This window comes from Bos javanicus, chromosome 29, assembly GCF_032452875.1.
Source record: "Bos javanicus breed banteng chromosome 29, ARS-OSU_banteng_1.0, whole genome shotgun sequence".
NCBI lineage: Eukaryota > Metazoa > Chordata > Mammalia > Artiodactyla > Bovidae > Bos > Bos javanicus.
Genome location: NC_083896.1, coordinates 37,438,016 through 37,579,578, shown reverse-complemented (window position 1 = coordinate 37,579,578; position 141,563 = coordinate 37,438,016). Strand labels below are relative to the sequence as shown.

Here is a 141,563-nt window from a genome sequence, read left to right as displayed (position 1 = left end):
CCTCCCCAGTTCTGCCTGCCCCACCCCAGCCCACCCCCTACTGCTCCTTGTCGCCCTCACCAAGGGCCTGCTGCATGGACTTTCTCCCTGCCCTTACTGCCGGGCATCTCAGACTGGGGCACCAGGCCCCCGAAGGGACAAGGCAGAAGGGAGCCGGACACACGGAGCCTCAGGCAGGACTTGTGCTGCATCCCCCTGGGGCAGCGGTCAGGCAGACCCTTCTGTAGTGGTGGAGACGCCCTTTATCTATGCTGGCCAATCAGGAAGCGTTGAGTCACACTGGCTGCTGAGCTTTTGAAAGGTGGCTGGTGACCAGGAAACTGAATTTTGAACTTGAATTGTATGCTATTTAAATTTAAACAGCCATAGGTGACTGATAGCTAAGACACTGAGGCAGTGCAGTCTCAGAGCACTGCTTTTACCTGGAGGTTGAAGGAAGGCAGGTGTGGATCCACCACTTACTACCTGTGTGACAGTGGGCCAGGTAGCCTCTCTGAGTCTGTGTTACCTGGAGACGAGGGTCATTGCCATTGCAAAGGGTGGTGGGAGGGTTAGTGGCTCTCGGCCCAAGAAACACTTAGCCCAGTGCTTTGCACACAGTAGGTGCTCAATGAATCCACCTTTTAGAGATGGGAGCTGGCTCACTCCGGGAAGACTGGGCAGAAGGGGGCATTGGGCCTGGACATGGGAGGTGGGCCTTCCCAGCCTTGGCTGCCTCCCTCGAACCCCCCCACCCCCACCCCCCCGCAGCTGTAGCAGGTGCTGGCCTCCCCACCGCCCCCCCACCCACCTTATGGTCTTGGGGCTCACTCACCAACCGCCAGAGCTGCTTCCTCAAAGATCCCAAACACCCATTCCACCACCCTTCTGGCCCTTATCCACAGGTCTGGTGCAGCTTCTGAAGGTGCTTTAATTCTACCACAGCAGTCCTTTCTGGTCTCCCTGCTCTCGACCCTGCCCTCGGAACAGTCTGTCCTCCACAGGTCACACCGGTCCTCCCAGAGGTCAGATTGCATCACTCTTTTGCTCAATACTTCCCATGGCTCCATTGCGCACTTGGGTCCCTACAAGGACCCGCGTGACCTCGCCCCGTGACCCTCTGACCACTCTCCTCCTACGGCACCCCTACTGCCCACTGATGAGGCCTCTGGACTCTCTCTCAAACACGGGAGCACAGGCTTGCTTCTGGACTTCCTGTTCCCCTTGCATGGATACTCTTTTCCGATATGTTCATTCAAGCCTCTGCTCACATCCCTGGGGCAGTGAAGTTATCTCCGATCACTGTGACAACGGCCCACACTCTCCGCTCTTTTACTTGTTACTGACATACTATGTGTTGGTTACCCGTTTCTCACAACCAGAATGTTTTGTTTACAGCCACGCTTACCCCCAGACCCTAGCTCGATGCAATGTAAATTGGTTACATGAATGAACTACCTTTTGTTTTCATTCATCTACTTGTTCAACTCAGTGTCTAGCATGTGCTGGGCTCAGCCATTAGAGGTAAATCCCCACTTTCTTGAGGCCTCTGGTCTAGAGGGGAAGCTGGCAGCCCACAAGAATCACACAACTAAACAAGCATTTGTGCAAGTTGTGGTGGTAACAAAAGAGAAGTACAATGACAACACATAGCTTGAGGACTTGACCCTTGTTGGGTTGGAAAAAGAGGGCTTTTCCCAGGGAGCGATGTTTAAGCTGAGCCCTGAGAGATGAGCAGGGATTGGCCAGGGGGACAGCCTTTCAGTAGAAGAACAGTATGTGCAAAGGTCCTGAGCTGGGAGGGAGCATCACCCACAGGGGCACACGGAGGGGAGGTCAGCGTGAGAGATGCTCAGTGATGGCGGAGGAGAGGGAGAAGTCTGGAGCACGTCTCCAGGCAAACGACAGGAAATCAGGAAGGGTTTCATGCAGTGAGCTGGGACAAAATATTCTGTTTCTCTCGCTTCTTGGTATCCTCTGCTGAGCCCGTTCGTGGGAGCAGGCAGCCCCCTCTTGCTCAGCGAGCTCATCTCCCCCCTCCACCTCCCAAGTACCAGGCTCCGACACTCAACTTGCTCATCACCCTTTTCCCGCCAGAACCAGCCTCTTCATCTGGTCCTGCCTGGCCATCAGTGGCCCCAGCATTCTCTGGGACCTGCTGGCATTGATGTGGAGGGGCAGTGCCACCACCCACTTCTCCAAATCCAACAGTCCAAAGTCTCTGATTGGTGACTTGTAGGAAATCACTCCCTGTTTTAGATTCTTCTCCATTTAATGCGGGAGGGGAATAATTCCCACTGCCTTGGGCTTCAGGGGATTCAGCAATATGACATCTGCAAAAGGCCTAGCACACAAAGCATGATATACAGTCAATTCTTAGTAAGTTTCTGCTTCTTCCTTAAAATCACTGCCTTCCCCCTGGTCCCTCACTGTCACAAGTTCCTGCCTGCCAAGTGATTTTAAGTCTTGTCTGACTCTTGTGTGACTCCATGGACTGTAGCCCGCCAGGCTCCTCTGTCCATGGGATTTCCCAGGACCTCTCCTTACTGGCAACCTAAACACTTCCTTAATCAGCTGAGCCTCTTTGTTCGTTCATTCAACAAGCATTTAACTGAGTACTCACTGCCTGTAGCACAGAAAGACATGACCTCATGCCTACCCTTTAGAAGGGATAGTCAGGGAAGTTAGGGATTGACATGTACACACTGCTGTATTTAAAATGGACAGCCCCAAGGACCTATTGTATAGCACAGGGAACTCTGCTCAATATTACGTCACAACCTAAATGGGGAAAGAATTTGAAAAAGAATGGATACAGGTATATGTATAACTCAATGACTTTGCTGTACACCTGAGACTAACACAACATTGTTAATCAACTATACTCCAATAAAAAATTAAAAGAAAAAAGAAGGTTGCAATCCAGTGCAAGGGGGATCTACAGAGCATAGGTAAAAGGCTTTCATGCAGACTTCGGAGTCAGATCTGTGTTCAGGTCCTGCCTCTACCACTCATTTAGCCTCCCTGAGCCAAGAGGTCCTCACATGGAAAATGAGGATAATCTTAATGCCTGCTGTTTTCAGAGAGCTGATGGGCAGATTAAATGCCAAGATGCATGCTGGTCCCTGTTTGAAAGACCCTTCCCCTGGACAATAGGTACTAGAATGCTTAGTAGCATCCTTTATGCTGCTGCTGCTGCTAAGTTGCTTCAGTCGTGTCCGACTCTGTGCGACCCCATAGACGGCAGCCCACCAGGCGCCGCCGTCCCTGGGATTCTCTAGGCAAGATCACTGGAGTGGGTTGCCATTTCCTTCTCCAATGCATGAAACTGGAAAGTGAAAGTGAAGTCGCTCAGTCGTGTCCGACCCTCAGCAACCCCATGGACTGCAGCCCACCAGGCTCCTCCATCCATGGGGTTTTCCAGGCAAGAGTACTGGAGTGGGGTGCCATCGCCTTCTCTGAGCATCCTTTATACTAGGTGCTTATTAACGCCTTTATTAAAAAGGCAAATAACTGTAATGGATGTTGGTCCATGAAGACCTCCCTTGCTGGTATACATGCTTCTGCCCCATTATTAGAGAAGGCGGAGACAAGGATAAAATTGTGTTGAATGAACACAGACAGGAGAGTGCTATCCAGGGGTCCTTTGAGGGCACCCCTGCCTGAGATCTCAGGGCATTTTACCACATTCGGGTTATAATGACCTGTTTGTGTGACTTCCCACTGATGTGAGCTCTCTTTTACCCATGGCCTATCTCCAGACTGCACCCAGGCCCCAGTCACACAAAACCCCAATGCTGCCCTGTTGTCTCCCACTTCACCTCTTCTTTGAGCGGTCCTTCCACACCCGCCCAGACTTGGGCTTCCCCTTCGGGATTACAGGAATCTCCTCCTTCGGCTTCTTGGACGCTGGGGCCTGGGCCGAAGAACCTTCTCGCTTCTTTGGCGCGGGGCCTTCTCTCGCCGGCTCCCCAGCTGCAGGTGGCTTGCTCGGTTCATGCTGATCCCGTGGGGAGCCGGGCGACCGCGGTGTCAGCTCCTGCAGTGGTTTCGAGGGCTCGGGACCCGGTGCTTTCTGACCGGGGAAAGGCTCTAGTGAACCTGAGTCCTGCTGCAACTGATGTCGAGGGCATCCCGGGGTCGGCTCCTCCTTACTCTTGGGCAACTCCGAGTCCGCTTCTCCTTGGTTCTGGGAGAACTTTGGTGACTCCTCACTTGGCTTTGGCTGAAGTAGGTGGGATTCAGGACTCGATTCCGGCTGATTTTGGGGAAAATTCAGGGCTGGATCTCGGTGACCTTCGGGGGACCCTGAGTCCAGCTCTGGCTGCTTTCGAGGGGACCCCAAGGCTGGCCCGTTCGGCAGACTGGGTGATCCTGGGCTTGTCTCCGGCTGACGACTAGGAGATCCCAGGCCCGGTGGAGACCTAGGCTCCCCCGTTTCTTTTGGGTTCGACTCGAACTCCACAAGGGCCCGTCTCACCCGCAAAACTGAGGTAGGGTTCTCCGGAGATTCGGGCTTTAGGCCTTCCAGCCGCCGGCTGCGTCTCAGCGGCGTATCCATGGCTCCAGGACCAACTCCGAGCCCACGTGCAGCCTCCGGGACTACCGGCGCCGTCCTATGACGTCAGAAGTCGCCACGTCTGTGCCTGGCAAGAGAGGCTATTGCCGCAAAGGCCATGTTGGTGATGGGCGAAGAGGAGTGGCTGGAGTCCGGGGATGGGGGTGGGGCCTGGGCTCACTAGGTGCATGCGCAAAGCGCATTGGCGCATTTACTTGTGATTGACGAGTCCCAGATAAAGACCCGCGGTTGCTTTTCCTAAGAACCCTGTCTCCTGGCTAAGAGAATGTGCAGGCGGAAAAAGGAAGAGAGGGACCCATTTTTGGAAGACAAGAGGATTGGGAAAACATCCAGGGAATCTGAAGGCAAGGCTGGATGGAAACTTTACCGCTAACTCACTCCTGTGCAATTGGACAGGGGTCCTCGATTTTCTCATTTGTACAAAATGTGGATGCTTTTGCACTAGTTTGGTCCTGTCGGGGTACTCCTGACCGCCAGAGTGAGTGGTAGCTGGCGGATCCTGGAAGTGGGAAATTTCTTAAGTCCTGAATTGTGTGTTAAATGTAATACTTGACTTCCCTGGGTCCAGTGGTTAAGACTCAGAGTTTCCACTGCAGCGGGCACGAGTTCCATCCCTCATCCCTGAAGGGGAAACTAAGATCCCTCATGCTGAGTGGTGCTGCCCCCCAAAAAGAAAGTGTAATCCTTGCTTTCTCTTCTCCCATTCTGTGCTCAAGCATAAAATCTGCAGCTCTCCCTTTGCAACATTTTCAGCTTTACACGTAGTGTTAAGGGACCAGTGAGAGATGTACCACCTTTGTTTGTACTGTGGCACCCCCGGGTGCTCAGCTGCGTATCCTCTCCATTCTAGAAACAGAAGTCTGATCATCTCTGAGCTTTCTTTCAGCCAACATAGTTGTCCCTGCCCCAACGTGTGAGGCTGCCTCCTTCCCTCCTCTGTGTGAGACCCAGATGGGGACTTTGAGTTACTCACAGCACTTGCCTTTCTTAGGAAGAACATCTTGGAAATCGCCCAACCACATACCTTCCAGCTCTTTTCCAGTGTATTTTTGGAATTGCCTGGGGATCCCTTCGGGCATCCAGACACCCTGCCCTGCTGTCCCAGCGACTTCTTTTAGAAACCATTAGTATTTAACCTAAGGAGTTATGAACAGGCCTGGGAAGTTGTCCAGAGTAGGACTCTGCCTGCTCAGAGGCCAGGCAGACATCCAAGGGCTTCAGTGCTGGGCACAGCCCGCATCTGCTGAGTCACTGTGGACACGACACTGGAGCAGGGGTGAGAGTGTCAGATCGGGCCCCGGGTGTCTTGACGGCTGATGGAGAGGAGGTAAGGAGGATTAAAACCCAGCAAGGTTTCTGGATGATCAAAAAGAGGAGTGAGGATCCCTTAAAACGTCTCACCCCTTAGCTGGTGCCACACAACTTTCAAAGTGCCTCCCAGTGAGGTTAGCTTGTTGAAATTACCTCCCATAAGGGTAGGATGATGGCATGGCTTCACCAGTATTCTTCCAAGTTGTCAGAAATAGTTGCACCCTTGCACTGAAATCCTATGTCAGTCCCTGCCTTCTTGGCCACTCTCAGAGGCTCCACCCACAGGCTCAGCATCCCCGGTCCCCTTACTGCTGGACTGAGGAAGGCTTTTCCCCAGGCCAGCAGTGCAGCTCTCCACGGCAGAAGCAACTCAGTCCCTTCTTTGCCCAGCTCTTCCAACCCCCAAGTCTCAGTTCCTTAAATTCCCTGCCCCAACCTGGAGGCCTTAATAGTCTGCCACTGGGATCCACACCAGGGCTGTTTAGGAGACTGCATACCACCCTGCCCTACCCCAGGGGCCCTTCCATTCTCCCTGCTTCCTGAGTTCCCATCCTGCAGAGCCCACTCTCAAATGCCAGTTGGATCCTATCCTGGTTCTGCTTAAACTTACTTCAGAGAGTGATCTCAGATCCCTGCCAGGGGGTTTAAGAGCAGGCAATGCTTTACAGATATCTTTCAGATCAGGTAAGGAGGCCCCTAACCCCAGTGGAGGCATCAAGTGAAGTAAGGGCCCAGAACCCTCTCTTCCACCTGGGTTCAGTTTGTCATTGTCATTATAAGTGGTGTGCAGGGGTCCCGGGGACACTCCTGAATTTTTTCAGAAAAGCTTCATATGGCAGTCACTGTTGAGACTCTGTTCTCTTGTGCTCCCTGTCTTTCTGCTGCAGATAGACCAACCTCTTGATCTTGGGGGAAAGGATGCTCACAAGGGTGGGTCTTCTACAGACTCCCAGAGGCCCAAGCAGGATTGAGCCCCATTTCTTACGAAGAAACCTGGTCATTTATACACCGTCTTTTGGTTTCTTCTGTGTCCCCACCTCAGTTTCCCACTCCCTTGTAGGTGCTTGCTGGGGTCGTTTTCTGAATAGACTATTTGCATTTAAATCCTTGTCCCTGAGTTGGCTATGGAGAAACTCAACCAAAAACTCTGGGGCAAGCAATTATTGAGTCAGGCATTCTTTCAAGCACACTGTATGTACAAGCCCATTTAGTCCTTATAACCACCCGATGAGGCAGGTGCTGTTATTATTACTCCCATTTCACAGATAAAGAAGCTGAGGCACAGAGAAGCTGGAACACTTGTAAAGGTCACACAGCAGAGAAATGTGGAGGTGGGATCTACATGTGGGCTTCTGACTGCAGAGCCACAACTCTTAAGAGTGAATCTCCCTGTTATCCCGGTAAGGGAACCAAGGCACAGAAAAGCTAAGGTGTTTGCCTAAAGACACATAACTCTACATCAAGGAGCAAGGACTACAATTCCAGAACTGGCGAGCTTAGTTACCTTGCAACTGCCCTTCCCTTGGGCCTCCCTCACTGGTTCCTCACACTGATCCTGGTTGGCTTACTGGGAGATGCTGGGTGTCAGGTAGCCCCACCACAGCTGAGGCCCAGTGCATACATGGGCAGGGCAGAGTGTGCTGAATGAGCAATACCCTGGCTTTTTATGTAACCTAAGATCTGCTGACTGAAGGAAACCGTGTACCCACAGATGATGGAAGATACGGGTCAAGTGTTCGTCTGGGGGCCATCAATCCTCCACCCAGCCATGGGCACTGTTGTTGGGAGGGTTTGAAATGGCAGGGACCTCTACCCACTGCTCAGCACCAAGATCGGAGATGGTGGGGGAATGGATCCTGGCAGTCACATCACCTAAGGCACTCCCAGAGCACTTAGTGTCCATCTCCCCTGGGTGCTCATTTAATCCCCTGGGGCTCTGGTGCAGGAGGTGGGTTGCAGCACTGGCTGGATGAGGGAAGGGGCAGGGAGGAACCTCCCCAGCTTACCCACAAGGAAATCCAAGGCTGGGAGAGGCTGTGATTTGGTACAAGGTGACCCAAAGATTCACTGCAAGGTGTGGGGTCAGGGCTGGAACTTGGGGTTTCCTGATTCTAAATCCAAGCCCCCACTCTCACATCCACTATGCTCAGGATCAGGAAACCGGCTGAGGACTTGTAAGGAATTTCTTGGTCTGGGAGGGTGGATCTGGCGACTGGGACGTGGCTGAGCATGGCGGGAGTGAGGACAGGACCTGGATGAGGAGGCGGCATCTCCAGACTTGGGCTGCCCCTGCTTGACCTTCACTGGGTCACATGGGTCCAGGATGCTTTCTCTTCCGCTCAAGAGTTCTCAAGTATTTGAAGACATTTATCCTGTAGCTTCCTTAGACTTGCCTTTTGTCCTGACCAGACATCTGCTCTTCTAGTTGTCTTTCCCACAACACAGTCAGTCCTTGGAGAAGACACTGGTTGTCTACAACCTTCCAGAATGTGATGTCCAGGGCTCCCACAGGTACCCAGGGTTGACCGCCCCACAGAGAGCTGAGTGGACTTGTCCACTCCCTGCTCCATGGTTCCTGTCACTACAGCCAGGCAGCCATCCCCTTTCTCAACAGGCATCTGCCAATTGAACTCCTCCATCTGGTTCCAGCTGCCGATCCCAGGATGCTGGACGTGAGCTGCTGGCCTTTCTGGACAAGTGCAGGACTTGTCGTTTGGCCTTGTTGTGTTTTGCTTTCACCTTTTGGGAGACCCATCTCTCCTCCTTCAGTGTTTGCCACCCCTCCTCCTTTGCGTGTGTGAATAGCTGCTCTGGGCACTGTGAATCAGGCTCTACTGAGAACCTGCAGTAAGAGTGGGGTTATCGCATCAGTTCTTATCACAGGCTCTTATCTTGGAGGTTTATCTTTTTTGTGTGTTCCCAGCAGCTTGTAGGGAGTTTCCAGTCCTCAACAGGACGGGGCAGAGACTTCAGCAGAGGGACCAGGGGGAAAGAAGGGCAGGAGTGGCACCTGGGACCCTTGGGTACTGCTGGGGTACAGAGAGGCTGGCTGGATTGGTAAAGGACTCCTTTGCAAAGCTCTTGTGTACCGGCAAAGCTTATCTCCTGATCCCCTCTCAGCATCTGCAGGTTTTGCTGAAACAGGAAGGTGTGGACATGCTACCATATGTGTGGTAGCAAGACCTCCTCCTGCTGGCCCCCCTCCACCCCCCAGCACAGCTTCCACAGCCTATTCCCCTGCTCTGGGCAGACCGAGCAAGGGTTGGGGTGGGCTGGGGAATGAACACTTGTGCCTGGTGGGAGGAAGGCACTCCAAGAAGGGGGGCATGGAAGCTCATGCCCCATCTCACCCTCACTCCACGGTGTCCCACAGCAATGCTTCTCAAACTCGGGTGAGCTTCAGAATCACACAGAGGACTTGCTGAAACCCAGGTTTCTGGGCCCTGACCCCAGACATGATGATTCAGTAGGTCTGGAGTAGGCCTGGGATTCTGCATTTCTACAAATCCCAGGCGATTCGGCTGTTGGTTTGTGGGCCACACTTGGAGGACCTGTGTCCTGCAGAAGGAGTGAAAGCTTTCCTGCTTTACCTGGTTGGATGGCTCACAGCCTGAGTTCCCATCATCCTCCTATTTACTCACTCACCAAATATTGATGGAATGTTTACTCTGAGAGGAACTAAGAGTACAGCAGGGAGCAGGGCAGTCATGGTCCCTGCTTCAGTGGCACTTACAGTGTCTTGGCGGCACAGATATTAAACACTTGAGTCTCAGAACTGCCCTTTGAAAAAGGCTGAGCAGGAATTGTCATTCCTGTTTCACACCCATGCCAACTGGGAGGAAGATACCCCAAGAAGCGAGACACAGAAGCTCATGCCCCATCACAGGTGAGGAAATAGCATCACAGAGAGGTTATATGTCTTGCTGAATCATGTGGATGTTAAGTGGCAGAACCTAAGCTCAGAACTTCTCAACTCAAAATCTGACTGCCATCCCCTGGCTGTGAGCCATCTTAGCTTCATGGGGCTGAGTTTAGATGGCTGAGCTACAGACCCTGGACACATGACAGCTGGGGGCTTCATCCTTATGGATGGAAGGCAAGCTTGACAGACAGGCAGGCACCCCTCCCCCATGCTCACACCCAACTCAGTTCCTGAGACCAGGATAACTACAGAGTTTCACAGTGAGTCACTTCCCCTCCCTTCCTCACTGTTCACTTATCCCTCTCCTCTCATTTCCTCTAATATTTGGTTTCTCTAAAGCTCTGGTCCCTCCTTGATGCCATATCTTCTCCCGCAAGGGTTATCTCCCCCATCCAATATGGCAGTCTCGTCTCCAAGGCAACCCCTAGAGAACTTGCCTTGGTGACCAAGGAACAAATCATGAGGCCCCTTTTCTGACGCACTGGCCAATGAGGTCCCAACTTGAGGATGGGCATCTGCTGGCCCTTTGGTGGGAGAATCTTCACTCTCTCTCCACCTCTGCATACTCTAGCGGTGAACAAAAATCAGCCCTGTATCAGACTGAGCAGCATTGAGGTTTTCGCTTAGTCACTAATCTTGCTTCTCTGTTCCTCTCACTCTGCATCCAGAAGTTCATGCTCCCAGAGCTCAGTGGACCAGCCAGGCTCATCCTTTCAGACCTCACACCCCCAAGGCTTGCTCTACTGAAGGATTGTTGTAGAAACATATAGATCATTTCACCCTAAAGGCCCATTCCTATGCTTACAGATTTAAAAGCACAGTGTTTATGATAAATTTTTTTCTTTCAAAATTTTATTTATTTACTTAGCTGTGTGGTTCTTAGTTCCTACACTCCGGATCTTTAGTTGCAGCATGTGAACTCTTAGTTGTGGCATGTGAAATCTAGTTCCCTGATCAGGGATTGAATCTGGAGCCCCCTGCACTGGGAGCTCCAAGTCTTGGCCTCTGGACCACTAGGGAAGTCCCTATGCCAGATTTTAAGGATGTAAAAATTATAGCAACATTGATGAGAAGACATTTTATTGCTATAGATTAAAAAATACAAAAATACACCTGTTCCATTAGCAGTTTAAAAGATAAAGATTCTGTCCAGAGTGGCTGCCCAGCATGGAGGGCGTTTGCAGGTATTATCTCATTTAATCTCAGGAAACCTCATGAGGAAATTAACACTACCACCCTGGTTTTTAGAGGTGAAGGACCGTGTCCAGGGACAGGCAGTTGGGAAAAGGCAGAGAATGGATTGGAATCCATGACTCTGCCTCCCAAGGTGCCTTTGCCCATACCTCTTGCCTCTTATGTTTTAAGCACTTGACCTAAATTAAAAAATTAACTCTTTCTTTAGCCTAGGCCTAATTTTTCACTCTTTAAAAATAAGTCCCAAGACAGAAATTTCAGGTCATTAAGAAATTGTAAGCCTTCCACACAGAGCAGGGCTGGACGACTAAAGGGTTATTCCACCGCTCTTTTGTTTTCTGTTCAAAATAAAATATTATATAACCCTCAGATGTTATCACTTTCTGCTTGAGTAGTTTCAGTTCTCTGCCTGTGGGATGACTCTGGGTAGATCTACATACCCCCCAGTTTTTTGGTTGTTGAAATTAGTCACAGAAGGTGTTTTAGAAGACTGCAGTTTTAGAAGTTGGCTGCAATGGTATCTCCCATCCATGGGCTCTTCTTCCAATGTGACCTTGACACCTTTTCCCTTGAGTGGTAGGGTCTGTGCCCTGCCCCCTCTCCCCCAATCCCTGAACCTGGATAGACCTTTGTGATTGCCTTGGCAAAAAGATAATGGCAGAACTGTTGCTTTGTGACTTCTGAGCTTAGATCATAAGAATCCCATGTGCTTCTGCCTGACTTTTATGGGGTGCTTGCTCTTGGAACTTAGTCACCACACAGTGAGGAAGCCAAAATCACCCCATATGAAGAGACCACATGGAGAGTCTGGTGAAGGTGATCCAGCTGACAGCCCAGCTGAGGTCCCAGCTGACAACCCACATTGTCTGACAGGCATGAGCAAAGGTGCTTCCAGAGGATTCTAGCCACCACCTGTCAGGTCACTGCCCACTTTGAGTCTTCCCAGCAGAAGTCCCAGAAATCGTGGAGCAGAGACAACCTCTCCCCACTATGCCACGTCCAAGTTCTGTGCCCCAGAATCCGTAAGCATGATAAAATGGTTACTTTTGTTATACAGCAGTACTAACTGTAACAGGAGGTATTTTCTCATAAACAGGAGTCTGTCTCAAGAGAGAATGTCTTGTGGCCTTTTTTGCACCTTCTCCCAGGGTATGTATGATTGGCAAGGATGACACCCAATTGGAGCCTCATGACTTCATTAGAGGCAGATTGAATAGCAAGCCTTTCCTTGTTCTCTAGTCACAATATATTAATATATTTGACTTGCCTACTTGTTTATTTTTTATTTCTCACTGACTAGAATGTCAGTTTCCCTTGGACAGGATTTTTTTTTTTCTATTTTGTATGTTACTATATTCTTAGAGCCCAGACTAGTAAATGCTTGGCAGTTAGCAGTTGCTCAATAAATAGTCGTTGAACGAATGAGTGAATGCATATGAAACATCAAGCGGACACATTGATGGACACAATCATTCTGATAATGATTTCTCAAGACAATTTCATTAACATTACCAGGTTCTAGTTATTATAATAGGAAATGATTTTTTAGCTAATGGCAAGCTCATATTGAAGTGGAAATTTCCTGAGAATCATAGTAGAGAACAGACTAGATAAGAAGTAAGAATAATAGGGAAATTTGCCTGCTGGCTCAGATGGTAAAGAATCTGCCTGCAACGTGGGAGGCCCAGGTTTGATACCTGGGACTGGAAAATCCCCTGGAGAAGGGAATGGCAACCCATTCCAGTATTCTTGCCTGGAGAATCCCATGGACAGAAGAACTTGGTGGGTTTATATAGCCCATCCGGTTGCAAAGAGTCAGACACAACTGAGTGACTAACACACTCAAAAGAGTTAAGGGCTAATAGTTCATAGTTGAGAGTCCCAAGCTTTTCTTAAAGGAAAAGAGAATCATTAATTGTATGATGAGCAGTTGAGGGATTTCAGGTCTATGCTAAGAAGTTTGTGTGATTAATTTTTTCCTGGACACTCTCTAAAGGATCAATCTAGAATCAGTCTAGAATCAATTTAGAATCAATCTTAATAAGAATTGATTCAGGGGGTTCCCTGGAGGTCCAGTTAGGACTCTGTATTTTCACTGCCAAGGGGACAGGTTCAATCCCTGATTGAAGAACTAAGATCCTGAAAGTCGCATGGTACAGCCAAAGAAAAGAAAAATAATCAATTTAGGCAATCTCTTTGTGCCTTCTGTGTGCTGGGTATCATGGGAACCACAGATAAATGTGAGATGGGGATGCTGTTGTCAAGCTATGTTGAGTCCAGCTGGAGAGGTAAGACAAACAGCCCAGAGAGGCATGTGAGGCCCAGTCACAAACCTGTAGGGTTTCACCCACTGAGGCTCCTGAGGGTGAGGAGATATCTAGGAGGACTTCCTGAGGGAGGCAGGTCCTGGGGGATTGAGAGACTGTCCAGGTGGGCAGCTTCCCCAGCTGACTCTGAGGAACACTGAAACATTACAGGGATTCATCAGAGATCTGCTTCCAGTTAACTCGGATTTCCACCTGTAAATCCTCACACAGCTGGTGGAAAGGAAATTAGTGTCCCTTTTGCTCTAATATCCTTAGGTAGGTAATTAAATACTTAAGTAGGTAATACCTTAAATAAGAAGAAAAACTTCTCCTCCCTAGCACCAGCCCACCTTCGTGGGGGTGTTTTTATGATGCGCATAGCAAGATGCTGTATCCATTGGCCTGTTAGAGCCTGAGACCCGTCAGCTGACAGCCCCTGGAATGGGCATTACTGAGAAGCCCAGATTCTGAAACTAAATAGTGCACAGCAATAGGGTCTTTACCAAGAACATATCTACAAGCCTTTAAAGTGACTCCTAAAAAGCTGTTTGGTTGCAAAAGAAAACTCCAGGGAGAATAACAGTTTCAGAACAATAAACCATGGACACTTGAAAACCCCTGGCTGCTATATTTGGAAAAAGATTTGTTACTATCCCCCAGCAAGTCACCTCTGCAGTCTGGAATTGAGTGAGGAATGCTCTCCAGTTAGAGTGGTGGAAGAACCAGAAGAAAGACAACTCCAAATAACTAGAGTTCTATTTGGTGCACATGATACAACTCTATTTTGAACATAAAGAAAGAAGGGTTACAGTTTTTGCTAGTGGAAAAATGATTTCTTCATTGTAAACAAATATTGGAAGGTTATTAGTTCAAAGGGTACCAACCTTTTAACCTACCCTGGGTCTGTTCTTCCTAACCCAGGGATTAACCCATGTCTCCTGCATTTCAAGCAGATTCTTTACTGCTGAGCCATCTGGGAAGCCCATTTACCAGTGAGAGATCTTGGGTTTTCCAGAAGCTGTTACTATGCTAAGGTACTGTTACAAACATATATATTAGGGCTTCCCAGGTGGTACAGTGGTAAAGAACTCTCCTGCTAAGCAGGAAACATAGGTTCTATCCCTGGGTCAGCAAGATCCCCTGGAGAAGGAAATGGCAAACCACTCCAGTATTATTGCTTGGGAAATCCCATAGACAGAGGAGCCTGGTGGTCTACAGTGCACAGGGTCACTAGAGTCAAACACAACTTAGTGACTCAGTTAAGTTCAGTCACTCAGTCATGTCTGACTCTTTGTGACCCCATGAATCGCAGCACGCCAGGCCTCCCTGTCCATCACCAAATCCCAGAGTTCACTCAAACTCATGTCCATCGAGTTGGTGATGCCATCCAGCCATCTCATCCTCTGTCGTCCCCTTCTCCTCCTGCCCCCAATCCCTCCCAGCATCAGGGTCTTTTCCAAGGAGTCAACTCTTCACATGAGGTGGCCAAAGTATTGGAGTTTCAGCCTTAGCATCAGTCCTTCCAAAGAGCACACAGGATTGATCTCCTTTAGGATGGACTGGTTGGATCTCCTTGCAGTCCAAGGGACTCTCAAGAGTCTTCTCAAACACTACATTTCAAAAGCATCAATTCTCTGGTGCTGAGCTTTCTTCACAGTCCAACTCTCACATCCATACATGACTACTGGAAAAACCATAGCCTTGACTAGACGGACCTTTGTTGGCAAAGTAATGTCTCTGCTTTTGAATATGCTATCTATGTTGGTCATAACTTTCCTTCCAAGGAGTAAGCATCTTTTAATTTCATGGCTGAAATCACCATCTGCAGTGATTTTGGAGCCCCGCAAAATAAAGTCTGACACTGTTTCCACTGTTTCCCCATTTATTTCCCATGAAGTGGTGGGACCAGATGCCATGATCTTCGTTTTCTGAATGTTGAACTTTAAGCCAACTTTTTCACTCTCCTCTTTCACTTTCAACAAGAGGCTCTTTAGTTCCTCTTCACTTTCTGCCATTAGGGTGGTGTCATCTGCATATCTGAGGTGATTGATATTTCTCCCGGCAATCTTGATTCCAGTCTGTGGTTCATCCAGCCCAGTGTTTCTCATGATGTACTCTGCATATAAATTAAATAAGCAGGGTGACAATATACAGCCTTGACGTACTCCTTTTCCTATTTGGAACCAGTCTGTTGTTCCATGTCCAGTTCTAACTGTTGCTTCCTGACCTGCATATAGGTTTCTCAGGGGGCAGGTCAGTTGGTCTGGTATTCCCATCTCTTTATGAATTTTCTACAGTTAATTGTGATCCACACAGTCAAAGGCTTTGGCATAGTCAAAGGCTTTGGCATAGTCAATAAAGCAGAAATAGATGTTTTTCTGGAACTCTCTTACTTTTTCCATGATCCAGCCGATGTTGGCAATTTGATCTCTGGTTCCTCTGCCTTTTCTAAAACCAGCTTGAACATCTGAAAGTTCACAGTTCATGTATTGCTGAAGCCTGGCTTGGAGAATTTTGGGCATTACTTTACTAGCATGTGAGATGAGTGCAGTTGTGCGGTAGCTTGAGCATTCTTTGGCATTGCCTTTCTTTGGGATTGGAATGAAAACTGACCTTTTCCAGTCCTGTGGCCACTGCTGTTTTCCAAATTTTCTGGCATATTGAGTGAGCACTTTCACAGCATCATCTTCCAGGATTTGAAATAGCTCAACTGGAATTCCATCACCTCCACTAGCTTTGTTCATAGTGATGCTTTCTAAGGCCCACTTGACTTCACATTCCAGGATGTCTGGCTCTAGGTCAGTGATTACACCATCGTGATTATCTGGGTCATGAAGATCTTTTTTGTACAGTTCTTCTGTGTATTCTTACCACCTCTTCTTAATATCTTCTGCTTCTGTTAGGTCCATATCATTTTTGTCCTTTATCGAGCCCATCTTTGCATGAAATGTTCCCTTGGTATCTCTAATTTTCTTGAAGAGATGTCTAGTCTTTCCCATTCTGTTGTTTTCCTCTATGTCTTTGCATTGATCACTGAGGAAGGCTTTCTTATCTTTCCTTGCTATTATTTGCAACTCTGCATTCAGATGCTTATATCTTTCTTTTTCTCCTTTGCTTTTCATTTCTCTTCTTTTCACAGCTATTTATTTAGCTGTGACTATTAACTTAGTGACTAAACAACAACAAATATATATATATATACACACACATATACATATATGACTTATTTATTCCTTAACACACCCTATAAGGTGGGAACTATCATTATCCCAGTTTGTAGATGAGGAAATGAGGGGCCAGAGAGGTTAAGTGACTTAAGTAACTTGCCAAAGGTCACACAGCTAGAGGAAGGAAGAGCTGGAGTCAAACCTGGAAAGTTTGGTCCCTGGGTGTGTGCTCTGAACCACCATATTATCAGTACATTATCTCCTGGGTGTCAATTTCTTTATCTGTGCTGTTGATGTAATAATAAAGGAACTTGTGGGGACATGGTAAGGATTTGAGGTAATGTTCATCCTGGGCCTTGCAGAGTGCCTGGCACACCAGAATGGCTTGGTAAATGGAGGTTATGATCATCACCATCACTATCGCTGCAACCGATACCTGAGTGCCCTGGGCCATCGTATGTTCACACAGATAAATCAGAAAGGAAACAGTCACCCAGGAGGAAGCAAGGCTGGGGAAGGGCTCTGGAAGCCTCTAGAACAGCCAGGTGTAAATTCACACCTCCCTGTTTACTAATTGGGAGTCCTTGGGCAAATCACTTAACCTCAGTTAAGTTTCCAAAAGGGTCAAATGGGAGAAACAATATTTACATCCTAGGATTACTGAGAAGGTTAAATGTTGAAATGTACTTAGCACTGTGCCAGGCACAGCAAAAGCTCAGGGAGGCAGGGCTGTTGATGTTATTATCCTTCCCAGGAAGACGATGTTTGGCTTTGCATGGAAAAGAGGTGAGCCTCACCCCAGGGGACTACTGGGACTCAGCGGTGACATGAGGATGACCTCCTGAGGAAATAAGGCCCTGAAACCCCCACTCTCCACCGTCACCAAACCACTTCCTCCACCCTCTCTCCAAGTTTCCACCCCCCCACTCCATCCCACTCATGCTTTCCGGAGAGTTTCCTGCAGCAGTCACCAGTGGTTCATATTTGTCTGTGCGACTCTCAGGAGTTGGGGTGGAATGGTGATTCCAAGGGGTGCCGTTTGCATTATTTGTCTGTGGGCATGATGACATCTGAGTTGTACAGTGTACAACCTGTGCATTCACACCTGGCAGTCATGGTGGGATGGAGGGCTCCCATGGAGTGCTTTCTCTTGTGGATTTCATTCTGCAGGAGCAGGTATACAAAGATCCCAAGAGTGGTAGGAGAATGTTCACCAGGAGGCTTGCATTCCTGGCCATTCTGGGAGTTATAGGGAAGTTCAGTATCAATCCTCCATTAGCTAGTTTGCACAGATACAATTGTACAGAGCCACTGTATCAAAGGATATAACGTACATAAAGCCCAGTTCTTAAACACTAGTAAACACACTAATAGACACTCAGTTAATATTTGCTGATTTAAAGCAATATTTCTCCAACTGTGGTCCCTGGAGACCACAGCAGCATCACCTGGGAATTTGTTAGAATTGTAAATTATGAGGTCCCACCCCCACCCTGCTAAATTAGACATTTTGGAAATGGGGCCAGACAATCTGTGTTTTAACAACCCCTCTAGGTGATTCTGATGCCCATTCAAGTTTGAAAACCACTGACTTAAAGACATATCCGTTTCTCTTCTCAGTTTATCATAGTATTGGGCACAGAGGAGATTATCAGGGGGTCATCAGTGAACTAGTGAAGGGCTAGATGGATGCTCACTGAGTGTGTGGAGTGAATGATCTGAGTTCATCACACCAGGCACCACTGTATGTACCCAGCAATACGTCCAGCTGTCTGCTCATAGCTAACATTCACATAGCTCCTTGTAGACTATGAAATAATTATAGCTTATATTTTCCCCCAGTTTATTCTTTCAGTCATGGATGCATTCACTCTTTCTGCAGTTTTTATGTAGTCTTCTTGACAATCCTGTGAAATGAACTACTTCTCAAGTTTAGAGAAACAGAGAGGAGAAGTGAATCACTGAAGGCCACACAGCTTGCAAGTACCAGAGCTGGTATACACCTAAGCATTAGATGAGCTGGCTCTGGAGTCTGGTGGTCCATCACTCAGCTGTGTGTGCCGGGTAGCGGGTGCAGGCTGTCATTTACCTCTCCAAGCCTTAGTTCCTTCTCGTGTGAAGTGGGGAAAAGACCAGCACCTATGTCAGCAACCTCTGTATTTACAGGATGGCCTAAGATACAAGTGTAAAGACCTGTGATGGGGCCAGGCACACAGTCGGCGCTGGCACATGGTATCCTTGACTTTATCAATGACATCATCAAATCCTTGGACCCATCAGAAGTTCCTGACATTAAACACACTCATTCACACACGCAGGTGTGCTTTTTAGACACAAAACAGGAGAACTGGAGGAACTTTCATTGTTGTTGTTGTCCAGCCACCAAGTCGTGTCTGACTCTGTGACCCTATGGACTGCAGCATACCAGGCCTCCCTGTCCCTCACCATCTCCCAGAGACAGTGAAATAATTTTGGGTCTGTTTTGTTGGGTGATTTGTGGTGTGAATATTTAAAACAAGAACTAGCCTCCACCTCTTTGGCAGAAATAGGGCTTCAGGGGAGCCTGCAGCTTCCCTTGGGAGGTCTGCTAAGAGGTAGGGGTACCCTGTGTCCTGGATGCCTCCTACATCATCCCTGGATGTGCAAGGGCCTCCCAATGTGTCTTCTCTAAGTGGCCAGGAGCCTGGCCTTTGGAATTAGGCAGACTGGGCTTCACAATTAGGCAGCCCAAGAAGAGGAAATCTATCACTACTTCCACGTTTCCCTCCTCTATTTGCCATGAGGTAATGGGACCGAAGAATTGATGCTTTTGAACTGTGGTGTTGGAGAAGACTCTTGAGAGTCCCTTGGACTGCAAGGAGATCCAACCAGTCCATTCTAGAGGAGATCAGTCCTGGGTGTTCTTTGGAAGGAATGATGCTAAAGCTGAAACTCCAGTACTTTGGCCACCTCATGTGAAGAGTTGACTCATTGGAAAAGACTCTGATGCTGGGAGGGATTGGGGGCAGGAGGAAAAGGGGACGATGGAAGATGAGATGGCTGGATGGCATCACCGACTCAATGGACGTGAGTTTGAGTGAACTCCGGGAGTTGGTGATGGACAGGGAGGCCTGGTGTGCTGCGATTCATGGGGTCGCAAAGAGTCAGACACGACTGAGTGACTGAACTGAACTGAACGGAACTGAATGGGACTGGATGCCCTGATCTTAGTTTTTTTTTTTTTTTTAATATTTAGTTTTAAGCCGGCTCTTTTCACCCTGTTAGTCACTCAGTTGTGTCTGACTCTGTGATCCCGTGGACTGTAGCCTGCTGGGCTCCTCTGTCCATGAAATTCTCCAGGCCAGAATACTAGAGTGGGTAGCCATTCCCTTCTCCAGGAGATCTTCCCAACCCAGGGGTCAAACCCAGGTCTCCTGCATTCAGGCAGACTCTACCCTCTAAGCCACCACAGAAGCCCCTGTGAAAGAACTGGGACTAGCCCTCAGGCTGCACACACGTCACCAGAGACATCTGTGGGTGCACAGTAAATGAAAAGCACGGTAGCCACGTCAGTGCCTGGGGAGGCAGGAATACGTAGGCAAGAATCTTCAGTGTTTTAGCAGCAGAACTTTTTAAAAGCAAAGTCTTCTGTAGACAAGACACATAAAGGACAAAATAGATAAAGATGGTATTTTATTACCATAAGCTAAGGTGAAGTAAGACAAAGTCACTCTTTGAGACCCCACGGACTGTAGCCTACCAGGCTCTTCCATCCAGGGGATTTTCCAGGCAAGAGTACTGGAGTGGGTTGCTATTTCCTTCTCCAGAGGATCTTCCCAGGGATCAAACCCAGATTTCTCACATTGTAGGCAGATGCTTTACCGTCTGAGCCACCAGGGAGGTCTTAAGTTTATTACCATAAACGTACCTTTATTTGTTTTGTCCTTTATCTTTCTCATCTACAGAAGACTTTCAAAAAGTTCCGTAACTAACACATTTAAGATTCTTACCTATGTTTTCCTGCCTCCCCAGGCACTGACGTGGCTGCAGAAGCACTGACATGCTTCTCATTCAGTGTACACACACAGAGGTCTGTAGTGGCGTGTGTGCAGCCTGAAGGCTAGTCCCTGTTCTTCCTCTATTCGCCTTCTAATCCTCGGACTGGTCATTTCCCTCAGCCTCAGTTTCCTCTTCTGCTTAAAGGGAAGGGGGGAAGTAGACGAGTTGATGTCTGAGGTCCCTTCTAGTGCGGACATTGAGATTCGTTGAGCAGGAGCTGGAGGATTAAGGCAGGGGCTGATGTTAGATCTGTTCAGGCACCTGATGACAAGAGAGAACCAAACAAAGCAGGAGTTGGGAGGCTGTCTTCGTAGAGGCAAAGGGAAGAATTTGCAGATGATTTGGGGCAACCAGTGTGCTAACATCCCAGTGCTGTCTTAGAGTCTCCACGTGTGCCACTCTGGGATCACTTTCCCATCATCTCCCTCCTGTTCTACACCCAGGATCCCAGGAGGATGACTGCAACAGCAGGCCCTCTATGGGCCAGCTTCCTGTTGGTTTCAGCCAACGAGAGATGCTGGAAGGAAATCTCAGGGAGAAGGGAGAGTGAAGCTGGGGTATTTATTCTCTCCATCCCACCATCCCTCCCAGGTCACCAAGGATTGGCTACATCCTCTGTTAAGGACAACAGCCCCCTAGAATTAATGGCCTAGGATATCACCTTTATCCCTTTTCCTAAACCCTGCCCTTGTCTTCGTAACAGTCTTTTCTTTAAACCCTATTCCCATTTCCCATGTTGAGTGTGTCTTCTGTTGCTGTTGGGACCCATTGATGCAGGCTGTCCAGCAGCCTCACTTTTGGGATTTCCTCTCTCCCAGCCTCATTCATTGCTCTCCAAAGTTTACTTTTATTGAATTTTGTATCTATTTTACTGTGTCCCCTGCTCTCTTAATTTCTGTAAATTCTGTGCACATTGCTATAGAGTGGGGCACCCCTCTGGCTCACGCTACAGTGGAACAGAGAAGAATGAAAATTCCACTCCATGTCCAATTTGAGTGCCTCATGCACATTCAGATGGAGTTTCCCAGCAAACAGAGATGCCAGCAAGATGACTGGAATGTTCTGAAGGGACTAGTACAGAGGATGACCAGGGAAGACAATTTCCAGGAGAGTGAAGACATCAATCTACAAATTCAGTAATGCTCCCAACTATACCTTGCACCCTCTAAGACACACTTTTTTTTATTTTTTAATACAGAATTTTAAAAGTTGTTGTTCAGTCACTAAGTCATGTACGACAACTCTTTGAGACCCCATGGACTGCAGCACTCCAGGCTTTCCTGTCCCTGACCATCTCCCGGAGTTGGCTCAGATTTATGTCTATTGAGTTGTGATACTAAGTATCTCATCCTCTGCCACCCTCTTCTCCTTTTGCCTTCGATCTTTCCCAAACATTAGGGTCTTTTCCAATGAGTCGACTCTTCGCATCAGGCGTACTTACTTATTTACTGGGATCATTGATCTTCCTTGAGGCGTGTGAACTGTTAGTTGTGGCATGTGGAATCTAGTTCCCTGACTAGGGATCACACCTGGGCCCCCTGCATTGGGAACATGGAGTCTTAGCCACTGGACAGCCAGGAAATCTCCCCTCTGGGGTGCCCGATTTATATCCAAACTAAGGCAGAGATTTGGTAAGAGTTGTGTTGCCATTGCTGGTTGAACCCTATTGTCCTTACTGTCTGGTTTATTTTACAAACAGAGCAATAAAAGATGTCTCCATGCTGAAGGAGCATGTGGTCTGGTGGGGAAGATGCACATAGATGAGAGGACGGGCATCTGTGACCCTCAGAAGCACCTTCCTGTTTCACAGGCCTTGTCTGACCAGCAGGTACTCATTTCAACTTCTTGGAAGTTACATGACTTTGGAAGGCGGAAGCCCTCTCCAGTTGCAGCCATTTATGTTGACTTATACCCACTTTCTTCACTCATTTATACAGTGTACCTGACCCCTGAAAGGCTCTGAGTTTTAGACCCTGAAAATGAACAGCAGGAATTTCCCTGGTGCTCCAGAGGTTAAGAATCCATGCTTCAGCTGCAGAGGGCACAGGTTTGATCCCTGGTTGGGGAAATAAGATCCTGCGAAGTGAGGAAAAAAATAAATAAAAATAAAATAACAGAAAAAAAAAACATGTATTCATATCAGTTAATTTAAAAAAGAGGGGGCACACTCTGAGAGCCAGTGTGTTATGAAGGAGAGGAGTGTGGGTAAGGGGGTCCCACAGAGGTATATGAGGGGGTGCACTCTGGGGCTGGGGGCTTTCCAGGCAGAAGAACCAGATAGACAATGGAGTGGAGACACAGGACTCTGTGTGTCAGGGGAGGGGGACACCAGATGTCCTGTGGTTGCAGTGAGGCAATTCTGGAAAGGAGAGGAGAAGAATGGTGGGGTCCTCTAGCGGCTGCAAAGACCACTCTGGAGGTATGTGTAACAGACAAATTTCCCAGGCTTCCTTCTGGCCCCCCAGAAACCAGCCATGCCCCTAAGGCCAGGGGCATGCTCTCTGGAATCACAGGTGTGTGGGCCCCCAATGAGTCAGGCTGCCAGGGGACCCCCTGCTCCCATCTTCCTTCCTTCCTTCCCCTTCCTCAGAGCCTCCTAAGCCAAGTTCTCCCAGACAAGAGGGAAGGTCCAGCTCCTGGAAACTCCTCCAGAGGGATTTCTCAGGGATTTGGGGTAGAGGTACAGTTAATCTTCACTTCTAGGGTCTGTTTGTTCCCATTTCCTTGAACCCAGCTCTTGGAATTGTGGCAGCTTATGTCATGGCTACAGCCTGGTTATCATGTAGTTAACATCTTCCACATGGTGGGGGTTTCAGTATTTACAAGACAGCTCACAGGATGTGGCTCAGAATATTATCTATAGCCCTTAAGAAGGAACTAAATGTCCTTGACTATGTTTAATGATTCAACTATTATTATTTAGTCCTGTTGGACTGTTTCCCTTTGTTTCTGCATATTCCCACTTCTCAGATTAAACTTATTCTTTGGCTAAAGGTTTTCCTTTTCATACTGTTCATGGGGGCTCTCGAGGCAAGGACACTGGAGTGGTTTGCCATTCCCACCTCCAGTGGACCATGTTTTGTCAGAATACTTCACTATGACCAGTTCATCCTGGGTGACCCTGCACGGCATGGCTTGTAGCTTCATTGAGTTACACAAGCCCCTTAGCAATGACAAGGCAGTGATCCATGATGAACATGAATTTGAGCAAACTCCGGGAGACAGTGAAGGATAGGGAAGGCTGGCATGCTGCAGTCTGTGGGGTCGCCAAGAGTTGGACATGACGTAGCGACTGAACACCAACAACAAAGGCTGTCTGCAGACAAAAAGCAGCCTGAGAACACGTGGGACAAGGACCACAGGGTCCTGCTCTGTTTCCCCATCACCTTGTCCACAAGCTGATGCCCCAGAATGAGCCCTGATGGAAGTGGATATGCTGCTCTCTGGTTGGTCTGGTTTGTCTTACCTGGACTTGAGGGTAATTGATGGCATTTGAGGACAAGTCCCTACTCGACCTGGACCCTACATGATTGTCTTAGCCTGCTCAGGCTGCTGTAATAGAGGACCATAGACTGGGTAACTCAACCAGCATATATTTACTTCTCCAGTTACTGCAGCCTGGAAATCTGACTTCAGGGTGTTAACAAGTCAGGTTCTGGTGAGGGCCCCCTTCCTGGTCTGCAGCTGGCTGCCTTCTCAATGTAACTTCACATAGTCAAGAACAGAGAAAGAATGGGACTTCCCTTATGGTCCATTGGTTAAGAATCTTCCTTCCAATGCAGGGGATGCAAGTTCAATCTCTAGTCTGGGAATTAAGATTCCACATGCCTCAGGGAAAATAAGCCTGCTTGCCACAACTAAAGAACCTGTGTGTGCCAACAAAGACTCAGTGCAAACTGCCCAAAAAAGAACAGAGGGAGTTGCAAGGTCTTTCCTGTCTCTTCTAAGGGCACTAATCCCATCATGAGGACACCACCGTCATGACCTAAGGACCCCCCAGAAACCCCATCTCCAACACCATCACATGGGGGATTAGAGTCTCAAATGTGAATTTGGGTGGGGACACAAACATTCAGTCCCTGTGCGTGTCAGTTGCTCAATCATGTCTGACTCTTTTTGACCCCATGGACTGTAGCCCACCAGGCTTCCTTTGTCCATGGGATTCTCCAGGCAAGAACACTGGAGTGGGTTGCCATGCCCTTCTCCAGGGGATCTTCCTGACCCAGGGATCGAACCCAGGTCTCCCGCATTGCAGGCATATTCTTTACCATTTGAACTACCCAGGAAGATTTTATCTGACCCTCACTGACTTTGGGCATTAACCTCTTTGTAAAGGGGACTTCCTACATGTGGAGGCCGTAATTCCCTCTCCCCTCCCTCCAGTGTCTTTGCCCACACCATTTCCCTCTGTCAGGACACAATTCCCCCGTGTGAGGCTCAGCTCTCCTGTCCTCCTGCAGCATGGCCCTGACTGCCCTGTCCCCTCTGTGTTTCCACCACACCCTGCCCTGTGTGTCCTAATTTCATATGTTGTCCCGTGTTTATTTCTCACTCCCCACAGCCATTCAAGAAGGGCTTTTCTATCTCTGTTTCAAGGAGGTGAAGGGGCTGGACTTGGCAGCCAATCAAACAAAGGCTTGAGTCCCACTTCTGCCACCTAGGAGTTGCATTACACAACCTCTTGAGGCTGCAGTGATCTGTAAAATTGGGGCAACCCCAGACCTTTCCTTATGAGATCCTGGAGGACTAAGGGATGGTGCTAACAAATTGGTCAGTCACCTCTGACATAAATAAACTGACAGAGGGAGCACTGCAGAGTGGTCATCAGTTCAGGGTCTGGCATCTGACTGAGGATAATTTCTGGTTCTGCCACCCCCTTGCTGTGTGACTTCAGTAAATTAGGTAACCTCTCTGTGTTTGAGTTTCCTCAACCGTAAACTCACTTTTGTGAGGATTTCTTATAAAAGAACTAGGATGGTGGCTGGTGCAGTGAAAACACTCAATCAAGGTTAGTTGCTGGAGCAGAATAAAATTCCTTAATGTGTGGTTGTTTGCAGGTGATCCCTCTTCGCACCAGCCAAAGATAATTCTACATCTACCCCTCTCTGCAACTTCTTTGTGTCTGTGTGTCTGGGATAGCCTTAGAAGGTGTCAGTTTGGTGAGGCTACTATTGCCGGTTATTCAATCAAACACTAATCTGCGTGTGGCTGTGAAGGTATTGTGTGGCTGTGATTGGATCCACAGTCAGTTGACTGTTAGGTGAGGGAGATTTTCCTGGATAACCTGGGTGGGATCTGATCCAATCAGTTGAAAGGATTCCCTGGTGAAGAAGAAACTCCCCCATGCATGGCAGATCCAAGCCTGGAAGATCCAGCATGTCCTTCCTGACTGTCCGCCCAGCCCCACAATCCCAGGATCCAATTCTCTGCAACAAATCTCAATTTGTATCTCCCACCGGCTCTGTTTCTCCTTGCAGGGGCCTGGCACTGAGCAGGCAGTTTGCTACTGGATGAATTCAGGGCAGCAGGATGCTAGGAAGGGAGCGATGGCAGCCCTCTGGAGGTGGTAGGGAGGCGAAGGCGAGGGATGAAGGCTGAGGCAGCACAAACGCTATGCCCAGGAATGCCCTTCCTCTGTTCAGCGCTGGGCAGTCTTCAGTCCTCCATTAACACAACCTCCAGAGAAAAGGCTGAGCCGCACCCCGTCCCTGTCTCTGCCCACCCCGTGTTTCACATCAGGTCCCCGTTAAATTCTTCATAACCCCTCTTGGTTTCCCTTCCAGCAGTTAGGTGTCTATTGGTGTGATTGTTTGATTACTGCCTGTCTCCCCCACCAGAATCTAATCTCAAAGAGCTTGAGGACTGTGTAAAGGTTTGCTGGGGGTGGTCCTCTCCCCTCTCTAGAGGTGGAGCAGGTGAAGTGTAGTCTTTACCTGTGGAAAGAGGGAATGAATGAATGTGAGTCTGCCCTGCCTCCATCACCTGCCTTGAGGACAGGGGTGCAAAGTGGGAGTGTGGGGAAGGAGGAGGGGCATGACTTTGTGGTTTCTCCAGTTCTCCAGTAGGGTTGGGGTTAGCGTTTGCAATTACCCTATAGACAGGAGACCATAGATTTGGGGAAAGATTAGGGTGGGGTGTCTGCAGTTAGTGATCGGCCTTGTTCCTGCTCTTAGGCTCCCAGGAAAGAGGATGAACAAGGCTGTGGAGCACCACGTGGTGAGCAGGGCTGGAATTTGCTCCCACATCTCGACAGCCACGCTGCCCGTCACACCTTTTCTTTCATCTTTTCATTGTTAGTTGCTCAGTCATGTCCAACTCTTTGCAACCCTGTGGACTGTAGCCTGCCAGGTTCCTCTATCCATGGAATTCTTCAGGCAAGAACACTGCAGTGGGTAGCCAGCCATTCTTTTCTCCAGGGGATCTTCCTGATCCAGGGATCAAACCCCAAGTCTCCCTCATTGTAGAAAGATTCTTTACTGTCTGAGCCACCAGGGCCTTTTTGGCTTCTCAAAGACTACATTTGCCTCAAACATTTGCATGGCTCTTGGCTGTCTGTGGTGCTTCTATGGAGTCCAGTGACTTTTATCAATCTTCACTTTCTGTCCTAAAGTGAACTGCAACCTGCAGAAACTGCAGGTCAGAAGAGGAGAAAAAAGGTAAGTCGGTGACTGAAACCAGAGGTGACAACCAGAAGCAGCAACAGGGGAGGTGACAAAGCAGATAAGAGAATTTGACGAACTTCAAACCCTGGGAATATTTGGTGGAAGGGCAAGTATTCTTGAGGGCATCCATGTACTTAGGAGTTTTATAAGACTGCTGCAGCCTACCAGGCTCCTCCATCCAAGGGATTTTCCAGGCAAGAATACTGGAGTGGGGTGCCATTGCCTTCTCCGATAAGACTGCACAGAGGATCATATTCCAGGCAACCGAAAACCTGGGCTACAACCACTTGGGAAATGGTCTGTGTGGGAGGACAGGGCTCCCATGAGCTGCGAAGGCTGACTTTGCTATGTAGCCAGGAAGTGTAGCTGCCCACACCTGCAGGTCTTATCTGACCAGTGAAAGTGCAGGTCCCCGGGAGCAGGGGCCGTGCTAGAGCTGTGTTAGGGCAATGTCAGGAGGCAGCCCTTCAGTCTGGAGCCAGATTGTCTGTGTCCATATCCCATCTCTGCCACTTGGTTTATTTTTTAAACATTTAATTGAAGTATAGATGATTTACAATGCAGTGCTAATTTCTGCTGTATGGCAAAGTGACTCAGTTATACACATATATATTCTATCAACTGTGGAAAATTCTGAAAGACATGGGAATACCAGACCACCTGATCTGCCTCTTGAGAAATCTGTATGCAGTTCAGGAAGCAACAGTTAGAACTGGACATGGAACAACAGACTGGTTCCAAATAGGAAAAGGAGTACGCCAAGGCTGTATATTGTCACCCTGCTTATTTAACTTATATGCAGAGTACATCATGAGAAACGCTGGACTGGAAGAAACACAAGCTGGAATCAAGATTGCCAGGAGAAATATCACTAACCTCAGATACGCAGATGACACCACCCTTATGGCAGAAAGTGAAGAAAGCCTCTTGATGAAAGTGAAAGTGGAGAGTGAAAAAGTTGGCTTAAAGCTCAACATTCAGAAAATGAAGATCATGGCATCAGGTCCCATCACTTCATGGGATATAGATGGGGAAACATTGGCAACAGTGTCAGACTTCATTTTTGGGGGCTCCCAAATCACTGCAAATGGTGACTGCAGCCATAAAATTAAAAGACGCTTACTTCTTGGAAGGAAAGTTATGACCAACCTAGATAGCATATTCAAAAGCAGAGACATTACTTTGCCAACAAAGATTCGTCTAGTCAAGGCTATGGTTTTTCCTGTGGTCATGTATGGATGTGAGAGTTGGACTGTGAAGAAGGCTGAGTGCCGAAGAATTGATGCCTTTGAACTGTGGTGCTGGAGAAGACTCTTGAGAGTCCCTTGGACTGCAAGGAGATCCAACCAGTCCATTCTGAAGGAGATCAGCCCTGGGATTTATTTGGAAGGAATGATGCTGAAGCTGAAACTCCAGTACTTTGGCCACCTCATGCAAAGAGCTGACTCACTGGAAAAGACTCTGATGCTGGGAGGGATTGAGGGCAGGAGGAGAAGGGGACGACAGAGGATGAGATGGCTGGATGGCATCACTGACTCGATGGATGTGAGTCTGATTGAACTCCGGAAGTTTGTGGTGGACAGGGAGGCCTGGCGTGCTGTGATTCATGGGGTCACAAAGAGTCGGATTGAACTGAACTGATATGCCTTTCCATTGTGGTTTTTCACAGGATATTGAATACAGTCCCTATGCTATAGAGTATTGTGTTTATCCATCCTCTATGTAATAGTTTACGTCTCTAATCCCAAACTCTCACTCCATCCTTCCCCCACTCACCTCTCCCTTAGAAACCACAGTCCAACCACAGGCTCTATGTCTTTGAGTCTGTTTCTGGTTCGTAGATAGGTTCACTTGTGTAGTATTTTAGATTTCACATATAAGCGATAGCATATGGTTTTCGTCTTTCTCTTTTTGACTTACTTCACTTAATAGGATAATCTCTAGGTCCATCCGTGTTGCTGCAAATGTATAGCTGGTTGCCTTTGGACAACCTGCTTAACTTCTCCGATCCTGCATGAAATGGGGATGGCAACAGAACCTACATCGTAGATTGATGGGAGGATTAGATGACATCATCAATGGCCCAGAGTCATAGTCCAGTAAGGATTCAAAGAGTGAGCTCTGCAAATCCATGTGGAGAGTGTCCAGGTGGTGGAAGAGCAAGGGGATGGCTCAGAGGCAGGGGTGTGCCAGGGATGTGTGTGAGACCACCAGGAAGCCAGGTGGCGGTACGGAGTGGGCAAGAGGCAGAGGGAAGCAGGTGAGGTTATAGAGGTGGGGCAACAAGTTGCTGTTGTGTTTTTTTTTTTTTTTTCACCCTGTTTATGTGATTTTTGTGGTTGGCTTCTTTTTATGGAAAGATACTGACTTCCTGTTTGTTGCAGATACAAATTACCTGGCCAACTTTATTGTATGTGAGAAAAAGGGCAATTTAAAGAAACAGAATACAGTACAATAAAGCAAATTCATGAAGACTGTTCCTGGATGACTGAAATTTGGGAAATGAGAAAGGTTGGTCTCTTCCTACCCCCTACCTCATTCACTCAGCCCAAGTAGGTGCAGAATTTTGAGGCTGAAACTTCACGACAACCTCAGATGTCACAGCTGGGATTCTGAACTTGTCTCTGATCTCAGGGCTTTCCAGCTGATCATCTCACCTGCCCGCCACCTTACGGTACAGATGGAGACACTGAAGCTGGGGTGGGGAGAGGGAGGGGCAGGGAGACACATTGACTGTTTGGTGGGAAGAGCTGGTCAGTTTCTGTCTGACTCAATGCCTCTGCTGCCGCCCACCCCTCCCCCACCCCCCACTCCCACCCCCGGGAATCCAGGGATTCAGATGCCCAAGTTCTTGCAGAGACCTCTCGGTAGGATGAGTTGAGGGAAGACGGTGCCTCCCTGGGTTCTCAGGGACCTTCTCTGGCTCCACCCTCAGCCCCATGTGGACAGGCTCCTGGTGCACCCATCACTGACTGGAGGAAACAGACTGATGAAGAGTGTGCCGGGGGCTGCTGGCCCAGAAGTCCACTCTTGGGGTTTACCAGGTGGGTGGGCAGTTCCCGGCTGTGCTCTGGTCCAGCGGGATTGTTACAGCAGGTAGGGGCCTGGAGATTCCTTCTGGGCTGAGGGGCTGGACTGGGTCCTTGACTTGGCTACCAGCATGGGGCAGACATTTCTAGCAATGAGAGTGTTTGCCCCTTCCTGGTAACTGCCCCTTGGAACCAGTTCATATTAGTCAGGGAGATGGGGTGAATTTGGACAGTGTGGGGATCCCAGGGCCTCTTCACCTCCTCTCCTGCTCGTCCTGCTGGTCACCTTGAGTGACATCCTCGTAGGATGGTGGAGGCATCATCGACTGTTCCTTGAGCTCCAATGGTGAGTCGGGGACAAGAGGCAGGTCATCCTCCTGCCAAAGAGAGAAGCTGCTGTCCCTGATGCTCCAATATGAGGAGCATGTGGTGATCAACAAAGCCCTTCCCGATGGCTCATTTGTTGGAGCCTCAAGTTCCCATGAAGGTGGGGAAACTGACGCAAACAAGGCCCCTTCTAGCTCTCTGATGCCTTAACAAGAAGACTTCCTGCCAGACAGCCAGGCGGTGACTGAGACAATTTACTTGGTGTGAGTAAAACTCAAATGTAAAGTCATGTCAGTGCTATGTAAAAACTCAGAACATCATGACCCTAACATGAAAACAATTGAAGTGTTAACCTTGCAGAATTTCAGGGAATTTAGACCATATATTTCCTTTTTTTTTTTTTTTTTTTTTACAGTGTTCTACAGTTAAGATTATAGTGTGAACTTGTTTTTCCCTTCAAAGAAATGAGTCTAGGATATCACTTCTGGGGTGGGAAGAGACTAGTCTTTTATTTCTAGATCTTTTTGGTCTCAGCCTGCTGTTCTGCCAGCTTCACAATTACTCGAGGGCTTGGATCTGGGTGAAACATGCCTCAGACTGAGTCCTGGATTTCCTTACAGGTGTTTGACCTTGGAAAGTGACGTGGCCTTTCTAAGTTTTGGTTTATTTATCTGTAGAATGCGAGGAAGGTCAGTGCCCACTTCAAAGGGCAGTTGACAAGATTATGTTAAACAAGTCGTGTTTCTCTCACATGCTTAACAGAGAGGGTACTTGGTATCCCCGAAGTGCTCAGTCCCTGTGATCCCCCCTTTGCTGGCTCCCACCACAGCCACACCCCACAACATACTATGGCTCCACCAGCCTTCCCTGGCAGGTCTCTGAGCCATTGCCCCTGCTGTTCCGTCTACTACGGGTCCCTCTCCCATCCCACCTGCAGGTCCAGATCCTGCCTGTCTCCACCGATCTCCCTCATAAGCTCTCCAAGGGCTTGAGAGCTGGGAGCACTGTGGCCTGCTGGTCTGAGCATCCGTGGCCTTTCCTCCCTGGTGGCCCCCATTTTTCACCTTGAATTGGTGCCCTCCCCCATCCCGTGCCTTGTCTCCCCTACGAGACTGTGGGCTGCCTCGGTGTGTGGCCCAGCTTACTGGGCAACACCCCTCTGCCTGATGCTCCCCTCTCTTTGCCCTCTGTAGCCTTGTTCCCCATCTCCTGGAGGCCCTCACCTCTGCAGACAGGCGGGCATCCCTGTATGCCACAATAGCCATGAGCCCTGGCAGGAAGACCTCCACACAGGTGACACAGAGCAGAGCCAGCACTAGCCTCTGGATGTGGACCTGTGAGGGAGAGAGAGGAGGGAGAGGCAGGTGAGCCTCCGCTGGGTGTCGGCACCCATCACCTGGGCATGGGCAGCGGTCAGACCTGCCATCGAGGACAGTGGGATTTCAGCTCCCAGGTGTGCCCAGTAGGCAGGGTGTGGCTCTGCTCTATGCCCAGTACCAGGCACCCATGGATCCTTGGTGCATAGTGTTTGAGGACTGGGGTTTTCTTGTGGGCCCCTGGTAGAATGGCAGGTGGTCTTCAGCATCGTCTCATCCAATCCCACTTAGATGGGGATATCTAAGCTCAGGGAGAAGCAGCATCACTTACAGCAGGGGAGGGGAAGAACTGGGTTGAGGATCACCATACAGCTGGGATATCCCTTGGGGCCACAAGCATCTGGTAGGGAATGTATGCATGTGTGTGTCTGTGCACACGTGTCCACGTGTGTGCTCAACCTGTGTAAGCATGGTGGAGGGCAATAAGGAATAGTGAACCACCATGGTCAGAACACTTGGAAACTGACCTTGAGGCCAGCAGCCACCCACATGGAACAGCTGGCCCACCTTCTGCTTCAGGAGTGTGTGCGTGCGTGCTAAGTTGCTTCAATCGTGTCTGACTCTTTGCAACCCCGTGGACTGTGGCCCACCAGGCTCCTCTGTCCGTGGGATTCTCCAGGCAAGAATACTGCGATGGGTCATCATGCCCTCCTCCTGGTTCAGGGGAGGCTGTGGCTAAAAGAGCACTGAGCTTGAAGTCTAGACACCGCTGAGTCCTCACTGCACCCCTGCCTTGCTGTGTGATCTTGATCCACTAGTTTAGCTTCTCTGGACCTCAGTGTTCACTTCCACAAAATGGGGGTAACGAACTCGACCAGCTCTGCAAGGCTGCTGTGAGGTTCACAGTTATTGGGGTCACTGGGGCTACGCTATTTATAGAGCCTTGAACAAGGAATCAGCAGTCCTAGATTATGGTCCTGAATTTGCTGCCAACTTGCTACTTGACCTCAGGCAGGCCCCTCTTCCTCTCTGGGCTTCAGTTTCCTCAGTGATTAAAATGGGAGCCGTGAGTCCAGGCCCTGTCCAGCTCCTTGATGCCGACCAGCAAGAAGGCCAATATCATCTCTGTACCTTGGGGTGGGGGGATGGGCTGGCCACCCATGCTGGGCTCCAGATGAGGTTTTCTGAGAGCTAGAAAGTTCCTCTGAGCCAAGTCCAAGGCAGGCTTTCCTGGGAGTCAGAGGACCCTTGAGGGCTGGGCACTCACAGTATCATTGGGGTACGGTTTCCAGATGGGGAACTCAAACGGAGTCTCCAGAAAGAGGTCCTTGGCAATGACAAAGAGGCCAGCCAGCACACAGAGGAAGCTGATGAAGTTTGCTACCAGGCACACCTTCTATAAGCAAAGAAGAAATAACAATCATTATCCAAAGGCTACAGACGGGGTCTAAGTCCTCTTCCCTGGCCAGTCAGTAGCTCACCCTGGGACCTCAGGAAAACACTGCCCATCTCTGGGCCCGAGGCTCCTCACGCCAACATGGCTTTCTGAGCCAGCCGACCACCAAGGAGGCCCCTACCAGCCCTCATTTTCTATGGTGGTGTCCCCAAGCTCTGGGTTCTAATGCCTGATGATCTGAGGTAGAGCTGACGTAGTCATAGCAATAAAGTGTGCGATAAATGTAATGTTTCTGAATCATTGCAAAACCTCCCCGCCCCGCCCCCAGTCTGTGGAAAAAAGGATTGGGGACCACTGTTCTACTGGATGGGATCACGAGAGGCAAAGGACTGCCGCTTGGTCCCTAGGTTTTGTAACAAAGAAGGGTGTTCCCACCACCATCTCCCTCTCAAAGCTGTCTCCAGTCATCTTGGCATCAGATATGCCAACTGATGATGCTCGCAATGCCGGAGACCTGGGTTCTATCCCTGGGTTGGGAAGATCCCCTAGAAAAGGGAACAGCTACCTTCTCCAGTATTCTGGCCCGGAGAATTCCTTGGACTGTATAGTCCACGGGGTCACCAAGAATTGGACATGACATGTCCAATGATCGACTTTCACTTTCACTTTCTCAGGCATCCAAATGCCCCCCTCCTCCACAGGAAAGGACAGGACGAGTCCCAAAGGTCCCCTATCCTCTGTCATCTAGGCCTGCCTCCTCCCCCACCCACCATGGCCCCTGAAATGCCTCTGTTCATCCTTATCTTGGGTTAATTGTGCATTATTCCATGAGCCTCTTGCCAAGTGCAAACTCCTGTAACAGGGAAAGAGTATGAACATAAGGCTCCTCCAGGCCCTTGTGCTAGAATGGACTTCTCTGCAGTAGGTATTTCCCTAGGCTCAGGTGTAGGAAGTGGGGATGCTTTTGGTTCTGCAAGGGGCCCAGCCCAGGAGGAAGAGCCAGGGCTTTGCCAAGCATCTCCTGCCTCTGCTCTAGGTAAATGGCACTATACCCTTCTGATGTGATCCCTGAGAGGGCAGAGGGCAGCCACCGCCCAGCCCAGGCTGGGGGGGCCATGAGTGTGGACCCAGCCAGGGCTTGAGGGTAGAGGGTGGGCTGAGGCCATGACACAGGATTGGTGGGATGGTCCTTCCATCCCCTATCCACCTCCATCCACCCAGGCTTATGAGGGTGCCCACTCTGCTTCCCTCAGCCACCCCAGGCTAGAAAGATGCTCAGACACCTGCTGCCCAAGCTTAGTGCATCAGAGAGGGAGACAGGAGGTCTAAGGAGCTGTGGGGACACAGAAGCCAGCCATGGCAGATCAGGGAAGACTACCTGGAAGAGGAGACATGTAAGCTGACCCTTGAAGAATGATCAGAAGGAAAGTCAAAGCCAGGAGAGAATGCCCAGTGGGGAGAGGGTAAGGCACTCTGGCAGAAAATAGCGCAGAGCAGGCAAGAAACAGTTGTGTCTGGCTGGGCCTTAGAGGTGAGAGGTTGGTGGACTCCCAGCTGTGACCTGGCCTTCGGGACTCACAGACTTGCTGACATGGGAGGTAAGCTGAGGGCACAGGGGAGCCAAGGGGTGATTGCCAGAATAGTCACCCAGGCTGCTGGGTGAACAGGCTGGCTGACACCTCCAGGCCTGGCCTGATGGGACGGTGGCCAGAGCTGGGGTGGAGGAAGGGCAGCAGGTAGAGAGAACGGCAGGGAGTCGGGGTGAGAGACAGACCTCCACGACAGGAGCTTTTCTTCTTGGACCCTCTGTACCCGCTTCTGGCAAATCCTGGCGAACTGCCTCTGGAATCCCTACTACACACGATGCCCTTTGTGACATTAGCCCAGCCTTGGAATGGGAGAGAACAGTCTTAACCCTCCAACTTACCAGATAATTTTTCTGAAACGACTCCATTGTTATTGCCAAGATCCCGGAAATGAGGAACTGTGGAACAGATTTGAAACAGTCTTAAGGGAGAGGCTGGGGTTCCTTGAAACCCACAAATTCCCTTCCCACTATGATCTTAAAACAAGACAACCTGTAGGGGCTGGTGGGATAGGGAACATCATTCCTCCAACAAGGGGAGCTCACCTGCCCCCACATGGTCCATCCCAGGCCCACTCCAGCCAGGCTACTCTCCTCTCCTGCTTTCCTAGTGTAGCAGCCTAGACCACCCCTCTGCAAGCAACTGAACTATGGCTTCCACTCCAAGCCTCGCTCCCTTCCTGGATCCTACAGTTTGGAGGATATTAGCTCTTGGTTCCAGGGTCTCTGGTATTTTTCTGAGATTATTCTTTCATATGTGTGCTGAGTGCCTACTATGCACCCATCACTGGGAGCACAGGGATGGGTAGACACTCATGTAGGGACAGTAGTTTCTCTGCTGTGCACAGAAAGCTCAGGTGGGAGCTGTGGGGTCAGAGGACTGAAGTGGCAGCAGGCGAGGGGCCAGGACACGTGTCTAGGAGGGTGTCTGGGAGCTGGTACTAGGTGTGGAAGCAGGACTCCACTGGACCCGGGATGGAAGAGGATGCCCTGGGGATTCTCCAGGGAAGCTGTGGGCAGTGGTTTCCTCTCTCGTCCCACCCTGGCCAACAGCCTTGTGCCCTGCAGACTGGCCCTGACAGAGACTCTGGGCACCAGGGATGTGTGGCCAGATCCAACGGCCTCCGAGGAAGCCTGGGGAAGGTGCAGCTGCCCCAGCTCACATTCACCCTCCTATGTGCTGGATAAACTTGGTAATTAGAGGAGGGTGCCAAGATCTTCCCTGGTGACTCAGCATTAAAGCATCCACCTGCAATGCAGGAGACCTGGGTTCAATCCCTGGGTCACGAAGACCCCTTGGAGGAGGAAATGGCAACCCACTCCAGTATTCTTGCCTGGAGAATCCCATGGACAGAGGAGCCTGGCAGACTACAGTCCACGGGATAGCAAAGAGTCGGACATGACTGAAGCAACTCAGCAAGCATGCACACTGAGAGCCTGGGGGCTGCTCTCTTGGGCTGCAGGCCCGCAGGAGCCCCTGGGAAGAAGCTGCTTCCAGTGTGACTGAGAGAGTGGACGTGGAGCGTGGAGGCTGTGCAGGGGCCGAGGCGGCCTCGCTGCTATTCATTCACTGCCCCCAACCCTGCACCCCCTCCCAAAAGCCAGGTCCTCTGGGCCTGCCTGTGCATCCCCAAAGCCGGCCCATATTTTGACATCTACTCACAGAGGCAGCCCCCCAGAAAGGATACCAACACTTCTGGACCACCAGGTGAAGGTTCTGGACAGCAGCCACCAGGTAACCTCCAATGAACAAGTACACCAGAGCGATGACCACATGGACGGCCTGGGCGAGACAGGGGCAGGGGACAGAGAGCCGCTGTCAGGGAACTGGCCCCAGTGGAGGTCGTTGAGCTCCTGGACCAGCGAGCTGCACAGAGCTCACTTCCTGCCTTCTAAGGATCCTGGTGGGCCTGCAAGGAAGGACCGCTTCTCGGGAAGGCAGGTGGGAGTCACGTACCTGTCCTACCACCTGTGGCCATGGCAGGGTCTCTGGGGGCTGAGGTGGGGGGGGTGGGAAAGAGAGGGGAAGGAGAAGAAGTTTCTTCTACTGAGGCTTCTATGAGCCACACTGAGCCAGTGTCGTGTGGATGTAGACTGCCTCTCCCATCCCTCCATGGAATTTTAAATCTTAGAATGAAGGTTAAGCACTGTCTCAATCCCCCTCCATCCTCAGGTCTCCTTGCATTACCATCCCCACCCCAGCACCATGTGCCCCCTCTACTCCATTCCCTCCCCCAACCCCAGCACCGCACTGCAGGAAATGGACACTCACGCCCAGCTCCTTGAGAACGCGGCTACTCTTCCTGGGCTTCTCCTGGTGCCAGTTTGGAGGTGGGAGGTCAGGCTGGGTCACCTTCTGAGGTAGATCTGTCAGGCCAGGTGGGGTAGGGCTGAGGGCCTTCTCTGATGGGTGTCCTTCAGCTTCCGACCTGGCAGTAACTGTGGATGCTCCATTGGCTGCTGCTGCCATGACTCCAGCCGAGGACCTGGCTGCTGGCCAAGGAGAAAGGCTAGGTCAAAACTGTCTAATTTCTTGGGCTTGTGCCCGGGTGCCTGTCCCGTCTGCCCTCTGGATCAGGACTTTCCAGAACAGCAGCTGGCCTGAACTTGCTTTGACCTGGAATCCACTGGGTCCAGGAATGGGGAGAAGCTGACTCACAGCCTCTGCCCCTTCTAGGGCAGAAAGACGAGGACCAGACACACTTCCCCATCATTGCAAGACAGATTGACCCCCACCCAAACTGGATTACTGCAGTTTGGCCAAGAGCCCAGGGTGCAGGAGGCTTGGGCAAGTGGGGATATCTTTGTAACCAGACCCCCCCATCCATTGGCTTCAGTTCAGTTCAGTTCAGTTGCTCAGTCATATCCAACTCTTTGTGACCCCATGGACTGCAGCACGCCAGGCTTCCCTGTCCTTCACCAACTCCTGGAGCTTACTCAAACTCATGACCATCTAGTTGGTGATGCCATCCAACCATCTCATCTTCTGTCGTCCCCTTTTCCTCCTGCCTTCAATCTTTCCCAGCATCTGAGTCTTTCCCAATGAGTTGGCTCTTTGCATCAGGTGGTCAGAGTATTGGAGTTTCAGCTTCAGCATCAGTCCTTCCAATGAATATTCAGGACTGATTTCCTTTAGGATAGACTGTTTTGATCTCCTTGCAGTCCATGGGACTCTCAAGAATCTTAAGCATAAGTTCTTCGGTGCTCAGCTTTCTTTATAGTCCAACTCTCACATCCATACATGACTACTGGAAAAACCGTAGCTTTGACTAGATGGACCTTTGTTAGCAAAGTAATGCCTCTGCTTTTTAATATGCTATCTAGATTGGTCATAACTTTTCTTCCAAGGAGCAAGCGTCTTTTAATTTCCGTTGGATTAGGATGAGCCAAAACAAGGCAGATGGGAACCAAATAATTGTCCTACCACCTGAGGTGATGGTGGTGGCTCTTGCGTGTGGGGCATTAGGGAATGGAAGGGAAGGAAATTTCTGCTGAGGGCTTACAAGGAGCCAGCAGGGAGCCAGTAAGCCATTTAGCAATGACAATAAATCAACATTTACTAGAGTTTTTTCTGTTGCAAGCACCAGGATGAGCATTTTATATACATTACCTGATTGTATCCTCATCTCAACCCTATGGGTTGTTCCTCCTTCCATTTTGCAGATAGGGCTCAGAGAGGTTAAGTTGCCTGATGAAGGTCACACAGCCAGTGAATGACTGGACTCAGAGCTCAGCAGACTGGCTCCAGAGCTTGGGGGCCTCCATCTTTTATGCACAGTTGTCTTAATGAATAAAAATGGACGCTCTGGATGTTTTAACAGGCATGAGAAAGGGGTTAGGGGAAAACTTTGCAGGAGGCTGAAAGTGCCACTTGCTGAGGGGCTGGATGACTCTATTGTGGGGCAATAGAGGGCCTGGGGGCTTCCTCGTGACTCAGTGAGAAACGAGTTGGTGGGGGGAGCTGGGTTTGGGTTGTTCCCATTCTTTCTAGTTAAAAAATAAGGGGGGGAGGTCACATTCCTCTTGTTATTAATTCTGTGTGAATTCAGGAGATCCTGCTTGGGCATCCACATTTTGCTGTTTTCGTATCAAGGAGGTAGGGATGCAGGAAGAGGGAAAGAAGCTGGGAGGCTCAAGTAGCCCAGGTGACTAGATCCTGGACTTCAAGTCCTTCAGAGCCAAAGGGCCGGATGGGGCCCCAGGGTTGGTGAGCACTGGCTCCATGTAGGCACCATGCGGGAAGGCATTTTTGCATGCTGACCTCCCTCGATTCTCAGGAAGCTGATTAACTCTATTCCATAGAAAAGGAAGGAGGTTTAGAGAGGTCAAGTGCTTTGGCCAAAGTCACACAAGCAAGGAAGTGCCTGGGATTAGGACTGTGTGTATTGGTCCGACTCCAGCACTCTGTGCCCAGGCTGCTGGGATGTGTGAGCAGTATCTCCACCGGCCTGTGGTGACAACCCCTGGTTTAGTGGGGATGGTTGAGGAGGCTGAGCCCCACTCCTGGCTGGGCTCCAGAAGCAGAGCCCAGAGACATGTGGTGGCATGACTCTGTTCTGGGACCTGGGCCAGCTCTGCAAGGGAATCCACCCCTAGATAAGTCCCCAGAGCCCCTCTGGCACAGTGAGCTGGACCCAGGGGTGTGGTTGGTGGCAGAGGCCAGTATCATCATCCACTGACTGTAACCAGATTTCTCCCCTGGACCTGGACACGCAGAACCTAGACCTGAGCCTCGGCACCACTGGGAAGCACAAGAGAAGGAAGACTTCTTGGTGGAGGCATCTTGGATGAGACAGGTTGTCCAGGGAAATAGTGAGTGTCCCATCACTGGAAGGGTGCTTCTACTTGGCTTTCATTTTTTGGGAATCCAGAGTAACCTTTCTCAAAGTATGTTCCATGGAACACTGGTCCTAATGGATCAGTAGCAAAAGGGTTCCATGATGAAATAAGTTTGGGAAATCCTGGATATCTATCTTCATTCTCCTCTTTAGCATGTTAAAGGCTCTGAGAATTCCTGCAATGGAATAACTTTACTGTAATATTTAGGGCATTTCCCAAACTTAAAAGGCCATGATAAATGAATTTTTTTTTCTCACAGTCCAATGATTTTACACACTTGGTACTCTGTGGGGAATATTTATGGGCAAGTGGCCCTAAACTTATAAACTTTAAATTCTGGTCTTCTTTGTGGCTCAGATGGTAAAGAATCTACATGCAATGTGGGAGAACCAGGTTCGATCCCTGGAGAAGGAAATGGCCACCCAATCCACTATTTTTGTCTGGAGAATTCCATGGACAGAGGAGCCTGGTAGGTTATAGTCCACAGGGTTGCAAAGAGTTGGACATGACTGAGCGACTAACACGTACACTTGCCCTTTTTTCGATTTTCTCATGTGCATATCATGGTGGAGGCAGGGATTGGACTGTGGTCTCTAGGGTCACTTCCAACTCAGTAATTTTTTCATGAGGCCGAAGGAACTTTAAACAGCAGGAGGGGAGAGAGGTGCAAAGGGCAGGTGTAGATAACCAAAGTCTCTTGTTTGTGAAGCTGAGATCCTGCTCTCTAAGAAGGATGTGGACTCTGGGTCCTCAGGAGAGAGGTGCCCTGTTGTCCTGTCCACTGCACTGCCAGAACCTGGCATAGGCTGCTCTGGGGTGGAGGTGGCTGGGAGGGGAGATGGCTGGAGACTGTCGTGGGAAGTGGAAGGGACATATTTAGCCTTGGCCCCTCTCCAGTCCCCTCAGCCGGCTTAGGACTCCCAGGTCCAGCCAGCCTGACACCCCAGGGAACCAACCAGGGCCCAAATGTATCTCCTTTGTACCTTCAGCTCCCAGGGGCAGGGCAGGCAAGGACAGTGGGAGGCAGGACCCTCCAGCACCACCGTCTTCCCGAAGAATGGTCCAGATCATGCTGCTGCTGCTGCTAAGTCACTTCAGTCATGTCCAACTGTGTGCAACCCCAAAGACAGGAGCCCACCAGGCTCCCCTGTCCCTGGGATTCTCCAGGCAAGAATACTGGAGTGAGTTGCCATTTCCTTCTCCAATGCATGAAAGTGAAAAGTGAAAGTGAAGTCGCTCAGTCGTGTCCAACTCTTAGCGACCCCATGGACTGCAGCCTACCAGGCTTCTCCGTCCATGGGATTTTCCAGGCAAGAGTACTGGAGTGGGTTGCCATTGCCTTCTCCAGGTCCAGATCATGAGCGCTAGACAAACCTGGGCCGGATCCTGGCTCTGTTCCCATGAACTTTGACCTTGGGCAGGTCAAATGAGATGATAACATTTCAACATCTTAGGTTCCTCACCTATAATGTAAGGAGAGCTGGTGCCTAACCTGGGGGTGGGGGTGGGGTGGGGCTGTGAGGGCTAAGCAGGGTAACATGTGTAACTTGAAGGGCCTGACGCTGGCCGGCATCACCTCTGCCTACTGTGTGCCTAGAATACTGCCATCGGGCTCCACTTTGTCCTGACTGGTTCTCTGTTAAGATCTGAGACACCCTGGTCTCATCATCAGGAGGGGTGATCGTGGCGGGAGACAGCATGAGAGCTCTGGGCTCTGCGGGTTGGGGAGTAGGATATGGGGAGGGCAGGAGAGCACCACGGATATAGAGCTAGTGCTCGGAGATTTATCTCCAGCTCAACAACACAGGGACCCAGGCAGCAGTGAGTAAGATCTGGCCATGGGAGCCTGTGATCAAGCAGGCAGTGAAAACCTATACTGTGGAGGCCTAGGCAACAAGGCAAGCTTCTTAGGGTGTGTGTGTGTGTGTGTGTGTGTGTGCTTGCATGCATGCTAAGCAGAGACAAGCAGGGTTGAGAGACACAGCAGAGACACACCATGTGACCGAGGGGATGATGAGAGGGCCAGGGACACTTACAGAGGATTAGGGTTCAGTGAATGCCAGTTAGAAATTGGCCACAAATTCACCAAAGCCAGCCTCCCTCCAGGGCATCAGAACAAGGTGCTGGTGCAAAGGGGTTCACTGTCAGGAGTCAGGATCCCTGCAGGAGACAGAAGCCTCTGCTCTGAGATGGAGTCACACCTGGATTCCAGCTCTGGCCCTGAGGGGTCCTGGGCACCTCCCTTCCCTCTCTGGGGCTCTGTGTCCTCAGCATTGTCTCTGTGTGTGAGTTTCTGGGATTGGAATGGAAACGACCAAGTCTCCTCCCAGTTCCTGTGGTCTGTGACTGGCAGCAGGATGCAGCTTCGGGTGGTAAATTCCTCCCGGGGAGAGATCCTGTTGGTTCTCCCTCCTTCCCAGATGCTCTTTACTGGGATGGGGATGCCCATTTCCAGCTGCCATAATTGTTGATTGCTAATAGCATATTGAAAAGCAGAGATATTACTTTGCCAACAAAGGTCTGTCTAGTCAAGGCTATGGTTTTTCCAGTGGTCATGTATGGATGTGAGAGTTGGACTGTGAAGAAAGCTGAGTGCCGAAGAATTGATGCTTTTGAACTGTGGTGTTGGATAAGACTCTTGAGAGTCCCTTGGACTGCAAGGAGATCCAACCAGTCCATCCTAAAGGAGATCAGTCCTGGGTGTTCATTGGAAGGACTGATGCTGAAGCTGAAACTCCAATATTTTGGGCACCTCATGCAAAGAGTTGACTCATTGGAAAAGACCCTGATGCTGGGAGGGATTGGGGGCAGGAGAAGAAGGGGACGACAGAGGATGAGATGGCTGGATGGCATCACCAACTCGATGGACGTGAGTCTGAGTTAACTCCGGGAGTTGGTGATAGACAGGGAGGCCTGGCGTGCTGTGATTCATGGGGTCGCAAAGAGTCGGACAAGACTGAGTGACTGAACTGAACTGAAGGGCTCACAGCTGCCCCCTTTAAATTTTAAGGTTAAGTGACACTCCAGGGACTTCTAAAACCACTTCTAAAAACCACTGGTGGTCCAGCGGTTTAGAATCCACTTTGTAATGCAGGGGATGCAGGTTCGGTCCTTGGTTGGGGAACTAGGTTCCTACATATTTTGGAGTAACTAAGGCTGCATGTCTGGAGTCCATGTGCCCTAACTACTGAGCTCATCTACCACAACTATAAAGTCCACGCACCACAGTGAACAATCCCGTATGACATGACGAACACCCAACACAGTCAAAAAAGTAAATACAGATATACATATGCACACACACACACACACACACACACACACACATGTATAGGGGCTTCCCAAGTGGTTCAGTAGTAAAGAACCTGCCTGCCAATGCAGGAGACACAAGAGACTCGGGTTTGATTCCTGGGTCAGGAAGATCCCCTGGAGGAAGAAATGGCAACCTCCTCTCCAGTGTTCTTGCCTGGAGAATCCCATGGACAGAGCTTTAGTACATGGGGCCGCAAACAGTCAGACACAACTGAGCCAGTAGACAACAACAATTATATATGTATATAATATTAAGAATCTTTTATATATAATCTTTATATATATATATAAAATATTCTTAATCACACACACAAAGACATTCCCTCCCCCAGCCCTGCAGCCAGACTGGCTGGCATGGGGTAGAAAAGGCCTACCCCCTGGCCTGATGGTGAGACCCAGTCTGTGCTTCTGAATCGACACCAGCGGGATCCGCTGAAACCACCTCTGTCTTTGGCTTATTTCCCCTGCCCTGTCCTGCTTCCCTGCTCTTCTCCTGAGACTCAGTTCAGTTCAGTTCAGTCACTTAGTCATGTCCAACTCTTTGCGACCCCATGGACTGCAGCACGCCAGGCCTCCCTGTCCATCACCAACCCCTGGAGTTTTCTTGAACTCCTGAGACTACTCCCTCAAAAGCCGGTTATGCCAAATCCTCGTCTCAGGCTCCACTTGTAGATAACCTGATGGGAGACCCTCTTTCCTTGTTTACACTGTGGGGTCCACTTACCTGGCCCGGGACCTCTGCTCTGAGCTCCAGCCAGGTTGTGCCCTCTGGATCTGCCTCAGTCCCACGGAGACAGCGCCAGAAGATCGGAACATCTTTACAACGTTAGACTTTGGATATTTTCTGTCCTGGCCCCACCTCCTGCTTCATGGCCCAGATGAGCTGTCAAGTCCTTCCCATCCCCCAGACCCACACAAGTGAAGCTCTCAGCAACTTCCACATGTCTTTCCTTATAGTTGCAAATTTCCTTTGGAAAGTAAAATGTTGACAATTGTGCAGGTCAGAAGACTTTTTTAAAAGTCTTTTTAAAAAGTATTTATTAATTAATTTGGCTGCCCTGGGTCTTAGTTGCAATATGGGGAATCTAGTTGCAGCATGTGGGATCTAGTTCTCTGACCAGGGATGGAACCCAGGGACCCTGCATTGGGAGTGTGGAGTCTTAGTCACTGGACAACCAGAGACATCCCTAAAAGACTTTTTAATTCTGGAAAATTTCAATAATTCACAAAGTAGAGAGAATGGCCCTGTCAATTCCCATGACAATTGTCAGCTCTCTGAATCTTCTTTCTCTATTCCCACTCCTTCCCAGTGGTAAACAAAGCTCAGATATCCTTCCGTTTTATTTGGAAATATTTTTGGCATGTGTGCGTGCTAAATCACACAGAGAAGTGATGCAGAGCCAAGTGGCCACCCTGGATCACTGAGTCACTTCAGTCATGTCTGACTATTTGTGACCCCAAGGACAGTTGCCCTTTAGGCTTCTCTGTCCATGAGAATTCTCCAGGGAAGAATACTGGAATGGGTTGCCATTTCCTCCACCAGGGGCTCTCCCTGACCCAGGGATTGAATCTCCATCTCTTGCATTGCAGGCAGATTCTTTACCACTGAGCCACTGGGAAGCCTCAAACATTTTAGTATTTAAAATATAGTGAAAGTCACTCAGTTGTGTCCAACTCTTTGCGATCCCATGGACTGTATAGTCCATGCAATTCTCCAGGCCAGAATACTGGAGCGGGTACCTGTTACCTTCTCCAGGGGATCTTCCCAATCCAGGGATCGAATCCAGGTCTCCCACATTACAGGCGGATTCTTTACCAGCTGAGCCACTGGGGAAGCCCATTTAAAAGATAAGTACTCTAAAAATAAGTATGACCACATGTCACAACTGAAAAGTTAAAACCGGTAAAGACCTGCTGCTGCAAGGGGCCCGTTTCTGGGCGATGCGCTTGCCCTGCAGCCGTGCAGAGCTCTGTGCTAGGTTAGATGGCAGCCCTCTTGGAGGAAAAGTTCAACACCGGAAGGCAGGAAAACCTCTTTTTCTCCCAGTTCTTGCTACTTACTGCATATCGAATATCTACTCAGTGTTCAAAGTTCTCTGACTGTCTCATCAACATCTTGTGACCTTTGATTTGCTTGACTCAGGATCCAGACACATAAGTTGCATTAGGCTGGAGGGTGGAGCTGTCTCACTCTGCCTGGCACCCCGTCCGCATGCTGCCCCAGCTTGGTGGCCGCATTCTGGGAGGTGAGCAGACTCTTGACCAGGTGGTTGTGGTGAAGGAGGTACGGGCGGGCTTTGACCGTCCTCAGCTCCCTTCTTTTAGTGTCAGTTGCTTCAGTCATGTCTGACTCTTTGTGACCCCATGGACTGTAGCCCTCTGGGCTTCTCTGTCCGTGGGATTTCCCAGGCAAGAATACTGATACTGGAGTGGGTTGCCACTTCCTTCTCCAGGGGATCTTCCCAACCCAGGGATAGAACCTGGGTCTCCTGTATTGCAGCAGATTCTTTACCGTCTGAACCACCAGGGAAGCCTTAGTTGACCACTCTCACCTCCCACCCTAGGCTCCTCTTTTTCCCTCTGGCTTCTCTCTCTGTGCTGTTAATGCCAGGTGGGAGTGGGGGTGGGGGCAGAGAAGTGATGCAGAGCCAAGTGGCACCCTGGATAGTCACCTACACTACACTTGCTGACTTCAGAGCTGACTCTGGGCCCCAGACTGCCTGAGTTCAAATCTCTCTTCTGTTACCGAGTCCAATATCTCTCTGCTCACTGTGACAGGCCAATGAATCTGAGAAATGAGGGGTTGAGGCAAGGAAGAAACTTTATTCAGAAAGCCAACAGTCTGAGAAGATGGTAGGCTAACTCACCTAGCTAGATAGTAGGTAGACTCAAAATAACCATCTAATTGGGGTCTGGATGCCAGGTTCTTTTATAGATCAGATGCGCCCACTCAACACGCACAACTTTAGTTCATGGGATGAAGTTTTTCCAGAACCTGTGGCTTTTCACTGGGCTAGAGGCTTCTGCTTCACCACTTTTACTTACGTACAACATATAACACACACACACACACACAAAAACCTCACACCCTTATTTATTAACTGATCCACTCATTTATAAAACATTTAACAAGCACTTGCCACCAGCCAGGCACTGTGCCATGTGCTAGGGGGCCAGGGCTGAACAAGACACTGCGGTCTTTGAGGAGCTGGGAGGTTGTGGTCCATAGAATAATGGCCCTGAAGATGTCCACGCCTCGATCGCTGGAACCTGTGAATATGTCACCTACCACAGTAAAAGGGATTTGCAGAGGGATTAAGTTAAGGGCCTTGAGAAGGGGTGGTTATCCTGGCTTGTCTGGTGGGTCCCATGTAATCACAGGTGTGTGTGCTAAGTCGCTTCAGTGGTGTCTGATTGTCAGTCTTTGCAATCCTTTGGACTGTAGCCCAGCATGCTCCTCTGTCCTTGGGGATTATCCAGGCAAGAATACTGGAGTAGGTTGCCATTTCCTCCTCCAGGGGATCTTCCCCAACCCAGGGATCGAACCTGCATCTCTTATGTCTCCTGCCCTGGAGGCAGGTTCTTTACCAATAACACTATCTGGGAAGCCCTTGTATCCCAAGGGTCCTTATAAGAGGGATACAAGAGAATCAGGGTCAGTGAGAAAGATTGGCAGGGCTATGCTGCTGGCTTTAAAGATGGAGGAGGGGGTCAGAAGCCAAGGAATGTGTCAGCCCCTCAAGGCTAGAAAATGAGAGAAAATGAATTCCTCTCCAGAGTCTCCCCAAGAAATTCAGCCCTACCAGTAGACTTGCAGACTTCCTGACCTCCAGGAAGTGGGAAAGTATTAGTTGCTCAGTTGTGTCCGACTCTTTGTGACCTCATGGACTGTAGCCCATCAGGCTTCTCTGTCCATGGGATTCTCCAGGCAAGAATACTGGTGTGGGTTGCCATTCCCTTCTCTAGAGGATCTTCCGGACCCAGGATTTGAACCCGAGTCTCCTGCATTACAGGCCCTGTGCTGGGCTCTCAGCACACCTGCATATCTCGGGTCCTGTCCTTGCCCCTCCGGACTATCATCTGTCTCCCTGATCGTCTTCACCATTGCATTCTGTCAGTTTCCTGCCCACTATAGTAATTGGTCCCAGCAGTGATAGGAACCTGATGGGATGCAGTGGTGATGATGACCAGGGAGACAGGTGATAGTCTGGAGGGTGGGGATGGGACCCTAGATATGCAGGTGTGCTGAGAGCCCAGGATGAGCCAGTAAGGCTTCCTGGAGGAAGTGGTGTCTACACCGAGGTCTTAAGGAGGGTTGAAGCTAAGTGGGACAAATAGGAGAGTGGGGGGCAGGCAGGGAACAGAGGGGTGTCACAGAAGTTCAGTATGGCTGCTGGGTGAAGTGTAAGAGGCAGGCAGAGTCAAGGCTGCAGAAGTGAGTGAGCTGGTTCTATGAACCTTCCAAGAGCATCTTAGACTTTAGCCTGAGGGTGAGGAGAGCTCCTACTGACTTTCAGTTCAGTTCAGCTCAGTCGCTCAGTCGTGTCCGACTCTTTGCGACCCCATGAATCGCAGCACACCAGGCCTCCCTGTCCATCACCAACTCCCAGAGTTCACCCAGACTCACGTCCATCGAGTCAGTGATGCCATCCAGCCATCTCATCTTCTGTCGTCCCCTTCTCCTTCTGTCCCCAATCCCTCCCAGCATCAGAGTCTTTTCCAATGAGTCAACTCTTCGCGTGACGTGGCCAAAGTACTGGAGTTTTAGGCAAAGCAATAACGCTTTTGTATTTAAAATCTCTCGGGCTGTATCTAGTTCAGATATGGGCTGACCTAGCTCGGGTCTGAGGACAGAAGTTAGGGTTCTGATGCCACGATGCAGGTGAAAGATAATGGTGGTTCACAGGTACTGGGAAGGAAGATGGATGGGGACTGAGTTGAGAAAGCTAGAACAATGAGAATCAGTGGGACACGGTTACACTTGGGGCTGAGGCAGAGCAGAAACTAAGAATGATTCTCACATTTTGTCTTGGGAAGCCGCCAAGTCTGTAGCAACATTGATTGATAAATGATGTGAGTTTCACTGCAGTGGAAAGTGAAAATAGATGCTGAAGCTCTCAGAGAAGAGCTCTGGGTAGAAGACAGGGATTTCGGAATGGTCAGGATGGGGATAGATGAGATCAGGGATTTTGCTGATGTCTGTCATCCTCAGAGCCTGGATACACAGCCAATAAGCACCTACTGAATAAACCATGAAATGAAGTGAGAGCAGTGGATAAGATCACCCAGGGGATGTGTAGAGTTCATAGAGGTGAGTCCAGTGCATAGAGGAGAACATGTGCATAGAGGAGTCCATAGTACCCCATGGACTACAGCCAGCCAGGGCCCTCTATCCATGGAATTCTCCCGGCAAGAATACTGGAGTGGATAGCTGTTCCCTTCTCCAGGGGATCTTCTTGATCTGGAAAGATTTTTAATGAACATGTCACGATTTGCTTACCTATTCTATTGTGGATGAACATTTGAGATGTTTCAAGTTTTTGCCTTTTATGAGTAGAGCTGTCATAACAAACTCGTGTATATGTCTGGTTTGATAGATATATTCACTCACTTCTGTTGGGTGTACATCTGACAACAGAATTGTTAGGTTATACTGTATGCTTTAACATATCCTGTGAAACATTTTTTCCCCCAAAGTGGCGGCATCAAAACATACTCCCACCAGCAATCTATAAGATGAGCTCCCCAAATTCATCAACATCTGAGTAGTCAGTCTTTTAAAATTTCAGCCATTTTGGCAAGTTGGGCTAGCTCTTTGTGGTTTTTGCTTTGTATTTTTCCAGTGGCTAAAGATGTTGAACACACTTATTGGTCATTCTGAGATCTTTTTCTGCAGAGTGCCTGTGCAGGTTCCTTGTCCATTTTAAATTAAGTTGCCTCCTTTTTTCTTATTTAATTTTAGGAGCTATTTACATATTTTGTATTCAAGTCCTCTGTCAGATATTATGTGTTTTAAAATCTCTTTTCATGCTGTAGAGCACTTTCATACTTATTTTTTAATAAATAGAAGTTCTTAATTTTATTAAACACTAATTTCTAAATCTTTTCTTTTATGATTAGTTTTTTGTGTGTGTGTGTCCAATTTGAAAAATCCTTGCTTATCCCAAAGTACTGAAGATAGTTTCTTCTTTTTTTTTTTTTAAAGAAACTCCTTTTATGTTGTAAAATTTAGGTCTATGACCCATCTTGACTTAATTTTTATGTATGGTATGTGATGTAGGAATTGTGTTTCATTTTTTCCCTATAACCAAATCCAATTGCTTCAGCATAATTTATTGAAAAGAATCTTTGTCCACTGAGTTGCAGTGGAGCCTCTGTCATAAATCAAGTGAACTATATAGATAAGGGTCTGTTTCTGAACTCCATTGATCTAATTGTCTAGTCACTAAAAACTATGCTGTCTTGGTTATTATTGCATTATAGTAAGTTTTGAAATCTAATAATTTAAGTCCTCCAACTTTGTTTTCTTTATGGTTTTCTTGAATATTTTAGATCCTTATGAATATTTTAGAATTTCCTTATGAACTTTAGAATTAGCTTGTCAATTTCTCCCCAAATAAATCTATTGGAATTTTGAATGGGAATGTATGAGGTCTACAGGAAAATTTGGAGATAAATGTCATTTTAACAAAATTTTGAGCTTTCCAATCTGTGAACATAGTATGGCTCTTCATTTATTTAGATCATCATTAATGTCTCTTTAGTAGTTTTCAGAATTCTTCTGCTTCGTTGGTAATTATGTCTCCAGCTCCCATTTCCTCTCAGTGGCAGAACTTAATATTGCCGGTTAAGGTAACTCAGTCACTTCCCCTGACTTCCAGTCCAGAAGCATGATCTTCCTTGCTGGTTTTGCATGGTGGCCACTGTCTCCACTCTTACTTACTGTTATGCTTCAGTCTCATACAACCCACATTGCACGTCAGCCCTCTTAGCCTTTTGTGTTTTCCCCTGGGGGACACGGGAAGCTTTTTGATGCTTTTATTCATACCCACATGGGAGTGTAGGGCTCCATGTCATGTCACCAGGCACACCCTTGGCCATCTCAACTCCACATTCTGGCTCCATGCTGTCTGGACATGGGGCATCTCTAGGGACCTTGCCGTCTCCTCATGTTATGGCCTGGGATGTGAAGAAGCATCAGTTCTTTGATTCCTCCTAATTGATCTGTGGGTTTTGGCTGTCTCTGTGGAACTTAGTTAACAGGGCACAGAGATGGTAAAATCCCAGCCTGGGGCTAAGCCTTCTCTTCCTCCTCTTTCTCCCTCCTCTCTCCAAACATCTCCCCTCAATTCAGAAAAGTCTCTAATCTCCTCTATGTGTGGCAGGAAAACCATTCTTAAATATACCAACACATTTCTCCCAACTTTATAGTGTGGGGTCTTCAACTCTCAGCTCTATGTCCTCAAGTTCTGCTCTTGATTTTGAAGCCAAATTCTGTTGTGATCCCCACCCAACTCTGCACATGCATGACCCCAGGATGGAGGGACTCCTTAAAAGGGGGCCCTTCTTACCCCACTGTCATCTCCACTCTGTGACTCATTATCACTTAGCCACCTAGCTGACTACTTCCTCTGGGAAGACCTCATGGAAGAAGAAACATTAAAATAGGGTTTTGAAGATGGAGCAGAAGTTTGTTAAATGAAGAAGCGGGGTGCTGAGAAATGCAGTCCTGCCCCAGTCTCTGGGATGAAGAAACAGGAGGAGGGAGGGGAAGGAGTTTGTGGAATGCACTTGGGTTTGGACTCTGGGGAGCCGTATGGTAAGAGCACAGACCCTGAGGTCAGATGAAGCGGGGTTCAGATTCTGGCACTGACTTTTACTAGCTTGGTGGCCCCGTGCACATGATTTAACCTCTTCAGTTTCCCTGTCTTCAGTGGTAGAGTGGGGACATGAATGCCTGCTTAGTTAGGCTCAGGTGGGGACAGAACAAGGGTAAGGATCACACCACACAGAGCCCAGCATCCAGAGATGCCCTTTTGCTGTGACGGTAAGACAGTTCCCCAGGTCTCCTGATCAATATGGGACAACCCTTTAAAGCCCCCAAAGTTCAAAACAAAACAGTCATTGCTATGAGACCAGATCAAGTTGTAAGCACAGTTTATTTCCCTCTGTGGTATGAGAGACAAGCCACCTGCCAGGGCCTCTAAATACCAGGTGGAACTGTCCCCTTGGCCTGGAGACCCAGCCCAACTCAACATACCTTCAGAGGTGGCTTTCTCCTCAGGCTGCGGGCGGGGGGTGAGAGAGGGAGCACTGAGAGGCCAGGGGAGGTCCTGAGCCTCCCAGGGGAGGGGGCCCCCACAGCTGCCGCCTGCGGACGCTGACCAGGGTGCCATGGGCTGGTCTCAGGCCTCCCTTGCAACCTCTCCAGCCCTGGAGGGTGTGCAGGGCTGAGGCAATAGGGCCTCCAAACAGTTCTGCAGGCAGTTGGGGTCAGGGGACATGCCTGACTTAGACTTTAGACTTCTGGGAGCCCATGGGGAGCTGTAAGTGTCTTAAATGTCATCTGGTTCAACACTTTCTTTTCCGGGCGGGAAAACTGAGGCCTGAAGACATGGCAGCAGATTATAGAGCTGGTCCTGGGGCCTGGTGACCAGAGGCCAAGCCACCGCCGTTTGGCTCTGTGACCTCTGCAGCTGGACTCAGTTCTTCCTTCTGGAGGATTCTGGGCTCTCTGAGCTTAATGACTGTCCCAAGGCCTGAGGGCCAGGGCGGCCCTTGAATCCGTGTCCCAGCGAAGCCAGGGTTTCCAAAATGCGTAGAGAGAAATCCAGGGCGGTATCAGGAGGCATTTTCTGATGAAGGGCGGGGCCCAGGGAGCAGAGGGACACATACCCTTGACATCAACTAGCTTTTTTAGGAAATAAACCACTGAGGGAAATGTGTGGGACAGACATCCCCAGGGACTCCACTCGGTACCACAACATGAGAGGACTGGGGCGGCGGGCTGCCACCAGATAAACAAGGCGAGGGTGGGGAGAGGCTCGCCCGGGATGGTGGGGTGGGGCGGGTGGAGGAATGTGGGGAGGGGGGAAGGGGGACAGGGGAAAGTGAGGGAGGCTGGGCTCCAACCCCCGGAGCGACCGTCTACTCTGAAGATTCCTTGGGTATATATGCCACATTATCGTAGGCGGGGGGAGGAGAGGCTGCCGGGCTGGGGATGTTGAAGTCTGTGCTGAAGGCATTCGGCAGGAAAATCACAGGCTGCAAAGCAAAAGAAAACAAACACCAGCAATCCTGGTGGCTCCGGCGCCTTCAGGGAGCTGTTGCAATAGTGCCCTCTTGTGGGTATTGTGAGAACAGCGCCCTAGTAGTGAACGCTCCAAGGATGAATTGGCCCCACTCATCAGTTCAACTAAATTTCCAAAAAGTATTTGCTGAGGTCAACTATCATCTGGGCATTGGAGGTACAGCTGCGAAACCCACAGGAGTCTCATTTCTCTAGGAACTAAGGTTCTGGATTTCTTTGTCTCTGGACAGCCTTACACTGGTTCAAGGCTTGGATACCACAGTGCCGGCATCCCTGCAGCCTCTTTGTGGCGGCTTCCCTGCCTCCAACCCCTACCTCTCCACCCCGCTCCCTGCCCCCACAGTGGGCAAACCCTCTAGATTGATTTCCCTGAGCCCCACTCTACTCACCCTCCTCTCTGAGCGTACAGGCCTCTGCTCAGACTTTCAACAGCTCCACACCTCGTTTTGCACAAACCCACCTCCCAAGGGGGACCCCCACCCCGCCCCCACCCGCACTATGGCCTGCATGTTTGTTTCCGCGGAGGCTGACATCCAACTGGTTCCCTTGTTACGGAGGCCCTTCCTCCATCCCCTCTCTGTCTACACTGTCCTCCAGTTTGGGGAAGACGGCGGTCCATGCCCACCCGAGTCGTGCTGCCCTTCCTGATGCCCACTTTTCTTGACCCGTCAACTTCTGGAGGGTCCCCATCATCCCCGACGGCGATCTCCCTCGTCCCCAGAGCCCGCCTTCCAGGGCTCCGCGTCCAGGCGCAAAGAGCAGCAGGTCCCTTGATGCTGGCGCGCCCCCGTGACCAACCAAGAGGAAAACCTTCCCGCGGAAACGCCTCTGAGTCCCCGGATGTATGAGTGGGGCGCTCTTTGCAGGGCTGGGGCGGGGGGCGGGGCGCGGTGTGAGGCACTCACCGCGTGAGCTTGGGCGCGAGTGGCTTGGCACCCAAAGTGGGTGGCAATGACTGCAATGAAGAACTCCAGTATGGTGAAGATGGTAAGCACGGCCAAATAGCCCCTGCCCACATCCTGGGGACCAAAACCCACAGTCAAGGCCAGTCGAGAATTCTAGAATAGAGGAAAGGGGGCCCAGAGCAGCGAGTATAACGTGCCCCAGATCATACAGTCAGCTGATGACAGAGCTGGAGCGGGTCCCCCTGCTGCGTGACACGTACTCTCCCTTGAACACAGGTACTCTCCCTTGAACTCAAGATTGCTTCTCCACGACCCGCCTCCTCCCCCCAACTACGCCCACCCTTGACGTAGGGTCCTGGGGTCAATATACACCTGGGGGTCTCTTGGGATTGGCAGGCTCTGCTGATGCCCAGGGCCCTACAACATCCCTTCCCCCAACCCGTGCCTCCTCCTGGATGTGGCTGTTGCTCTTCTTCAAGTTTTCCCACTCCTGGGGACGTCGGACAACACACCCAGTTAGTGACACCAAAATCCATGAGCAGAATGGCCGTCCCTGCAAAGGCCGCCATGGCGCTGAGAATGTTGGTCCCCAGACTGCTCCTCACCTGCAGGGGAAGAGATGGAGGGGAAGGAGGGGAGAGGGGAGGCGGGAGGAGGGGAGAGGGGGAGGCGGGAGGAGGAGGAGGGACAGGAGGCCACAGCTCTGCCCCCGGAGCCTCCCACAGCAGGTCCTCACACCCATGCCCATACCTGCGTCCTCCTTGACCTCCTTTCCTCCTGTCCTTCCCCGGGGACCTCAGGCGAATGGCCCTGTTGACCACCCCACCCCCCCCTTACCTTGCATCCTCTTCTTGGAAGCTGCTGGAAAAGGGGCTCGACCTCCTTCATGGCCTCCCTAAGTGGGGCCTGCAGAGGCTCCTTGCCCACCCATTACTATGCTCCACCCCTCAGGCCGAGCATCCTGAAGGTGCAGCTACCCAACGGGCAGGGATCCGGGGAGGCCCTCTGCTATGGACACTGAGGTTGGGAGAGGTGTTGGGGTCAGTTCCATGTGGGCCCAGGCAGGGGCTGGCAGAGCAAGCACTGCAGACGCCTGCGGGGCACCAGTTAGGGGAGACGCAGGGGCTGTGAGCCTGAGGTCTGGGGAGCGAAGGTCCAGGCCTCGTCCTCATCCGGAGGCTCTGGACTTGGGACAAGTGGACCCCTGGGTGGTCCAAGCGATGGCTCAGGGGTCACCCTCCCCATGCTGCTGGAATCTGATGCTCTTTTGACCCACTAGCTGAAGCCTTCTGGTTAAACAGCCCTAGCCTTAAAGTGGGGACCACTCATGGGTGGGCTGGGGACTGCAGGATTTGCTCAGGTTCAAAGACCCCAACTCCTCTTTTTTTTGGATGACAGGGAGGAGGTCGTTGAGATCAGAGCAGCCTTACACATAATCAATTAACTGATGATAATCCTGCAAACTTCTGGTGCCTGCCAGACACTGTCCAAGGTGCTGTGAGCACGGGGCAGAGTAAATCAGCCCTCTCTCCTCGCCCCCGTCCAGACTTTACAGCCTGGGGGCGGCGGGGTATAGGTTTGATCTGAGGGTTCCCTGTGTCCAGTCCTGTCCTATTACAATCCATTCTCCACCCAGCAGCTCTCAGGAGTGTAAACAGAGCACTGATTCTCCTGCTCCCTGGTGGCTCAGACAGTAAAAAATCTGCCTGTAATGCAGGAGACCCAGCTTTAATTCCTAGGTGAGGTAGATCCCCTGGAGAAGAGAATGGCAACCCACTCCAGTATTCTTGCCTGGAGAATTCAATGAAAGGAGGAGCCTTGTGGGCTACAGTCCATGAGGTTACAAAGAGTAGGGCACAACTGAGCAACAAACATTTTCACTTCTGCCCAAACCCTGGGCTCCAACCTCAGTGCCCTCCCACTGCCCTTAAACTTGACCCAACCACAAGTGTCTCCCCACCTTTCCCTCTCGGCTTAGTTCCTCCCATTCAGCCCCTGGTTTGCTGTAATCTGAAGTCCTGGCCCCTTCTCATCCTCTAGTCTGGGATACTGGTCTCCAGGCTCCTGTGTGGCTGCTGCCCTCTGAACAATGGCTCAGCGACACCTGCTCAGGGTCTGCAGACTCTCCCAGCTGAGCAGAATCCCTCATATTATCCCTGGGCTTTGTTCAGCACTTTTCACTCTGTAAAGACCTTATCTGTGTTTTTTGTTTTGTTTTAGGTGGGGGTGGGGGGTGTCTTACCAGACATTAGAATGTAGGCTCCATGAGGGCAGGGACTTGACTCTGGTGCGATGCTCAACACTCTCCTATCCAAAGCCTCCATAGCCCCCTGCCCGCCCCCCCCCACCCCCACAATCACCCGCAGAAGGCATGGAGCTGTCTGAGATGTCGACCCAGTGCATCTCTAACTTCTCTGCACTTCCCTTCCAAGACTTTTGCCCTGGTCAAGTGGAGTCACACATAGTTTCCACGGTGACCCTGCCCACAGTCCCTCCTTGCATCCTCATGCTCTTCCTTCAGGATTTCTCAATCCTACATGCCCACCAAGGCCCAGCTCAGCCATCTCCTGTTCAGGAGGGCTTTTTGCCTCATCCCTTTCTCTGGGCCATGAGCACTTCATCTGTGGACCCTCACTTTCTGCCTCTTAGGGTATTCTGAAAGTGCGTCTTGGTTTTGTCTCTTCTGTAGGTAGGGCAGGGACTGTGTCTGGTTGTCTGGGTGTTGTCCCATGCCTGGCCTCCAGCAGCCCCCTATGGAGTGCTTGCTGAAGGAGCATCTTTGGAGGCAGAGCAGAGTGGAGCTTGACTGTGGCCCCACCCTCACTCCCGGTCTCCCATTCAGACTTACCAGGCAACTGGTGTGGTTCTTCTCGGCTGCCACTGAGAGGGACCCCGAGATGATGAACTGTGTGGGGAAGTGGGTATCCTAGTGAGGCTTCAGCCAGGACACTGGGCAGGGCACACCATGCCTGGCACTGTCAAGGCCATGGGTATCAGGGAGAGGCCAGCAGCCTCCTGGATGCCACCTTCTTGGCCTCCTGGCCAGGCACTTGGGATCGCTCTGTGAGGGTGTCCCATGGTTACTAGGGGCCCCTGTCCAGGGAACTAGGGCCATGGCTTGCAAGATGAATGTTTTCATTGACATTGTGTCATCGATAGGGAAGGCATTGCTCCTTTAGACATTCACTCATCAGACATTTCCTGAGCAGCAGGCATGTGGCAAGATCCTAGCAGAGTTGAATAAGACAGACAAGATCTCTGCCCTCATGAGGCTTCTATTCTAATTTGGGAAGATGGACACTTAGCAAATAAACAATCAAAACGCTTTGAAGTTTGAAGGAAGGAAGCCGGGTAACTACAGGTGTTTAGTGTCCTTAGCCCCTGCCTTCATCTCCTTCATTCCATCCTCTTTTGGGGGGAGCAGGCTAAGCTCTATTCTGGGAGCTTTTCACACACGGGAGTGGGGTCTCAGTCAGGTCATGATTAGGATTTGTGGTTGAGAGTTAGGTTTAGGCTCAGGCCCCCACCCAGGAGCAGCTGTGCCCAGGAGAATGTGGTGGAGGGTGAGCCTGGGCACAGCCCCCCGCCCAGATGGCCCAGGCACTCACGCAGGCTCCTCCCCAGAAGGGGACGCCGCCTTCGATGAAGAGCATCCCCACATGGCCGCGGCGGACCATGAGCAGCACGCCGCCAAAGCCCAGGTGGATAAGGCCGATGAGAATCTGGACGGTCTGCGGGGAGCGGACGGCGGCTCAGCCAGGCGGGCGCGGCGGGCTCCACACCGCCCCCTGCCGGCCGCAGAGGAGAGCGTGCAGGGCCCTGCAGTCCCGCTTTGAACCTTCAGCAACTCGGAAATCAACTCAGATTCCCTTCTTTTAAGGAGACATCATTATAACAACTGTGAAAGACACGGTATTTTAAGATGGAAAGCCAGTTCCCCACAGCTTTCAGGACCCACCCTTCTGTTTCCATGTCTCCACGGGTTTGCCTTTTGTTCTGACCAGGTCTCAAGCATACTGTGTTGCTACTTGGTTTCTTAGCCCTCGTGTCAATGGCTCATCATTCCCTGCGCTGACTGCCTCACCGCTTCCTTCCTTGTGCCCCTGCAGCCTGCCCAAATATCTCCTTGGGTGTTTTTCTCATTGGAGTGTCATTGGTGCATCCCAGTCACGTGCAGGAGCTGCTGCCTACCAGCTGGACTCAGGACTTAGGTTTTATATTGATTAATCAATTAATTAAAGGAGTGGTTTCCCAGCACCCCACTGATTCATTCTCAGAAGCGGGATGGTTTTCCCAAGGATGAGAGCAATGTGGGCTTCTGGTTCATGCTGCCACGTTTCTTTCTAAGTGGGTTGTTTGTTTTTTTTTTTTCCTGTTTTTTGTTTGTTTTAAAGTATTTATTTATTTGGCTGCTTTGAGCCTTGGTTGAGGCATGCAGGATCCTTCATCACGCAGCATGGATTCTCTAGTTGGAGCATGCAGGCTGCAAAGGGCACAAGCCTCAGTCATTGTGGCAGGCAGGCTGTGGGATCTTACTTCCCCGACCAGGAATTGATCCCTTGTCCACTTGCCTTACAAGGCAGATTCTTAACCACTGGACCACCAGGGAAGTCCCTGTTTTCCGAATGGTTCTGGTAACAACTGAATCTGAGTGGAAAGGGACATTGACGGCTGCTGAACTCAGCCTCTGTCTAATCCAAGTGGTGGTGGTGGTTCAGTCACTAAGTCGTATCCAACTCTTGTGACCCCATGTACTATAGCCCGCCAGGCTCCTCTGTCCATGGAATTCTCCAGGCAAGAATACTGGAGTGGGTTGCCATTTCCTTCTCCGGGGATCTTCCCAACCCAGGAATCAAACCTGGGTCTCCTGCATTACAGGCATATTCTTCACCGACGGAGCTACAAGGGAAGATCCTAATCCAGGAACCCTATCCATCTCCTGACTTCTAAATGGACTCCCTTAGTGATGAGGTGCTCACTGTGGTCCATATATGGGCAGTTCAGGCTGTAGAGTCTATCTTAGGATCATGTGCTATATATATGTATGTCTTCCTAACACAAGAGCCAAGCATTTGTACATTTAAAGGCGTGACCCCTGGAATCCTCTCTTTCCTTCTCTCTTCAGTCACATGTCTTCCATCTTCTTTGTGCCCTTTATGGGGCATCACGTCCCAGCTGCCAAGGCTGCTCTCCTCCTCCGGTCCTTCCCCTGCTACTGGATCAACACTGCTACTCCAGTTACTCCTCGTAAGACACCGGCTGCCACTTACCAAATGCTGGTCTGCACTAAGTGATGTGCTGGGTGTTTTACAGACATTATCTCTTTTAACCCTAATGTGATGAGGTAGGTATCCTAAAATTATTATCCTGATTTCAGAAAGGAGGAAGTTGAGGAAAATGAGGTTCAGAGATATTCAGTAATTTGTGCGAGGTCTCCCAGCTAGGAAGTGGAAAACCAACTAACTCCAAAGCCAGTATTCTCCCTGGCTGACACTCCCTAGAACCTATATATAGCTTCTCCTTTTTATATTTTTCAGCAATTTGCATTTGTCTCAGCAAAGCCCTTTGGGGGTCATTGTTTCTCAGAGTCTGGTCTGAGATTTCCAGTCTCCAGCAATGGATCCACCATCTTTGTCCACTGCTTCTAGTCCATTCCTGCCCCAGTGGAGCTGGTGTAGCCTTTAAGCTCCTAAGTTCCAGCATATTCAAGCCCGAGCCTTGGGCCAGCGACTTAGCGTTGATGAGCCTAAGCTCTCTAATCTGTCCATTGGGAACTATGATCCCTGTCTCACAAGTGGTGATAAGACCCTAAGGAGACAATGAGTGCAAATTCCTTGGCCCAGTGTGCACAACTCTCGGGGGCACTCAGTAAATGAGAGTTGTCATCATTGTGGTCATCACCACCATCATCAATTAAACTATGTTTTCATCTTCCACTAGGACAAACTGAGGCCAAGGGACAGGCTGAAGACAGTCCGCATGTAATATATAGATAAATATGTGTATCTATCTATCTGTCTATTTACTGTCCCTCCAAGAGATCAATATCTCAAGGCCATCTGAGGTTGGACTGTCAGCTCTGCAGGAGCCAAGAGCTAGCCCTGGCTACCACTTCAGCTTCATCTCATCTCCCTCCTTCCTCTGCTTATTACCTTCCAGCCGTGCCCACCTTCTATTTTGTCTTTGAACAAGCCACCTCAGGGCCTCTGCACTTGCTGTTTCCTCTACCTGATGAGCCAGTCTCTGTCCCCTCACTTGGCTGGCTTCAGCCCAGCATCTAGATTATTAGCTACAATGTCATCTCCCCAGACAGAACTCTCTGTCCATCTTTGCTAGTGCTGCCCCTCCCCCATGGTCATTTTTTAACCTCACTGCCTTATTTGGAGTTATCTTAGTCATTTGTTCACTGGTTTACTCTCTGTCAGCTCTGCAGAATGGTCCTTGTCTGCCTGGTGCAGGGCTGCGTCCTGAAGTCCTCACTAAGCATCTACCAGTTGCTGCCCTGGTGGCTCAGACAGTAAAGAATCCACCTGCAATGCAGGAGACCTGGGTTTGATCCCTGGATTGGGAAGATCCCCTGGAGGAGGGCATGGCAACCCACTCCAGTATTCTTGACTGGAGAATCCCCATGGACAGAGGAGCCTGGCAAGCTGCAGTCCATAGGGTCGCAAAGAGTCAGACACGACTGAGCGACTAAGTGTAGCACGGTATCTGCAAGGTGCATGAGTGCTCCGTCCTCGCCCAGCACCTATGCCCCAGGTGGTCGGAGAGGCTGTTCTTACCCCCAAAGCCTTGGGCTCTCCGGTCAGGAATGTCTCCCCGGGCCGCAGGTCTGGTGGCTGGGTGACGCGTGGTGTCTGCGCCCCCAGCGGCGGCTCCTCGTACTGCATGATCCCTGGAGGCTGGCACAGGGAGGTGGGCAGGATGGCTGGGGGCGAGCGGAGGCCGCTGGCGTTGCTGGGTGGGATGACGACAAACACCCCATTGCTGGAGGGAGCCGTGGACATCGTGCTCAGAGAGCCTGGGAGACAGAGGCTCCAGAAATAATAATGATAGTGATGATGGTTACATATTTGCATAAGAGATTATCAGTTTATCAACAACCTGCCTTTCTACCCCTGTTCACTGCAGTCCCCAGAGGCTGGCACCAAAATCTCTGCTCAGTGAAAAAGGGAAGCTTCCCTCAGGGAAGTAAAGGGATGTCAGAGGTCAAAGTGAAGCAAGGCCAAGGTTTGACCCAGTCTTTTTGACCCTAGAAACCACATTCTCCATCTCTGCTATTATTACATGGAAAGGACCTTTAGGAGGAACATGCATTTAAATTGCCTCCTTTGCCCAGAGAGGGCAAGTGACTTACTCAAGGACACACAGCTAGTGCAAGCCAGAGCTGAACATCTCTGTACAGGGGACTGGAGCTCACCCACCACTTCCTGTCCCTTAGCCCAGGGCTAATGAGCTTGTGTAAATAATCCCCTTGGGTGATTTCCTGCTGTGGGAGCCTTCCTCTTGGCCACCTAAGCAATCACCATTATCCTAGACAAGCCACGCATGGATTATGGAAACTTTATGCATAGCTGGCCTGAGCAAATGCTTTGGGGAAAACCACCCAACTGTCAGGAGATGGACCAGCAGAAGGATGAACCTACAAGATTATACAATAAAATGAAGAACAGGCATCCTTCTCATTGGCATTAATTGGTTCAGCACATGACTTTGCAGATAGAAGCTGGGACTTGAATCCTGGCCCCTCTGGGTATCGGGAAACCTGGAGGCAAGATGGCCACCTGCCCCAGCCTCAGTTTCCTTATCTGTAAAGTGGGGATAATAACACTGAGAGATAATCTCATAGGGTTTGGTGTGAACTAAAATAACACACAACCTTGAGAAAAGCCATCCTTCAGAGTCTAACCGTGACTAGGGGTCAGGCACAGGGTCCATGCCCTCAAGGAGCCTTGTGTCTGGTGGGAGGAGCAAGAGAAGCTTGTAATTCAGCCCAACAGATGATGACAGCATTGACTGAGCACCAAGCTCAGGGCTGGGAGTAGGAAGAAGAATTAATAAGGCATGTCCCTTGGGATGGACAGGTGCACACTGCTATATTTAAAATGGATAACCAACAAGGACCTACTATATAGCACAGAGAACTCTGCTCAGCATTGTGTGGCAACCCGGAAGGGAGGAGAGTTTGGGGAGGAGGGATACTTGCATATGTATGGCTGAGTCCCTTTGCTGAGCACCTGAAACTATCACAATACTGTTAATTAATCAGCTATACCCCAATACAGAATAAAAAGTTTAAAAAAAAAGAACGTCCTGTCTTCAGACTCTGGCAATGTAGAGCAGGGCTCTGCTAGGACAGGGTGCTGGTGGAGGTGGGAACTGATTCCACCTCATTGGTTGTGAGCTCATTCGTGTCTTCAGGGAGGACACAGACCTGAAACTCGGGTCCTCAGAGGCGGCTATTCTTCTGCTCTCACCTCCCCACCAATGTTCCTTCCCTTTTCTCTTTCTCTCATCTTCCATCTTTTTCTTTCCCTGCCTACTGGCCTTTTCCCTCTTCACCAGACGTATTCGAGAAGAGTAGGCGACTGCTGAGGATGTGAAAGAGTCCCTGGTCTGGCAGTCCAAGCACATGGGACCAGAGTGAGATGCTGGGAGATGGAGGATCTGGGCTGAAGAAAACCCCTCCTGCCCCAGGAGTCTTTGCTTCTTGAGGTGTGAATAATGAACGTTTAAGTCCTCATCTCATTCTAAGGAAGAGAAAGCATGGATGGTTAGCTCTGCTTAGAGATGCTTCCCTGATGGTTCAGCAGTTAAAGAATCTTCCTGCAATACAGGAGACACAGGGGACACGGGTTCAATCCTGTGTGGGGAAGATCCCCTGGAGAAGGAAATAGCAACTACTCCAGTATTCTTGCCTGAAAAACCCCATGGCCAGGGGATCCTGGTGGGCTTCAGTCCAATGGGTCTCAAAGAGTTGGACATGACAGTGACGAAGCACAGCACAGAGATGAGGAACTAGAGGTTCAGAGAGGGTGACTGTGTCTCCCATGGTCACACAGCACCTCAGTATTGAAGAACTGGGGTAGGTCTGGACTCTGGTCTCCTGGTAGAAGGACTGTTGTATTGATGGGAGGCATTCACTCCTGCGTTCAAGTCCTGCCTTTGTCAGAGTGGGGGATCAATCCTGTACTCCACTCTTTGGAATACTAGTTCTAAAATGCTTGGAATAAAAGTTAATTTAAAATATACAACTATACTCCAATATAAATTAATAAAAAATAAATAAAATACTTGGAGTCCACAGAGGAGTGAATTACCAATCAATGGGGCCTGAGTTTGCCAACTTTCTACTTCCTCATGCAAGTTCATTTAAAGAAATCACTCACGTTCTCACCATCACCTGGAAAGGATATTTAGCACCAGAGAGGGAGGAAGGGCATAATTTTAGAATAAAAGGACAAAACCTTTAGGTGGAACACATTTAACTCAGTGCTGCTTTGCCTGTAGAGTCGTCATTTCATCAGGGACAAGGCTCACTGGTGGCTCAGATGGTAAAGAACCCTCCTGCAACACGGGAGACCCGGGTTTGACCCCTGACTCAGCAAGATCCCCTGGAGAAGGGAATGGCAACCCACTCCAGTATTTTCGCCTGGAGAATTCCATGGACAGAGGAGCCTGGCGGGCTACATTCCATGGGGTCGCAAACAGTCGGACACAACCGAGTGACTAACACTTTCAACGTAGGTGAAAACCGTGCCTGAGACCCATGGCAATTTGGAGCGTATCTGAACACTCTCTGGGGTCCCAAGAAACAGCACCATGACCTACACCCTTCCTGGGCTCTCCGAGGGGGGCCAGAGCGGCCTCAGAAGGGAGCACAAGTGTAATTAACGACATCTCTCCCAAGGTGGGTGGTGAGAAACCTGCTTAAACTGAGACCTCACTCCCCGTTAGATGAAAAGAAAACACCTACAAAAATAGGCTCTCAGCTGATGTCGCGGGTTAAGAGGCAATGAAAGTGTCACAGAGCTCCTGAGACTTGAAATCTCTCTCTACTCACCCCTCTGAAGCTGCCATCAGCACATCAGGCCAGGGACCACCGTTCTGTTGGGTTCCAGGGGCCACCTGGCCCATGCCCCTAAGTATGTGCCACCCAAAAAGAGACTCTATTTTCCTTGTGAATGAATGTGAATGAATCAGTCACCTTGCTGTAAACCCTGATGCACGTGTGTCAGGGACAGGCAGGTGGAAAAGATTCAAAGACATGATCCCCTGTATCCAGGAGCTTACCAGATACCCACCAGGGGAATGGCCGCCTGGGACACAGGAAATACCCAAACATCAACAAGGCATAATATGAGGGGCTGCACAGCCTTCTCAGAGAAGGTAATGGCACCCCACTCCAGTACTCTTGCCTGGAAAATCCCATGGGTAGAGGAGCCTGGTAGGCTTCAGTCCATGGGATCGCTAAAAGCTGAACACGACTGAGCGACTTCACTTTCACTTTTCATTTTCATGCATTGGAGAAGGAAATGGCAACCCACTCCAGTATTCTTGCCTGGAGAATCCCAGGGATGGCGGAGCCTGGTGGGCTGCCATCTATGGAGTCGCACAGAGTTGGACACGACGGAAGTGACTTAGTAGCAGCAGCAGCAGTAGCACAGCCTTCTGCAGTTTATGGAGTCCTCATGTGTATGGGAACCAAGGACCCTTATAACAGCCCCTGAGGTCAGTGTTAATCAGCCCATTTTGCAGGCCAGTAAACTGAGGGCCAGGGCTTCCCTGGTGGCTCAGTCAGTAAGAATCCACCTGCAATGCAGGAGACCCAGGTTCAATCCCTTTGTCCGGAAGATCCCCTGGAGGAGCGCATGGCAACCCACTTCAGTATTCTTGCCTGGATAATCCCATGGACAGAGGAGCCTGGCGAGCTACAGTCCATGGTGTCGCAAGAGTCAGACACAACTTAGTGACTAAGCCATCACCAAACTGAGGGTCAGAAATTGTGCAGTCAAATGGCCCAGGCCATGGGCCTTGAAATTGGACATAATTGTCAGAGATGTTAAAACAAAAGTTTCAGCTGAGTTCAGATACTGGAGTGAGCTGTGCCACAGATGACCCGGTAGAACTTGTCAAAAAGCAGGTGGTCGTGAACCTCCTGGGTGACTTTGCCACCTTTGCCTATATGGCTGGGAATGGAGACTGAGAGTGGATTTTGGAGAGATTATTTAGAGTGATCTGAGTCTAAATACAGGGGAGGGGAAGTTTTTCTGTTCACCTTGAGACAAAAGGAAGGGGCTGGCTTTATGGACACTTGGAGAAATTGATATGCAGTCCTGCATTTTGGACCTCCTGTGATTCTGAGTTGAGGGAGAGGTTTTGGGGAGAGATACACAGGAGAGAGAACCACGCCCCCCCCCCACCCAGTGATGAGGGGGCACATCCAGAGACCTGGTAAAACACCTCTGCAGAGAAACCAGCTCAAACACTGCCAGCCTCAAAGGAGGGCGGTGGGTGCTTGCAAGAGCAGCAGCTAGTTCCCCTGTCCCTTCAAATCCTCCCTCTGTCATCTGGCCCTGGAGAAACTGCAGTCAACTAGCTGGGGGGAGGGGAAGCTGGTGGGAAAGCGAGTGGGGGGGTCCTCCAGGTCCTCTTCTCACCTGCCGTGTGCTGGGCTGAGAATCCTGGTGCGCTAAACCTCCTTGTGACCCAACAGATCAGACCCTCCAGTGACCAAATCGGGGCTGTTTGCCTCATGTGAGAGCAGCTAGAAGAGCACAGTGACCATCCCAGTTTCGATCTCACATAGTTGCTGTGAGTTTTAAAAGAAACAGTGCCTGCCTCGCACCCAGCACAGTGCCTGGCATGTAGGGGGCAACCAGTGCTTCTAGTCTCTGTTGCTGGTAACATCCGTATGAAGTAGGTACTATTACCATTTTGCCAATGAAGAAATTGAGCTCAGAGATGTTAAGTGATAATAATCACTGTCCAGTGAATTATTCTTTGTGAGCCTCAGTTTCTCCATCTGTAAAATGGGTCCCTAAAAATCCCTTTTGGTGCTCAAGCCCTGCTCCTGTGGAACCTGGGGTGAGGTGAACTGTCCTCTCCCTGCGGGCTTCTCTCCAGGACCTTCATGAGCAGGCAAAGACACAAATAACTCCGGAGAGAGGGCTTATTACCTGTGGTTTTAAACATAAGCAAGGTGACCTGCCCAGGGTCACATGGTCAAGATAAGGGATGGAGCTGGAATGTAAACCTAGGTCTTCTCACTCTACCTCCTGCTCTTTCCCAGTTCCCTGAGGCCCCTCCGATGTGGGGGCCACACTGTTGGGACACAGAGCTGCACAGAGAGCCCGAGGACACTGACTCCACTGGCTTCCGTCCCCAGAGCCAAGGTGCCCTGGTCCTACACTGATTCATGGACCCACCACCTCTGACTGGGCCAACTCCACCTCTCAGCTGCCTGGACTTGTGAGTGTCTCTGAGCATCGACTTTACTCACGAGGCGCCAGAAGCAGTTTTGTTCATTCACAGTGACAGCAGCTGGGAAGGGGAGGTGTTACCAGCTGGAGGAGAGAGGCTCATGATGAAAGGCAAAGAGCACATCTGGAAGGGGGGGCGCTGCACATCTGGGAGGGGGTAGATTTGCCGAGTGGCTGAGATCTCAGGCCCCAGGGGGAAGAATCCAGTCTACCCTTCTGCCTGCTCTATCAGCTGCAGGCCCTGGGGCAAGTTACCTAACCTCTTTGGGTCTCAGTTTCCCCATCTGTCAAGTGGGTGACTGTGATGTTGGTGGGAGGTGCTCAAGTCTTCCAAGGATGCCCCATCTACTCCCACCCCACCCCACACCGTGCGGCCTCCTGGCCCCACCTCTGTGTCGAACGGGTGTAAATTGGTCCCTTCTCTCTAACTCTGAGCCTGTGGTGTCAGGCTGGCAGGAAGCTACTGGGCTTCTCCAATCCCAGCCCATTCAGGACGGGTCAGGCCTGCTCTGCTGTCCCAGAGATGATGCTGTCAGATGCACACACGTGTTGGAGGAGGGCAGGCCTCCCCCCACCCCTACTGCCTGGCCCCTCTGAAGGTTTCCACTATGCTCTGCTGCCTGCTCTGCATCAAGAGCCTGGAGGACAGCCCCTTCCCCTTGCTGGGCCTCTGTTTCCTCATCTGTAAAAGAGAGGCGAGATAATATTTGCCCCTAAGCCCCTTGCCAGCTCAGGATCTGCCAGGTCCTTCTCTTTCCTTGGAGAAGGGAGGGACAGGGTTGGAATCACCTTTCAGCCTGCCTGAGGGGAGGAGTGGGGGTTGGGGTAAGGAGGGAGAGGGTGGGGAAAGGAAGGGGAGGGTGGGGGAGAGTGGTGAAAGCTGAGAGGAGGATTCCGGTTCCCTGAGATGACGGTTGGGGGCCCAAGGTCTCGCGATACCCGAGTCTTCTCAGTGACTGGCTTTGAGGAGAGAAGACCCATGCCCTTTCTTTAGCCCAACGCCTGGCCGTGGTCCTGAGCTGAGGGTCCCCATCAAAGGGAGGCCAGGAATTCAGAGGCCTGGGAGCTGTCCTGCCCACTTAGTGCCGGGTGGGGAAAGACCAGGGTCACCACCGTCTCTGCTCAGTGGTCTCCTTCTCTCTACTTGCCTGGCGTTTGGCATGCCACTGCCCCGGGTCCTCCGTCACACCTCATGTCTCCTGTCTCGTCCCAGGTTCCCTGTCTCGTCCCAAGTCCCTTGTCTCACCCCAGGTTCCCGGTCTCGTCCCAGGTCCCCTGTCACACCCCAGGTCCCCTGTCTCATCCCAGGTCCCCTGTCACACCCCAGGTCCCCTGTCTCGCCCCAGGTCCCCTGTCTTGTCCCAGGTCCCCTATCTTGCCCCAGGTCCCTGTCTCATCCCAGGTCCCCTGTCACACCCCAGGTCCCCTGTCTCGCCCCAGGTCCCCTGTCACACCCCAGGTCCCCTGTCACACCCCAGGTCCCCTGTCTCGCCCCAGGTCCCCTGTCTCGTCCCAGGTCCCCTATCTTGCCCCAGGTCCCTGTCTCATCCCAGGTCCCCTGTCACACCCCAGGTCCCCTGTCTCGCCCCAGGTCCCCTGTCACACCCCAGGTCCCCTGTCTCGCCCCAGGTCCCCTGTCACACCCCAGGTCCCCTATCTTGCCCCAGGTCCCTGTCTCATCCCAGGTCCCCTGTCACACCCCACCTCCCCTGTCACACCTCAGGTCCCCCGACTCGCCCCAGGTCCCTGTCTCGTCCCAGGTCCCCTGTCACACCCCACCTCCCCTGTCTTGCCTCAGGTCCCCTGTCTCGTCCCAGGTCCCTGTCTCGTCCCAGGTCCCCTGTCACACCCCAGGTCCCCTGTCTCGCCCCAGGTCCCCTGTCTCACCCCAGGTCCCCTGTCACACCCCAGGTCCCCTGTCTCGCCCCAGGTCCCCTGTCTCACCCCAGGTCCCTGTCTCGTCCCAGGTCGCCTGTCTCATCCCAGGTCCCCTATCTTGCCCCAGGTCCCTGTCTCGTTCCAGGTCCCCTGTCTCACCCCACCTCCCCTGTCTCACACCTCCCGTGTCTCGCCCCAGGTCCCCGTCTCGCCCCAGGTCCCTGTCTCGCCCCAAGTCCCCAATTCGCCCCAGGTCCCCTGTCACACCCCATGTCCCCTGACTTGCCCCAGGGACTGGCCTGGGCCTTGCTCCTAGAAGGGCAGGAGTACTCACCCGGCCGTCACCGCCGCCTTGCCCACTGCTGCCTGCTCCCCGCTGCCTCTGCTCTCCGGCTGCCCCTCCTGAGTTCACACATGTTTGTGTGAAAGCCTTGCTATTCGTGTGGGGCTTGGAAATCTTCTGCTGGGAGCTGCCGCCTCTGGGAAGTTCTCAAGTCCCTCCCGGCTCTGCAGCCTCACCCATCCGGCCTGACCACCCAGGGCCCCAGGAAGCTGCTGCTGGGAGCATGGGCTCCTGGGAGCAGGGCCCCTTCGGGCATCGGCTCCTTCCCTCAATGTTCAGAGGGGAGACTAGGCCTGGAGGGGCCAGTGGCCTGCTGGGGTCCCACTGTGAGTGTCAGAGCCAGGACCTAGTCCACAGGGGTCCCCATCAGCCTCCACCCTCTTCCTGCTCAGGATGGGGGAAGACTGAGAGTTACCTGGAGGAGGCGGCCTGACTTCTTCCAGCTGAACTTGTCTGACGTTGGCGGAGAGGGGCCAGGTAGTCGGTCCCCCGCTTTCCCATGGCAGAGCACAGAATGTGTGATTGTAGGAGTGAATGTGAGCAGGTATGAGTACATGTGTGTGAGGGCATGGGCACAGGGAATTTGTGTGAGTGTACTTGAGCTTGTGAAAGCGTGTGTGTGTATGAGTGCATGCATGTGAACATGTGTAGGCATGCATAAGTGCCGGTGTGTGAGTGTGGGTATATGTGAGTGTCTGTGAGCATGTGACCATGTGTGCAGGTGTGACTGTGGTGTGTGAGTATGTGGGGGTGTGAACTTGTGTGAGGGTGTTTGAATGTGTTAGCATGTGTGACCGTGAGTGTGCATGTCCACAGAGTGGTCGTGAGTGTGCATGTCCACAGAGTGGTATTCGAGTGGTTTGGGTGCAGAGAATTTGTGCACCAGTTTCTAGATTCAAGTTCTCATCAAAATAGCCCCTGTGACCTCTGGGCACAATCAGGGAGATGGTGTCGGGGTGGACTGGAAGGGCAGGGCCCTGGCCGGCTCTCAGCTTAGCCAGGGATAGGACAGTCTGATTGCAGAAATGGGCCTGGTTCTCTTTCCCTCTGTGTATCCACACCTGCAGCTACAACAGGAGTCTAGTTCCCCAAACCCTTGGATCCAGGCTGCCTTGGGTGCAGCGTAAGTGGCCAGTGCCAGCGCTGACCTGAGGCCTCAGGAGGTGCCACCTGCTTCTGTTCTCTTCAGGAAACCAGCACCTGCCCCGCAGCATGTCCTGGCCAGCCTGCTGGAGGATGAGAGCCAAGCCAGCCCAGGAGCAGAGCCAAGCCAGCCCAGCTGTGCCCACAGAGGCCCCAGAGTGTGAGAGAGCACGGCCAAGGTCAGCAGGGCCATCAGCTGACCCTGAGCTGAACACAAACACATGGGTGAGCGTAGATCAGAGCAGAAGTCCTGCCCAGACAACCCAGTGACTGGTGAGCAAAAATAAACGCTTATGGAGGAATGCCACAGAGGTTCCACGGTTGATTGTCTTGTGGTCCTTCTCTGGCGATAGGTGAATGAAGACGTCTGTTCTCCTGTGGCAGCCCCCTCATCTCTCACATTAGCAACTCCGTAGGCCAGGGACCAAAGAAGCTGTGCTGACCCTTTAAGAACCAGGAGCAGCCAGAAAAATGGAAGCATCCAGACTCTAAGCCCAGCACTAAGCCTCACCCAGTCCTTTCCTACAGCTGGTGACCCGTTTTCCTTCATTATTTGGGCACTGCGTGCAGCCACCATCTCTAGCTGAGTGACTCCTTGTTTTTCCTTCTGGGAATGCTTGATTCTTTCCTGTCATTTACCATTTTCAGAACAATGGGAGTGCCCTAACTGCCTCCACAGGTGATAAAAGATATTTTTTGTATCCCTATGAAGGTTCATGTTCCAACACATCACAGGCATTGTTGTTGTTATTACTATTTTTGCTATTGTTATTATTCTTGAAGTTCAAATTGTTCCTTTTTAAGGCAGTGGGATCCCCTTCAAACTGGCTTTGTGTCCTTCTGAGATGTCCCTTGTGGAACAGTTTCTGAGTCTCAGCTTCCTCATCTGTAAAACAGGCTTCAAATATCTACCTGTATTATTGTTGGGAGATGAAATATTTGTGTTTCGGGCAGCGGCGGCGGAAGAAAAAAAAAAAAAGAAATATTTGTGTTTCATGAAATACAGCTGCTGTATACATGTTACTGATGGTCCTGCCCCTTACCCTCCCAGCTCCCCCTCCCACCCTTTGACTTTTCATATTAGAATGACCTCTGGAACCACACCATAAGGGCTACACAGTGGTCACAGGGCCTTCTGATGATCAGTGACACAAATGTGTCATCCAGGGCTTGTGGCTGGGACACTTCAGGCCATCAGGTATGATGGGATGGGAGTTTCCCACTCTTCACTCTTTTTTTTTTTGCTCCCTCTTCCTTACTGCTAGTAGAAAAAGAGATGCTTGAGCAGAACCACTTATTGCAGTTATGCTAGGAGCAGTTGTCACATTAGCAAGATAGAGGTTGGTTGGTCCCTTGTTGACATATCAATTGGAAGTAACTCTGGAGTAAGGAGCCACTGCCACCTTCCATCATTTTTAAAAGCTTAACTAATTAAATGTTTTATGTATTGATATGGCCGTGCTGGGTCTTTGTCACAGCATGCAGGATCTTTTCATTGCAGCATCCCGGGTCTTTTAGCTGCGGCATATGGGATCCTGACTAAGGGTTGAACCTGGGCCCCGTGTATCAGGAGCTCAGAGTCTTAGCCATTGGACCCTCAGGGATGTCCCACTTTGGGGTCTGCTGTCAGGCTGGAGTCAGGACTCTGGAGGGGGAAGTGAGATGAGGGGACTCCCCAGCAGCTGACTCTCCATGGGCTGAAAGCACGTGCCAGGACACTACTAGTCCATAGGGCACTTTGTGCAAATGGGGAAGGTACCTCTTCATTAAGATAAGGTGTTTTAAGTTAGTGTGTATATACCACTGAGCCACCTGACTAGCTCTCTTTCTCGGGTACGGGTGAGTCACGTTTCCAGAGCCCCAGACAGTAGCACGTGGGTCCATACACTCTTCTACTCATTCACCCATGAGTGCTGAGGCGTCTACACTTCAGCTGCAGCGTCCACACTCTCCACTGCTCCCCTTGCTCCTTGGGGCAACTGTGTCAGAGTCAGAGCTTTGGGGAAGGGACCAAAGTTGGACCTCCAAGAGTTCCGTGACTGAGGCACCAATTTAGAACAGCAGACCCGGAATCAATCCCTGGGTCGGGAAGATCCCCTGGAGAAGAAATAGCAACCCACTGCAATATTCCTGCCTGGAGAATCCCATGGACAGAGGAGCCTGGTGGGCTACAGTCCATGGGGTCACAGAGTCGGACACGACTGAGTGGCTAACACTGAACAGTGCACCTCCACCAGGAGCGACAGTAAAAGTGCACCCTGCACTTCACCAAGGTTAAAGGATGCCGTGTCCCAGGAAATGATTTATGAATTAAAAACAAAGACATCAATAAATGAAAGTGAGGAGTAAAGAAGGGAGAAGGTGACTGTTCATTCCGGACCAGCAACAGTGCTGGGCATGGGCTTCTGTAAGTTTCCGGGAGAAGGAAAGCGTCAACTGAAATGGCTCCTCCTCGTCACTGAAACAGACTGTCTGTTTCTGGGCAAAATCAGCTACATCTTCCTAGGAGGGTACAGGGGGCACCATCGCTGCAGCATTGGTGGGGGAGGTGGGGTTGGCAGAGCTGGTGATAACGTTGACATGGCCAGTGGTACTGTAAGTAGCGTTGAAGGGGCCGGTGGGAGTGTTGGCTGGGTTGGCAATGACTATGGTTGGAACCTCTGTCCTGTTCTGAAAGACAAAAGGATATGAGGCCATCAACTTCCCCTGTGGTCAGTTGCAAAAATGGCCACAAATTCTTCCCCTTCCTGTTGCCATGCCCTTGGGTAGACCTTCCCTCACTGATGCTGGTCTTAGTCATGGAACTTCCCTGGTCAATGGACCAACAGAGAAAATGTGAGAGAAATGTTTGCAAATCCAGGCTTGCTCTCTCGCTGCCCTTTTAAACGCTGAGGCTGCCATGTAAAGAAGACTGGGCTGGCCCACTGGCTGATGAGAGAAAAGTAGGCCAGTTGGCGTGTCAACTGGCAGACATTCGATTGAGAGTATTTGAGACAATACAGTTAGCAGGCAACTCACCAACCGACTGTAGACTCACGGCGAGTCCAGCAGAGGTCAGCTGAGCTGGCCCAAACCAGAAGAACTACCCAGCAGACCCAGAGAATCATCAACTACAGAAGCAGCTATGTTTAAGGGGCTAAGTCTGGGGATTGTTTGATATGTAGCAAAAGCTAATGTACAGAGAAATCGGTAGCTAGAAGCAGGATAACAAAATCTAACATGTGCCTTGGATTTGGGACTGGATGGCCAGTGAGGCTGGAGAAGTAGCCAGGAAACTGGCATAACAGGCTAGATGTATAATTACCCACGGTATGTAGTGGTGAAGGACTGTCGCATTTTGGAAGACAGAAAATGCACCTAAAAACTTTTGCCTCTTGCTACGGAGACCAGGGTTTCCTGCACTGCAGGCAGATTCTTTACCATCTGAGCCACTAGGGAAGCCCTGATAAAGAAGATCACCAGGCATTATATGGGAATGTCAGTTGCTTGCTCCTAGCTGCATATGGTAAAGTACCATAAGGAAGAGATCATATAAAGAATGATTCATTTCACAAGTAATATTTAGAGGGGAAAAAAAGAGGGCCTGGGACCTGAAAAATTAGAAAATAAAATTGTCTCTTATTTCCAGGTTCCTCACAGATAAATGACATTTGAAGTAAAAGTAGGCCTGAGAACAAAGATCAAACCAAGATGTTTCTATACAACTCTTTGTTAAGATCTATAAAAGGTTTAAGGCAGTGACTAGCAGACCCTTTCAGCTAGACAAAGAAGCTTCTAAGAATTTTAAGGGCGTGGTCCCACAGAAACTTAATCCCAAAATAGATACTCTAAAAGAGAGAGGAATGTCTGGAACATAATCTCAGGTGTGATTTTTGTCAAACAGTAAGAACCATAATCTGATCAAACATTCTCACTGTTTTAAAGGAAACTGTGTCAGCAAACAGACCATCGTCTTGGATTAACTTGGAGCTGCTCAAACTGCAAAAGGGCCTTTGGGTCCTACTTTCTTCATACAGGAGGCAATCTGAGAGAGCTATTCTTCTTCCTCAAGATGAAAAAGGTGGACCATTTCATATGGAAAATGGGTCACTTCTTATGGAAAAGAAAAAATGTTTTCAAGCGTGGAGCCAAGAGTTCAGAGGATGGAGTCAAGGTTGCAGAGAGCCTAGATGGAAGCACTAGAGAACCGTGATCTGGGCAGACTCTTCCGGGGAGTAGAATTGGCCTTGGCCTCTCATCAAGGCACACTCCCCGGCCCTGGGATGGGCTAATAGCCAGCTGGCCCTAGGATGTCAGGATTGTTACGGAGCCTTGACTGCCCTGTCTTCCTCTTATCAAACAGGAGGGCACATTGAATCCCTGAATCTGGGGTTGGCCAGGTGACTTACTTTGGCCAAAGAGACATTAAAGAATGTGATATGGGCAGGGACTTAAAAGTCTGTGCCTATGGGGCTGGCTGTGTCTCACTGCTCTCGGAATCCAGCTACCCTAAGAAGCTCAGGCTAACCTCCTGGAGGAAGTGATAACACTTGGAGCAGAGATGGACTTATTTGTACGTTGGAATCTTAACCCTCAATCTGATGGTATCCAGAGGTGGGGCCTTTGGGAGGTAATTAGGTCATGAGGGGGCTTCCCAGGTGGCACTGGTGGTAAAGAACCCACCGGCCAATGCAGGAGACACAGGAGACGTGGATTCAATCCCTGGGTCTGGAAGATCCCCTGGAGGAGGGCATGGCAACCCACTCCAGTTTTCTTGCCTGGAGAATCCCATGGACAGAGGAGCTTGGTAAGCTACTATCCATGGGGTTGCAAAGAGTCAGACACAACTGAAGCGACTTAGCACGCTCGCAGGTCATGAGAGGGGAGCGGTCATGAACGGGTTTAGTGCCCTTAGAGAGAGAGATGCCAGAGAGCTCTCCCTATCTTTCTGTAAAATAGGGAAGCTATAATAAGAAGACAGCCATCCGAAAGCTAGGAAGAGAATTCTCACCACAACCTGACCATCCAGGCACCCCGATCTGAGACTCCTAGACTGTGAGAAATAATTATAAGCCATGCAGCCTGTGGTATATTTGTTATAACATTCTGAACCAACTAAGATGTCCTCTCAGGCCCCACTTCTCCCAATGTCCAGTCACCTCTGCTACCTCCAGAACACTCTCTAATTCCTGGAGCAGGGCCCAACACTCACCACAAACTGGTTCCAACATGTAGCCTGGCACCCAAAATGCGAGACCACACAAGTGAGGCAGAACTCCAGCAGGACGAAGGGGAGGAGACCACCGGAAACTGTCTTCACGTCAATCTAGGGGCAGAGAGCAATGGGAAGGGTTTTGTCACAGAGGTGACTGTCCTGTGACCATCCATGCCTGTAGGGCTCATCTTAGGCAAGCACCACATGCCTCAGCTGGAGAGCCCCAGACCCTCTGGCACGTGCTCCATGAGCAGTTGCTATGGGTGCCCCTCTCACACGCCCCCATGGTACGTTTGAGGGCACGACAGCCAGACTTCCAACTACTGGCACCTGCGTTTCTTTGCCTTGGGGCTTTCTCTGGTCCTTGGGGTCCACTTTGCTCTTCATACAACAAGTCTAAAATTCCGGGAGGATTTCAGATCAGTGGTCTATCAATGACTGACAGGGGCTAGTGGATAAATACCCTCGATTCTCACCCCTGGGCTAGGAGGGTGTGACTGAAGCATGTGTCTGCACTGCTTTCCCAGGTGAGTTTTCAGTGTTGGATGAAGTCACCTGGGGGAAGTCCTCTGACAGCTGGACCCAGGCAATCAGAGGTCTTCACCCCTCCCCTTGGAATGCACTTCTGCAGTGGGAGTCATTTTTGAGGATGCAGCCTTGAGAGTAGGTGGTGTTAAGACCATCTGGACTGGATGCAATTGCATTTGTAGGATTCTGATGGGCAGTGCAGAGGTCAACTCATCTTGCAGCGGCCCAAGACAAGCCTCATACATCAGTTCCTTGTCTTATTAGACGTGCCACCTGCCAGTCTGGCATGGCTGCCTCTTTGGTCAGTCTCCCCCTGCCCTCCAGGGGTGGGGACTGGTTTAGGAACCAACACTCAGGGTAAGTGGCTTGATTACATCATATCTTTACTGGTCCCTTCTCTTCCCCACCCCATTTCTCATCACCCTGCTGGCATTTGCTTCCTCCCCCAAATAAGCTGCTTGTCTCAAAGTCAGTTCTGGGACTTCCCTGGTGGTCCAGTGGTAAAGAATCTGCCTGCCAATGCAGGGGACATGGGTTTGATCCCAGGTCTGGGAAGATTCCACAGGCTTCGGGGTAACTAAGCCCGTGTGCCACAACTACCGAGCTTGCCCTCTAGAGCCCACGTGCCACAACTATCAAAGCCCTTGAGCCCTAGAACCTGTGCTCTGCAGCAAGAGAAGTCACTGCGATGAGCAGTCCACGCTCTGCAACTAGAGAGTAGCCCCTGCTGACTGCAATTAGAGAAAACCTGCACAGAGCAATGAGACCCAGTGCAGCCACAAAAAAAAAGTCAGCTATGGGAGGAACCCAAAGTGAGACCCACCTCACAAGAACCCTGGCACATGTGTGGCATTTGATGCCCCCAGGAGTAGTTTTCAATCAGTGATGGTGGGAATTGGTGGGCGAGTACCGCAGGCCCCTACCCAGGACAGGATGTAACTCTGAGGCAGTGTCCTCTCTGTCTGCTAGAGTCCCAGCAGGATTAAGCTCCGGCAGTGACTTGCTTGGTGACACCCTTTATCTGTGCCTTCCTTTCCTTGTTCATCTTATTCTCTCCCCTACCAGTATTTCCTAAGGGAACTTCTGAAATAAATGACTTGCTCCTGAATCCCGGATCCAGCATCTGCTTCTGGGGGCCCCAGATAAGAGGAGAACCTGGGGACAGCACCTTCTGTTCTTGCCACCAGCTGTCCCTCCCTCAACAGCTTCCTGGGGGCAGGTGGCCTTGAGGTCTGACTGTGGCTACTGCCCCACCTGCCTGCCTTGGCGTTTGCTGCCTCCAAGCAGGAACAGAACAGGTATAAGGAGGGGCCACCTGGCTCCAGCTATCTGAATCTCAGATAAAATGGGATCTATCTCACCTGCCTCAGAAGTCAGGGGTTTTGGTGAGGGTTACGCATTTTAGGATGCTTTCGAACTGTGGTGCTGGAGAAGACTCTTGAGGGTCCCTTGGGTAGCAAGGAGATCAAACCCGTTAATCCTAAAGGAAGTCAACCCTGAATATTCATTGGAAGGACTGATGCTGAAGCTGAAGCTCCAATACTTTAGCCACCTGATGCAAAGAGCTGACTCACTGGAGAAGACCATGATCCTGCGAAGGACTGAGGACAGGAGGAGAAGGGGATGACAGAGGGTGAGCTGGTTGGATGGCATCACCAACTCAATGGACGTGAGTTTGAACAAGCTCCAAGAGATAGTGAAGGATGGGAAAGCCTGGCGTGCTGCAGTCCATGGGGTTGCAAAGAGTAGGACATGTCTGAGCGACTGAACAACAACAAATAACACATTTTAGGACTAGGGCTGTCATACGAGGGTGGAATTTGGCTGTGATTCCTTCCTGCTTTGGAACAACCTCATAAACAAGCCTCCCCGATCTTTCGGAAGCCTGGGATGCTCGTAGCCTGGATCCTCACCGCCGGGTTACGGATCAGATCCACAAGAAGAAGCAAGACCCCAGCCAGGGAAACGATAGCGCTGACCACGTTCATGCCGACGCTGCCATGCACCTGGAAGAGGCAGGGGGAGAGGCACCGGTGAGTCGAGTCTGAAGCCGGGCTTGTGGGGACTCCTCAGGGAGCAGGAGGAAAGGGGAGCCTGGGCAGGAAAGAGAAGGGTTGTGGAGAAACCAGCTTATCCTAAACTCACTGAGGTGAGATTATTCTTTATTCAATAGGCAGAGTCCACCTGGGCCAGGGGCTGTAGCTGTATTTGTTTGGGGAAATACCTCCAAAAGTAGCTGCCAGTGCAGGAAATGACATTCAAAAGCCAGATTGGGAGGAGAGGTGGCAAGGATGCGGAGCTGCTCTGTGGAAGAAATGAGCAGGGATGGGGGTGATGGTGGCAGGGGGCATGAATTGGGATTAGAGGATTGCCTTGAGAGAAGGGAGAGGAACGTTTCAGTCCTGCTGGAGGGAGCTGGAGTCTGGGCTGGCAGGATTGGCTAGGGAGGGTTTTCAGAACCAGAAAGTCTAGTACTCCATTTTAAGGGATCTTCTGCCCAGTGTCGGGATGCTGAAATCCTCCAATCACTCACAATGTCCCCTGCTCAACTGCCTCCCCTGGAAGGTGGCTCATGGGGATGGAGATGGGGAGGGAAGGACTGTGTCCACCTGTGGGCGGAGGCTGGGAAGGCTGGCAAGCAGAGTAGAGATGGAAGTAGACACTTCATCTGGAAGTCAATCATCAGAACCAGGGGGGACTGGGAGCCCCCCAGGAATTGGTAGGCATCTTGGAGAGGTCATTGGATTTCCCAGAAGATGTAGGACAAGAGTTCGATCCACTTTTGTTCGTCGATTAAGGAGCACTGTGAGCTCGGCTGAAGTTGGGGGGCCTGGGAAAGGGGCTCTTATCCTGTTGAAGGGGATGGAGTAAGGCAGACTGAGGGGCAGCAGACATTTGCCTTGCAGAGAAAGGACTGGTCACTGGAAACCCTCCACGGGACAACCCAGCCCCCTAGCTAACCCACGGCTTTCCCATTGAAAAGGCAGAAGAGACAAGAAGCCCTTTGGAGAACATGGAGAGGGGCAGGAAGGACCTGGAGCCAGGGATGAGAGGAGGGCCCTTAGAAGCTCTACATTTATCCCTAAGCTTCTTAAAGGCCTCAACAAAAATGAAACATTCATAGGTGTATCTCTGGCTGTCGAGACAAAGGATGACATTCTGACGGTGCAAGGGAATTCTGGGTCCTGTGTCCTATGGTTTGAACTCTGAACTGTTCAAGGCACACACTCCCCTCATTTTTATAGGTCTAGCCAAAGGGGAGGGCAGGAGGTGCCTTACAGAGGTGGCTGAAATGTGCACACATTTCCACTTGGTCTCTACCTGACCTTCTGTTTAATTCAGAGCACCCCAAGGTCATGGTGCTGTGACTACTTGGCCATTTGCCAAAATGCCAAGTGTTTGAGTAATTAAATGCAATAGGTGAAGGCACAGTGGTGGGATCAGAGGGCTCTGGGTTTAAACCCCAGCTTGGCCACATTCCTGCTGTGTGATCTTAAGTCCAGTCACCCGACCTTTCTGTGACTCGGTTTCCTCTTCTACAGAATGAGGATCACAGAACTTTGTAGGCATGTGGGGACTGAATGAAGTAAGGTATGTAAGAGCGCTGAACCCTGGGGCCAGGACCAGGCCACTCTGGGAGGCTACTTGGAGGCCCCTGGAGAGTCACATTCTAACATTCTAACATTGAAGGATGATGAAAGATGGAATTACAACTCACCATGCAAGAACTGCGGTCCTTTTCAGCCTCCACTGAGAGCGATCCAGAGATGATAAACTACGCAGACAGAAAGGAGTAAGAGCAGTTGTACAGTGTGTTGAAAAGACCACAGTCCATTCAGAGGTGTAGCTCTGAGTCTTCAAGGCCTACATGCCTTGTTTCTTAAGATGGGCATGTCTGTTTACCTCAACATTTTCACCATCCCAGTGGTTAGATGCCACAATTCCCGAACTCCTCTGTGTCTAGGTTAAAATCTTTTCCCCTAAAAGCCTAAATTTTGTTTCAGGATACTAGACATCTTATTTCTGTGCCTGGTCCCCATTGGGCCCACTGCCTGGGCACAGGCATCGCCCAAACTCATGGATCATCTGGCCTCCCGCCACTCTATTCTCGACTGTGATCTTGGAAAAGCAGGGACAGGGTAGTAGGGTGAGCAGAGCCTTGGGGCTGGGAGACGGGAGACCTAGGCTTCTGCTCCACTCTTGCTCCTAACTCACCTTGCTGTGACCCTAGGCAAGTTGCTGCTCCAGCCTGGGGGTCCTAACTGGCCCTAGATGCTGCGAGGCAGGTGATGGATGTGTGAACCCAGAGGCAGGAAGAATTTGGTCCAGTTATGAGAGCCCTGAATTGAGGGGGCCTGGGCTCCATCAGGACTTTCTTCCAACCCTTCCTGGCTGTGAGCCTGTAGTCATCTTGCCTAATCTCTCTGAACCCCAGTCTTCTCATCTGGCAAATGGACGTGAACAAACAAACCCTGCTCTTTCTATCTACAAGAGGGTCATGTGATTCTGTAGTTGTTTGGTTGCTAAGTAGTGTCTGATTCTTTGCGACCTCATAGACTGCAGCGTGGCTCCCCTGTCCTTCACTCTCTCCTGGAGTTTGCTCAAGTTCCATATCCATTGAGTCAATGATGCTGTCTAACCATCTCATCCTCTGCTGCCCCCTTCTCCATTTGCCTTCAATCTTTCCCAGCAACAGGGCATGGGAGAATAAGGGTGGGGTTATACATGATTTACATATTTACATTTACACCAAATGACAACCCCGAGAGGGTGGAATAATTAAAGCACGTGATTGGCTTGTGAATAGCTGAAAGTTCCTTAGAGGCAGGGGGCGAGTTGCTGGAGCACGGGGTCCGGGCCGGGTCCTTAATCCTGTCCTGCACCTACAGTCTTAGGTGGCTGGCTCTGGGCTCCCAGAGCCCTATTATTGGGAGTGCATTCCAGGCTCTTTCTTCTTTCACTCCCCCATCCCGGTCTGGTAACTCAGAACCCAGAAGGAAGCCACAGGGCCTTGTACTCACGAATATTCCTCCCCAGACCAGGTACCCTGATATTGCGGAATAAGAATATTGACGATACAGTGAAGGATTGATGGCAGTGAAGATGTGAGTCAGGCCGATGAGAATCTGGATGGCCTGCAGGGAGGACAAGGCATCGTGAGAAAGAGCAGAGCTGGGGGCCTGTGGGACTGTAGCTCCCTCGGTAGCCCAGACTGTATCCCAGAATCCCTGAGCATGACTGCTCTTAGGGCATAAATCTCTTGGGGTGGAGTCATGTCAAGGTATTGTTTTGAAGCTCCACAGATGATGCCAACGTACACTCAGAATTGAGAGCCATGGACATAAACGGAAGATGGAGGGGTGGGGGATAGAACAGATCAGGATGGCTTTCCCTCTGGACTCTGCACCTGCAGGCTTGCAGAGAAGATGCCTGGGCGGGGGCTTTGGCAGCATACCAGACAGGCTTGAATCCTGGCTCTGGCGTGGCCTCAGGCAAGCACCCTCCCTATGTCTCTCCCTAAGACTGGGATGACCGTATCTGGCTTGCGGGGTTGCTGTAGACGGGGGTCCTCAACATCCAGAATCTAATGCCTAATGATCTGAGGTGGAGCTGATGTAACAATAACAGAAATCAAGAGTACAATAAACATAATGCTCTTGAAATATAATGCTCATCCTGAAACCATTCCCCCCACCCTGCTGCTGCTGCTGCTGCTGCTGCTAAGTCGCTTCAGTCGTGTCCGACTCTGTGGGACCCCATAGACGGCAGCCCACCAGGTTCCTCTGTCCATGGGATTTTCCAGGCAAGAGTACTGGAGTGGGCTGCCATTGCTTTCTACATTCCCCCTACCCCGCCTGCGGAAAAACTGTCTTTCAGGAAACCGGTCCCTGGTGCCAAAAAAGGTTAGGAACCACTGGTTGCAGAGATTAGAAAGAGGGCCCTATGGAGACTTCCCTGGCAATACAGTGGTTAAGACTCTGCCTTCCAATGCAGGGGGCACGGGTTCAATCCCTGGTTAGGGAACTAAGATCCCATGGGTCACAAGGCATGGCCACATTTTGTTCTTTTTTCTTTTAAGTGCCCATAAAGCTTATAGATAGGTCCTGCCACTTGGGAGGTGTTTGCAAGCCCTCCACCCACACCTTTCCTAGGCCCCACCCCTGTGTATTCCCTGCTGTGGGATCCTCAGTGCCTGCAAGCCTGTGCTGTTCCTCCTTCCCACCTGCTTTTCTTCCACTTCTGTCTGAAAGGTATTGGCTTCACCCTCATCCTACTGAAATCCCATCTTTCTTTCAACGACCAAATACATCCTTTTACTGACAGCCCCACATTCAGGACAAAATACCTCCTGTTTGGGGATCCTGCAGCACTTGCTATACCTGAAAATTTAAGGTGACATTTGACTTCTTCAGGCCTCAGGTTGCTCAGGAGTCAAGTGATCAGTGTTGAACAGATGTGTCAGCTCTCATGCTCAATGAGTCTAGAGCTTAGTGTACAGATCTGGGTTTCATGTCCACTGCTTCATCAAATAACATGCTTGATCTCATCTGTGTGCCCACTTTATCTTAAGATAAAGGCATAGCTTCTCCCAAATGAACTGTAGTTCACTAAAGGGAGTCCATGTTTTTGACCTTTCTCTATGTTTGATCAGGTTCCCTGGCATTTGCTCTAACTTAAAATAATTCTTTTGAAAGACTTTAAAGTAATTGGAACCCAAAGTTAACAAGCATTTGTCCAGTATTAATAAGGAAAATAATCATAACATGAACTTATAACTACTATGAAATATCATATAATATCTTCACCTATTGAAGGTTTTCCACACACATTTATAATCTCATTTCCTGCCTGTGACCAGTATTTCTATTCCTAATACTGTTGTTCAAAGAAAACTTCCCATACTGAGGTTTGGGGAAGTCATTCTGGTTTATACACATTATGCTAACTAAAACAGCCTGTTTGTGGCCTATCAAACCTCCACTGTACATTTGCTTTAATTATTAAAGAAAAGGGCATATTGACCAGAAGTAAAGAATGTCTACGTTAAATAAATGTTAGGAATTTCTCTGCTGGTCCAGAGCTTACGGCTTTACGCTTTCCTTGATGAGAGTGAGTTCAATCCCTGGTCAAGGACTAAGACCCTGAGAGCTATGCACCTTGATCCCCCTAAAAAAATTCACCCGGGAAATTTGGGGACTTCTGTGGTGGTCTAGTAGCTAAGACTCTGTGCTCCCAATGCAAGGAGCCATCTGATCCCTTGTCAGGGAACTAGATACCACATGCCACAACTAAAAAAAAGATCTAACAAGCTGCAACTGAGACCTGGCACAGTCCAAAAAAAAAGACAGAGATGAAATGCCTCCCTTCCTGGGATGCCAACGCTGGGGCTCCTTCAGTGATAAGCCTCCCTTCCCAGGTGCATTGGCTCAGATGGTAAAGAATCTGCCTGCCAATGCAGGACATGTGGGTTAGATCCCTGGGTCCAGAAGATCTGCTAGAGAAAGGAATGGCAACCCATGCCAGTATTCTTGCCTGGAGATTCCATGGACAGAGGAGCCTGGCAGGCTACAGTCCATAAGGTTGTAAAGAGTCAGACACGACTGAGAAGCTAACACTTACCCCCAGGTGCGAAGGCCACACTGACTCCCTGTGTACATGTTGATCTGTTTTTTTGTTTTTTGAAACCTTAAAGAATTGTACACTAGATCCAATGAGATATAAAACTGTGCTAGCCACCCTACTTCTCCAGAGCAGTTTCTCAGAGTTATCTGAGAGGCTGTCTTCTGGGCTACACACTTCAGTTTGGCTCAAATAAAACCTGTTTCTATTCCTATTATAGATTGCTTATTTTTACTGGCAGTGTTTTATAGAAGTTAATCCAAGATTTGATTTGGATAAGTTTTGGAGGCAAACAATCCCCTGCTCTTGGCACAGTACACTGGGTTGTCTGTCCCTGAAGGATCGACAGACAGAGGTAGGCTGGGGTGTGTGTGAGCCTGTCCTATTCTGCCCCCAGCAGGTGGTTGGGTCCTCTCAGGAGAGCTGGCCAGTTTGTACTCTTCAAGCACCAGGACAATTTATGCATGTCCTGTGGCAATTACCAGAAGGTACTGTAGTTACAACAGCCCCTCTGAGGTCATCAAGGATGGTTTCTGGATGAAAATAAGGGAGAGACTGGCCTCTGTGGGGTCGTCCTGACCCAACCTCCAGAAGCTGCCACCTACCTTCGTGTCCTCTGCCCTCTAAATCCATTCCCTTCCTTATCCAAGTGCACTCACTACAGCCGGGCTCATGAAGGGACCCAAACTGGAGAGAAATAGAGATCACACTCACCCCTAGTGTCCTGACCTCGTCCTTTATGAATTTCTTGGGATCGAACGTAAAAGATGATCCAAATGGCATGTTCCATTGGAACTGGTTGGAGGTATACATCGGCCCAGGGGCACATGTGGGGGGATTCTGAGGGCCTCCAGGCTGGGTTTGGAGGTCTGTGGTTCCCAGTGAGTACTGGATCTCCCCAGGTGGGGTCTGCAAACTGGCCACTGCTGTCGGATGCTGAAGCGCAGTGGGCGGACCCTGTGTGGCATTCACTTCCGCTGGATTCTGGATCACCACGCGTGGCGTCTGTAAGTTCGCTCTTCCTGCATCACTCTCGGTCACTCTGGATGTTAAGTAAGTGGCCATGCCCACAGGCTGCCCCTTGCTCCCAGGAGCCACAGGATTCCTGGCTTGGATCATGTACACATTACCTGGTGCCGTAACACCAGGCACAGTGTTGGCTCCAACTCCCTGCTCCATCATGATGCTCAAGTGCTGCAAAACAGGTAAGAAGGTGCATTTTCCCTCCTCTGAGAAAATTAATATGTGCTGCATCTGACCCCATCCTTATCTTTAGCTTCTTCATTAAAATAAAAATCACCAAAAATAAAAACATCGAAATCATCTAGCATGATATTATACAGAATGATCTTCTTCCCTTCCTTGTAGTCTGTGTTCTTTGGGACATGTTGGTTTTTGGTTTTTGTTTTTTGGGGGGTTTGGATTTGCAAGACTAGGTTACCTGGGGCCCCTTATCCCTGTAGACTATTGTTTTCAGCTGAGGCAGTGGCTTTGTTTACAATCCTGAGGTCAATGTTTCAATCTGCCTGCCTTAAGTATCTGAGAGATTGGATGTGACCTCGCCATCCTCTCCCCTGCCCTGGCCACAGCTGACAGCCTAGGGGTGGACAAGGGACCCCAGCTGGGCCTAGAACTTTCCAATCTTGGGAATGTGGAATTGGACCCAAGAACCATTTCAGATTGAGGGGGTTATGCAGAGCTGGAGAGTGTCACAATTGTGTCATGTGTAGGGTAGTAGAGAAAATCAGTTAGAATGAAAAGAATGAAGCTGATATTATAGCAGGGCTGAGGGGTGGGGAGAAATAGATGAAGAAGCAGGTGGTGGGAGAGGGACAGAAATAGAGAGACAAAGAGAAGGAAACACCTTGGATCCTGGTGATTTTTTACTTTTTATCCAGGTTCTCATTATCCCCAGCTGTACTCTCAGCCCTTTAAAATCTGTAGCTAGTTTATAACTAGTTATGGGTTTAATCTAATGAAGCTAATTTGTGTATGACTTTTCCCTAGTGGCTTAGACAGTAAAGAATCTGCCTGCAATGCAGGAGACCCGGTTCAGTCCCTGGGTTGGGAAGATCCCCTGAGGAAGGGAATGGCTTACCCACTCCAGTATTCTTATCTGGAAAATTCCATGGACAGAGGAGCCTGGTGGGCTATAGTCCTTGGGGTTGCAAAGAGTCAGATATGACTGAGCAACTAACACTTTCGCTTCACTTTTCAACATTAATTGGTTTTGGAGCAGAAAACTGGACTATCTCTTGCTACCTGTCTTCCCAGGACGACCATGGACAGTCATCCTTTACATCTCATGAGTCATGTCCCAGTTGGTATTGTGGTTAGGACCATGTAGGAGTTTTGCTTATTTCTATTTATCTGGGTTTAAACCATTATGGGCCAAGGTACTGGGTATTATGATAGTGGCCACACCCTTAACAGCATGTAGTTACAACTGAGTCCTGAGCATTAGCAACAGTTGTGAAGGGAAGGGCTTGAAGTGAAACTTGGATCTCATCATGATTTGACCCCTGATAAGCTGAGTGCGTGCTGAGTCTCTTCAGTCATTTCTGACTCTTTGCAACTCTATGGACTGTAGCCTGTCAGGCTCCTCTGTCCATAGGATTCTCTAGGCAAGAATACTGGAGTGGGTTGCCATGCTCTCCTCCAAGGGAATCTTCCTGACCCAAGGATCAAACCCATGTCTCTTATGTCTCCTGCATTGGCAGGCAGGTTCTTTACCACTAGCACCACCTGGGAAGCCCCGATAAGCTGAGAGGCTTGGAGAATTTCTTCATTATCTATGCTCATGAGCAAGAGCCACCACACCATGGGTGGCAGCAGATAAGTAGCTTCAGATTCTGAAGACACAGCTGGAAAGGTTTCCCATTCAGGTGAGAGAAAAGGTCCCTTGTATCATTAATGTTGATATTAACTGTTAAGTGCTGCAGCTGCTGATCTTGTCTCTCCCCCTAAATGATACACTCCCTGCTGGCAGGAAACTGAATTCTACAGTTCCTCGATTCCAGATAGCATGACTGACTCAATGGGCATAAATTGAGCCAACTGGGAGACAGGGGAGGACAGAGGAGCCTAGCTACTAGGATTGCAATGAGTCACACATGACTGAACAAAAACAATAGATTCCAGAAGTCTGCTATCAGGGAGTTTTCTGCCCAATAGGAAGTGCCTCTAAGTCGCACTTACAAAATGAATTCCATCACATCCCAGCCCACCATGATCCTAATTGCTTCCAGAGGGAGAGAAACACTCAGACCTATCAATGACCAACCTGGGTTTGGCTGGCTAATTAACTGGCACTACTTAATATTAATAAGCTAAAAAATAAACGGAAAGGCAAGACAGCATCAGGGCTAAGAATTCAGACATCCTTGGGTCCTTTCCCAGTCTCTTCATTTACTAGTTACATGACCTTGATCAAGTTGCATGAGTTCTTTAGGCTTCAGTTTCCTTATCTCTGACAGGTAGATCATAATAACATCTTTCTCAGAGGGTGTTGTCAGGATTAAGTGAGAAACTTTCCCGCACAGAGCCTGGCACAGAGGACATACTTAGCATCTGTGTGTTGATGAGTAGACACCATCCTCAGTCTTCCCTGATGGTTCAGCAGTAAAGAATACACCTGCAATGCAGGAGACTCAGATTTGATTCTTGGGTTGGGAAGATCCCCTGGAGGAGGAAATGGCAACCCACTCCATTCTTGTCTGGAAAATCCCATAGACAGAGGAGCCTGACAGGCTATAGTTCATGGGCTTGTAAGAGTCGGACATGACTTAGTGATTTAAACCACCATACCACCACCAGAGACCATTCTTGGAGAAGGGCCTTTGTTTTGAACATTTTTCTTAATTGATCTCAAATTCATTTCTGGTACCTACAGCCATGGATCTAAAGTGTGGTCTCTGGACAGGTGAGACTTTCACTTGGGAACTTATTAGAAATGTAGATTCTCTGTCCTCTGCCTCAGTTCAGTTCAGTCAGTTCAGTCACTCAGTCGGGTCCAGCTCTTTGTGACTCCCATGGACTACAGCACGCTAGGCTCCCCTGTCCATCACCAACTCCCAGAGCCTGCTCAAACTCATGTCCATTGAGTTGTTGAAGCCATCCAACCATCTCATTTTCTGTCATCCCCTTCTCTTCCTGCCTTCAATCTTTCCCAGCATCAGGGTCTTTTCCAGTGAGTCAGCTCCTCACATCAGGTGGCCAAAGCATTGGAGCTTCAGCTTCAGCATCAGTCCTTCCAATGAATATTCAAGACTGATTTCCTTTAGGATTGGCTGGTTTGGTCTTGCAGTCCAAGGGACTCTTGAGAGTCTTCTTCAACACCACAGTTCAAAAGCATCAGTTCTTCGGTGCTCAGCTTTCTTTATGGTCCAACTCTCACATCCATACATGACTACTGGTCCTCTGCCTAGACCTACTAAATAAGAAGGGCTTCCCTGGTGACTCAGACGGTAAAGCGTCTGTCTGCAATTTGGGAGACCCGCGCTGGATCCCTGGGTCAAGAAGATCCTCTGGAGAAGAAAATGGCAACCCACTCCAGTACTCTTGCCTGGAAAATTCCATGGATGGAGGAGCCTGGTAGGCTACAGTTCATGGGTTCACAAAGAGTCAGACACGACTGAGCAATTTCACTTTCACTAAATAAGAACCCCCCAAGCATGGGGACCAGCTGCCTGTTAAAAAAAATTTTTTTTAATTGTGGTAAAAGATACATAATATAAAACATACTATTTTAACCATTTTAAGCATATTTAATTGTACAGTTCAGTGGCACTAAGTACATTCACATTGGGGTGTACATACACCCCAATATTCATTGCAGCACTTATTACAGTAGCCAGGACATGGAAGCAACCTAAATGTCCATCAACAGCTGAATGGATAAAGCAGATGTAGTACATATATACAATTGAACATTACTCAGCCATAAAAAGAATGAAATTGTGCCATTTGCAGCCATCTGTTTTAACTTACTCTCCAGGTGACTCTGAGGCTGGTGAAGTTTGAGAACCATGGTGGTATATAAATGTCCTACGCATCTCCTTCTTGGTTTAATTCGTTTCTCTTGGACCCTAACAGGTAAAAATATAAACTATATAGAACTCCGAGAAATTCCCCAAATTTTTCTTATTTTAAAATCTAGGGACTTCCCTGGTGGTCCAGTGGTTAAGAATCCACCTTGCAATGCAAGGACAAGGGTTTGAGTCCTGGTTGGGGAACTAAGATCTCATATGTCCTCGAGCAGCTAAGACAGTGGGCTGTCTGATAATAAGCCAAGTTAATATTAAAAAATAATAATAACTAATTAAAAAAATCTAGCTGGTCTCTCCAGTTCTCCCATAAGAGCAACAGCTTTCACTGGTCTGTCAACTGACAGTTCAGTTACTCGCTGTGTCTCCTCGCTTTTTTTTTTTCCTTTTAAAGAGTATTTGTTCTTTTTCTTTTTTCTCTCACTATTCTTGATCCTACCTGCATCCCTGCAAACAGGGAGATGGAGTCTTTGAAAGTGAAATAATTTGCTTGTGGATAAATGGATTTGAGACTTGAATTTATTCTTTCTGACTGCAATCTTCTTTTCACTATTTTTTTTTTTAATTTTTCAAAAAGAATGCTCTCTCTGCCAGGTGACATAGGAGTGGCAGAATATTTGGCAGTGTTAACTGAGATGGACATATGCAGCATGTGCCACTTCTGCCTTGACCTTGATTTACCCCTTGCTTTCTCGGAGGAACTTCAGGTTTCCCATAAGGGTGATTTATAATAACAACTACAGCAAGCATCAGTGTTTAGACTCCACAGCCCTGTAGGCATCAGGCAATTCCTCTAGCTATATATCACTGCTGTGAGCATTTTGCAGACAAAGTAACTGAGGTTAAGTAACTCAGGTCATGAACACACAGCTAGGAAATGCCAAAGCTGAGATTTGAACTCTGGTCTGTCTGCCTTCAATTTTCATAATGGATACCACACAGAATGTTACAGTCTGCTACATGATATGAGAGAATGGATTATATTTCTCTCCCTTTTTCAGAACAAACTTTCTTCTTACATGTGTGATAAATAATATAACTACAAACCTGGCGACTGGCAGGGGCAGCTGGATCCTGTGATAGACTCTCCCGAGATCCCTTTAGTCCCTGCTGCTGTCAGGAACAAAGGAGGGGGTTCTCTAGGAGCCTTTCCATCAGTTCTAGATCCGTCCTATACCTGATCACACTTTAATTACAGCTGGACTCAGGCAGGGGAGAAATGGAGATGTCCTGTGGGGTTTCCCACCTTCTATCTTAAGATATCTGGGTTCACACAGAGATATGAACTATCTCTGAAATCTGTTCTGTTTCTTCTTACCTCCTTAGCTGGCCAGACTCTGCATCTGCAAGCTTAGGTGGTTGCAAATTCTGTCTCTGTGGACTGTGCTGGCTTATCTTAAATGCTTTTATAAAAAGGTATATGCATTATATACAGATCCCTGACTTATGGCGTTTCCCCAGAGACCCTACTCAGGGCCCATCTAGGCCCCATGCCTCCCCTAGTATGGTCCAGTTTCTGTGAGGCCCAAGGAGAGGAAGTCATAGATGTCTTACCTGGTCGACCCGGCGAGCCTTTCAATGTTCCTTCTTCTGAACCTGTGGGCCTCTGAAACCTGGCCTAGAAATTTCTGATAAAAGAACATTTGGTTTCTCTTTGAAGCTCCAAAGTCTTGTTTGCAATTTCACTTTGAGTCAAACAATGAATCCATTCTCTGGCTTCTGAGTTGAGCTCATTTGACCTTCAGAATATTTATGGCCTTGATTGGGTAGGAATGGGGTTCCATGGGCCTTTGAGAAGTGGGCCACTAAGATCTCATAAGCCAATATGTTTATAAGCAATTGAGGAAGTAATTAACAAGTATTTACTGAGTGTCTTCTGTGTGTCAGATGGTATGTTACATGCTGAGGTATATAGATTTCTAGACGTTTATAATGACTTGGCAAGGTAGAATCTAACCATTGTCAGATAATCATAGTACAGGCATACCTCGTTTCATTGTGATTGCCAGATATTGCTTTTTTTTTTTTTAATCAATTGAAGGTTTGTGGTAACCCTGCATTGAGTAAGTCTGTAGCACTATTTTCTCAGCAGCATTATTTTAAAATTATGGTATATTCCTTTAGACATAATGGTATTGCACACCTAATAGACTACGGTGCAGCATAAACACAACTTTTAGTTGCACTGGGAAATCAAAAAATTCAGTAGGATATTTACTTTTTGGAAGGGGTCCGGAACTAAACCCACAACATCTCTGAATTGTGCCTGTACAAGTTATGGCTGGAAACAAACAAAGAACCAGGCCATCAGTGATAAAGTAGGTGGAAGACATGTCAAAGATTTGGGCTGGTCTCTGGAGGTTTGTGAGTGGCTGGACATTGAATAGGACATCCAACCAAGAGTGGACTTTGAAAGGAGGGTCAGGTTAAAGCTGCACAAAAGGCACAGTCTATTCCAGAAGAGTGTGAACCAGAGGCACAGGTGCATGTTAAAAGGTGTCAGGAAAATCAAAACTACAGTGAGGTACCACCTCACACTGGTCATAATGGCCATCATCAAAAAACCTACAAACAATAAATGCTGGAGTGGGTGTAGAGAAAAGGAAACCCTCATGCACAGTTGGTGGGAATGCAAGTTGATACAACCACTATGAAGAACAGTATGGAGGCTCCTTAAAACAGCATGGCAGTTCTAAAAACAGAACTACCTTGTGACCCAGCAATCCCACTGCTGGGCATATACTCAGAGAAAACCATAATTCAAAAAGATTCATGTACCCCAGTGTTCATAGCAGCACTATATAATTAGCCAGGAAAGCAACCTAAACATCCACCAACAGAAGAATGGATAAAGAAGATGCAGTACATATACACAATGGATACTCAGCCATAAAAAAGCATGAAATGAAGTCATTTGTAGAGACATAGATGGACCTGGAGAACCCACACAGAGTGAAGAGTCATACAGAGTGAAGTAAATCAGAAAGAGTAAAGCAAATATCTGGTATTAACACATAGATGTAAAATCTAGAAAAGTGGTATAGGTGATCTCATTTGCAAAGCAGAAATAGAGACATAGATGTAGAGAACAAATGTATGGACACCAAGGGGAAAGGGGGAGGGATGGGAGGAATTGGGAGACTGGGATTGATACATATATACCTTTGATCCTACGGAGATCAAACAAGTCAATCCTAAAGGAAATCAGTCCTGAACATTCATTGGAAGGACTGATGTTGAAGCTGAAGCTCCAATACTTTAGCCACCAGATGTGAGCAGCCCACTCACTGTAGCAGAAAATTCTACTCCAAAATATGCCTCTTTGGCATAATAATAATTACAGTTGGTTGAACCTTGAACAACTCAGGGCCTAGAAGAACCAACACTCCACATAGTTGAAAATTGGGTATAATTTAGAGTCAACCCTCTGTATCTGAGGTTCCACATCTGTGGATTTAACCAACCTTGGGTTGTGCAGTACTGCAATGAAATAGATCAGCAGATAAGTGTACCTGTGCAGTTCAAACCCATGTTGTTCAAGGGTCAACTGTGTTTTGGACTGATTACTTTGAGGAAGAGCAGACATAGGAAAATCTCTGAAAACAGAAGTTACCTTTTTGTAAGAGAAACATACCTTTATAAAGGAAGACTTCATTTGTAAGGATGCCTTCCTCACTGTACCAGGAAGGAAAGGATGACAAAATCACAAGAAACTCTTTCCTGCAGAGAAGGAATACCTTAAATCTGTGTCATTTAAGCGTCCTCTTGTTTACCTCCCATAATCAGCCTCCTCACATCTTCCTCTCTTTTCTCTGGAGCAGAAGATGGGATTTAAGCCTGAATTTTGAGTCAACTTTGAGTGTTACTCATTTTCCACTACATGTCTTCTAGGTACACAGTTTAGTTCAGTTCAGTTGCTCAGTCATGTCTGACTCTTTGTGACCCCATGAACTGCAGCACGCCAGGCCTCCCTGTCCATCACCAACTCCCGAAGTTTACCCAGACTCATGCCCATTGAGTTGCTGATGCCATCCAACCATCTAGTCCTCTGTCGTCCTCTTCTTCTCCTGCCCTCAATCTTTCCCAGCATCAGGGTCTTTTCCAATGAGTCAGCTCTTCGCATGTGGTGGCCAAAGTATTGGAGTTTCAGCTTCAACATCAGTCCTTCCAATGAACATCCAGGACTGATCTCCTTTAGAATGGACTGGTTGGATCTCCTTGCAGTCCAAGGGACTCTCAAGAGTCTTCTCCAACACCACAGTTCAGAAGCATCAATTCTTTGGTGCTCAGCTTTCTTTATAGTCCAACTCTCACATCCATACATGACCACTGGAAAAAACATAGCCTTGACTAGACGGACCTTTGTTGACAAAGTAATGTGTCTGCCTTTTAATATGCTGTCTAGGTTGGTCATAACTTTCCTCCCAAGGAGTAAGCATCTTTTAATTTCATGGCTTCAATCACCATCTGCAGTGATTTTGGAGCCCCAAAAAATAAAGTCAGCCACTGTTTCCATTGTTTCCCCATCTATTTGCCATGAAGTGATGAGCCAATTTATGTGATAAACTTCTGTTTTTCTCTTGTTAATCTGTCTTTTGTTTCAGGGGCTCCAGCTGAGAATTTAGAAGAGTAGAAAAGGGAAATTATTTTTTTCCTCCTCTAAAATGTCCACCCTGGTGATTCATTGGAACACTGATGCTGAAGCTCCAATACTTAGGCCACCTGATGTGAAGAGCTGACTCACTGGAAAAGACCCTGATGCTACGAAAGATTGAAGGCAGGAGGAAAAGGGGACGAGAGAGGATGAGATGGTTGGATGGCATCACCGAATCAATGGACATGGTGAAGATGGGAGATGGGAGATGGTGAAGGACTGGGAGATGGTGAAGGACAGGAAAGCCTGGCATGCTGCAGTCCATGGGGTCCTAAATAGTCAGACATAACTGAACAACTGAACAACAGCAAACTAACTCTTCAAGACACATCTTGAAACCTGTCTTCCATGAAGACTTCCTTACACTTTCCAGTGAAAATAAATCTCCTTGAGACTCAAATGTCAACTGCCTGGGGATGGGTTCTGATTATTGCAGCCTTGTAGGATCAGCTTTTCCTTTAGGTTCCTATCGTTGGGGCTGCTGGGAGGAGGGCAAGAGGAATTCCATCTTAAAGACTGTCAGCCATCTTAAGGCAGGATGAGAACTGGGCCTGAAGCCTGTTAACCATCATTAAAGAAAAAACAGGAAACCCCCTCCTAACAGATGGCAAACACAGAGTGGAAGTAAAAGTCAGGTTATCTCAGTTAGATTAACAACAGTGCCTGCACCTGTGTGTTGTAATTGTTAATTCTTCCACCCCTGTACATTGTAAAACTACTTACTAATGTGTACCCAGTCATGTAGCTGCTCCTGCTGCTGCTAAGTTGCTTCAGTTGTGTCCAACTCTGTGCGACCCCACAGATGGCAGCCCACCAGGCGCCCCCGTCCCTGAGATTCTCCAGGCAAGAACACTGGAGTGGGTTGCCATTTCCTTCTCCAATGCAGGAAAGTGAAAAGTGAAAGTGAAGCTGCTCAGTCGTGTCCAACTTGTAGCAACCCCATGGACTGCAGCCCACCAGGCTCCTCCATTCATGGGATTTTCCAGGCAAGAGTACTAGAGTGGGGTGCCATTGCCTTCTCCGAGTAATGTAGCAGAGGGTATAAAATCGAGTCCTCCAAAATCATCCGGGGTCCTTGTTGGGAACTGATTCCCCTTGGACCCGCTGGTGTAATAAACTGTGCTCCACTGTCTTAGGTGTCCTCTGAGGTGTGTTTTGTGATTCCAGATTCTACAAGACTATGGGCTAGCTAAAGCCCCATTATACATATTGTGGTCTCACTCCCAACAACTTGGAGGACTTGGGTTGTGGAGTACGCTTTTCTTAGTCACCTCTTGCCTCAACTTCATGCTTTATACATTTCTGATCTAGGTCATACCTCCCTTTTCCAGCTGTTTCTCCAACCTGAAAGAAATCAGTCATGAAACACAGCTCTTTGTTAAAGGTTGAACTAGATCTCTTTCTGCAACATCCCGCTGCCCAAATATGTTAGAGTCACTTGGACATGAAGAAGATCAAACCAGTCAATCCATAAGGAAATCAATCCTGAATACTCATTGGAAGCACTGATACTGAAGCTCCAATACGTCAGCCACCTGACACAAAGAGCCGACTCATTGGAAAAGACCCTGAGGCTGGAAAAGATTGAAGGCAAAAGGAGAAGGGGGTGACAGAAGATGAGATGGTTAGATGGCATCATTGACTCAATGGACATGACTGAACCAACTCCGGGAGATAGTGAAGGACAAGGGAACCTCGCATGCTGCAGTCCATGGGGCCACAAAGAGTTGGACACAACTTAGCAACTGAACAACGACAACAACCTCCAATACCTCACCAGTCAGTTCAATCGCTCAGTACCTCATAATGCAACCTTATTTGGAGGCAGGTTCATTACAGATGGGCTTCCCTTGTGGCTCAGCTGGTAAAGAATCTGCCTGCAATGCGGGAGACCTGGGTTTGATCCCTGGGTGGGGAAGATCTCCTGGAGAAGAAAATGGCAACCCACTCCAGTATTCTGTCTGGAAAATCTCATGGATGGAGGAGCCTGGGGTCTCAACACGACTTGGTGACTTTCACTTTCACTTTGTTATTCTCTGGCCTGGAAAATCTCCTGGAGAAGAAAATGGCAACCCACTCCAGTTATTCTTGCCTGGAAAATCTCATGGATGGAGGAGCCTGGTGGGCTGCAGTCCATGGGCAAAGAGTCAGACACAACTGAGCGACTTCACTTTCACTTTCATTACAGAAGTAATCAAGTTAGAATTAGGTCTTTGAGATGGTCTTTAATCCAGCAGGACTGGTATCCTCATAAAAAGGGCAAATTTGGACAGAGGCAGATGTACACACAGGGAGAACATGATGGGAACATGAAAGCAGAGACTAGGGTGATACAACTACAAGCCAGGAATCCTATAGATTGCCAGCAAACCACCAGAAGCTAGGCAAGAAGCATGGACCTGGCCATCTATCACATCCTCAGAAAGAACGAACCTAACTGCAGGTGATACACTTCTGTTGTTTAAGCCACCCAGTTTGTGATACTTTGTTACAAGCAGTTTGGAAAACAAATGGACCATGATTTTCTTTAATCTTTAGTTACAGGAAAAAGTTCCATGTGGCAGAAATGTACCAAAATTGGGGGTAGGGAATAAAGCTTGGTAGCAGGGGCAGTGCAGCAAAGCAGAGCAACGAATTTAACCTTGGGTAGTAGGTGTCTCTGATCTTAGTCCCTAACCCTTTCCCAGCACAGAGAATTCAAAGCAGGTTTTCTCTAGCACCCTGGACATCCTCCACATTTCCAGGACCCCCTCCCTTCTTCTCTCACTTTTCGTTTCTGTCTGTTCCTGGGCTTCATGGCCCCTTCGTGTTGCCCCCAGAATAGATTCTTCCCACATGATGAGGCAGCCTCTTTCAGCCTCCCCAGCTTGGCCAGGCCCTTGAGTGGAAGGAGGGACTCACTTCTCATACCTCTAAAGATCCAAAGATAGTTGAGTTGCCCCTTAAGAAAATTTGCTGTCACTGAACAAAAAGAAATGTTTGCTTTCTCGACACTGTTCTGTTCCAAACTCCCATAACATCATAATTTCATGGCATCATTTTATTTGAACCTCTCTGTGGCCTTGGTCTTCGGAGAAGGCAATGGCAACCCACTCCAGTACTGTTGCCTGGGAAATCCCATGGATGGAGGAGCCTGGTAGGCTATAGTCCATGGGGTCGCTAAGAGTCGGACATGACTGAGTGACTTCACTTTCACTTTTCACTTTTCACTTTCATGCATTGGAGAAGGAAATGGCAACCCACTCCAGTGTTTTTGCCTGGAGAATCCCAGGGACAGAGGAGCCAGGTGGGTTTCCATATATGGGGTCGCACAGAGTCGGACATGACTGACGTGACTTAGCAGCAGCAGTGGCCTTGGTCTTAGTTATCCCTGTGCTACTGTTATCTCTATATAGGTCTACCCTTCCTGATGAGGCTCTGAGTCCCTAAGGGGTTGGATCTGATTCTTATCTGCAAGAGGCTGTGGCTTGGTGTTTGATGAACGAGTGCATATATGCCTGAAGGTGGCAAATCAAAGGCAGGAGTCCAGACAGGCTGGAGGATTGACACTGAACATCTTAAAAAGCAAGCCCTTGATCAGGGCCTTGAATGCCGCTGTCAGAAGTCTAATCTTATCCTGGAGGTGCTGGCAAAGAACTTGACTGAATTACGTTCCTGACCTGGTGTTTTGTGGAAGGCAGAACTTGAAAGCAATGAAACTAGATTTGGTTTGGTTGAGGAAATTTCCAAACCAATTGTAAGGAGATTAGTTTAGATAGACATTAGATGGACAATCTCAATGGAAATTAGGCGCTATTCATCAAGACAATAGTCAGATGTCCAAACAGAAGAGCCAAGATCTGTTGTCCATGACAAAACATCAATGGAAGAATGATCCAGAAGGCATTTTGGAGATCTGCTGCCTCCCCCTCTGCTCCAACTCCAAAGGCCCTGAGTGCAATATGGCAGGACAATTTTAAAGGCTTATCCTAAGCCAGTGCTACCATTGCAATTTGGAAGCATATAACACGGTTGATTTCACAGGTTCACATCTGGAATCTCATCCATGGCTGATTTAGATGAGACTTTGGACTTACACTTTTAAATTAATGGTGGAATGTGTTAAGACTTTTGGAGCTATTGAAACTGAGCAGGACTTGAGAAATTACCTGAGACCAAGGAAGTGCAAGCCCTGAACACACCCTAATCTTATCAGCAACCCCACCCTTGAACCATTGCTATAAAACCTCTCCCTGGTGGGAACACATAGTTTTTGAGGGACATGAGTCCCTGTGTCCCCTTTTGCCTGGCAAAGCAATAAAGCTATTCTTTTTTACTTCAACCAAAACTCTGTCTCCAAGATTCAATTTGGTATCAGTGCACAGAGGCCAAGCTTTTGGTTTCAGATTTAGCAATGTGGAGTCATTGGGACTTTGATAAGAATGATTCTAGTGAATAGGTGTAAAAATATGATTACAACGAATTCAGAATCGATGGGAGGGACTTCCCTGATGGTCCAGTGGTCAAGACTGTACTTCCATTGCAAGAGGCATGAGTTTGATCCCTGTTCAGGGAACTAAGATCCTGCATGCCTTAAGGGGTAGCAAAAAAAAAAAAAAGGCAATGGGAGAGTAATTTGAGACAACAAGCAGAAATTAGTTTGAGGAGATCATCTCTGTAAAGAGGAGTAGAGGAATAGGGCAGCATCTCCAGGTGGTTCTGGGGTCAGAAGAGGGTTTCATTTTGCAGTGGGAAGAAAGTATAATATGTTTGGGTGCTCTTGGGGATAATTCAGTAGATTGTGAAAAACCAGGAAATGGGAAAGTGTAGATGAGGGGGTGGAATCAGGTGCCAGGTAGAAGGAGCCTGGATATTTCCTCTATAGTAACTGGACAGAAGGCAGTCTATGGTCACAGAAAGGTCTAGTGTTTGGTCAGAGCTTGTAATTCTCTTCTGACTACATTTGATTTCTCAAGAAAACAGGAAGCAAGCTCCTTAGGTGAGAATTGGGGAGGGAGGTACGTGGGTTTGCAGAGAGAGGAAAAGATAAAACATAGCTGGGACTTCCCTGGTGGTCTAGTAGTTAAGACTCCATGCTTCCAATGCAGGGGCCACAGGTCTGATCCCTGGTCAGGGAACTAAGATCCCACACACCAGACTGTGTGGTCAAAAAGGAAAAAACATGATATAGTTACATAGAAATTGAGAAACAGTATAGATTAGTGAAATGAAACACAACTGCTAGATGGCTATTTAGGAAGGAAATAGCAGCTGGTTGGGTTAAATCAGGGTTGAGATTTTGTCAGATAGCACACTGAGGTGAGAGCTGAACCAGGGAGTTGATACTGATTTTGGTGATAGTGAATTTGGTGATTTTACCGTGGAGTGTAAGAGTCATGGAGGCAGGGAGTCGGGGGGCAGTGAAGAGATGGGAGATTGATGGGTTGTAGGTCCAGTCGGAGTTGAGAACTGTAGGACTTAGGAGGAGAAGTAGGATATGTGGAAGCTGGGGAAACCCAGGTTATGGAGGAGGTGCAGCTATGGAAATGCCAAGGTTGAGTTGTGACCTTGACAGTGAGTGATTGAAGTGGGGTGGAAGCAGGGATTACTGAGGGAAAGGAGGACTAGTTTCTTTATATTCGGTGAAAAAAGAGGCAGAAGGAAGTGACTCTCATAGGCATATTTCTGTTCTGCTTTCCTGCACCTTTCTCTGCCCTACTGATATTTTGCCCTTCCTTGTGTGGGGCTGATGGTTGGTGGAGGAAACTCCCTTTATTGTCTTGCCATTTGTTTACCAATTGGTTTATTTCCTGGTTTAGTTCAGTAGAGTTCAGCCGCTCAGTCCTGTCCGACTCTTTGCGACCCCATGAATTGCAGCATGCCAGGCTTCCCCATCCATCATCAACTCCTGGAGTTCACTCAAACTCACGTCCTTCGAGTCAGTGATGCCATCCAGTCATCTCATTTTCTGTCATCCCCTTCTCCTCCTGCCCTCAATCCCTCCCAGCATCAGTCTTTTTCAATGAGTCAACTCTTCGAATGAGGTGGCCAAAGTACTGGAGTTTCAGCTTTAGCATCATTCCCTCCAAAGAACATCCAGGACTGATCGCCTTTAGGATGGACTGGTTGGATCTCCTTGCAGTCCAAGGGACTCTCAAGAGTCTTCTCCAACACCACAGTTCAAAAGCATCACTTCTTCGGCGCTCAGCCTTCTTCACAGTTCAACTCTCACTTCCATACATGACTACTGGAAAACCATAGCCTTGACTAGACAGACCTTTGTTGGCAAAGTAATGTCTCTGCTTTTGAATATGCTATCTAGGTTGGTCATAACTTTCCTTCCAAGGAGTAAGCGTCTTTTAATTTCATGGCTGCAATCACCATCTGCAGTGATTTTGAAGCCCCCCAAAATAAAGTCTGACTCTGTTTCCACTGTTTCCCCATCTATTTCCCATGAAGTGATGGGACCTGATGCCATGATCTTCGTTTTCTGAATGTTGAGCTTTAAGCCAACTTTTTCACTCTCCTCTTTCACTTTCATCTAGAGGCTTTTTAGTTCCTCTTCACTTTCTGCCATAAGAGTGGTGTCATCTGCATATCTGAGGTTATTGATATTTCTCCCGGCAATCTTGATTCCAGCGCGTGCTTCTTCCAGCCCAGCGTTTCTCATGATGTACTCTGCATAGAAGTTAAATAAGCAGGGTGACAATATACAGCCTTGACGTACTCCTTTTCCTATTTGGGACCAGTCTGTTGTTCCATGTCCAGTTCTAACTGTTGCTTCCTGACCTGCATACAGATTTCTCAAGAGGCAGATCAGGTGGTCTGGTATTCCCATCTCTTTCAGAATTTTCCACAGTTTACTGTGATCCACACAGTCAAAGGCTTTGGCATAGTCAATAAAGCAAAATAGATGTTTTTCTGGAACTTTCTTGCTTTTTTTATGATTCAGTGGATGTTGGCAATTTGATCTCTGGTTCCTCTGCCTTTTCTAAAACCAGCTTGAACATCTGGAAGTTCACAGTTCATGTATTGCTGAAGCCTGGCTTAGAGAATTTTGAGCAATAGACTTGAGCAAATTATACTTTCTGAGCCCCAGATTTTCATATTTTTCTTAAAATGTAGATAATGCTACTCTGTATCGTTTGATTAGGAAATGAAATAATAAAGGTGAAAAGGCATTGAGAAGAATAACTTAGTAGATATTGACTCAATAAACATTCTTTTTCTCCAGAAGATTGAGTCCATTCAATGGATATTAGCGAGTATCTATATCCCTGGGTGCTATTCAACAGTGGAAGTTGGGGGGTATTCTCTGATGGCAAAATGACTTCTGGCAGCCATTGGACTGGCCCAGGGATTAGTCCTTTACACGGTTTTATTGGCCTTTTTCCTGGGCAAAGTCTGATCTTGCTGTTCCTGCCTTAATTGTCCTCTGCATCTGTCCAGCCTCTTTCTGATGACTCCCATTTCCTGAGTTAACTTTACAACATGTGAAAACGTACTTATGTGTAGCCTGGCTAGAAAGAGAGCAGAAGTATCGAGGGGAAGGTAAGGGACCTGGGCTTTTCAACAGCTTAGATGGGAAATAGATAGGTGGGACTGAATCTCATTTAGTCTCTGATTGTTCAGCCCTAAAGGGGAAGGGTCATCATTTTGTCTCCCAGGTGAGAGCTTGGGGAATGTTTTATCTGGGTTTCCACTTAGACATTCACTCTTTAGAAGAGCTTCTCAGAAGAGGTGTCTAAGGATGGTGCTGGCTGCCTTTGGAGACACCATCATAATATATACCACTATACAAGGTGCTCAAGATTAGAAGGAATATTTGAAGATATTGTTGAAAAGAGGTTCTCAAATTTTGAGTGGGCATCAGAATTGCCTGGCAGGCTTATTAAAACACAGATTGCTGTATTTCTAAGTAAGTCTGGGGTGGAGCCAAAGAATTTGCATGTCTAACGGGCTCCTGGGTGATGCTGTAAATATGGGGGTAATTATAGGGGATATTCAAGCATCAGATAAAAGTTATCTTTAAATTTGGGGCCACCTCTGAAATGCTGGGTTGGGAAGATCCCTGGGAGAAGGGAATGGCTACCCACCCCAGTATTCTTCCCTGGAGAATTTCATGGACAGAGGAGCCTGGTGGGTTACAGTCTATGGGGTCGGAAAGAGTCAAGACATGATTCAGCGACTAACACTTTCACTTTCTGAAATGCGATGTTCCTATAAATTCTTGAGTGTCCTATTACTGAAATCTTAGCTTTTCTCCTGAAACCTTTTATTACTCTAGCCTTTTCCATCTGAGTAAATGGCTGTTCACCCAGTTACTTGAGGCAGAAACCTTGAAATTGTCCTTAATTTCCCCTTCTTCCCCTGCTCCCTGACAGCAGGGAGACGTTTGAGAACACCTGATCTTTAGGAACAATTGTTCTAACCCATTGGCATGGAAACTTTTGGAAGCCAGTGGCCATTGTGGATAAGAGTATTTAAATTAATGTGTGCATCTAGAAGTTATGAATGTACAGCCATTTCATACAGGAATTTGTCCCTGTCCTTTTATACATAAAGATGTACTAGCCTCATAACTTTGTAAGCTGTCATAAGACAATGTTGACTATTGAGCTCTATTGCATCGGTTATAACAGCAAAGAAAAGGGATTGATCAGTTTAGTGGGTAACTCACTCTTTCCAAAGATCTTCCCCACACAGTAGGCTTCCTTATTGCACTAAAAATTTTGCTTCCTCAACTTGCCTTGTTCTCTGCTTTCCTCATTCCTTTTATTATTTTTAATTAAAAAAAAATTTTGGAGTACAGTTGATGTACAGTGTTGTGTTAGTTTCAGGTATACAGCAAAGTGAATCAGTTATACATACACACATATTCATTCTTTTTACAGATTCTTTTCTCAGATAGGTTATTGAGAGTACTGAGTAGAGTTCCCTGTGCTATACAGTAGGTCCTTGCTGGTTATCTATCTATTTATATGTAGCAATGTGTGAATGTTCATCCCAAGCTCCTGATTTATCTCTCCCTGCCACCTTTCTCCTTTGGTTACCAAAAGTTTGTTTTTGATATCTGTAAGTCTGTTTCTGGTTTGGAAATAAATTCATTTGTATCAATTTTTAAAATTATATTCCACATATGAGTAATATATGATATTTGTCTTTCTCTGTCTGACTTCTTCACTTAGTAAGATCATTTTTAGGTTCATACATGTTGTTACAATCAATGCTTTCCACATTCCTTTTTGATTCACTGCCAGACTAAATCAGATCCCTGTCTGTTCTCTTGCTTCTTATCCCACATTTCTTCTCCAGGTCAGAGAAAATTGCTTGTATATTGTCCTCTCTTCTGAGGGCAGAATTTCCTTGAGGTCAAGGGCAGTTGTGTTCCCCAGTGTTCACCCTCCTTTTGCTGTGACTAGAGCCTTAAACATATCAAATCCTCAGTGCATTTTTATTAAATGAATGAATAATTGAAAGAATGAAGGTAGGGTTGTCTAGACAGGTGTGGCACAAAGGCACCCATGCATGCATGCCCTAGGGAGGACCTTTTCTTGTTAAAATCCATTTAAATTCCTGTCTACTCTTTGAAAGAAGAACAGAACAACTACCAGGCTGAATGGAATGAAGTCCAGGAATGCACGCCATTGGAGAGATATTTCCTTTAGATTGTCAGGGAAGGAAGAATCTGGTTTCAGGAGCCCAAACAAGGGAGGTATTCTTTTGGGTTCCAGTGAAAAATGCTTCTAGAACATTTGGGTTTGCTTATTTGTCACGCGGGACATCAGAATAATTTGGTGGCGAGTTCTCTGGTTCTGGGATGACCGCTGGGTTTGTCACATAGACATTTGGGATGACCACGCCCACCTGGAAAACACAGGCAAACAGAAAGTGTACCAGTGATGAAGCAAGAAGGACTGGGCATGCCTTTAGGTACCAAGGGAGCCCTCCTGTTCCTGGGCAGGAAGGGGAGTAGGATGAACCTTCTAGTCTCCACCCTCTTTGGGACCTCTTCCCATCCTCCGAGGAGCCTCTGGGACTTACGTTGTTGGTTTGGTAGCAGGTCAGCTGGCAGCCAAAGTGGGCAGATATACTTGCAATGAACACCTCCAGGATGCAGAAGATGAGCAGCAAACCAGAAACGGCCATTCCAGGGACCTGGAACCAGAATGGACCAGGAGGACCTGAGTGCATGTCTGGGAGTCTGAGCTCTGACTCTGCAGTGGCCATCTCTATGGCTTTGATGAAGTCCCCTAACCTCATCTCAGCTTTGTGGGGAAAATACCTCACTGGGTTTTTGTGAAGGCCAAGTGTGTCTGTGAAACAAATTTTATCTTAACACTTACTAGCAATGCTGCCCTAAAAGAGAGGATAGTCACTGTCTAGGGAAACCCCTTGACACTTGCTTCAGCTGTCAGGGACCTGAGGGTATGGTCTGGAGTTAAGACAGTGAAACAGTGGAACTGTTCTGTGTAGGAAGTGAATAGAAATTTGGGAGTATGGACAAGCCACAGAGAGAAGCAATATGGGTAGAGGAGAAAGATGGGACTGAGCAAGGTGGTGGCAAGGTGGCAGCTGCAGAAAAAGGCATCTCATGAAAAGATGACACTTCACAAAACAGGAGTATCTAATCTTCAGGAATCAGTAGTTTCCTAGGTTCTGATGTAAACCTCTACCATTTCTCTGAACTTTTAGAGAAAGTCAGCTACTCAGGTCATTCTCTTGGCTGTGACAGTGCCATTTTGTAGAGGCAAGTAATTGGGGCTGTCTTAGGCTTGGGAAAAAAGAGTGAGTGAAAGGCCCCCAAATTTGAACTAGTTCAGCAAAAATAGATTTCACCTAAGGACCTGGGGAAATCCAAGCCCCCTCCTTGCTATTCTCCAAGATTACCCAGGAGAATGGGGTCTCCCACTGTGCCTGGGGAGAGAGTTTGAGCAGAATCTATTTTCATCTCAAAGAACAGGGCTGAATGGCCCCAACTGCCATATGGATTCCAATCACACGAAATACTAAATATGAAAGTAAAAGTGCACAGTACATGGTAGTAGGTACCAAATATATGTTATTGATTATAATTTTGAAATGACACAGGTGAGAGTCAGCTGCTCAGAGAATTCTCCCTTTTGGAGAGGCCCCGTCTTTCCTTCTTTCCTTTGCCTCCCTCTCAATTTAGCAAGTATTTACTAAATATCTGTTTGATACAAAGGGCTCAGAGAAGCATCCCAAGAGGCACAGTTGAATAAGGGAGACAGATACGGATGTGGATAATTACAATCCACATCAGACAGAGTAAGAGCTATAAAAGAGTGGGGGGAAAGGTGTCTCGAGGGTACTGAGGAGAGCGAGAGATGGAATTCACCCTACGTGAGTTAGAGAGGGTGGGGGTAGAAAAGGGTGGTCCAAGCAACTGGAAAGGTGGGATGATGAGGTCTTAGTCAAAGAATCACAGAGTTTCAGGAAGGAAGTGTTTTCAAATGATTCTGGTCCTTTCTAAAGTTGTTTTAAAAACAATTCTTTTACAAAGAAAACCCGTCATGGAAAAGGGGTCCTTCAAGCAGCTTAGATGGATTTCCCAAGTGGTGGTTTAGTGGTAAAGAATCTGCCAGTGCCTGCCAATGAAGGACACGCAAGAGACATGAGTTTCATCCCTGGGTCGGGAAGATTCTCCAGGAGAAGGAAATGGCAACCCACTCCAGTATTCTTGCCTGGGAAATCCCATGGAGACAGGAGCCTGGTGGACTATAGTTCATGGAGTCACAAAGAGTCGGACATGAGTGAGCTACTGAGCGCACACACAGAGTTTAGACATGTATCATTTGATGGGTATTAATTAATGCTTGTCGAGCTCCTGGAGCACCCCATCCCTTGGGTCATCATTTCCAAAGATGAAGTCCAGCTCTTCTTGTTCAGATGCCAGGCCTGAGGTCTGAGGGTGGGGTGGGCAACTGGGGTGGGAGGAGCTCTCCTTCTGAGATCAGAAATGGGCAGAACCAAGATCAGAAGCCAAGTTTTCTGACTTGAAGTTCCTGCAGCCTCCACTCCAGGGCACTGGCAGTGCTGCGTGGTTTAGTCTTTCCTGAGCCTCTTCCCCTCCCACCCATCTCCACTCCCTCAGCTCTTCAACCTGCACCTGCCTCCTCATTTCTTACAATGAGCACTCCACGCCTCCTGTTTCCCAGAAGAAAAGACACGAGCATTCTTCAGTGCCTGCCTCTCAGGGTGATGGCTGGGGGGGTGGGGGGGGAGGAGCAAGAGGTTCGGGGGAGCAAGGGATTGGAAGGGAAGTGAGCAGCAGGGCACACAGAGCTGGAACCAGGTCTCTGGGCAGCAATAAATACCTGGCCGAGGAATTTAGACTTTAATCCTAAAGCAACTGGGAGCCATAAAGTGTTTCCAGAAAGGGAGAAACTCAAGATACTTTTGATAAAAGACATGGGCATGGTCGATAGGTTCTCTGGGGAGAGGCTTTTCTCACAAATCTTGGAGACAAAAGTCTTGGGAAGGACTTCTGATCAAAACAAATAACAATTAATGGTTTCTATTTACCGAGTATAGGCCAGGCCAGGCACATTTACTTGATTTGACAAATGGTTATGAACTGTCAATTATGTTCCAGACATGGACCTGGGTATTTGAGACAGGGCAGTGAATGAAACAGAAAAATGTCCCTGCCCTTATGAAGCTTATATTCTAGTGGGAGGAGACAGTAAGCGTGAAATATGCTGCTGCTACTGCTGCTAAGTCGCTTCAGTTGTGTCCGACTCTGTGCGATCCCATAGACGGCAGGCCACCAGGCTACCCCATCCCTGGGATTCTCCAGGCAAGAACACTGGAGTGGGTTGCCATTTCCTTCTCCAATGCATTTCCTTCTCCAAAGTGAAGTCTCTCAGTCATGTCCGACTCTTAGTGACCCCATGGACTTCAGCCTACCAGGCTCCTCTGTCCATGGGATTTTCCAGGCAAGAGTACTGGAGTGGGGTGCCATTGCCTTCTCCAAAGCATGAAATACAACAGACAAGTAAATTGCAGAATTCGTCAGATGATGGTAAGGCTACTGGGAAGTAAATTGGGGATGTGGGAGAGAAGGATCCTGGGATAGTGTAGGTGATGCTTTTAAGTGCGCTCGTTCTGTCATTCAGGTGGGTCTCTTTGAGAAGGTGGTTACTAAGAAACAGCCTGAAGGACCAGGGGGCTGGGGGAATAGACGAGGAAACTCTCCAAGCTTGAAGATGGAAACATGCCTGGTGTTTTGCGGAAACATCAAGGAGGTCAGTGTGGTTCAAGTGGGGAGAGCCAGAGGGTGGGGTCAGGGGCCACAGAGGCCAGCATCTTTAGGCTCCTGTAAGGACACTGGCCTTTTTTTTGGTGTGTGTGAGTAAAATGGGAGCAGTGGCAGGTTTTGAGCAGAGAAGTATACATCTCAGAAAGGCTCACTCTCACTCTAGTTACTGTCCTTACAGCTGTAAGGAGACAAGGGAGGAGCAGGGAGAGTGGTTAGTGAAACAGGCTGAGATCTGGGACCCTCTGCAGCAATGCTTGTACCTGGACGCACCTCTTCCTGAACAACAAACTACAAAGAAACTGCTGCTGCTGCTAAGTCGCTTCAGTCGTGTCCGACTCTGTGCGACCCCATGGACTGTAGCCTACCAGGCTCCTCCGTCCATGGGATTTTCCCGGCAAGAGTACTGGAGTGGGTTGCCATTGCCTTCTCCGACAAAGAAACTACATGGGACTAAAAATAACTGTTTGCATATTCAGTTGGGGCAAAATTATGGACAAAAGATACAAACAAACCAAAAATCCCAACTGCCACTTCTGAAGAGCCTGGAGTAAAACCAGGGTGTTAGGAGCAACAGCAGCATACTGCACATGCTCAAGGCGCACAACACCACCTGGGGGGTGGGCAAAACACCAAAGCCACCCCTCTGGCCCAACCCCTGGACACACTCCTGTTGTTTAGTCGCTAAGTCACGTCTGACTCTTTTGCGATCCTACGGACTGTAGCCCACTAAGCTTCTCTGTTCATGAGATTTTCCAGCCAAAAGTAATGGAGTGGGTTGCATTTCCTTCTCCAGGGCATTTTCCCAAACCAGGGATGGAACCCATATCTCCTGCACTGGCAGGTGGGTTCTTTACCCCTGAGACACTTGGGAAGTCCTACGCTCACCTCATGCAAGGAACAAGCTTACCCTGCCCGCCCCCCACCCTCCCACCCTCCCAGCAAGCAGGGGAACCTGTTGTTTGTCCTCGCTCACATCCTGCTGCAACAGGGGCCCCTATAAAGCCTTGCTTGAATTTCTTGTCTGACCTCTAGTCAATTTCGATTGACTGGGGAAGGCCAAGAGCCTAGGTGTTATCATTAGGAAGCTGAGAGGTCATGGTGACTCTGGCCAGAGAGGAACTGGAGGAACTGGTGAAAATGGTTGGATGCTGGATGCATTTTAAAGGTAGAGCCAACAGGATTCCCTGAGGAACTGGCAGGGAGGCGTGAGAGAAAGAGAGGGTCAATGATTACTCCAAGGTTTATCCTGAGTGACTGGAAAGACACAGTTGTCATCAACCGGGATAAGGAAATCCAAGGGAAGGTCTGGGAAGTAAAATCTGGAGAAGAGAGTTGGATACATTCATTTCAAAACGTTGTGTGGACAGTTGATCACAAGAGACTGGAGTATGGGAGAGAGATTTGGGTTGGTGCTCTTTACTCTGTAGAAGGTATTTGTGGTTAACATCAGATGAAATTGCCAAGGTAGTGCAAGCAGGGGGGAAAAAGAGGACCAAGGACAGCCTAGGAGACTGGGAAAAAGAGTAGAACCAGCAAAGGAGAGGGAGGAGAGAGAGAAGAGGAGGACCAGCTGCAGGGTGCAGCCTGGACACCGTGAGACATCCATCACAGAGGAGTCCTGACTGGGGACTTAGAGCATAGGAAGTTTTTGGAGAAGTGAAGCAGAAAGTCTGATTAGAGTCGGCTCAAGAGCAAATGTAAGAGGAGAGAGAGTTGGAGACAGTGAGGGCAGACAAATCTTTTTAGGATTTTTCTGCAAAGAGGACCGGAGAGATAGAGTGGTATCTGGCCTGAGAGAAGGTTGGTTGGTTTTTTACAATGGAGGGAACAAAAGCATCTTCATATGCTGATGGGAAAGCTCCAGTCAAAGGGGAGAATGGCTGATATAGAAGAAAGGCCGTGAGGAGGGGGAGGAGATGAACTCTGCTGTACAGATGGAGAGGTTGAATTTACACGAGACTCATCTATAGCTGGTTTCTTGTATCCAGCAGCCATGAGCCCTGTGTGGCTGTTGAACACTTGAGATGTGGCTAGGCTGCAAGTGCAAAATACACCGTGGATTTCAAACACTTCATATCTCAAATATGAAATATAAAGATAATTTTTTACATGAATTACATGTTGAAATGACATTTGAATATATTGGATTAAATAAAACATATTATTAAAATTAATTTCATTTATTCCCCCCTTTTAGGATGATGACTAGAAAATTCAAAATCATATTCATGGCTCATGTCCTATTTCTATTGGATGGCGCTGGTGTAAAGCACAGGTTGGCAAATTATGGTTGCATCCTGCCTGTTGCCTATTTTTGTCAATAAAGTTTTATCAGCACATAGTCAAGCTCATTTGTTTCTGTATTTTCTATGGCTGCGCTCCCACTACAAGATAGGGTGGAGTAGTTGCAATAAAGACCAGATGGCCTGCAAAGACTTAGATATTTACTCTCTCACCCTTTACAGAAAATCTTTACTGACTCCTTGTCCCTAGTGATGGGGAGGAAGGCAAAAAAGTGAGTAGAGGCAGGTTGGCAGGTACATATGCATTAAATGTATAATTACATAAATGAAATTATAAATTAAAAAACTTCCTAACAGTGTCATATGGTAGACACTCTTTTACAAAAGTAGAAACTAAGAATGATCAGAGACTTTAAACTCTGTTTCAATTCTTACCACACTTGGAGGACAGGGTTGGTTGGTGGGCCCTTTCTTCTTTTTGTTATTGGAATATAATTGCCTTACAATGCTCTGTTAGTTTCTGCTGTACAACAAAGTGAATCAGCTGTAAACATACACATATCCTCCTTCTTGGGCATCCCTCCCCCGACACCTCACCCATCTAGCTCATCACAGAGCACTGAACTGAGCTCTCTGCTATACCACAGGTTTCCACTAGCTAACTATTTTATACACAGTAGTGTATTGCTATCGGCAAGTCCAGTGTATTTATAGCAAACTGGTCTCCTAATTCATTTCACCCTCCCTTTCCTGCCCAGTGCCCACACATCCATTCTCTACATCTGCTTCTGTATGCCTGCCCTGGGAACTAGATTGATATGTACCATTTTTCCAGACTCCACATATATGTGTTAATATATGATATGCATTTTTCTCTTTCTGATTTACTTTACTCTTTAAGACAGACTCTAGGTCCATCCATATCTCTACAAATGACTCAATTTCATTCTTTTTCACGGCTGAGTAATATTCTATTGTGTAAATGCACCATGTCTTCTTTATTCATTCATCTGTCAGTGGACACTTAGGTTGTTTTCATGTCCTGGCTATTGTAAACAGTGCTACAATGAACATTGGGATACATGTGTCTTTTTAAACAGAGCTGGAGGAATCAGGCTTCTTGATTTCAGACTATACTGCAAAGCTACAGTAATCAAGACAGTATGGTACTGGCACAAAAAACAGAAATATAGATCAATGGTATAGGACAGAAAGCCCAGAGATAAACCTACATACCTATGGTCACCTATTCTATTACAAAAGAAGCAAGAACATACAATGGAGACAAGAAAGTCTCTTCAATAAGTGGTGCTTGGAAAACCGGATAGCAGTATATAAAAGAATGAAATTAGAACACTACCTAACACCATACACAAAAATCAACTCAAAATGGATTAAAGGCCTAACTGTAAGGCTGGACACTATAAAGCTTTTAGAGGAAAGCATAGGAAAAACACTCTTTGATGTAAGTTACAGCAAGATTTTTTTGACCCACCTCCTAGAGGAATGAAAATAAAAACAAAAATAAGCAAATGGACCTAATTAAACTTAAAAAGTTTGCATAGCAAAGGAAACTGTAAATAAGCCAAAAAGACAACCTTCAGAATGGGAGAAAATATTTGCAAGTGAAGTAATGGTCAAAGGATTAATCTCAAAAATATACAAACAGCTCATGCAGCTTAATGAAAAAAAAATGAACAACCCAATCAAAAAATGGGCAGAAGACCTAAATAGATATTTCTCCAAAGAAGACTCACAGATGGTCAAGAGGCACTTGAAAAGATGTTCAACATCATTAATTATTAGAGAAATGCAAATCAAAACTACCATCAGGTATCCCCTCCCACCATTCAGAATGACCATCATCAAAAAATCTACAAATAAATGCTAGAGAGGGTATGGAGAAAAGGGAATCCTTTTGCACTGTTGGTAGGAATATAAATAGGTATGGAAGGTCCTTAAAAAACTAAAAATAGAACAACCACATGACCCAGCAATCCCACTATTAGGCATATATCCTGGGAAAACCATATTTCAAAAACATACATGTCAGGCCCTTTCCAACAATTTCTAAACCAAACTAAGGTGGAACCGAGGGGGGCAATGGTCAGGAGGGATACTCACCCTGCCCCAGGTGTGAGAGGGAGGATCATACCAAGGGTAGATGTAGGTACTGTTGATAATTAACTCTACGATGAAGAGTGTGATTCCAACCATGGAGAAGATTGCACTGACGATGTTAAAGCCCACGCTGCTATTCAGCTGAAAAAGATACAAAAGGTCAGAGTGGGAGAGGAAAACCACTGTAACTGAGATGACCAGCGACTCAACAAATATTTCCTAACAGGATTTCCCAGAATCTTAGTACTGCCTTTCCTAACAGGATTTCCCAGAATCTTAGTTCTGCCGCAAACAAGGCAGTGTTTTGTGCAGAAAGGAGTGTGGCTGGGTTTTCCCTGGTAGCTCAGTGGTAAAAGAATCCACCTGCCAATGCAAGAAATGTGGGTTCCATCCCTGGTCTGGGAAGATCCCACATGTCGCAAAGCAACTAAGCCCATGCACCACAACTACTGAAGCCTGTGAGCCTAGAGCCCGGTGCTCTGCAACAAGAGAAGCCACTGCAGTGAGAAGCCCTCCCGCTGCAACTAGGGAAAAAGCCCTTGTCAGGTAACAAAGACCCAGGGAAACCGAAAGTAAATAAATATTTTAAAAGTTTTTTTATTTAATTTTTTTTAACAGAAAGTTTTGGGGCTAAATTACCTTTGAAACAAAGTTAAGTTAAACAAAATTAAACAGGTCTTTGCTGCAGGACCTATAAGAGCCTTTAACAAGGATTATGGATCTTCCGGGGGGCGGGGGCGGGGGGGGAGGGGGAGGGGGAGACGGTGCTAATAAATAGAAATCTCTCCAAGTTTACCTACCCATCTTCACAGAGTATGTCATTGGACAAGTGTCCCCAAGAATAATCTTTGGGAAACACTCATCCTTTTATCCCATAGGAGATGGGCAGGAAGATCAATCTCTGGTATCTTGGAATGTGACAGGCTCTGGTGGCCCATGATTCTGGGCCACATGCAGAAAGCTGTTGTTGTCTAGTCGCTTCAGTCATGTCTGACTCTTTGTGACTCCATGGACTGTAGTCCCCCAGGCTCCTCTGTCCATGGGAATTCCCAGGCAAGAATACTGGAGTGAGTTGCCCTTTCCTTCTCCAGGGGATCTTTCTGACCCAGGAATCGAACCCATGTCTTCTGCTTTGATAGGCATATTCTTTACTGTTGAGCCACTTAGGAAAGCCCAGGTGCAAATAGACATGCCCATAAATTTTGAGCTTTCCTTTGGAGATTTTCAAATAGATTTCCTCTCGTATAGGGACCTGGCTATCTTGAAGCCTCTTAGGCTAGATAACCTGCTTTTAAGAGGAACCAGGGTACTTTCTGGGCATACTGCTAGGGGACCATGAAGCCTTGTCCATGCTGATTTACAGAGCTCCTTTGGCTGGATTCCTTAGAGAGGCAGGTGCCTGAGCCTCCTTGGCTGTCCTGAAGAAACGGGGTCCCGCTCTGTGTGCTGCTCAGCTGTGGGGGAGCCCTGAGCTCCTGAGAGCTCTGTGCCTCATCCTGTAAGAACGTCCTTGGGAAGCTATTCTTTCTCTCCACTCTCTGATGCCCTAACTAATGTGGCTGTGTTGCCCTCCCCTCCCCTAAGTCCTCTAGACATTTTCCTTTTTGGAATTCTGGTCAGGTTCATGTGGCCCTATGATTATGTGTGAGCAAGTGTCAGAAGAATTGATGCTTTTGAACTGTGGTGCTGGAGAAGACTCTTGAGAGTCCCTTGGACTGCAAGGAGATCAAACCCATCAATCCTAAAGAAAATCAACTCTGAATATTCATTGGAAGGACTGATACTGAAGCTTAAACTCCAATACTTTGGCCAAAGAGCCAACTAATTGGAAAAAAAACAACCCTGATGCTGAGAAAGACTGAGGGCAGGAGGAGAAGGGGCAGGAGAGGATGAGATGGTTGGATGGCATCATCAACTCAAGGGACATGAGTCTGAGCAAACTCCGGGAGATAGTGAAGGATAGGGAAGCCTGGCATGCTGCAGTCCATGGGGATCACAAAGAGTTGGACACAACTGAGTGACTGAACAACAATGTGTCAGAGCCCCATGTCTGGTTATGAGTAGGTGCGTGGATGAGGGAAGGAGTAATCTTCTTTTCCCCCTGGTGTGTCTTTCCTATAGGTCCCCAGCTGGGAGAGTCAGTCCCAGGATGTGACTTACCAGACAAGAAGATCGTGAGTGCTTTTCTGCCAACACCGAGAGGGATCCTGAAATGATGAACTGGCAGAGAAGAGAGGTGGTTTAGAAAGAGGTCAGGGGTTAGGGTCCCTGTCTTCAGGTTTCCATTATTCTGTTTACACACATATTCTCTCATACACACTATGTTCCTCTGCTGAGACCCTAGCTCAACATGAGGGGAAAGAATGAACGAATGGATGAATGAGTGCCTGTTTTGCACCACATCACAGGGCAGTGAAGAGGGATCCAGCAGATTAGTTGTAAATTCTGGCTTGAAACTCATGTGATCTTGGGTAAGTTACTCATTTCTCAAATATTTATTTCTTCATTTGAAAAGGGGGAAAAGGACATGTCTTCCTAAGTATCATTGTCACTAGAAAATTTATGCCCCTCATCTGGCATTTAGTCTATCTTGCACATAGTAGATCCTATACAGAGTCAATGTTGTTTATTTCTTTTTCTTTTACCTTTCTACGTGCAATATCTTATTGGTTTCCTACCCATATCTCAGGATTCATTTGGGCATGGGGGCTCGGGATCGGGAGAAGGAAAGGCTACCAGCTGTACTGCTTTGAGATGTTTTAACCCAACCTCAGTCCTTGCCTGTCTGCACACCTAGGTGAGTACCTTTTAGCGACTCAGAAAAGTGTCACATGTCTACAAAACTGATATACTCTGCATATAAGTTAAATAACCTTCTGCTACTGCTGCTAAGTCACTTTAGTTGTGTCCGACTCTGTACGACCCCAAAGACGGCAGCCCACCAGGCTCCACCGTCCCTGGGATTCTCCAGGCAAGAACACTGGAGTGGGTTGCCATTTCCTTCTCCAAAATAACCTTCTAGGGAGTCACAAATCATTCTGAGAATCTGATGAAAGCTATGGACTTTGACAGAAAACACCCCCCAAGTCTTTTACCAGAATGGGGACTCAGAAGCCCTTCAGTGGACTCTAAGCTGAGTCCCCATTTTTTTAATGGCTTATTGACCCTTGAGCATGTGTGGGAATCCTTTTCTCCTGGAGTTCAGGCTGTGGGTCTACACTGAACAACACTTGAGGGCTGTTCCCAATATATTTTTTTATACATGGTGCTTTTGTGGGAATTAGAAAATGGTAGCTCCTCTGGGTTGATAAACTAGAAAAATATTCCCTGCCCTCTGGGGTGGGTGGATTAGGAAAGTGGCCTTTCTGGGTGAATGCTGTCTTGCAATGTCTAGTAACCCTTGGTGTTATGGATGAATTATGTCCCCTCAAAACATATCTTTTGAAGCCCTAACCTACAGTACCTCTGAATGTGACTCTCTTTGGAGACAGGGCCTTTAAATAGATGATTAAGGGGGATTTTCATGGTCCCCAGTGGTTAGGAATCTGCCTTGCAATGCAAAGGATGTGGGTTCAATACGTGGTCAGGGAACTAAGATCCCATCTGCCACTAAGCCCATGCACACAACTACTGAGCCTGCATACTGCAGCTAAGTCGCAGCACAGCCAAATAAACAAATAAATACATGAAAAATCAACCAAACAACAACCAAAAAATTTGACTTAAAAAAGAGCTGACTAAGGTTAAAGGGGATCATCAGGGGTGGACTTGGACCTAAACCGATATGACTTATGTTCTTATGAAACGAGGAGATTAGTGAGTGTTAATGGCCTTGGTAGGGAGGCCAGAGGTCCCCAAGGAGCAGGAGGAAATAAAATTACAAGTGGCAGACGTTTTTTTTCTTTTCTCTTCTAATCGTGTGTTGTCATGGTGATATCTGGTTCTGTCTGAACTTAACTTTATCTCAAACCTTGGGCTAACCAATGTGTTTTTCTCATGGAAATCTCTTCCTTAAGCTATGCTAATGAACTATGTATTTGCTTAGAAGTCTGCCTTTCTTCACGATTCACGTCAATTGTTTCATGGCTGGGGATGACTCACCTTGTGCCAATGCTATCTCAACATACATGTGGGTGAGGGGCCTGGTGCAACTCTCAGTTTTGAGGTGTTCCCTTTCTCGAATTAGCAGCTTGCTAATAGGTATATAATTCCTTGCTAAAAACTAACAAGGGGGCACTCTTTCTGTCCCCTTCTGATGTCTATGTCAGAAGCTTTCTCTATCTCTTTTATACTTTAATAAAACTTGATTACACAAAAAGCTCTGAGCGATCAAGCCTTGTCACTCACCCCATATCAAATTCCTCTTCTTCGGAGGCCAAAAATCCCAGCATTGTTCACAGCTCGGCTTGTAGCAGCAACTTTTCCTTAGCGTATACACACACACACACACACACACACACAAACACACACATTTTCATTAGGGTATGCACACAAACACACACATTTTCATTAGGGTATGCACACACACACACACACACATTTTCATTAGGGTATGCACACACACACACACACACACAATCATGCAAAGACTCAAGGGAAGAGATAGCTGTTTACTAGCCAAGGTGAGAGGCCTCAGCAGAAACCAAACCTGCTGGCACTTTGATCTCAGATCTCTGCCCTCTAGAACTGTGAGATACCACATTTCCGTTGTGTAAGTCACCCAGTCAGTGGTACTCGTCAGGGCAGCCCAAGCAAAGTAGTTCGTTTGATGAACAAGACCTGAGCTGGGTTTCCATCCAGCCTGCCCCTTTGGCTGGGAACCTGCAGGGCACAACTTGACAAGGTGGCCCAGAGTGTGCTGGCACTTTCTGAGAACCTGGTTGCGAGGTGACTCGTATTACTCACCCAGATGCCTCCCCAGAAGGGAAAGCCTCCGTAGAATGAAACAGCAGTATAGTTCCCCACGAGGACAGTCCCCATGACGGAACCGAGGCCGAGGTGAATCAGGCCGATCAGGATCTGGGTGGCCTGTCAGGAGAGCCACAAATGGAAGCCTTTGTTTCTGAGTCTGGATTCTGCCCCCTTTTTATTTTAATAAATCTTTTGTTTCCCTGGTCTAAAACATAATATGGAAAAATATAAAATTGAAATAAAAACTGCCCACCATTCCCCCTCACTCAGAGAAAACAATGGTTTACATTTTGTTGGATAAACTTCCGTTATTCTTTTCAGATATATACATGGATAATTCACAATGTCTCTATAGATTTAACATTTCATCATGAACATGTCCCTGTAGAATTAAATATCCTTCAAACACATTTTTTTAAGGGCTGCCCAGATTCTGTCATGTGGATGCTCCTTGGAGTCATTGGAGCAGAGAGCTTATACGGGTAAGACTGTTTCTATTTTTTTCATACTATAAATAACACTGTGATGAACATCTTTGTAGATAAATCTTCGTGCTCATCACTTATGTCTTTAGGATATTGTTATGGATTGAATTGTGACTACCTCTCCCTCATCAAATTTGTGTGCTGACATTCTGATCCCCAGCACCTCATATTATAGCTTTGTTTGGAAATACTGTCACTGCAGATAAAACGAGGTCATATAAGGTGTACTGGAATAGGCTGAACCCCTAATCCTATATGTGCGTGCGTGCTCAGTCGTGTCTGACTCTTTATGACCCCGTAGCCTGTAGCCCGCCAGGCTCCTCTGTCCATGGGCTTCTCCAGGCAAGAATACTGGAATGGGTTTACATTTACTTCTCCAGGGGATCTTCCTGATCCATGGATCAAAGTTACATCTCCTGCATTTTCTGCATTGGCAGGCAGATTCTTTACCATGGCGCCACCTAGGAAACCCTTAATCTTATATGACTGCTGTCCTTTTTAAATTTTTTGGCCATGCCACATGACGCGCAGGATCTTAGTTGCTCGGCTATCAAACCCATACCCCTTGCAGTGGAAGTGCTGAGCACTAACCACTGGACCACCAGGGAAGTCCCTGACTGCTGTCCTTTGGAAGAGAACGCCAGGTGGAGAGACACATTCATGAACACAAGAAAACACCATGGGTGTCAGGATTGAAGTTATGCTGCCACAAGCCAAGGAACTATTACTAGGAGAGAGGCCTGGAACAGACCCTTCCCTAGTGGCTCCTCCTCTGAAGGACCTATCCTTCAGAGAAAGCATGGCCCTGTGGACAGTTTGATTGTGCTTGGCCTCCAGAACCGTGAGAATAAAATCCTGTTGTTTGAAGCCACCCAGTTTATGGCACTTTGTGACGGCAGCCCTTGGAAACTCATGCAGGTATGTTCTCACACAACTACTATACACACCAATGGTATACAGATGACAAACATGGCAGCAGATATGAAGATATTATTTCCTTAAATTTGCACAATAACAAATTATATGCAATGTCTGTCTCTGGTTGTTTTTTCCATTAATGTCACATCTTGGGGTTATATCCACATTGTTGCCCAAAGAGCTTACTTGTTCTTTTTAAAGCTTCACTACATTTCATTCTTTGGAGGTACGATACATGGCTTTAACCAGGATTTTGTTGATGGATATTTTGGTTGTTTCCATTCTTTTGTGATCACCGGCTGTGCTGCCATGGGTAAGCTCATACCTGTCACACATTTCTTGCATGTGCAGGTATAGCTGCAGGACAAAGTCTCAGAAATGGAACGATTGGGTATTTTGTAAATGTGGCAGATACAAATTGGCCTACAGATTGTGTTTATTGACATTCCCATGGACAGTGAAAGGGGGGTGGGGCTAGGATTTGAGCTCCAGACAGTCTGGATCAGAATCCAGATGCCGCAGTGAAATGGGCCTCTCCTTGAACTACCCAGGACAACCTCTTAGGGGGAAAGTTGTTGGGATCTCTTATTTTGTTAGTTCTCTAATGTGATTTTTTTCTTCTTGGGCAGATATTCCATTCAAGCTCTTTTAGATTTCACCTCATGGTCTGCTGAACCCACTTTCTTTCAGAGACTACATGGATCAACACAGGTGTCAACTTACTGCCTTTTTTCCCCATTGCTTTTCTTCCTCTTTCTTAAAATGCCTGAGTCAAAAAATACAAGGCCCTGCACAGAGGCCCTAGTGATGCTGCACAGCTGAGCTTTCTCATAGATCTGAGTTTGGCGAGGCCGGGTAGGCTCCAACCCCACTTACTAGATTTGGAGTGTCTGTATTTCCAAAACTCCCCCCCTCCTCCAGCTTCAGGCATGTGACCCCCCTCCCTGCAGAGTGAAGTTTCACTTACCCCTAAGGCTTTGCCTTCTTTTAGGGTTCTCTCAGTGGGTTGCTGACTCACACATGGTGGGTTCCCGTGAATTACATGGACTTGGGACTGGTTTGGATATATGGGCACCTGAGACACGCCCCCAGGTAACACTGTATACCCATTTGAGGGTGTCACCACAAACACAGAGTTGGCCATGGGGCCTGCTGAAGTTGTTGGATTCATGCTGCTGAGAAACAAGCACAATAAAATAAATAACAAGGGCCTACTGTATAGCACAGGGAACTGTACTCAATGTCTTGTAATAACCTATAATGACAAAGAATCTGAAAAAGTATACACACACACACACACACACAGAGGTTACTGGTGAATTCTGGTCTGGTTTAAAATTTTCTTTTCTTTTTCTACTTTTTTTGGATCAGACCCCCCAAAGCTGGTACAATAAACCCTGCCACATGCTCCACCCCACACCCAGGTTCATTCAAATCTCATTTGGCAGCAAACCTTATCACTGCCCCTCAGTTATCCATAGAAACTATTAGATCAAGGGTACTCACTTTGCTCTGCCAGCAGCGAAGTCTCTCTCACTTCCTTCTGTCTATTCCCAGTTCTTTGCGGTAGGTGGCTTGTTTTTCCTTAGAGAGTGAACACACTGGGTTGGGTTTGGGGATGTGTTTAAAAAAGATCCAAAGTCCACTTTGCTTTCCTCCCAGATACAGACTTGGTTACTAGTTACGCAGAGCTCAGCTTCCACACCCATATTTACTTCCTGATTTGGTCAAAGAACCACTTAATTGCAATTCAGTATTAATTGGAGAAGGAAGAGTTGTGTGTGGTGCTCTAGGAAACACAGGAAGGAGCTGGGTGTACAGTGGTCACATCCCAGCTGTAACACAAGACAGAGCAACGTAAAGAATCCAGTAGAGAAACAAGAGACCCTCGCAGGAGAATGAAGGGGAAACTGATTCACTGGATATGAAGAGATTAGGAAATACTTCAAACAAAAAGTGGAATTTGAAATCAATAAACTGCATGAGAAAAAGTGAGCCACAGCCTGTAAAATAAGAATTGCAATGAACTTAAGTCATAAGCTCTACATCAGAGTCTGTAGAAAAGCAGAAAATACCCAAGAGTGGGCAGGCATATTGGTGCATCCATGATGAACATCATGTGAATTACACAGGCAAAGTGTACAAACACTGTCGCCGACGCCATCCTCCCGAGGGAATCCCTGGGTCCTACCGGGGCTGGACCCCGTAAGTGGTGCCCGAACTAGGCTCCCAGTAAGGTAAGCCCCAATTGTGCAGTTTTCAGACAGCTAGGACCCCACTCAAGGGTGCCCAGGACCCCTATAAGATAGGTAAGGTAAAGAAGGGTGTGAAGTAGTGAAATCTTTTCGAAGAGAAAAGTAGAAAAGATAGTAGATTTTCTGACATGGGTAACACTGAAACTAAAGAACGGCAACTCTTTATACAAGTAATCTTGAAACTGTTAAAGAGGGTACAAAATAAATAAAAATAGTCTCAAAAAAAAAAAAAAGAAGGGAGGCTGTGCTCTACCTCCCGAGGATAGAGAAAGATCTAAAGATAGAAAAAGAGCTAAAGAGTGAAAAGGAGAGAGGAACGGAGGAGAAAGAAATCAGGGAACGCAGCAAGATAGAGAAAGGAAGAAAGGAAGTTAGAAAAAGAGATACAGAGAGAAAGATAGGGAAGAGGGAAGAAAAGTTAGGGAAAGAGAAAGAGAGTAAAGGGAAAGAAACGAAAGAAAGAGAAGGGTAGCGAGAAAGGAAGGGGGAGAGAAAAGTGAGAAAGGCAGCGAGAGAGAGAGACAGTAAGAAGGAAGAAGGGAGAATGAAAGAGGGAAACAAGAAGGAAATGATAGAAAGTGAAAGAGAAGAGGAAGGAAAGAAGATAGAGTGAGGGAAAGAAAACTTGAGAAAGATTGAAAGAGAGGAAGGAAGAAAAAAATAAACAGAGGACAGAGGAGAGGACTTACAGGACGCTGCCGCCGGGCGCCCTGGAGAGCCCCCTCCCCCTGTGCGCAAATCTTTAAAAACTTACCACCACTTTCTGATTTAAGGCGATCGCCGCCGCCTCCGTTTGCGCCTCCCAGAGCCCAGGAATTCCCCTACTTTGCCCCCAAAGCCTCTCAAAGCGTGGCCTAAGCCTGAGGAAGATAAAAAGTTTTTTGAACAAAGGAGCTTTTAAAGCAGACGCTTACACAGGATGCAGAGACTGCTCCTCGGAAAAAACCCCCTCGGGGGGGTCTCACCCAGGCTAGGAGAAAATCAAGCGGAACCGGAACAGGTAAGTGGATTTAGCAACAATATTAACCCCTGACGTGCCGGGTTACTCCAATTTCAGTGGGAGTGGCCGGCCCCCTACCTGAGGGCGTTGCAGGATTTGTGCTGGGGCGTAGCCCGCTTTTTTTTTTCAAAAAAAAAAAAAAAAATTCGGTGGTGCCTGGTGTAGTAGATTCTGATTATATTGAAAAATTAAAGTTTTTGATCTCGCCGCCTACCAAAAACTGTACAAATTAATAAAGGTCAAAGAGTAACACAGCTTTTGCTTTTACCTTATTATCAGACAAAAAAAAACAAAAACCTTGACTTCTCAAGCTAGGGGCCACAGAGCATTTGGATCTAGTGTTCTAGCCTTTTGGGTGCAGGAAATTATAGCTCCAAGGCCTTTAAAAGATCTTTTAATTCAAAGGAATAAAATGTCAGGACTGGGTTATGAGCAGTTATTTAGGCTTTTCAACATTTAAAAGACCACACCTTCAATCTTTTGACTGACTCCTGATATATTGTAGGGTTGTTTCCTCTTATAGAGACTGCTAATATTCCAGAAAATAAAATTACTATCTTCTTGTTATCTGATTTACAAAAAAGAGATTAAACACAGAGATAAAAAATATTTTGTGGGACATATTAGAGCTCATTCTGGCTTGCCCGGCCCTTTACATGAAGGAAATGCTTTGGCAGATGCATTGACTAAAGTAATTGCTTTAAACTTACATAAAAAGATTGATAAGGCCAAAAATTCTCACAAAATTCACCATCAAAATGCAGCTGGTTTAAGGTATAAATTTCATATCCCAGCCAGATGTGTTGCTAACTTGTGGGAGAGGGTATATTTGTATTTTTCTACAGGATGCAGATTCTCCGATTTGGATCCTGCGTAAACCAAGGAATATCAGCCTCTTTTCTCTCCTGTATTTTCTTAACTGCGAAATTCTTTCCTTATCTCTTTATCTATTCTTTTAATCGCCGAAGCCGTCCTCCCGAGGGAATCCCTGGGTCCTACCGGGGCTGGACCCCAGTAGAGGATCGTGATGGAATAGTCCATGACACACTCACCTTTGTATTCCTACTGACACATAATAGGCACTAAGCAAATGCTTGCTGAGTGAACAGATGAAACTGATCAGATGGCTAGAATTTGGTAAAATGGTCAATGTAAGAACATTATCACAGGCAGAGGGAACGGAGGACGGCAAAGGCATGAAGAGAGAAGATGTAGGACATATTTTGGGTATGGCAAGGTTTATATATTCAAAGTTATGATTTTTCCAGTAATCATCTATGGATGTGAGAATTGGACCATAAAAAAGCCCGAGCATCAAAGAATAGGTGCTTTTGAATTGTGGTGCTGGAGAAGACTCTTGAGAGTCCCTTGGACTACATGGAGATCCAAACCAGTAAATCCTAAAGGAAATCAACCCTTAATATTCATTGGAAGGACTGATGTGCTGTGCTGTGCTTAGTTGCTTAGTTGTGTCCAACTCTGTGACCCCATGGACTGTAGCCCTCCAGGCTCCTCCACGGGGATTCCAGGCAAGAATACTTAAGTAGGTTGCCATACCCTCCTCCAGGGGATATTCTCAACCCAGAGATCAAACCCAGGTCTCTGGCATTGCAGGAAGATTCTTTACCAGCTAAGCTACCTGAGAAGCCCCTAAGAAGGACTGATGCTGAAGCTCCAATACTTTGACCACGTGATGTGAAGAACTGACTCACTGGAAAAGACCCTGATGCTGGGAAATACTGAGGGCAAAAGGAGAAGGGGGATGCAGAGGATGAGACGATTAGATAGCATCGGTGACTCAATGGACATGAATTTGAGCAAACTCTGGGAGAAAGTGAAGGACAGGGAAGTCTGGCATGCTACAGTCCATGGGATTGCAAGACTTGGACATGACTCGGTGACTGAACAAGAACAAAAATAGAGGCTAAGGCAATCAACTAAACCATGCAGAAGGAATCAATGTGCAAACAAAGCCTTCACCTGGAGGAAGAATAATACTCATTCAAGCTGGTAAAAAAAGACAGAGGCCAACTTCTTGACATCATTCTTTCTGACGTACATTGCATAATGATTGGCTAGTCATGAGGAAGTTTTTCCAAAGTTGCAGAATTTCTCTTGGGTTTTGTTTCTTTGAAATTGTTTTTAAAAAATATGATATATTAACAGCAAGCATTTTTTAAAATTTGAAGTGTCACCAACTTTTTATCCTGTTTAAATGGCAAGTACACTCACTAATTTCAACAATTTCCTGTCATTACACAAGATTTCCTCATAAGATGTAAAAGTTAAAACCACATAAATCCACACAAAATAAACCATTACTCTATGAAATCATTTCAGGAAGATTGGTTAGTGTAACTCTTTTAATACTTCTTACTTGTTACACAAAAGACTACTTTACCTGTTCAAATTATTTATTATAGTCATCAAAACGTTGACTATATGGTATTATATAACCCAACAATTCTACTTATATATATATATATATATATATATATATATATATATGTATTTTCCCAAGTAGTAAAGAACCCACCTGCCAATGCAGGAGATATAAGAGACGTGGGTTCAATCCCTGGGTCGGGAAGATCCCTGGAGAAGAGCATGGCAACCCACTCCAGTATTCTTGCCTAGAGAATTCCATGGACAGAGGAGCCTGGTGGGCCACAGTCCATGGGGTTGCACAGAGTTGGACATGACTGTCCGATATGACTGAGCGACTTCACTTTCACTTTTCACTTTCATGCGTTGGAGAAGGAAATGGCAACCCACTCCAGTATTCTTGCTTGGAGAATCCCAGGGATGGGGAGCCTGGTAGGCTGCCGTCTACGGGATCGCACAGAGTCGGACACGACTGAAGTGACTTAGTAATAGTAGTAGTAGTAGTATATGAAATGAAACTATAAGTCCACATGCAAACATATACAGAAATGTTAAAAACAGTCAAAAAGTGGCAACCACTGAAACGTCCTTAATTTGATAAAAGGATAAACAAAAATGGTATAGACATCCCTGGATATCACTCTACAACAAGAAAAAATAATGAAGTACTTAATACCTGCTACAATACAGATGGACTAAGCTAAGTGAAGGAAGCCACACACACATATTCTGAGATTTCATGTCTATGGTATATCCAAAAAAGGAGAATCCATAGAGATAGAAAGTGGATTAGTGGTTTTCTATGGCTCAAAGCAGGTGCAGTAGTGGGTGACTGCTATGACTTTAAAGATTGTTTGGGGGTAAAAAAAAAAGATTCTAAAATTAGATAGTAGTGAAGGCTACAGAACTCTGAACAGTCTAAAAGCCATTGCCTTGTACACTTAACTTCTTTCGTTTAAAACGTTTTAATTATATGTTGGAGTATAGATGACTAACAATGTGTGTTAGTTTCAGGTATACAGCAAAGTGGTTCAGTTACGCATATACGTATATCTATTCTTTTTCTAATTCTTTTCCCGTTTAGGTTATTATGCCTTGTATACTTTGTGCTGTGCTGTGCTTAGTCGTCCAATCGTGTCTGATTTTTTGGGACCCCATGGATTGTAGCCCACCAGGAACCTCTGTCGGTGGGGATTCTCCAGGCAAGAATACTGGAGTGGGTTGCCATGCCTTCCTCCAGGGAATCTTCCCAACCCAGGAATCAAACCCAGGTCTCCTGCATTGCAGGCAGATTTTTAACTGTCTGAGCTACCAGGGAAGCCCCTTGTATACTTTAAATGGCTCAATTATATGGTATGTGAATTATATCTCAAAACAAAGCACTTAATTAGCTGGGAGATTACCAAGACATGAATAACTCTAACCAACTGTACCCTGGAGCTCATGAATGCTGAAGGGAAAAAGAAACTATGAGAATAACAGCCACCTCAGAAATTATAAACAAGAGCCTGTACAAGTGAAGCCAGAGAATAGAAGGACCAAAACACAGAATGAAATCACAGAACAAGAGAAAGATCAGACAGAAATACTTCAAAATATATTTTGATCTTCAGCATCTCTGTCCGTGCTAAACACTTCTGGGAGTTGAGAACTCATTGCTACTCTTGTTCTCTCGTTAGGGGAAGGTAACGAATGGGTTATCTTTCCTTAGTGACCTAGAGAGAACCGAGTATCCCCCAAAAATGCAGTCTCTACATTGATCCCACTCATTCTGGGCCTGCTGATGGCTTATGCAAACTTTTGTACATTACTGTATCACTCGGGATCCTGGAAGAAAACAGAAGTCAGTCTTAAAGTGTTTAACTAAAGGAAGATTAATAAAGAACTGTTAACAGAAATATGAGCAGAGTCATGGGAACGGAAAGTGATGTTGACACATTTGGGAACCAATATTGGAGGGAAGCTATCACTTCCCCTAAGCCTTAAGGGGAAAGGTGCAGGAACCACGTAACCACAGCAGTAAGAGTTGCAGCTCTGTAGCTGAGGAAGTGTGATGCCTCACAACCAAGGCCTTACATAGAAGAACCCAGTTACTGTCAAAACTGTGACCAGAAAAAGGGACTTGTTTTCTCCAGACTTCCAGTTTGATTCAATGAACACCACCCGAAGGATAAAACCAAGGCATGAGATGTTGCAGTCCATGTGGGCTAGCCTCCCAGGGTCCAGAGCAGGGCACCTGCTTCCTGAATCTCCCCTCCCCACTTTTCCATTGTGTCCCTGGGGGCTGATCTTTACATGAATTTCCTCAACAGGCACCCTTCCCCTCCTACTCCAGCTGGTTGCAAATAGCAAGACACTCTATTAGGAGATTGCAGGAGAGAAAGGGCAAATTATTTAATTCTCTCACTTTCCCCCTCTGTGATGTTTCAAGGGCTGGTGGGCTCCTTGACCAAAGGTCGAAGTGGCTTCTCTGCTTAGCTCTGTCTCCTGAGGAACCACTGCTTGCTGCATCAGGCTTGAAAGATTATGATTTGCTTCTGTTCTTAAACAACTTGCGATATTATTCTATCACTTGTGGTTTCTCTACATCCCACCCACATTTTGCAAAAAGCCCCTGTATTAACTATCCCTCAAATGAGCCCATTTGAACATTCCTTCTTAGTCTGATCAGTTACCTGACTGTTCTAAGAATAGAAAATGGATCCACCGTTAGAACAGTTTGAACAGGCAAGTGGAGACTTGTCTCTCTCTCTGGTCTTCCTGATCCTGCCCCAAATGGAAGCAAACATGATCCCGATGACTTTGGTTTTCATCTCAAGGAAGAATCTGGAGTCCTACTTATTCAAATTAATACAGGGGTTCCAATAAGGCCATGACAACTATCCTCCCCTGGGGAAGGCCTGATTCATGAAAAGTTTAGAGCAACTGTAGGTATCATTTTTTTTTTCTACCTAATGAATATATTTTTTTCTACTTTCTCTTTGGAAAAAAGAGGGCATATAACCTCCAACTCACTCAACAATTATTTCTCCATTATTAGAGCACATTTTTTTTCCCTGTTGTGGAAAAGCCCTTGGGGAATAAGAGCTAGGAGTGGGGAATCCATGAGCCTGCTAGGATACCGGTCAAGGCTTCAGTCTTTTTGATTTGAAGCATTGTACCTGTAGGACCAGCATGTTTTGCAAGAAAGAAACACTGAGGAAAATCAAAATGTACAGAGGTAAATCAGTTTAATTTATATATTTCTAGAATTCTCAACTTTAAACGCCTAGATTCTCCTTTCCCCCAAATAAATGCAAGAATGTCTAATGCTGAAACAATACAGTTGTGTAAAGTGTCAGTTCCTCAAGTTCAAGACATTTCTGAACAATGAAGAGGAAAGTATTTCCTTCAGAAGGTTTCCTCTAAATTGAATTGACAGTCTGTCCTTGGAGGGCAGGAAAGAATAAAGACTGTAAAGTCTCTTGAAACAGTGGAGTTCTATTTTGATCTGTTTCAAGAAACTATTTAGCCCTTATATACAAATAGCTCCTAAGAAGAAAAACAATAAGAAGTTATACAAGAAAAGTCTCTCCATGCCTAGGTAAAATTAAAATGTAGGCTCCACAGTCACTATTTACAAAGAAAGCCAAATAATGAATTATATCCTGTAAGTTGTATAAATATAAGTGAGTGAGTGAAGTCGCTCAGTCATGTCCGACTCTTTGCAACCCCGTGGACTCCTCTGTCCATGGGATTCTCCAGGCAAGAATACTGGAATGGGTTGCCATTTCCTTCTCTAGGGGATCTTCCCAACTCAGGGATTGAACCCAGGTTTCCCACATTGAAGGCAGACGCTTTAACCTCTGAGCCACCAGGAAAGCCCAATGTATAAATATATTAGATATTAAAAATTAGTTGCCATATAACTGAATTTTATGATGACTTTCTATTTGGAAAAAAATATTTCTCAAGTGAAAAAACTAAATAACAAAACTGTGTTTAAAAATATTCAGTTGAGTTCAATTCAGTCACTCAGTTGTGTCCGACTCTTTGTGACCCCATGAGTTGCAGCACGCCAGGCTTCCCTGTCCATCACCAACTCCCAGAGTTCACTCAGACTCACGTCCATCGAGTCAGTGATGCCATCCAACCATCTCATCCTCTGTCGTCCCCTTCTCCTCCTGCCCCCAATCCCTCCCAGCATCAGAGCCTTTTCCAATGAGTCAACTCTTTGCATGAGGTGGCCAAAGTACTGGAGTTTCAGCTTTAGCGTCATTCCTTCCAAAGAACACCCAGGACTGATATCCTTTAGAATGGACTGGTTGGATCTCCTTGCAGTCCAAGGGACTCTCAAGAGTCTTCTCCAACACCACAGTTCAAAAGCATCAATTCTTCGGCACTCAGCTTTCTTCACAGTCCAACTCTCACCTCCATACGTGACCACTGGAAAAACCATAGCCTTGACTAGACTGACCTTTGTTGGCAAAGTAATGTCTCTGCTTTTGAATATGCTATCTAGGTTGGTCATAACTTTCCTTCCAAGGAGTAAGCATCTTTTAATTTCATGGCTGCAATCACCATCTGCCATGATTTTGGAGCCCAAAAAAATAAAGTCAGCCACTTTCCACTGTTTCCCCATCTATTTCCCATGAAGTGATGGGACCTGATGCCATGATCTTAGTTTTCTGAATGTTGAGCTTTAAGCCAACTTTTTCACTCTCCTCTTTGACTTTCATCAAGAGGCTCTTTAGTTCTTCTTCACTTTCTGCCATAAGGGGGGTGTCATCTGCATATCTGAGGTTATTGATATTTCTCCTGGCAATCTTGATTCCAGCGCGTGCTTCTTCCAGCCCAGCGTTTCTCATGATGTACTCTGCTGCTGCTGCTGCTAAGTCACTTCAGTCGTGTCCAACTCTGTGCGATCCCATAGACGGCAGCCCACCAGGCTCCCCCGTCCCTGGGATTCTCCAGGCAAGAACACTGGAGTGGGTTGCCATTTCCTTTTCCAATGCAGGAAAGTGAAAAGTGAAAGTGAAGTCGCTCAGTCGTGTCCAACTCTTAGCGACCCCATGGACTACAGCCTACCAGGCTCCTCCATCCATGGGATTTTCCAGGCAAGAGTACTGGAGTGGGGTGCCATTGCCTTCTCCGGATGTACTCTGCATATAAGTTAAATAAGCAGGGTGACAATATACAGCCTTGACATACCCCTTTTCCTATTTGGAACCAGTCTGTTGTCCCATGTCCAGTCTTAACTGTTGCTTCCTGACCTGCATATAGGTTTCTCAAGAGGCAGGTCAGGTGGTTTGGTATTCCCATCTCTTTCAGAATTTTCCATAGTTTATTGTGATCCACACAGTCAAAGGCTTTGGCATAGTCAATAAAGCAGAAACAGATGTTTTTTCTGGAACTCTCTTGCTTTTTCGATGATCCAGCAGATGTTGGCAATTTGATCTCTGGTTCCTCTGCCTTTTCTAAAACCAGCTTAAAAATATTATACTTGGAAATAGTAAAATGAGATAATGTATAAATACTAGATGAGATAAAATTTTAAATAGGATTCAGTTTATTGAAGTATAATCCCCTTATAACAGTTTTTCTTTTTTTTTTTAGGGAGAAAAAGAGACAATTTAACATTGTGTGTAATGGCCTCACATTCTATGCTAGCTGCACCACAAAAACAAGTAATTGACAACAGGCTAACAATTAGCAGTCATACAAATGTGAATAAAAGAAGGCAAAAACATACAGGTGACTGCAGCATACTATTTCTCTCTTTTTTTGTTGTTGTTACTGAATGTGGTTTTACAACATGAAATTAAATCTCAAATATTGAGTTTTATAGCCCACTTTGTTTTTCATATTCTTGAGCACTATGATGGACTTTCTCTTGTGTGTGACTTCCTAAAGATAGTTTTAATTTAGAATGTTTCCTTCCAGGAGATTAACTCCTTCTTTGTATATGTGTACAAGAAACTTCTAGTGTTAATTGTTAGGTAGTCTCTAGCGAATCCAGATACTCCTGTGGCTTCTACCAGCTCAGTCTATATTTAATGCTTTCTTCATAGTTTGACATTTATGCGATGATTTAATTATAGCTGGGAAACGCAGTGTTTACACTATGGAGGGGAAATTATTGCATACCTAGTATGATGCACAACTCTTCTTTCAAAGTCTGTGTACCAGTACACTGTATCAAAAATACTGGTTAGAAAATGAAATTAGGTAAGGCGATGGGAGATTGAGCACTGTACATAAAACAGTGATATTTGGGAGAAAACATAATTTATTCAGTCTTGCCCTCTCACTGTACACAGGAAGTAACTGACACTTGCTTACCACCTATAGCTGCTGCTGCTAAGTTGCTTCAGCTGTGTCCGACGCTGTGCGACCCCATAGACGGCAGCCCACCAGGCTCCTCCGTCCATGGGATTTTCCAGGCAAGAGTACTGGAGTGGGTTGCCATTGCCTTCTCCACCACCTATAGCTACTTAGTGGCAAAACAAGGGTTGTTCTGCTATCTTCCAGCCCAGCATAGATAGTACCTTCACTGTGATATAAAGGGCAAATATATATATAATAAAATATCTATTTCATTTTGTACAATTTCAGGCCTGAATATATTAATTATACGTCTGTACTTTTTTATAATAACGAGTTTGTATTTGAGGGAAATAAGAAAATCGGAAGCCATCTGTACAAGAAACACACACACACATACATACAAGCATGTGCAAACAAGAGCAGAGGTAGAGTAGGAATTACTACTGTAAGTAATAAAGAACAGATTTATTACTCTAAGATAGAAAAAGAAGGATCAAATGTTAATCTTTAAAATGTAGGCAGACCATGTCAAGGCCAATTACAAAATGCTGAAATAGAGAAAATGAAGAATATTTTCATAGTTAACCAGGGCAAATACAGCGTTAATTTCCTGTGATGTGACATGGGTTAGGGAACTAGAAAATACCCTGGAGAATGTATGCACTGTGTATTAGTCACTCAGATGCGTCTGACTCTTTGTGACCCCATGGACTGTAGCCTACCAGGCTTCTCTATCCGTGGAATTTTCCAGGCAAGAATACTGGAGTAGGTTGCCATTCCCTTCTCCAGGGGATCTTCCCAACCCAGGGATTGAACCCAGGTCTCCTGCATTGCAGGTGGTTTCTTTACCAACTGAGCCACCAAGGAAGACATATGTTCATGTGGTGATCTCGACATAATCTTGGGTGCTATCATTGTTACAAGGCAATGGGGTAATCCAGGATTGGTTGGAAGGATGGTTATAAAAGCAGCTTGGCAGAAGCTACATGGTGAACCCATGGGGATAGGATCAGAGTAAGATAGAAAAAACCCAGCAAACTCCCAAATATATAACTTCAATGTGTAATGTTCACAACAGAGATTTTTTTTAATTGATGTGCTATAAAATGTTAAAATATGCATATTGGAGAGACTGCCTTTTCTCCATTGTTCATTCTTACCTCCTTTGTTGTAGATTAAAAGACCATAAGTGGGTGGATTTATTTCTGAATTACCCTCTTCCATTGATCTATGTGTCTGTTTTTGTGCCAGTACCATACTGTTTTGATTACTGTAACTTTGTAAAAATAATCTGAAGTCAAGGAGCATGATTCCTCCAGCTCTGTTCTTTCCCGATTGTTTTCACTTTTCACGGTCTTTGGTGTTTCCATACAAAATTTAAAATTATTTGATCCAGTCCTGTGAAAAATGCCATTGGCATTTTGATAAGGATTGCATTGCATAAGAATTATTTTTAAAATAACGTTTGCTACATTTTTAATTAAATGAGCTTCCTGTATTTCACGTATTTATTGCAATTTAATGATGATTTTATGTTAAAGGTGTCTTAGATCCCTTCTGTTACATAATTGCATGAGATAGTTACAAATGTAGGTTTCAGTGGGATGGTTGGTGCCAGAGCCTCTATTTGTAGTATGGGTACCAAGGGAATCCCTGAAACATGACTCTTCATGGTCAGGCGACTTGCTTGCTTGCTTGCTTTCCATGAGTATCATTTCCTAAGTATATAACCCCATGTCAGGATATGTCCATTTTCTATGAAGATTTTCTATTGAAGATTCTATCTTCAATCTCAGTGAGTACAAGAAGGTTTCTACTGGCCATAACAGAGAGATGCTCAATTCTGAGCAGTTCTCTTAGGCATTGGTGGCATTGAGGCATTGGTGGCTTTATCTTCCTACTGATCCTCAGCTGGCAGCATTTAAGCTGAAGGCTTTGCTATCCATTGCTCTCCATGCTGCAATCCTCAGAAAGCCTGAAGCTTCCTGTCTCATCTCTCTCCAGTGTCCCAGGGTGGGTCCTGCAGGCAGTGGTGGGATCCTTCTTTTCTACCTCTTGCAAATTCTGAACTCACAGCCCCCAGTCACACAGTCATGCCTTCTCTTAACATTGGTAGCTCTTTCTCCAGATGTTTTGTGGCAGTCCAGAAAATCCTACTTGGGTCTCAAAGATTGTATCAGTGGGGAATGCAGTTCATCCTGTAGACACCCACAAACCTGACTGTTGCATCTCCTCTCCCTCACCCTCAGGAGTAGATACACTCAAATGCCACACTCTTGCTGGGTGATGCTAGGTAATAGGAAAACCCCTCTTCATAAATCTGACAGCTTGCAGGGTCGGGGGCGGGGGGAGGTTATATGGTGCCCACCTGTGTTAGTCTTCTAAGGCTCCTGTAACAAAGTGTTGCAAATTGGGTGGTTTAGAACAACACAAGTTTATTGTCTTGTTCTTCTGAAGGTCAGAAATCCCAAATCAAGGTCACCTCCCTCTGAAATCTATTCAAGAAGGACCCTTCTTTACCTCTTCCTTACTCCTGCTGATTTTCCAGAAATCTTTGGTATTGCCATTTCATAGCTCATGGATATATCACTCCTACCCTCTGTCTTCATATGATGTCTTGCCTGTGTGTCATCACATAAACTTGCCTATGTGTATGTCCATCTCAGTGTTCAAATTTCCCCTCTTTATAAGGACACCAGTCATAGTTTATAAAAGGCCCACCCTAATAACCTCTTTTGAACTTGATTACTTCCATAAAGACCATATTTTCAAATATGGTCCCATGATCAGGTGCTGGGGATTAGGACTCTACCATAGCTTTTCTGGAGACTTCCCTAGTGGATCCCCTGGAGAAGGAAATAGCAACCTGCTCCAGTATTCATGCCTGGAGAATCATGGACAGAAGAACCTGGCGAGCCCCAGTCCATGGGTCACAGAGAGTTGGACACACCTGAGTGACTAACACACACTTCACTTCCTTGGTGAATCAGATGGTAAAGAATCTGCCTGAAATGCAGGAGACCTGGGTTCGATTCCTAGGCCGGGAAGATCCCCTGGAGAAGGGAATGGCTACTCACTCTAGTATTCTTGCCTGGAGAATTCCACAGATGGAGGAGCCTGGTAGGCTACAGTCCATGGGGTCTCAAAGAGCCAGACACAATTGAGCGACCAACACTTTCACTTTTCACTTTCTTCTTTATCACTTTTCTGAGAGATGCAATTCAGCCCATAGTAACACCTCTTAGCAACTTCTCAATTGATCTTTTGGGCTTAGAATATTGAGTATATCTTCTGCTTTCAGAAGTGGACTCTGATCACCAATTCTTGGAAAATGGGAAGAACTCCACATAGCCTTTAACATCATCATGCTACAGCTATAATAAGGACTAATAAATGATGAAAAATAATAACTTACTGAGGGATTACCATAAACTAGGCACTGTTGTAAATCCTTTTTTGATGATGTATTGTCATTAATCCTTGTATCTGCTCTGTGGGCTAGGGACTATATTTCTGTTCTGTAAGTGTGTTAGTTAGTCATGTCCGACTCTTTGTGATGCCATGGACTGCCAGGCTCCTCTATCCATCAACTTCTTCAGAAAAGACGACTGGAGTGGGTTGCCATTCCCTTCTCCAGGGGATCTTCCCAACCCAGAGACTGAACCCACGTTTCCTGCATTGCAGGCAGATTCTTTACCATCTGAGCCACCATGGGTGAGGAATAAAAACATAGGGTCTTGCTATTGCTACATCGACATCCTGCCTGTTTCCAAAGTTAGAGCCTCCTTCTTTCAGATGGAGTCCCTTCACTCAGGCAAATCTCTTCCAATGTGAGATAAAGTGGGCATTCAACATTACTTTCCTATATTCCCCAGACTGACTCCATTTTTCCATGTCAATTCAGATTGGCTTTTATGAAAGGAACAGTCAACTTGTGATCAAATTGCATCCTTTATTGAAGAGGTAGGAAAAAAGAGTACTGGAAAAGACTTCATTAGAATGCATTTTCCATGAGGTTTCTTAAAAAAAAAAAAATGGAGTTCTTCACTAATTCACAATTAATTTTTTCTTGCCTGGAGTCACACTGGTTCTTTGCAAATTACAAAGACACAGAAGATTCAGACAGTGTGTAGCCTGGGTGAGTTGAGTGATAGCAGATTCCTCATTATTATATTATAACTGCTAAGTCACTTCAGTCGTGTCCAACTCTGTGTGACCCCATAGACGGAAGCCCACCAGGCTCCCCCGTCCCTGGGATTCTCCAGGCAAGAACACTGGAGTGGGTTGCCATTTCCTTCTCCAATGCATGAAAGTGAAAAGTGAAAGGGAAATCGCTCAGTCGTGTCCGACTCTTTGCGACCCCATGGACTGCAGCCTACCAGGCTCCTTTGTCCATGGGATTTTCCAGGCAAGAGTACTGAAGTGGGGTGCCATTGCCTTCTCCAATAATAGCCTTATCCTTAGCCACTGAGTCAAAACAAGATAAAACAATAGCAATAACAAACAAGTAAACCTATGTGACCAGTTTAAACCATACAAAGAGAACAGCATCTACCCTGTCCTGGGGCAGGTTCAAGGACACATCGGACCTATGGCCCATCAGAAACTGGTGGTTTCAATGGATTACAAACAACCATGTCAAACTAAATTATGACTCTTTGCAAAACAGCTTTCACCTTCAACTGGACTCTCGTGGGTCACAAGATTTCTTCTGGATCCTCTACTTCATGTTCTGGGTCGGAAAGAGAAATGTCCTTCTGGAATAGACAGCTATCTGGCTCAGATTACAGGATTTGGGGGAGTCACTATAGTTGCAGAAGGCATTCTGATGCTTCCCGCCCCAGTAAAACTTTGGTGTTTTTGCATTTTAAGTTTGTAGTAGAATATTGTTACATTAACACAGACACAAAAAACTGAAAACAATGAACATTCTGAACAATTTTATATTCAAGTGAAATACAGATCAGCATTTAAAGCTAAGCTCAATGGTTATTGAGGAGCATTGGAATTAGAAATAAAGCAAAAGCAGTTTATGTAACTAATCTACTACTCTTGTATCTAACTACTAATTTTAGCTATTGAGCAACATTGAGTGTGAACCTAACTAATATATGAAACATTGATAAAATTCCTAAATACCTTTCAAGTTTACCCTCTTTAATTCTCTACAGTTCAAAATTAGGAATTCATCATTTGGCTCTAACGTGGCCTCTGTTGGAGCAATCATCTAATTATCCTTCTCTCTAGGCTTGTTCTTCTTCAATTCCATCTCTATTCTTCAGGTGAGTGACTTCTTCAAAATCATGCTCCTACACCTTTATCTAAATTCATCATGGCAGTTCCATCCCCTTTGCTATTATTCAGTTCAGAGAGGAGCTGGACTAAAGCAACTGGGCCAGTGTGAGGTAAAGAAAGGCTTCCCTTTGGCTTCTGAGAGAGAGAAACTGTTTTCTCCTGCTGGATGTGAACCAGGAAGTATGCATCTTACAACTTTAGAATTAAGATTCCAGAGGAAGACAGAAAGAATCTGGATCACTGATACTTGTCACTGAGCTGTTGAATCAATTGATCCAGAAGTCCCTTACTTGGGAACTTGCTGTTATAAGAAATGTTTTCTGATCGATTAAGCAGTTTGAATTAGGAGAGCTGTAATTTGCTGCAGAAAATACTGTCATGGAAATAATGATATAATCATAAAGTTTAATAAAGAAACACTGCTGTGTAAAACCCTTCAGTAGCATGCTGTTACTTACAGACTAAATTCCAAACTCTTTGGTAAGCTGGTTTAGCTGTATTAGAAATTGGTCTCGATTTGCTTCTCTGCCTTCATTTTCCAGTTATCTCCTCTACACACTTATCCTGTGCATACATGTGTGCTCGGTCATGTCGGACTCCTTGTGACCTCATGGACTGTAACTCGCCAGGCTCCTCTGTCCATGGGATTCTCCAAGCAAGAATACTGAAGTGGGTTGCCGTGCCCTCCTCCAGGACATCTTCCCAACCCAGTGATCGAAACTGCATCTCCTGCATTGCAGGTAGATTCTTTACCACTAAGCCACCCTGGAAGCCCACATTATCCTCCAGGAATCCCACAAGTATCTATTCTTCTGGATCCAGGCAGAGTTTTAGGTTGCCTTATTAATATGCAGTTTTTTGGAGGGATTAATGATTGATTTTTATTTTGAAAGAATTTAGAGGTAAGGAGATAAGACTATCAGCCATTACAATCTATTAATATTTCCTTCTATCACTCTTCAGTGATTGTTTCTTTTATTCTATTAATGCAGTATACTATTAATATATTGATTGATTTTTTCAATTTAAAAAATTGTGCTAAAATATATGTAATATTTAACATCTTAATTTAAAAATTGATGTAAATTGTTTTAAAAGTGGTTTTAAACATGTACATTATATTGTACAACCATCACCACTATATATCTCCATAGTTTTTTTCATTTTGTAAAACTGAAACTCTAAATCCATTAAACAGTAACGTCACATTGGCTGTTCTCCAGTCTCTAGCAACTATCCTTTCACTTTCTCCCTTATAATTTTGCTTATTCTAAGGATCTCTTATCACTTCATGGGAAATAGATGTGGAAACAGTGTCAGACTTTGTTTTTTTGGGCTCCAAAATCACTGCAGATGGTGACTGCAGCCATGAAATTAAAAGACGCTTACTCCTTGGAAGAAAAGTTATGACCAATCTAGATAGCATATTCAAAAGCAGAGACATTACTTTGCCAACAAAGGTTCGTCTAGTCAAGGCTATGGTTTTTCCTGTGGTCATGTATGGATGTGAGAGTTGGACTGTGAAGAAGGCTGAGCGCCGAAGAATTGATGCTTTTGAACTGTGGTGTTGGAGAAGACTCTTGAGAGTCCCTTGGACTGCAAGGAGATCCAACCAGTCCATTCTGAAGGAGATCAGCCCTGGGATTTCTTTGGAAGGAATGATGCTAAAGCTGAAACTCCAGTACTTTGGCCACCTCATGCGAAGAGTTGACTCATTGGAAAAGACCCTGATGCTGGGAGGGATTGGGGGCAGGAGGAGAAGGGGATGACAGAGGATGAGATGGCTGGATGGCATCACTGACTCGATGGACGTGAGTCTGAGTGAACTCTGGGAGTTGGTGATGGACAGGGAGGCCTGGCGTGCTGCGATTCATGGGGTCACAAAGAGTCAGACATGACTGAGCACTGAACTGAAATGAACTGATCCAGAAGTAGAATTGCTATTACATATGATAATTCTATTTTTATTTTTTGAGTAATCACTGTATTGTTTTCCATAAAGGTTGTACCATTTCACATCCTCAGTAACAGCATACAAGGGATTCAATTTTTTCACACCCTCACCAACAATTATTTTTTGCTTAAAAAATATATTAGCCATTCTAATGGGTGTGAGATACTGTCTCATTGTGTATTTTTTTCAACTCTTATTTATTATTGTTTTTGTTGCACTGGTCTTCACTTCCTTAACTGCTTTCAAAAAATAAAATTTTCAGTCTTTGCTGAGAAGCTGTGTGTGCACATGTGCATGTGTGCGTATGTGTGTTGGGGGATAAATCTTTAAAGCTCTGGGACACAGTTGGCAACTCTGCCTTAGCCATTGCTCCTTGCTTGCAGACAGCCATAGGTCAACCAGAGCTGGAAGACTACGGCATTCTGATTTTCCCTCGGCAAAATAAAAGTGTTAAAATGGAAAAGCACTTTATAGCCAAGAATGCTAACCATCATCTATGACTTCAACAAGTCATAATCATTTTGCAATAGTAACATCAAAAGATTATTTTGATCACTATAGTAGATACAGCACAATGAAAAAGTTTGAAATAGTGTGAGAATTAACCAAAACGTGACACAGAAGCATGAAGTGAGCAACTACCATTGAAAAAATGACAGCAGTAGACTTGCTTTATGCAGGGTTGCTACAAGCCTTCAATCTGTATTTTTAAAAAATGCAGTACTGGGAAGCAGAATAAAGTGAAGTGCATTGTATTTAACTCTAAGACAATACAGTCCCAGTTTGGGCTTGTCTTGTGTCCCCTGAGTAGATTCACAGAGTCTAAACCAGTGTACCACCAGGTAAGTTCCACCTAATATGTTTAAAAATACTGTCTGTTAAAATTGCTGTTAGCCTTGGAAATATAAAAAGAAAGGGAAGCTAGAATTTACTGATTGCTTACTCTGCTAGGTACTTTTCTAAATTCTGTACAAATATTAATTTATACAGACTACTCAATAAGACAGGTACTCTGAAATGGTTAAAAATCCTAGAACTATACAACCTCCCAAGACTGAATCATGAAGAAATAGAAAATCTTGACAGAATAGTAATGAGCAAGGATATTGAATAAGAAATAAAAAATATAACAAGAAAAAAACATCCAAGACCACACAGCCACACTAGTGACTCTACCAAACATTTAAAGAATACCAATTCTTCAAAAAAAACTTAAGAAGACAGAACACTTCCATATTCATTCTATGAGGCCAGTATTCACTCTGTTGCCAGAGCCAGATAAGGACACTGCGAGAAAGAAAATTTCAGCAAATATTAGGAAACAAAATTCAATAGCACACTAAAAGAATCACACACCATGATAAAGTGGGATTTATCCCTAGGATGCAAGGGTAGGATAACATGTACATCTCATTAATAAAATGAAGGACAAAACACACCTGAAGTGAAGAAGGAAAAAAAAAAAATTAGACAAACTTCAAGGCTGTTTAGTGATAATGAAACTGAAGCTGTTAGTTGCTCAGTCATGTCTGACTCTTTGCGACCCCATGGACTGTAGCTCATCAGGCTCCTCTGTCCCTGATGTCCCAGACAAGAATACTGGAGTGGGTTGGCATTTCCTTCTCTAGGGGATCTTCCCAACCCAGGTATTGAACCCAGTTCTCCCGCATTGCAGGCAGATTTTTTACCATTTGAGCCACCAGGAAGGAATGTATCTCAATGTAATAAAGACTATATATGACAAATACACAGTAAACTTCATATTAGTGAAAAGTTGGACACTTTTGCTAAGTGAGGCATAAAATATGGGTGCCTTCTCTTGTCAATTCTATTTAACATAATATAAGAAGCTCTAATCAGAGAAATTAGGCAAGAAAAAGAAAGAAAATATGTCCAAATAGAAAGGAAGAAGTGAAATAGTCTCTGTTCGTAAGTGATGTGATCTTATATGTAGAAAACCCTAAAGAAACTGTTTGAACTGATAAATGAATTCAATAAAGTTGTAGGATTCAAAATTAACATATAAAAATCAGCTGTGTTTCTGTATACTAACAGAAACTATCTGAAAATGAAACAAGAAGGTGAAAGATTCGTACATTGAAAATTGCAAGACAGTGATGAAAGAAATTGAAGAAGACACAAATAAAAGATATCATGTGTTCATGGAATAGAACTAATATTGTTATAATTTCCATAATGTGCAAAGCCATCTATAGATTCAATCCAATTCCTATCAAAATTCCAGTGGCATTTTTCACAGAAATAAAAAAATTTCTAAAATTTATATGAGACAATGAAATTATCTGAACAGCTAAAACAATATTAAACAAGAAGAGCAAAGCTGGAGGCATCACACTTCTTGATATCAAACTATATCACAAAGCTATAGTAATTAAAATATTATGGTCAAAAGAGTCAGACACGACGGAGTGACTAACACTTTCACATGCAACATTTAGAGTTAACAGGTTAGATATACAGCATGGATGGATTTTAAAAATATGGTGCTGAGTAACTTAGAGCATTACAAATACTTACAAATAGCTGTGAAAAGAAGGGAAGTGAAAAGCAAAGGAGAAAAGGAAAGATATGCTCATTTGAATGCAGAGTTCCAAAGAATAGCAAGGAGAGATAAGAAAGCCTTCCTCAGTAATCAATGCAAAGAAATAGAGGAAAACAATAGAATGGGAAAGACTAGAGATTTCTTCAAGAAAATGAGAGATACCAAGGGAACATTTCATGGAAAGATGGGCTCAATAAAGGACAGAAATGGTAGGGACCTAACAGAAGCAGAAGATATTAAGAAGAGATGGCAAGAATACACAGAAGAACTGTACAAAAAGATCTTCATGACCCAGATAATCATGATGCTGTGATCACTGACCTAGAGCCAGACATCCTGGAATGTGAAGTCAAGTGGGCCTTAGATAGCATCACTATGAACAAAGCCAGTGGAGGTGATGGAATTCCAGTTGAGCTATTTCAAATCCTGAAAGATGATGCTGTGAAAGTGCTGCACTCAATATGCCAGCAAATTTGGAAAACTCAGCAGTGGCCACAGGGCTGGGAAAGGTCAGTTTTCATTCCAATCCCAAAGAAAAGCAATGCCAAAGAATGCTCAAATTACCACACAATTGCACTCATCTCACACGCTAGTAAAGAGATGCTTAAAATTCTCCAAGCCAGGCTTCAGCAATACATGAACCATGAAGTTCCAGATGTTCAAGCTGGTTTTAGAAAAGGCAGAGGAACCAGAGACCAAATTGCCAACATCTGCTGGATCATAAAAAAAAGCAAGAGAATTCCAGAAAAACATCTATTTCTGCTTTATTGACTATGCCAAAGCCTTTGACTGTGTGGACCACAGTAAACTGTGCAAAATTCGTCAAGAGATGGGAGTCCCAGACCACCTGACCTGCGTCTTGAGAAACCTATATGCAGGTCAGGAAGCAACAGTTAGAACTGGACATGGAACAACAGACTGGTTCCAAATAGGAAAAGGAGTACGTCAAGGCTGTATATTGTCACCCTGTTTACTTAACTTATATGCAGAGTACATCATGAGAAACGCTGGGCTGGAAGATACACAAGCTGGAATCAAGATTGCCAGGAGAAATATCAATAACCTCAGATATGCAGATGACACCCCCCTTATGGCAGAAAGTGAAGAAGAACTAAAGAGCCTCTTGATGAAAGTGAAAGTGGACAGTGAAAAAGTTGGCTTAAAGCTCAACATTCAGAAAACGAAGATCATGGCATCAGGTCCCATCACTTCACGGGAAATAGATGGGGAAACAATGGAAACAGTGGCTGACTTTATTTTTTTGGGCTCGAAAATCATGCCAGATAGTGATTGCAGCCATGAAATTAAAAGATGCGTACTCCTTGGAAGGAAAGTTATGATCAACCTAGATAGTATATTCAAAAGCAGAGATATTACTTTGTCAACAAAGGTCCATCTAGTCAAGGCTATGGTTTTTCCTGTGGTCATGTATGGATGTGAGAGTTGGACTGTGAAGAAAGCTGAGCACCGAAGAATTGATGCTTTTGAACTGTGGTGTTGGAGAAGACTCTTGAGAGTCCCTTGGGCTGCAAGCAGATCCAACCATTCCATCCTAAAGGAGATGAGTCCTGGGTGTTCATCGGAAGGACTAATGTTGAAGGTGAAACTCCAATATTTTGGCCATCTGATGCAAAGAACTGACTCATTGGAAAAGACTGTGATGCTGGGAAAGATTGAGGGCAAGAGGAGAAGGGGACGACAGAGGATGAGATGGTAGGATGGCATCACCGACTCAGTGGACATGGGTTTGGGTGGACTCTAGGAGTTCGTGATGGACAGGGGGGCCTGGTGTGCTGCGGTTCATGGGGTTGCAAAGAGTCAGACATGACTGAGTGACTGAACTGCACTGAACTGAACTTAGAGAGTAGTACACATTTGTGCACAAACTCACACTATACCATCTACATGATTTACATATATATACACAAAAGAACACTATGCATTTAAAAAATATTTACAAACAAAAGAAATACATACTAAACAGCAGGGGATGCTTCCTTGTAAAGGGAAATAACTGAGAATTGAGTATAGAGATAAAAGAAAATACATAATAAAAATTATTATTTTTTATTAATAGGTAGGAAATTAACAGATACAGTGAGGTAATTACAATGTTTTATAAGGTTCATATTGTGATAAAGCTATATGATGCCCTTATTTTGTGGTTAGTAGAGTATCTGGCATGACACTTTGGGAGCTGGACCTTTTGGAAAACTAAGGGCCATTGTTGCCCTAATGGTCTGGGAGAAAGTGATGAGAATGAAGACAGAACATGCAATCTGATGTAATGGGTCAGGGGACTGCAGCCTGTTTTGGACTGAGGTTCAGAGTCCTCTCTGAGTCAAGCTTTTATCCCTAATTACATATTACAAGACTTTCTTTGATCTTATCTTTCCCAAGACACTACACTGACATAGTCCAGATCTCCTTGTTTTTACCCTAGTCCATTCCCTTCTGGGCTAGTCTCGGGAACAAGTGCGTAGGCAGCGTTCATGCCTGACGCAAACCCAGTGTTCCAAGGTCCATGCTTTCAAGATTCCAGTCATACTCCCTTCTGGGTCTGGCCTTGGGTTTTGTAACAAGGCTATTATTATAAGAAAAACATGAAAGATAATCATTAACATAGTTTCTTAATATATGCTGTTTTTACAGGTGCTATTTCCGTGGAATTTTTCAAGGTTGTGAAAGTACATTATTAGGAATTCCCATTACATCTCCCCCTGTTTGTCTTTGCAGGAGTAAATACATTGACTGAGCAACTTGTTTCTTCGTCAATTCTCAGATGGTTTCTCTCATGCATCTGAGAACTAGACACAAAACAGTCAAAAATATACATCCTGATATTATGATACCAAGCAATCCTCCTCTTAAAGTTTTAATCTACATCATGGGGTTAAGTTTATGTAGGCTTTTCTCAATTTCTTCAAATAAATCAGTTTCTGGGAGTAGTTGTAAGTGAGCATTCTGCATATTAGAAATAGCAGCCTGTAATTGGAAACTAAGAATAGATTATTACGAACGTGTCTTCTCAAATGTTTAGATAATTGATCCCAAGTAAATGCACTTTGATTGTACTTACGAGGTGTGACACAAGATGAAGAGATATTCCAATCACACAAGATGAATATATAATTTAAAATTTTGTACTTCATCCCCTGGTAGGAGAACTGCGTTTTCTAAATCAACCAATTGTTCATTAATTTCTTGGTCTATGTGGGTTTGATTGCCCCAGGCAGAACTTGAATTTTGGTGCCATTGCTGTACAAATGTAGTCATTTGTATAGTTTGATGAAGTGGCACTCCAGCTACTGCTGCGGTCATGGCTATAGCAATAATTCCCGTAATAGCTGCTATAAGGAGTCCAATAAATCTTTTGAAACCTTGCAGTACTTTCTTTATAAACTTTAAAAGAGCATGTGTTTCAGGGGAGCCTTCCCAAGGTCTGGTTTGATTTACTGGAAGCCATATTCCCAATCTCCTTCTTAGTATAACAAATGAGTGATTAGAATTATAAAGTGAAGAATTTAGGCAGGTATATAATTTGCAATCCTGGCAAGAAAGTTCTTGTACACTTTCCTTGATAGAAATTGTTCCTTTCAAGAGTACATAAGGATCCCTCACATAAGCTTGGATATAAAATATCCAGTCTGTTCTGGTATTAAATGTCAATGAATAATTGGTTTAATCGGAATAATATCTATCCCAAATTTGGAGTTTTTTAAGACTTAAAGCCAATTTCCAAATCCCTCCTTGCCCTCTTCCTTGATCTAATTGTGGGAAGGGGGTGACATGCCACTACCATGCC

At 47.1% G+C, this 141,563-nt stretch overlaps 5 protein-coding genes and 2 long non-coding RNA genes across 13 annotated transcripts in view; 2 read left to right on the top strand and 5 right to left on the bottom strand.

Moving 5' to 3' along the window:
* CCDC86 (coiled-coil domain containing 86) overlaps nucleotides 1–4,631 on the bottom strand; it is an 8,744-nt gene extending 4,113 nt beyond the window's left edge. The window contains exon 1 of the mRNA XM_061406508.1: nucleotides 3,801–4,631. Coding sequence (XP_061262492.1) covers nucleotides 3,801–4,540 — 740 coding nt within the window. The 5' untranslated portion in view covers nucleotides 4,541–4,631. The remainder of the gene's footprint in view (nucleotides 1–3,800) is intronic.
* A 70-nt stretch (nucleotides 4,632–4,701) lies between these two features.
* On the top strand, nucleotides 4,702–23,525 carry LOC133241253 (uncharacterized). Its single transcript, XR_009734570.1, has 4 exons — nucleotides 4,702–5,885; nucleotides 7,135–7,269; nucleotides 22,196–22,324; nucleotides 22,434–23,525. It is a non-coding gene; the product is annotated as an uncharacterized LOC133241253 (long non-coding RNA).
* Nucleotides 23,526–29,992: 6,467 nt separating this feature from the next.
* MS4A10 (membrane spanning 4-domains A10) lies at nucleotides 29,993–37,297 on the bottom strand. Its single transcript, XM_061406506.1, has 6 exons — nucleotides 37,084–37,297; nucleotides 36,475–36,594; nucleotides 35,154–35,210; nucleotides 33,098–33,226; nucleotides 31,738–31,848; nucleotides 29,993–30,564 (listed from the first exon to the last, which is right to left on the bottom strand). The coding sequence occupies exons 1-6, from the start codon at nucleotides 37,279–37,281 to the stop codon at nucleotides 30,442–30,444; spliced, it is 738 nt and encodes a 245-aa protein (XP_061262490.1). The 5' UTR covers nucleotides 37,282–37,297; the 3' UTR covers nucleotides 29,993–30,441.
* A 13,793-nt stretch (nucleotides 37,298–51,090) lies between these two features.
* Nucleotides 51,091–61,765, bottom strand: MS4A15 (membrane spanning 4-domains A15). Its single transcript, XM_061406505.1, has 6 exons — nucleotides 59,960–61,765; nucleotides 56,786–56,908; nucleotides 56,026–56,082; nucleotides 53,690–53,782; nucleotides 53,178–53,291; nucleotides 51,091–52,226 (listed from the first exon to the last, which is right to left on the bottom strand). Exons 1-6 carry the CDS (start codon nucleotides 60,254–60,256, stop codon nucleotides 52,110–52,112), a joined length of 801 nt encoding a protein of 266 aa, XP_061262489.1. The 5' UTR covers nucleotides 60,257–61,765; the 3' UTR covers nucleotides 51,091–52,109.
* A 9,540-nt stretch (nucleotides 61,766–71,305) lies between these two features.
* Nucleotides 71,306–89,475, bottom strand: MS4A18 (membrane spanning 4-domains A18). Of its 4 annotated transcripts, XM_061406499.1 has the most exons (8): nucleotides 88,965–89,469; nucleotides 85,929–87,053; nucleotides 83,080–83,559; nucleotides 79,767–79,880; nucleotides 78,464–78,520; nucleotides 76,659–76,751; nucleotides 74,215–74,328; nucleotides 71,306–71,693 (listed from the first exon to the last, which is right to left on the bottom strand). In XM_061406499.1, the coding sequence occupies exons 3-8, from the start codon at nucleotides 83,545–83,547 to the stop codon at nucleotides 71,526–71,528; spliced, it is 1,014 nt and encodes a 337-aa protein (XP_061262483.1). In that variant the 5' UTR covers nucleotides 83,548–83,559; nucleotides 85,929–87,053; nucleotides 88,965–89,469; the 3' UTR covers nucleotides 71,306–71,525. The 4 variants fall into 4 exon arrangements, with proteins under 4 accessions (XP_061262483.1, XP_061262484.1, XP_061262485.1 ...); XM_061406500.1 differs by lacking the exon at nucleotides 85,929–87,053 and having other exon boundaries at nucleotides 88,965–89,473; XM_061406501.1 differs by lacking the exons at nucleotides 76,659–76,751; nucleotides 85,929–87,053 and having other exon boundaries at nucleotides 88,965–89,475.
* A 12,003-nt stretch (nucleotides 89,476–101,478) lies between these two features.
* MS4A8 (membrane spanning 4-domains A8) lies at nucleotides 101,479–119,233 on the bottom strand. 4 transcript variants are annotated; one of them, XM_061406498.1, is made up of 8 exons: nucleotides 119,013–119,233; nucleotides 117,510–117,587; nucleotides 116,971–117,178; nucleotides 114,595–114,717; nucleotides 111,850–111,909; nucleotides 109,693–109,830; nucleotides 102,088–102,201; nucleotides 101,479–101,910 (listed from the first exon to the last, which is right to left on the bottom strand). In XM_061406498.1, exons 3-8 carry the CDS (start codon nucleotides 117,172–117,174, stop codon nucleotides 101,809–101,811), a joined length of 741 nt encoding a protein of 246 aa, XP_061262482.1. In that variant the 5' UTR covers nucleotides 117,175–117,178; nucleotides 117,510–117,587; nucleotides 119,013–119,233; the 3' UTR covers nucleotides 101,479–101,808. The 4 variants fall into 4 exon arrangements, with proteins under 4 accessions (XP_061262482.1, XP_061262479.1, XP_061262480.1 ...); XM_061406495.1 differs by having other exon boundaries at nucleotides 116,971–117,175; nucleotides 119,013–119,213; XM_061406496.1 differs by lacking the exon at nucleotides 119,013–119,233 and adding an exon at nucleotides 118,948–118,977.
* Nucleotides 119,173–134,887, top strand: LOC133241247 (uncharacterized). Its single transcript, XR_009734569.1, has 3 exons — nucleotides 119,173–119,258; nucleotides 127,236–127,373; nucleotides 133,784–134,887. It is a non-coding gene; the product is annotated as an uncharacterized LOC133241247 (long non-coding RNA).
* The last annotated feature ends 6,676 nt before the right edge of the window (nucleotides 134,888–141,563 follow it).

Coding starts and splice junctions, on each gene's coding strand:
- MS4A10 (XM_061406506.1), bottom strand. CDS start 37,281: ATGGCAGCAGCAGCCAATGGAGCATCCACAGTTACTGCCAGGTCGGAA. Junction 36,595..37,083: donor GCGTTCTCAAGGAGCTGGGC/GTGAGTGTCCAT, acceptor TGTCTCGCCCAG/GCCGTCCATGTGGTCATCGC. Junction 35,211..36,474: donor CTTTCTGGGGGGCTGCCTCT/GTGAGTAGATGT, acceptor TCTGTTCCACAG/TTCCTCATTTCCGGGATCTT.
- MS4A15 (XM_061406505.1), bottom strand. CDS start 60,256: ATGCAAATATGTAACCATCATCACTATCATTATTATTTCTGGAGCCTC. Junction 56,909..59,959: donor GAGAGCCCAAGGCTTTGGGG/GTAAGAACAGCC, acceptor CGCTCCCCGCAG/ACCGTCCAGATTCTCATCGG. Junction 53,783..56,025: donor AGAACCACACCAGTTGCCTG/GTAAGTCTGAAT, acceptor CTTCCCCTGCAG/GTGAGGAGCAGTCTGGGGAC.
- MS4A18 (XM_061406500.1), bottom strand. CDS start 83,547: ATGATGGAGCAGGGAGTTGGAGCCAACACTGTGCCTGGTGTTACGGCA. Junction 78,521..79,766: donor TGGTCTGGGGAGGAATATTC/GTGAGTACAAGG, acceptor CTGTCTGCGTAG/TTTATCATCTCTGGATCGCT. Junction 74,329..76,658: donor ATCTGATCCGTAACCCGGCG/GTGAGGATCCAG, acceptor CTCTGCCCCTAG/ATTGACGTGAAGACAGTTTC.
- MS4A8 (XM_061406498.1), bottom strand. CDS start 117,174: ATGAATCCAACAACTTCAGCAGGCCCCATGGCCAACTCTGTGTTTGTG. Junction 111,910..114,594: donor CCTTCTGGGGAGGCATCTGG/GTGAGTAATACG, acceptor CTTCTCTGCCAG/TTCATCATTTCAGGATCCCT. Junction 102,202..109,692: donor CCTCTCACACCTGGGGCAGG/GTGAGTATCCCT, acceptor TTCTGGTTCCAG/GTCCCTGGAATGGCCGTTTC.